A 120,655-nucleotide genomic window follows, 5' to 3' on the forward strand; every position below is an offset into this window, starting at 1 on the left:
GCCGGGGCTCTCCCTGCCTCTCGCCACCCCGTTTCACCAGCTCCTCTGAGCCGCGAAGGCCAACCCTTTCCCGGCCGGCGGTTAGGAAGAGGACGCTGCCGTCTCCTCCCCAGCGACCCGGCAGATTAACGCGAGGGACGGGACCGCCCGCCGGCGGCAGCTAAAGGGACACGGCCCCTGAGGCGCGCTGGGGCGGGGCGGGGCGGGGCGGCCGCTCCCGCCACCGGCCGCAGGACCCGCCCTTGCAACCGCCGCGCTGAGGAAACCGGTGGCTGCTGCCCCGCCCCCCCCGCCCCGCGGCGCGCGGCGGCCCCGCCCCCCCGTGCGCGCAGGTGCGAGCAGCGCGGCCCCCGCCCCCCGCCAGGCAGAGCGAGAGGCGGCTCCGTGCGGGGCGGGCTGCGGGGCGCCGCCGCCGGCCGCTGATGTCACTGCTGCCCTCGGCGCTGCGGCGGGAGCTGCCGGGGTCGCCGCCGTCGTCCCTGGCCGCTGCGGCCGCCCCTCCGCGCCCGGCGGTGGGCGGGTAGGCGGCGGGAGCCCCGGGGGGCATGCGGCTGCCGCCCCTCCGCCCTGCGCCCGCCGGTGCCCGCGGGGCTGCGCCGTCCGCCGCGGCGGCCGGGCATGGTGGCGACTGATGCGGACGGTGCGTGCGTGAGTCACCGCGCCCCGCAGCCGGCCGGCCGGGCGGGCCGGCCTTTGTCTGCGCTGGGAGCATGTGGGTGAACCCCGAGGAGGTGCTGCTGGCCAACGCGCTGTGGGTGACGGAGCGGGCCAACCCCTACTTCATCCTCCAGAGGAGGAAGGGGCACGGCGGCGATGGCGGCGGCGGGGGCCTGGCGGGTAAGGGCGGCGGCGGCCAGGGTCCCGGGAGGGAGGGGCGGGGCCGCCTACCGCGCCGTCTGCCTCCCGCAGCGGCTCCCCCGGGGCGGCCGGGCCGGATCGCGGCCCTCGGGCGGCGGCACCGCGTCGTGAGGCGAGAGGCTGCCTGCGGAGGGGGGGGGGGCTGCCCGCTCCTCGGCCCCTTCCCGGGCAGCGTGGGGCCCGCACCGTGCTGGGGGCCCGTCCCTGCGGCGGCCGGGGGTGGCCGGGGGCTGGCAAGGCGCCATGAGGCGGCGGGGCCGGGGGCGCCGGTGCGGGCAGCGCGCTGCGGCTCCCTGAGGGTCTGCGGGCGATCGCCGGTGTGCGCCGCCTCCCTGTGTCGGGGTGTGACTTGCCCGGGTTCCCGGGGGTGCGTGTGGTGCCTTTTGGAGCCTCCAACACGTGTTCTTTAAAATAACAGCCGGTTGTAATGCACAAACGCCTGCTCTGAGGGCAGATTTACTTCAGCTTCTCCCTATTCCTCGGGATGTCCTTGCCAGGCGTGTTCCCTGAACGCTTTGTTTTCGGCTGCTGGCAACCGGAGACGCTTTTGTAGATGCTTGGGTCGTGTGCATCTTGGTCTCTGCAATACTGGGCATATACGGTTGTCGAGACTTCATCATTTTTAGGCAACGTATGTGCGGTTCTGTGAAATCAGAGATGCAGAACCCGATGCTGTTAGCACTGGTCCCTCTTGAATCGGCAGAAATAGTCCCACGGGTTCTCTGAAAAGCTGTGGTTTCTTCCTTACCGGCTTGCATTGCAGCTAGTTGTTCGGGCTAATCAAAATAAACATACAGCGTTCATCTATGTTTGGTTCAAGGTCCTGTGCGTATTTACCAGGAGATTAAGTGTTTCTTCAGCTTTTGAATGCTCTGTGGACCTGTAAACAATTTATAATCTAAACTAACGCACCACTGTTAAGTGTGTTTTCATGTGGGCTCTTGAGATCTTCAGTTTTCTTCATTGCTGTAGTTGATAAACCACCTCATTCTTGTGTGGAAAGTGGCCAGCAGCCACTCCACATTGGCTATAGATTTTTGATTTTTATTTTTAAATCTTTTGAATTACTGACAGTGTTGTCAGACCCATAAAAAGCATGTCTTGCCTCAAAAGTTCACCCCTGCTGTATTTACTGAGAAATTCTTTGCAGACTCTCCTTTCATGGATTACGCCCAGGCCTCTTGAGAGTTTATTCCTCTCTCTTGCTGTAGGTGGCCAGACAAGGCATTCTTTACCTGACTATGTTATCTTTGAATTGGAGATCATTTGAGATGCCCAGTCAATTTTCCAAACATTTCTCAGTTATTGGGGAAACTTTCTGAGAATTTGGGAGTTTCTCTTCAACCTGTTTCACAGTGTATGTATGTATAAGCCTTCTTGGAGTTGTATGTATAATAGGCCACTGTACAGATGGAAAGGTCACTTTTGAAGATTTAATCCTTGAGTGGGAGTAGGATTCATTAATGTGTACTCCTTTTTGGGTGAAGGTCAGAGAAGCTGGCAGTATTTGGTAGGAGTTCAGAATACAGAAATAGTTCTTTGTTTCTGCATTTTCTAGCCAGCCCCCCCCCCCCGCATTTAAGTTTTTGTGCACGGTATCCATTATTTCAGTATGTGAATGCAGTCTGTATAGTGAATGTGATTTACAATGCAAAAGTTCTCTGTGCATTTTGATTTTGAAAACTGCTTTCCATATGGCGCTTATTAGTGTCTGTGCTTTGCCTGGAATTGCAGCTGCTATAGCATTGAGGTAGGAACAAGAAACAATGCAATTTCTAGGGGGTTTGCTTGTTTGGGGAAGGGTTGGAAAAAAGATTCAGCTTTTTTCAGTATGTTGCCAGAACCAAACAAACACCAATTACTAGAGTGCAGAAAGTTATTAGTGCTGGCAACATTTAAAGGGCTGTATGGGAACTTATCAGACCTTGCCATTTTAGCACATGGGCTTTTGACACAGTGGTCAACAAAAGGTGTGAGAGGAAGAAAGAAAGGGATGTAGAGTGTCCAGGCTGCTCCCAGCTTGGTAGGCACAGTAATAAGTGGAACTTATGATTATTGGTTTTTAATGGAAATACTGGAATTTTAGACCCATTGTTCTAACAGCTGTAGTCTACTCATTGAGGGCCAAGGCAGGTGAAGGAAGCCAATGGATTCTTCTTGGTAGGTGAGATTGGTTAAAAGCAAGGTATTGTGGAACCTAGCTGATCCTGAGGGTTCAGAATAAACAAACTCGCTGAAACAGTCAACAGGGTTCATAATTTGCAATAATGATAGCATTTAGGATGATCCTGAGGAAGTTCCTGTAGATGATAACGATAGAGCTGTCATGACAGAGGTGGAGGTTGTCTGGTTGAAAGTGAAAAAACTACAAAAAGAACCTTTTGTGGTTTTTTGGTTTGGGTTTGTTGTGTTTTTTTTCCCTTACTTGCCCTTTCTGTAGTGACGTAATGCTGAAATTTGCTTAGATATAATCTAAAAAATTATCCACCCATGATTGTGGTACAAAATTTGGCCTGTTTGCTCTGTAGGAAACCAGATTATGTCCTTGAAGTTGATTATAAATATTGTATGCAAGATTTTTTCACTGTGGTGGCAGTGGTCTGAATTCATATATGCAAGAGAGGATGTAAATACAGCTGTCACTTTTTTTTGTTGTGATCTAATTTCTGCTGACTTTTACTCCCTCATTATTGACTTGAAGTAATTTTGTCTTAAATTGTAGACTGACATTTGACTTTCAAATTGATGAGACTATGGGCTTGATGGGAGATGGCTTCACTATGTAACTTAAGCAGTGGTTGGACAATGAGAAGTATTGATTCTCTGGTGTTGCCCTTAAATCTAGGTCAGCAAACTGATTGGGCTCCAGTGTAATGCCCTTCTCTCCATCTGCGAACATGTGAAACTTTGAAGAACTCTAGCTGAGGCTGCACTGTAATGTTGGTTGTATTGGCATGGCTGAAGTAAGAGAGGGAGTGCTTTCCCGTGGGTGAATGGGAATGAGGGAAGGCTGGGGACGAACCTCTTCAGGCAGCACTGTGGTTGGGTGCTGTGACACTGAAAATGTGGCTGAAGGCTGATGATCCGCCCTCAAAGTGGCTGCCAGGGTCTCTGTGCTACCTGTCCTCCATCACTTCCTTATTACCATGCTGTGGATGGAGGTTACCATCAGCAAAGCAAAAGCCAGAAGACTGGATCTTTTTTGGTCTTTTGTCATGTTTCAGTCTGAAAACAAGTTTAAAAGCCTTGGGAGCGAGTGAAAGTAATTCTCAGTGGCTTTATGTTGAAGCAGAAGAGCAGTACTCATGTTACCTCTTCTCCTGGATCCACCCCAAGCGCAGCAACACTTTGCAGGAAAAGGAGTATCGGTCACTTTGGGGGAAGGGGTGAAAAATCAGCCCTTTCTGCACCAATACTCTCCTCTTGGCCTTGATTTATGAACTGTTGAAGAGAAGACCCTCTTATTTAAATACTTATTTGGACATGGGACATGTTTTCCCACTTATTTTAATATTGGATTGTAACAAGTTAGAAGAAGAATAATGATCTTCTTGTTATGTGTTAGGACGGTGCCTAATTAGTGAGTCGCTAGGAGTCACCTCTGCTAACAAGGTTTTTGATTAATAGTTTATTTAAGTGATACAGCTCTTCTACTGAGCAAAGTGGATCCATTTTTATACTGAATTGAGGCCTGGACTCTTTTAAGTGATTGTGTCTGTGTCAGTACCAGTCGCATCAATGTGACTTTCCTTTGTAAGCATGCCTTAATTGAAGGGTTGTTTGGTTTTTGTTTTCCTTTTTAACAAAAGAAAAATAGGAAGGACTTGTAGACTGGAATTTAAATTGATTTTCTTCGCTGTTCTGCAAACTCGCATTATCTTGCATCACTCTCTGATCTTCCAGGAGAAGACCAAAAAATGTACTTTTCTGCTTTAAAAGTATTTGATGGTTGGTGAACTTTCTCCATAACGAAAACTATTTCATGCCTTGCACATAATGCCATGCCTGTATTTTGCTTCTGCATGACCTTCACTGAGGAGTTTCACCTTCCTTTTATTCACCAATAGGGGGAAAAGTATTTTCTTTCCTCTTGTTTTCTCAAAAGTGCTGGATGTTTTTAACCCTTTCTTTCACACTTCCTCTGCTTCCTGCTTGTCAGCTTCCTTCCCTGGGCAGCCTGGTAGTTTGGCCTGTAGGAAATGCTCCCTTCTCCTGGGGGATCCAGCATGTTACACATCAGCCTGCATCAGCTGAAGCAGAGGCATTTGGAGCGGATATGAACCCAGATCTCTCCCATCGTTTGGGTACTGTACCCTGTGTGACTGTGTTCCTTTCATGGGTGTAAGGATCCTGAGCGTGTCATAAAGTTTATAAATAACTGAAGAGAGTCATGTTCTTTCTGTTAATAAGTGTATATGCATTCTGATGCAACAGACACTTTTAAAAAATCTCAAACTGCTTTCTGCTATGCTGTGGTGATGCTTGCCAAACTATTTTATTTGGAAACAATATTGCAAGGAATTAGTGCCACTGGTAGTTGACGGTAGAGCAATGTATTCACTGAGAGCTTGCAGGAAGAGAGGTTGGGGGTGTGTTATGATTAGCTTGTGGCTGCTGTGGTTCTTTTGGGCGTGGAGATGAAATTATAAGTAATTTTGTTTGAAGTGTTATTGTAAGATCTCTCTGAATGCCAAAGCAAATAAATTGTTCTTAGCTTGCAAGAACTTTTTTAGGAGTGAATTATTTTGCAGATAGGGTATTTATGCTTACAGCTGGGACAGCGCATGTGTGAGAGATTCAATATGAGTTTCTAAGTCTGTGAGATGTTGCCAAAGATGATTTAAATGCTTGAGCAGAAGAGAGCAGATGGAAATTTGCTGACTTCTGGTGATAAAAGACATTGATGAAGTACTATCTTACTCCCCAGATATTTTTGCAGAAGGGGTTGTCAATGTAATTTCCATGCTGGAAAGGCAGAAAGGAGAGGTTCTGAGCTCAGCTGGCTGATGCAAGCCTTCAATGTCAAATCTGATAGAACACTGCCACAGTATTAAAAATTATGTCTCGGAACACTTTTCTGCAGCCTTGCTGGACAACACAATTAGTAGCCCTAATTTGGAGATAAGATTCTATCTTACTCGCAACCTCTCGATTCAGAGAGGTTGCTTGAAAGCCTTTTATACTTAAAATTTAGAAAAGCTTTTGGCCAGTATGTCGTCTGCCTGGTGAAGGGATGGTACCCGCTTTAACAAACTTGTCGCTTTCTGTCCTTGTTGACTCAAGAAGTTAGGTTTTTGCACATCAAACTTGGTCCACTTGAGTAGAAAGTATGTGCTTTCTGACACTTGAAATAGAGCATTTACCAAAATGCATGCACTTAGCAGAACTCACGTGAGTGGTCAGCCTGTCCATCAGCTTTCCATGTTCATTGTGGGCTTGTGGGGTGGAAGCCAGTCCCTTCCGCTCCGCTCTGTCATTAGGTGTTAGACCATATCTGCTCTGGTGCTGCTGAGCTTCTAGTTAGGCTCTGCTGTGGGGGTGTTTGCTTCTTCACGCCAGCAGATTTCCACTTCAAGAGGACAGGCAGATGTCTAGGGTTGAACTGCTGTTTGATTCTCCAGATTGACTCACCAGTCTTTCTGTTGAAGTCCCAGATGCTTTCATAGCGCTAAATTGGAAGGTGTCTCACTTCCTGCTTAATGCTTCTCTTGATCTCCGGTTCTTACAGGCAACGCACTGTTTGCACAGATACAGTGCCTGAGATGGTGCTTGGGGTAGCTCTGGTTTCTATGCTGTAATGCTTCTTGGTCAAAGACTTTCCTTGATGTTACCTCATCTTTTACACTTTTGAGTAGTGGGAACCATAAAGGCTGAGCTGTCATTTACCTTTTTTGCTTTCTGACATAACATTATTGCTTGACACGTGGCATTCAGGGATGGCCTGTTGTTTCTACTGAGATCTCAGTTGGTATGAAACTCTGTTGGAAATGTCGTGCAGGATCACAATATAGTAAGCAATAAATGTCTAAGCCTCTCAGTAATTTTCTGCCATGTACCAGAGTTTGTGTTGCTTATGGGCTTTTTGGTATTACTCTGGTCCCACGCTGAAAGGCATAGAGAAAGTGTCACTTCTTCACATCAGTTTCCATATTTCCATCACTCCACTGTCCAGTAAGCATCCTTGTAAGAATATATCATATTTCACAAAGATTTGGGCCATTGACAGTTTCAGTTAAGAGTTCTGTAGAATTAAAAAAGGTTCTAGGAGATATGCCTGTATATATTCTGAAATGCTTTTGAAAAGTAATTAAAACATATGTATTGTCATATGATTTTTCTTCTGTAAATATTTGGTGTAGACAGAATCCGTTCAGCTTTCTCTGTTCTTCCCTAAGATTTGTGATCTCTATTTATCCTTCATAATATCACACTGTATTGCTTTTTCCTGTAATAGACAGGAGTTATTGCTGCCACTGACTTTGCGAAGTATGATGATACAAGGTGTATAAAGGACTGTAAGCTCTGATCACTAATCATACTACTGATGTCTGATCAATGTTGATATTTAGTAATCTACGTTTGCATTTTGCCTTTAAATCTGATGCTGAGGTGGGCTTAGGTTCTGGAGGACTTCTTCAAAATCTTTCCATTTGTTTTCTTTTCAAAAGGAAGTTTGTATTTTTTAGGCTTGATTTCTCATTGTTCTTTTTTTTTTTTTTTCTCTTTTTTTCTGAAGATTCCAGGTAGGGGTGTATGAATTTCTACTACAGCAGCAGTTTTAGTTTCAGCTTGTAAATTCTTAATCTGTTCTCGATTATTTTTTTTTCCTCACAGTCCTGTCTTGTGCTTGCCCCCTGCGTTTTCCAGTATTTTATTAGCCAAAGTTCTTGAGATTTTTCTGTTCGGTGTTCCTTTCCCTGGTAAAGTGCCTCCTCTGATAGCTTATTGAAATCTGTTCTGTCTGCAGGTGTTCAGTTAGAACAGTTAGATTGTGAATGATTTTTTTCTGAAGATATTGGTTCTTTTCAGATTTAGCTTGTATTTGACTATGCTGTGCTCCAGGACTGTTCCTTAGTTCAAGCTGGATTTACTGTGCACGCTTCAGTTCTCAAATTGTACCATTGATTTTATTGGTTCAGCTTACAACTGTTTTTCTTAGTTTAGTGGTGGTGGTGGCTGTTGAGTTTTGGTTTATTTGGGTTGGTTTTTTTTCTTCAGTTGCTCATACATACTTGATTTGTTCTTTAATCTTACATAGTTTATCTGAATCTTATGTTGGTGCAGATGTAGCTGATTTAAATTCTGCTCTTGGATGAAATCTACTTAATTTGCTTATGCTACTTTGAGAGAATGAGATACTTAAAAAGAATTAGTTTTAAGTGAAATTCAGTGACTTCCCTGCTGTTGTGGTCAATGGTACTTGATCATGCTTTTCTTAAGTATTGCATTTGGTTGTGGTGTTTTGGGTTTTTTTTTACAAATTTATGAGTAAATATTTGTATCATATTGAACCTTTGTATCATACCATAACCTTTGTTAACTCCATCTGTATTCTTCTCACTGTTTCTCCATCACTTCATGTAGTCTGGTGTGATTGACATGTAGTATAAAATTTATTCAGGCGTGTGAGATTGTTTGAGGTTTTATCCAAATATCAATTTCCTCTGTGTTGTAAGCCTTCACATACCTGTATGTGAAGCATATGTCTAGCATGTACTGTCAGTTCTCATCTTTCTACTCAGCCTTTTACTTCCACTAGGTTTTTGTTTCAGGTTAAGGGTAGTAGGTTTGTTTCTAGGAACTTACTGTTTGGATGTATTATTGTGTGAGTTTCTGTACCTGGACGTTTCGTCATCTGCAAACTGGGCCTCAATGGAAGTAAAGGCAGTTCTGCTGCTGTGTGTGTATATATCTATATGTAGCAACAGACAGATAGATATATAATGCACATTCTGGTTTCCTTTCTATTGAAGAGAAAACCGGTTTTACAAGCTTAAATATTTTAAGTACTGCTTAGTAGATAACACTGACAAATGTGGCTACATCTTCAAGTGATTAGGGCCCTTCAGCTTAGCAGACATAACAGAAAGTTCCAGAAGCTGGAAGTCTAAACCCAGTCAGATTTAGGTTTGAGTTTTTTACAGGGATGGTGATGAGTTGTTTGAACACCTTGACAAGTACTGTGGTAGACGCTTAATTGCTGATCACTTCTAAATTAAGATATTTGAAAGACAGTCTAATTCAATCACAATTGTTAAACTTGAAGGACGGATGAAAGCTTTATCATTTGTAACCGCTGCATCCTGCAGAAGTCAAGCCATAGATCATCACACTGCCCCTTCCTGAGCTTTTTTTAAAGATTAGTGGTTTGGGTTTTCAGTCTTCTCTTGCTTGTATTCATCAGCCTGAAGACAGAAAAAGCAAGTACTGGTTTTGCTGCTTTTCTTGCTAAATGTCAGTAGGGTGACAGTACTTCCTCAAAGTCAGTTTCACTGAAGGTCTCTGAAAACTCATGTGCAAAGGAAATGGTGGCTGGGCAAATCAATGCTCTGGAAAGCTGGATCGGTAGAAAGAGAGCAACAAAGACAGGCACTGGGGAAGATTTAACAAATCTTAGGCCTTAATTTCAGAGGAAGAATTTGTTTTTCTAGATACCATATGACATGTCCTTATAAGCCAATGCTGTATAACCCACATGGGAAGGCAGTTATCAAATAAGTATTTAGATGTTATTTAGCTTTTGTCTGTATGAATGAACACCTATAAACCAAAACTGTATAACCCTTCATGAAGTTCCAAGGGTGGTGCTCACAATGAAGATGTTATTTTCATACTTTTGTGGATACTGTTGCCAGGATTGGAAGTTTAACATTGTAATTATTTTTGAGTGGTGTATAACATTTACCATTCATTTAGGCTCTCCCATGAAATTAAATCAAATAAATTGACCCTAGCCTTTAAAATTATTTGTCCACAGTATTGCCCATGCAGTTCGTATTGCTGCTGTAGGTTGGGTTTTGACGTACAATTAATTGGATGACCTCATCCTGTAATAACAAATGAGAGAAGTAATCACATGGACTGCCTTGAGAAAGAATGGAAGAGTAATGATTCATTACAGTTACCAGGAAAAACAATAGTTTGTACTGTATGCTTCAGCTATGTGTTGTTATGAGTTATTGTTTTGATAGTCCAGGAAGTAACGCTTAAACTTCAGGAAGAGTTTATTCTTTGTCCAGGAAATCAATATAAAACTGAATGCTCAGCGTGCAAATATGACTTATGTCGACCCTATTGATTGAGACTTTCTCAGAATCAGCTGACATCTACAGTCCAAATAGGTCCCTTGGATGTTTCAGGTTTGTGACTGGAGGTCATTATTATGTGTCCATCTTTAGTGGAAAGAGAAGGGGCCATCAGCACACTTTAAATGTTGGAAACAGTTTAAGCAGTAAGTGTTTCATTCAGTGTTAGAATGTCACAATGCCTGTTTTGAAAAATTCTTACTAATGACACATGTGACACTGCAAGTTTTCCTGGTTGCGGTGTTGAATTCAGACACAAATAGGCTGCTGGCATCTGTGGGACTCTCCAAATGAGAGCTCATGAGCATGACTCTGAGAGTCACAGTCTGACCCGTATTAAATCTTAGCTCTTTTAGAGGGTATATTTCTGTATTTGCTGTACATGCTAAAAAGATGTATGCTGTTTTTTTAGGCACTTTTAAGATAAAAATCTCTTACAACAGGTATCTTGAGAGACTGTCAGGCTGTAGGTTATATTAGCGTGGAACTTGGAGAAGGATGCAGCAGGGCAGGGCTCTGCTCTCAGGAGCCAGGTGAATAACACGTTTGTCATTTGGCAAACTGGAGGAGGGGAAGGTTACCCTGGGTGGCAGTATCAGGGACAACAGTGGCACCAGCTGTGGGGGTGACCTTCCAGCTCTAGGCGAAGCTTTGATGCAAGTTGTGGGTGACACTGAAGAATGGATGTACCACAGGTCAGTGCTGCGTGCTGAAATCACCTAGAGTCTGAGGACTGCATGGTTAAAGCTCAATGGGAAGTGTCACTGATACTATCCCGCTCTTTTTGATAGCGTTTGCTGTGCCACAGCACCATGGCTGCTGGTAATTTTTAAGGTCTGAAGTGTCTATATTTATTATCATTCATAAACAGTAAATAAATTGGCTTTGGTGTTTTAATAAAGTGCGCTAGAGGCAATATATCATACAGCTCTTTACTCTTGAATATGTAATCCAATGTAGTTTGAGAACCCTGTGTATTTTAGCAGGTAAACCACTACAGGCTCATGTACATAATCATAAGATTGCTGTCAAGGGGACTGTAGAAAGGTGATAAAAGACTACTTGATCTTTGTGTGTGTTTTATTTAAATCAAAGCGTGAATTTTTGTGAAAGAGAGTTGCTGTTTTTCAATGAGAAAATCCTTTTCTAATAAAAATATTGTTCACGTTTAAGGTGTCTAAACTTGCTTTTCCTTTAAAAACACCAGTAATTGGTGTTTTTCAAAGAAACTTGCAAATTCTTAGGAAAGATAAAAAAATAATCACTGGTTATATTGTAAAAGAAAGAAATGAAAGAGGGAAAAATATTCCTGCAGCAAAGATCTGTGCCACAGATAACCAAATAGCTGAAAGTATTGTGCCTTATTACAGGTGTTCAAGTCCATGTACCTGAAGTGTGTGTGTTTTCAGTGATGGTAACTTAAAACGTAGTAAGTTGATTCTACTGCAGGTCATCCCTTGATTTCATTACTGTACGTGACAGTTTGTAATTGGTCTGGACTGTAAGCCAACCGAAATGGTGGTCTCCAAAGAGCAGAGAGTGCTGCGGTGCTTCAAAGAGTCTTAACTGGCTGAATCAGTTGGCTTGGTTTTCAAATCAAGATGACCATCCTTCTGGAAAATATCCTTTGGTCAGATACAAATAATTTGACTTAAAGGGAGCCTGTCTTGTGCAGGACGTCAGGCTTCATGTGATCATAATCCCTCCTAGCAAAAACCAGTTTGGAAAATTGACCGCTGGTGTAAGGATACAAGTACAGTACATCATTATTGAAAGCATGAATACAGACTACTCATCTGTACACTTCATGTAGTGGCTATAGGCTCCCCCTCCAGCTTACGGAACGCGAGGCACAATGGTCAGATAAGTAAAAAGTAGTATGAGTTCTTCCTTCAGCATAAATTGCATCAGGTAACTGAACCCCTTTCCAGTAATACACTCTAATGCACTGTATGTCCTTCCAGAAACATAAGAGCAGCTGCCGAGGCCCCCTAGCCAGTTGTGGCTTTGTATTCCCTGGTTTCAGATGCTACTTTTCACTGCTTTTCCTCTGCTAATACCTGTATTTTACAGGAAAGAAAGAAAACACTGAACAATTTTCTGGACCTTTGCTTTAGAACCCAAGTTTGCAAAAGAGCAGGCTGACTATTCGAAAAGTTGTATCAAAATGAAGGCGTTATCGCTCCCTTTTCCCCTCCTGCCCCCTCATACAGGTATGGTCACTCTAGACATTTGGCACGTGTGTGTGATGGGACTGTTCCTTGATACAAGGTTACTTGTGCTTGGGTGCCTTCAGGATCAGGGTTGTCATCAGTTAGCCTGATGCTAATCCCACAAACTTGAACACATGCTTTAAACCTTTGCTCATGAAAACTGCTTGCTTGAACAAGGACTTGCAGATTTAGTATTCATACATTGAGAATTCTTTCCCTTCTTTCACTATGTAGGCAGAAACCTGATGAAATAATGGGGAGAAAAACTGAAATTGGTATATAGTCACATGATTTGAAGCCTGAATAATTCACTGGATCTTGCCCAAGGACCAGTCTAATCTAAGAAATATGATTTTGTTGCCCATGGAAACTTCCTATGGAAACTTTTGGTTATGTTTTTCTTAATCATGTCTGAAAAAGTACTTGCAAGATGAAGAATTAATGAATATTAAAATAATATTTTTTAAAAATTTTATTATGAACACTTCATATAAAAATCCCTCAGAGAGGTTATCAGTCTGAACTGCTGCGATTTCATTCTGGTTGCATCACATGTCTGCATTAGAGAAAAAAAACACACCCCACCCACCCCCCAAAAAAAAAAACCCAAACAAAAAAAAACAACCAAAAAAAAAACCCCAAACCACTGACCTACAATGCAAAATGGAACAGTTCCTGAAGGACAGCGATCAGGGCTAGCTGCATGATTGAAAGAGTAAATATTAATTGACTTTTAATGTATATAAGAACACATGAATCACTTTTTACATATCACATATATCATCTATCAAAACAGCTATTTTGTGATAGAAGTAACATTTTACTGATAAACTGTCTGTTGCAATTATCTTGGTAAGCTAGACTTTTTGAATTTCCATGGGGTCTTCTGGAGTTCTCAGAGTTGTCTTCCTTTAACCCCACTGCATGGGTATTTCTACAACCTGTTTGCATTGTGAGAAGACACTGGGCAACTCCTACTTACTGCACCAGTGGAAAGTATTCTTTCTTTTCTTTTCTTTCCCTTACCGACCTCCCATTTGTTGTTTCAGTGCTGGCTAGTCTCTTCTGATTTTGTTTGGGGTTTGTTTTTTTTTTCTTCAATATTCTCCACATTCCTTTAATATACTGCTCTATCTTACATTGTTCCTATTTGGTGGCACAGGGGGATGTTTCTCTCCCATCTCCCATATCTCAGGGAGAAGGTAGGATGGGAAGCTCCTCATAGCCTGATGTCAGCCCAAGTTGGTAGGTTTGTTCTGTCGCCCTGACCTTAACCTGTGTATCCCATTTTTTACAGCTGCGGTGTCCTCCTAGAGCTAGTGGCAGAGTTGGTTGGCAGGACCACCCACACACCAACAGATTTGGAAATATAGCAGAAGGAGAGTAACAAGCATATTTTTACAGAGTGCAGGGACTTAACAGTATTTGTACCTCACAGAAGATTACATTTGGCCAGCGTACAAGTTTGTTTAGATATTGTGTCATGCCTAGTGCATATTTAGTACTGTCAGTAGACATGTGAGGCTGCAAAGCGTGAAGAATCTTTGGCATAAGCTCTGCTACATGCTTGCAGCAAGCCCAGGTGATGAACCAGTGTAGTGTCTGGCTTGGTCTGCACTCCGGTTGAGCAGTACTTGAGCTTGCTAGCAGCTTTAAGCATCTGAGAATCTTTGCCTGTGATTGAAGCATACATGTGCTTTCTGGACCAAGGCCATGCTGGTTTTGTGAAGCTAGAGTGGAGAGTATTTTTAACAGAAAAAAAGACGTTTAAAGGAACATTATAACCTACTTCAGTCTCCTGAGTTTGAAAGGAGTCAAGCTGTATCTAGGAAGTCTGATGGAGGATTGATCAGAGGCAGCTTGTCCGTGTACACCAGTATTCAAAATGCATGAGGTGTGGGGGTTTAAGGTGGCAGTAGGAACAACTGAAGCTAGTCAGACTAATGAACACTGGGATATCTTACATTGATATTTTGTGTTCGTATCCTGGTATCAGCAGATAGCTCTGTAATGTTATCAATCTGATGTTGTGTTCAGCCTTGTTTCCCATGTATTTCAGATTTCTTGGATTAAAAAGTGGTGGATATTAATGCATCAGGCAGGAAGAGATTACGTTTGATCTGGTCTGCGAAGATCTGTATAAAATAAAGTGCAAATAAAAAACATAGAATGGGGGGGAAACCACTGATAGGTGGGGTATTTCCAAATACTAGTTTCAGTTTGGATTTAAGGGATCTACTGAGATGGAAAACAGGTAGTGCTTTTATATATTTGTGATGCATAAAGCAAATCTGAAAGAAGAGCAGTGAGAGAAGCAGTCTTCTATTCCAGTTATGACAGTGCAGAATGAGGAACTAATAAAACTATGACAGTAAAAGATGAAAACAGCCACTTGAAAGGAGAAGACAATTTTAACAGGAGTGTTTTAGAATGGGGTTTTTTTGTGTGTTTGTTTATTTTATCTCTTACACCAAACCCCTGATTTCTACCCCAGTAAATATTTGTGGGGGAAGAAAACCTTTGAAAGTTCATCCATCTATTTTCAATATGTGAATTTGCTGAGAACTTCAACATGACAATTTGTGTCTGACATCTCTGCAGGGAAGTTGAAAATTCTTTGTGGAGATGAAAAGGGGGAAAACTTTTACATCTTTTAAAAATAAATAGGGCTTCCTGTGGGGAGAGGGTTTGGGGGGGTTAAAGTTTTGTGTGTGATTTCTTATAAAAATAGGATCTAGAGTTTGTGGAGGTATAGTTAGGGATTATTGGTAGCATTTGGTATGCAACTGTTGATGGCTCCCTCAGTAGCAAAGAATTTTCAAAGCTACTTCGGGAAAACAGTATGGCTTTGTTTTTCATCAGTATCCTTTTAGCTGGAAAACAGCTTGACTGTTAGGCATTTTGATTCTTTCTACCCTAGAGAATCAGACCATTAAGTAGCATAATTATTTTTGCTTCAAGTCTTAGTTTTTTCTAGCTGACTTTTGAGTTTTGAACCCTTTTAGAGTGTATTGTCTGGGGCTTTTTGTTGGTGTTGCGGTGGTGGGGTTTTTTGTTGTTATTGTTGGGTTTTGGTTTGGTTATTTTTTTCCCAGGGCTCCAACACGAAACAGGAAAGAGCTAAATAACTTTCAAATGTGGTTTTATAAAACAGCTACCTTCTGCTTTGCTTCAATTCATCTGCCTTTATCAATGCTGGAATCAATGTATATTTAAGAGTTGAAGTCTTGTTGAAACCAAAGACTTTTTCCCTGTTGAGTCACTTTCCCTCTTCACAACATGAGGCAGTAAGTGTGAGGATGAATACATAGGTCTGCATTTTGCTGTGAAGGGTGAAATGGAAGAGGAGGAGGGGGGACAGATGACTGTGGAGCCCTTTCCTGTGGGATCTTGGATGATCTATCATTGTGTATTTATCAGAATTTCCTGTTCCATAGGTCTCCTTGTGGGTACTCTTGATGTTGTCCTGGACTCCAGTGCCAGAGTGGCACCATATCGAATCCTCTACCAAGCACCAGACTCCTTGGTCTATTGGACTATCGCCTGTGGTAAGAACAAACATACTGACATGTGGATTTTTTTATTCTTCCTGGACACTGTTCCACATAACTAATAGAGCATCCTGCCTACTGAGCACGGTCATTTCAGGACAAATAAATGGGGCAGGATGAAAACCTGCTCTAGTGGTTAAACTAAGAAGCTCCAGAGGTTCTAATATTCAGACCTTGAATGCCAGCATGTGTGAGTGTGTTATGCACAATGACTGAGTAAATCCCATGCTTCATCTCCCAAAGATGTTCCCAGACAAGCAGTCTAGTATCCATCCCTCTTCCTTGCATGCTCTTCTCCATGCCCATGGCTCTTCCCTACAGTACTTTTAAAGCACAGCATTCCTGGGTGATGGAGTATCTCTAAAGAGTATGGTAGGAGGAGCACCTGGGTCATAGCCCCCAAATGACCCAGACGGGGCATCTGGCTTGCCTTGAAATGGAAACTTGCAACCCCAGGTCTCACCTGAGTACTGAATATTGGTATGGCATTTCCTAGATAGTGAGCTCAGTCTCCTTCAGGATAAATGCCATCTAGATCCCAGGGCTGCCCAACTCCTGAACGTTTATTTCAGGCAGTGTGTTGTCCTTCTAAATATGATGTACTCAGAAATTCAGTAAGATGGTAGCTAGGTTAGAGTTAAATACAGATGAGTATGTTCTTACCTAGATGCAACAACTCTGAAAAGTTTTGGTCTTCGTGGCTCAAACTTTGACAGATATAACTGTAAGACTGTTTCTTCTGTCATTATAGTAGTTGGTGAAATCAATGCAGTTACTTTGGTACATTAAATAGGATTTTTGCATGCATCAGATGGTGTAAATACTAAATGCTTATTTCTGTGGTCAGATACCCATTGCAAGTAGCATGAAACAGTATGCTGGTTGTGTTTGCTGGCTCTGAAAATTGTGTCTGAAGCTGAATGCAGAAGGTTGAGGTTATTTAGCTTTAATTGGGCAAGCTTGTAAGGTCAGATCCTCAGTATGATAGTATTGCTTTTCAGTCTTAGCAAATGGAAACTTGTGAATGCAACTCTTTTAGCTCTAAAGTTTCAAACACTGTTTTAGGCAGCAGCCAGAACTCTGTTCGTTTGAAAGAAAATTGAGGAAGAGGACAAATGAGAAGTGCATACATGCCTGTCATCTCTTTAGTAGACTGGTGACTTCCAGCACTCCCAACGCTCCCTGGCATTCAAAAATACTAGTTAATGAAGCTGTGGACTACTTCTGGCCTAAGAGTGCCCTCTCATCTGCCCATTCTCCCAGTAAAATTTGACATTTAGATTATTTGGATGACTTTTCCTCCAGACGAATCTCTCTTGCGAAGGGAAGAGGAGAAGGAATGGATGAAGCTTTGCCATAGATCGAATAATCTTAGCAGTTCAAAGCAGGCTCTGTTCTTATAAGCATATGATTTATGTGTCTGACAAAGGTGATATCAAAGCTCTGTCATGTTCTGAATTGAATAGAAAATTTTTTAATAGCTCATCTTAGCAGAACTATTTCTTGCTACTTTCGGTGCTATCAGACCTGAAAGAAGGCATCAATTTAAACAGCTGCTTTTCCCTCTACACCTATTAGTATCAACTCACTGAAGATTTAAAAAAATTGTGTAATGCAATTTGCCTTTAGCAACGGCTAATAGTAAAAACAGATACGAATGAAATTGTCAGTATTATGAAGGTTGTTTCCAAATCTTCATTTAACTGCTTGCTTTTTACTGTCAGCTACCCTACTGTAACCATAAGTAGTGGGACCTTGGATATCAGCTTTCCATGCATCTCAGTCATGAGAAGGAATGGTGGAAGTACTTGCCAGTATGTTTATTTACACTATTTGTGCACAAGCAGAGGTGGTTTGAAGTACACGTACAATAACTTTTTCCTTTCATCCAAAGATAAGTGCACAGCAATTAGTAAGCATTTCTGTCCCATAAACTTGAAAGGGAGCAACTGAGGGCACAAATTTTCTTGCTATTTGCAGACTTCCTTCCAAAGAAGATAATGTATCACAAAGCTCTTGATAAAAGTGTTTCTTGAAAGACACTGTGCAGATATCCAGAAATGAATTTTTAAGACTTTGGAAATAGGCCTTGTGACTTGAAGTGCATTTGCAGGTTTTTTGCATGACACCTGTAGATAATTGCTATTATTTTATACCTGCAATGTGTGTTCTCAGATAACAAAGGACACAAAATTGAAGTCAGATGAGTTATGGCCTCAGAATAAACAAATGCAGAAATTTATACTGCTGCTGAACTATGAAGGTTTTGTTTCTCTTCTGTGACAAATATTGCAGGTTTTATTACATTTAAGCTAGTTTTAATAAATGTGATCTTCAGTTACAAATCTTAACCCTAACTGAAATTGCTAAAGTAGTTAATGTATATATCTGTGCTTCCATTTTGTCGAAGTGTTTCTTGAATTTTTTGGTCTCCTAATATCTAGCTGGTAGGTTGGCTTAGTTATTTTTGTTAGATTGTGAGACCACACTAGCTTAGTCTCATCACCTGAGGGGAATAGTGTGGGTCTTAGAGGAAGCTAAAATTTTACAGAGAACAAATTATTTATCTATGCAACCTTGAAGCTGAGCAGCCCAGTGTTGCCTAAGGCTCTGTGCTGTGGTTATTTTAATGAATTTGCAACTAAAGCAATTCCTTCTGAACTGATAAGGGGTGTTACAATTATACAGGTTACTAAGGGATTTGGCTGCCTGATTTGTCCTACATTGTACAGCTGTCCCTCCCTGTTCCCTAGGGGTAGACTGCTGGTTATTTGGTGCTTGTAATCTCTTAGTTTTACAGAAATGTTTCATATTGTCCTCTGCCTTCCATAGAGCAATAATCTCTGTCTTCAGTAAGTAGCTATACAGAGTGACATGAAGAAATGTGATTGTTTCCTGGATCGTTCATGCTGCATGACATTAGGTCTTGTTCTGTACAAGACTATTCAGAGGGTAAAAAACGATCCAAGGGGTTTTGGTTGCTCTAAAATGACTTAAGTTATGTTTAGACCCCAGATTTGTTTATAAATAATTTTGAATGTGAATTTTCTTGAGTATTAACTCTACTGACCTAGGCTGTATGAGAATGCTAGCAGGTAGATCTGAGGCTTTCTAGCTTTGTAATGGAGGCTGGTCAAGAGCTCTTTCTCCAGTGCAGAGTTGCGTTGAAGATGTTCTGGGTTAGAGTTCTGTCTATTGAACTATACTGGAAAGATGTTCTTGGTAACTTTTCAAGATCAGTTTTAAGCATATTAATTTTCTAATGGTCTAAGAATCCAAACTGTTGTATGTCATCAGCTTTGCATATTGCAGTAGCCCTTCTGTGTCCCATGTCAGTGTCCATCCCCAATCTGCTAGTGCTCAATTTAGGGGGAAGAATGATGGCATATGTAATTTCAGTTTGGAAATGAACAACTTTTTTAGATCGTTCTCCACCTGTAAAATCAGTCATTCTTACTGTGGCTTTGTGTGTTTATCAGGTCTAGAACCGTTGCTGTAGGGGTTTTGTGGTAATGGTAATTATATGTATTTCCATAGAAGTTTCTAAATCTGTATTTTACAGATAAAAAAAATGAATTATGGATTATTTTAAAGCACCAACACTGAAATTTTATTACATGCCTCGTAAAAGGTTTTCACAAAAGCCCATGAGCTTTGGTTAACAAAGCTACAAGCTTTTGTTAGAATGCTGTTGAGTTTACTAGCTGTAGCTATTTTCTCCCCCCTTTCTGCACAAACTGAGGTTTTGCCAGTCCACTCCTGAGCCTGCAAGAACAATTTTAGGCTCTCTGAAGTGTTACAGGTTCTCTTGCAGTGCATTCTGTTAATGGCAGCAGTTCAGGCTGACAGATAAACGTCTCGGGTAAGTATCTACTTGGAGGAAAAGACCAGATGTGACAGTCTCATCATACGTCTCAAGTTAAGCCATTCCTGTTCCTCAAGCACTGACTGAAACAATACTGAGATTATACTTCTGAATGTGTTTGAAAGCATGTTTATATGACTTCTTAATTTTCTTCTTAGTCCTGAACTTGGTCACGTTCCCTCTGTACCTTCACCTCGTAGCTTGGACAAACCAACCCAGATGGTAGAAACCTAACCTTGACACCCAGAGACGTTCCCGTGTTGTTCATGCTGTTACTTCATCCCACCTTCCAGGCAATTGGCCCTTCTCATCCTCTCTCCAGCACCATGCATCCTTCCTCCTTCCAGCTTTTCCTGTCTAGACCTCCCTTAGCTCTCAACTTCTGTTTAACACATTTATTACTTTCCTCCATGAAGGCCAAGGAGAATAGCTTGGTCTGCCAGGGATGCTGGCCAGCACTACACGGTTTCAGACATGGAGCATACCATAAGCTGAGCGTACCACTTAGAGGAAGGGAAGGAGTGATTAGTAGCCTACTCTACGCATTGCAGCCGTTTTGCCTTTTATTTCCTGCCACTCTTGAGGGTCTGTATTCCAACGTGCAGCGTTAAATGTTTTTTCCCTTCCCTGAGAGTTAGAGGTATTGCTTGATTTACCTAAAAGGCCAATGATGGCACAGTGGAGAACGCTTCTAATATGCAAGACAGGCAAAGAATTGCCAGTAACAGAGTTAAAATAGACCTGTAGTGTAAAGCGTTGCCGGAAAAGTGGTTTTTAATCCTGAGTGAACAAAGCAAAGAGAAAGATGACTGTGATGTTAAATTGATGAGAACTGTGTTGCGGGTTTTGGCCTGATTGCATGGTCTGCTGTAGATGAGACTGGGAGAGTAAACAGTAACATAGTGGAGAGAAACAGCAACAGAAACAATGAGGTGGTTTGTTACAGGTTGAGAATAATCAACCAAAGCTGCTTAATAAGGAAGGATGAAAAATAATTTATGAACCGCAAACAAGAAATAGACAGCTTTAAGAAATAGTTCATCATAATAGTGTCTGCCCTGCTTGTCACTGCTGTTCAAGAGACGAGGAATTTTTCTGATGATAGTCTAGTTTTATATACATAGCTCATGTATTTCGTCATTGCTTTTGACAGCAGTGTAAAAGCCAGGAAGAAATTAGTCTTCAGACCACCTCCTGAGTTCCAGAAAGTTCTGGTTGCATCCAGTAGTTTTAAGGAGAAGCAGCAGTGGAAATCACTTGTGGTTCTGAAATATTGGTTACATATGCAAGCTGTTCTGCAACATGATTTATGTATCCATACTACAGCTAGAGTTGTTAAATTCCCATGGAAGTTGCACAGAATTTTGCATTCTGTTGCTTTCATTGGAGTTGTGTAAAGCTCTTACCGTATTCTGTAGAAAGAATATTTTCCCCCATCATTTGTAGCTGAACAATAAGGAAAACAACTGTTTGGTATGTGTTTGAGATTGTTGCATTGAATTCTTCTGCAAACCATGGAAACGCTTACGCACAGGCATGTGACAATTTGTGCCTGTAGTGGAGCTGAAGCCGGTATTAGCAACAGCTTGCAATTCAGCCTTTTTCTAATGGTGGCTTCACATGAGCCCCTTCGCTTGGTTGGGGTCTGTAGGCATTAGTTAGCAGGTAGGTACATTTATTTGCTAGTTCTGAGTAAAATGAGCCAAATCTGGTTTGATGAAAAGTACTGATGCTGTTTCGTGCCTGGATTGGGGTACTTCTAATCAAGCTTCAGGTACAGGTGTTCCTGTGTGAACATGTAATGTTTGTTTTCTGAAAATGTGTTCAATGGCCCGGTAATTCCCTCAACATCCTTTTTGGGGGGGGAACAATTTTTTGTGAGTGCTTGAATTATCCTTGCTTCAAAGTGGGCACAGAGATTCTGAAAGGCACCAGCAACTTTGTTCTGCAAGATGTTGAGAATGGGGTCAAAATGGAAGTTGTATTTATTACAATCAATCTCAAGTAAAATAGAATCAAAAAATTTGCATATCTAAACTCTAGTTCGTACAAGAAGCTTTTTTATTGCTTTTCTGTATCACTTTACAGACTGCATGTATGCTGATTCCTCAGTATCAAAGATATGTCACTTGAGCCCTTTTAATCTCCTAAGCAAACTAGGGTCATCAAAGCTTGGTTTATTTTTTCATCATTAAAAGTAACCACCTCTGACAACCCTCTTCCCCTGAAAAGATACAGCTTTCTTAAAGGTCTTTCAGCACTGTTCTTTTGAGGAGGAGACATTGTAATAGGCTTGTCAGGAAAATGATCCTTTTCAGCTTTTACTCTCAGAATTTTATAATTGTTTCATAATTTATAAATATATGTAATGGTGAAGAATTAGGGAACAATGGTGGAATATATAGCTGTCGGGTATTTTTGTCAGTTCCTATCAGATGCAGGTAATACCTTTGCTAACTCTTTAATGTGACGTTGGGCAGCTTGGTGTCGTTATTGTTAGAATTCTAAGTGAGGGGATTCTTGTTCATGATACTGACATAAGTAGCTTGTGCTTCTCACAGAATAATCTTGAAGTTTGCTACCTATTTATTATGAAATCAAAGACTATGGGAGAAAATTTTGGAATTTCCAGGGACACAGCACCTGGTGAAATATTGCATCTCCAGTTACTGGCGGGTCTTATTAGTCTTTTGCTCATTATTAAGAGGACATTGACATGAATTATTTATTTTGTGACTTTTGGGGTGTTTTTTTTATATACAGGTTGCTCAAGGAAGGAAATCACTGAACACTGGGAATGGCTTGAACAGAATTTGTTGCAAACTCTTTCAATCTTTGAAAATGAGAATGACATAAATACATTTGTCAGAGGAAAAATACAGGTAGTTAAATATGTTATTATTAATGTTGTTAATGATAAATGTGACTGTGAAAGGAAAACTGATGTGAATTCTAAACAAGTTTGACCTGATAGTCTCCAGGCTGCTCCACCTTTTTTGAAGGAAAGCCACATTCTAAGTAACAGCATGTGTGTAAAAATTAGGGAAACTGGGATTAGTGCACATAAATAACTATAGCAGTGTATTTAAAATATATGTAGATACATAAAAACTATAGGCAGGGCTTCAAACATTGTATGTTCTAAAATTAATTGCACTGTTGCTTCTGTTTTAAACTTTGACAGCTTTCTATGTAACTGCTTTTCCAGTGCAAAGCTTTAATTATTTATATTTTTTTCCACACACTCATCGTATAATGTCTCCTTACCCTCTTCTATGTAGTTAAATCTGTAGTGTTGGCATTTACAATTCATATAGGTGTTAGGAGTTACTGGTTAAATGGGTTGGTTGGTTGGTTTTTTGGAGTTGGGGGGTTTTTTTGGTCAGTTTTACCCGAATTACTTTTTTCCTTATAGGAGAGATAGTAGCTATACTGGTAAAAAGTACTTTATCCACACTAAGAATTACCTAAAAATAAATATTTTGGTAGGAGATTAATTGTAAGCAATATTACTGTACTTGCTTGCTGTGTATTCTCAGCACTGGCTTTGTCTCATTCCTCTTTTTAACATTTCATGTAGTAAGCCAACTGTCCTAATCCCTGGTTGTGTTTTACTGGTGAATCAGGTATGAGGGCCATAGATGATCATGGAAACACCTTCTACGAGAAGACATCTGTCTTGTGACAATTTAAGGAAATTGTTATTTTTTTAGGGTTGGACAAATACTTAATGTGAATGATGGTTTGCTGTCTTATACTCTGCTTTCCATGTAAATAATGAGCAATCTGAAGGCAAGAAGTCACTATCCTTTTTATAACTTTAATACAGAAGGCAATAGAGAAGAGGCATAAAAGAAACCGGGGAAAATAAGCGAATAGACCAGAACTTCAGTATAGAACAGAAGGAAAAGTACCGTGGTCTTTGAGGCATCAAAAAGCAGCTTTTCACCAGACTGCTGCCACTTGAAATTTGATGATGGTCTTCTGCACCTGAAAGTGAATGATTTTTCCATCCTGCCAGTTAATCTAACAGGAGATTTCCTTTTTTCCTCTTGCTTTTCTCTTTTGCTCGAGGTCCACTAGGAGGGGTCATAAAAGTTGTTTGATATTTCCCCTAATGAGTAACAGATCCTTTTTTCTTGCTTTTTTAAAGAAAATTTTCTGGTTAAATCCTATCCCTGTCTCCTCAGGGAGCATGTTTTCTCGGAAGGTGAAAATATTACAATTCATAGGTGCTTTACAAGGTTGTTAGGAGTATTTGAGATAGGCTAGTTAATAACAGGGTACTGGCAAGTGGTTGGTCTTTGGTTGCTTTTGACATAGGCCCGCTAGGGAGCAAGGACATCAGAAAGACTTGAATAAAGTAAATAAATATACAAGCAAAAGAATGAGCAGAAGCATGAGACATAAGCAAAAGACTCTTGACATTGCAGTAGCTGTTGTGGCCTCCAGCCCAGACAGCAGTGGTGATAAGGATATCTGATACCCCATGGCAACTAACCTGCTGTGTGCTTCTTTCACTCCCTACTAGGGCATCATCGCTGAGTACAACAAAATCAATGGCATCAAGGAGGATGACGATACAGAAAAATTTAAGGAAGCCATAGTAAAATTTCACAAGCTCTTTGGGATGCCGGAAGAAGAGAAATTAGTGAACTACTATTCCTGCAGTTACTGGAAGGGGAAGGTTCCCCGTCAGGGCTGGGTGTATCTCAGCATTAATCACCTTTGCTTTTACTCTTTCCTCATGGGCAGGGAAGGTACGTTTTACAGTGGAGTGGTGGTCTGTGCATCTAAGAACTGTTAGGAAATCTGTAGTTTGTTACTGTTCACCTGCTGAACCATTGGGGGTGCAAAGACGTTGCTGAGGAAAAGAGGAGCAGGGGGCAGTTTCCTGACTGTCATGCTGCCAGACTGTGTGCTTGTTCCCTCGTTTGGTTTGTGTTTCTTAGAGTAGTTCTCTGTAAAACAATACTTGGGCATAGTTTAGATGCATGTTCACTTCAGGGACTGTGTCCAAAAGGGAATAGGGATGAAATCACACCAGTTTTGATGACTTCTGCTCTTACACAGTCCTCCAGTACTACTCTGGCAGATTTTGCAACCTCAAATACTACATTTATTTCTTGTACAACACCAGAGCATCACAAAGGGTTTAGAGCAGACCCAGGATCAAAAACTACAGTGTGGATGCAGTCTGCTCCAGAGGGAGTTAATTCTAAGCTGTGTGGAGCAATCCCAAGTCTTTCTGTTTAGCTGTGTAGGCATACCCTAATGAACGACTGGCTGCTTGCTGCTTTTTTTTTTTGCTTTTTTTTTTATTTTGACAAAAATAAATGTAGATTTAGTCCCTGTTTTAAGGACAATATCCTAACCCGTAGCAGTGTTGGAAGAAGAGGCAAGGTCTTGCCATTACTGTAATATGTGAAATTTTTAACGTAAGCCTGTCTGATGTGTTTAGACTATGTGTCTTTGCTTCCACAGGAAAAGAGGGCATCAGAGTCTGAGTGCATGCTGTGGCAATGACAGATTATGTTAGCCCTCCTAGCTTTGTAATGCTTTTGTGTAGTGTCCTGCACAGAAGTAAAGGATATTTAAACTCTGCTGTTTGCTGTTTGTCAGGTGATCATAGTTTGTTTGTACAAGCTGGGTCTATTTATGCTCTCCCTGCTTTTCAAGATGCAAGAAAATTTCAGCTGAATACATTTTATAGGAAGAGGAAGGTAAATGGTTTTGAATATGCTGATTTTTGTACTGAATTTATTTTTTTTTATCTGTTCAGCAAAGTTAGTTATCCGCTGGGTCGATATCACTCAACTTGAGAAGAATGCAACACTGCTCTTCCCTGATATGATCAAAGTGAGCACAAGGTCAAGTGAACATTTCTTCTCAGTATTCCTTAATATCAGTGAGACCTTTAAACTCATGGAACAGCTTGCCAATATAGCTATGCGACAGCTTTTGGACAATGAGGGATTTGAACAAGATAGGTCATTACCCAAACTGAAAAAGAAATCACCCAAAAAAGTATCTGCACTAAAACGGTAGGTAGCACTGGTTCTCAGTTATTTATTTCTCCTCAGTCCTTTTACTCGCAGGATTTTATCTGAAAGTTTTTTAATATTGCTGCCATTTATTGTTACTCCAAAAGGAATGATTGATTCCAGCAGTGGCAAAATGTGAATAATTCTTTAAATATGATTACTTGGTTTCCTGTTTGAAATAAGAAAGGGAAAACATTTGAATACGAGTGTGTTACAAAAATAAAAGAAACATATTTGAGCCAAATTCTCATTTGTTCAGAAGCTCATTAACATATCTCTTGACACTGGCTGCATTAGGTATCTGTTGTAAGGCCCTTTTATGTTACCAGGGGAAGGTAGCAAAGCGATTGAAGTGTTATTAAGACATGCGTCTAACATGCATACTTGGCCCTATAACGGGAATTGAAAAATTATGCTAGGTGATGAATTTTATCTAGAACTTACTTTAGGTAACAGAGAGAGAATTTTATGTCATTTTTTGTAAGCGCTGAAAAATTATCTGGAAAGTGTTTCTGCTTCCTTTATAGATACCACACTGCGATTTGATAGTTTCTTGTTAATTTTTTCATTATTTATGTTGATCATGTGAACATACGGAATTGTAACCAGTGCTGCTTTTGATTTTTCATTACTTAGTGACACCTGACATGCATTATGTCACTTAGATTTGTCTTTCTAACTGTTCAGTGTTTTGCACTGAATGCATTATCAACACTAAGTCTTGAAATTGTTAACAAACTCTAGCCTCGAGGATTCCATCATGTTAATAAATAAGCCTCAAAGAAGCATTTTTGGTGTAGTATTGAACGGAGTCATGTGTTATTTAATAATAAATGGATTCACTGTATATATTCGCAGAAAGTAGGACTGAATATGAAAAGATGATCCAGCCTGTCTTCTCCGAGAAATCACAATCGATGTATCTGTCATTCATGGCAGATTTTTTTTCAAGTAGTTTTAGAATCTTCCAGCAGCGAAGACTACACATCCCCTATACGCAAACTGTTTCCACTGTTTTGCTGTACACTCAGTGTTTAACTGAGTTGTATGTTATAGGTAGCTTGCAATGATTTCTGTAAACTGTATCTTAAAATGTATTATGTATTTCTTAAAACAAGAAAAGCTTTCTGTGATGTGTTTTTTGGGGTTTTTTTAGGGATCTTGATGCCAGAGCAAAGAGTGAGCGATACCGTGCATTGTTCCGACTTCCCAAGGATGAGAAATTAGATGGACACACAGACTGTACTCTCTGGACTCCATTCAACAAAATGCATATTTTGGGTCAGATGTTTGTCTCTACAAACTACATTTGCTTTACTAGTAAAGACGAGAACTTGTGCAGCCTTATTATCCCTCTTCGAGAGGTAAGTATTTGTAAATTTACAGGGCAAATAATAAGGCAATATCCTGTTGGAAATTGCATTCTAGCTTTGATGTTTTTCTCATTGGAGGAAAGCCTCCTTTCATCCCTTTAATCTCTTGTGAGCATACTATTCTGATTTTTTCTAAGTAATATTTAATGACTGTGTGTCTTAGTTCAAAGTTCCTACTACTAAAATTCACAGGGAGCTTTCTCTGTCAGTTTTTACAACCCTTATGAGTCCTTCCTCTTCTGTAACTTATATTCTGATTTACAGCCCCATGGTATGATTTTTGTGCCTCACAGGGAGGCACAGACGATACAACTTCCTAGACTAATGAGTGGACCTTCTATTAAAGAATCTGTCAGATAAAATTTGCTTTTGTCAAATGTAAGAAAAGATTCATAATCCTAAAGATTGGAATTTTCTTTTCATACAGACTTGCAACCATTTATTCCTGTGTATGGAAAACATTTGTCAGCATTTTACAAGTTGGTGTGCTTCCCTTTTTTAAAGCTGGCTGCTTAAAACATGTATTCAGTAAACAGTATTTAAGACTGATGCAGTAAAAAAAAATTATGTTGGGGAGGTTTTTTGATTGACTTGATTTGTGGGTTCATGGAAAAATGTGTAAAGTAAGTCTTGGAAATAGTAGCAAAGCTGATGTAACCAAGGACAGTTTGGCTTGACTGAAGAACTGTGGAGTATTTCAAGGCACTGTTTTCCCCCACAAATCATCAAGAGTAAAAACAAATGGTCTTTGTTTGGTAACTTTGAAGTACAGCTTCTCCACAGTGTGTTGCAATGACTTTGGTTATTTGAGAAGAGACATTAGATTATGGTTGCACTGTTTGTCTGGAACGCCAAGGCAACGACAGTCCTCCAGGTAAAGTGGAGGAGGAGAACAAAGTGTATTTAACAAGACCTCTTTTCCTGGATGCATATTTAGCAACTGCTTTTGATAACCACAGCTGCAGCAGCATGGGATTCAAAACAGCTCTAAAGCTTTAAGAGAAAGAAATAGCTGAAGGGATGAGTGCTTTTGTGTGAACTCTCAGCACCAGCAAGGAGAACAGTAACACACTGGGTAGCACCAGTCCTCAGAACAACTGATCAGTACTCTTAATAATTAAAAGGAAGCTTCCTATTTAATTAAAGCTTTGGGCCAGACCCTAACCTAATTCCAGTATTCTGATATCCTGGAAATGTTTTGACAGATGAGACAATAACAAAGCATCGATTCAGAAATTATGATCGGAAGAGACGCTTTTCAGTGGCTGACCGCACTGCTCGCTGCACCCAGTAGGTGCAGTCTCCGAGATCAGCACTATAGATATGTACACGTCTCTGCTTGAATAGGAAATAAGTGGATGCCAGCTCTCATGACAGCAGAGCATGCTGACTACCACAATGTCTGCCCTGTGCCTCTCAAACTTGTCTTTTGTGCTGATAACGCTCAAGCAGTTTTAGAGTGGAACAGAAAAATTACATAGGAACACCTTTTAGCTATTTTCAATATGCTGTCAGTGAAGGTGCTTTAAGTAAATTAATAACTAATAGATTTGCAGTTAACAGACACATAAGAGGAAGTTGGAAGGACAGAGAAGTGGTTTATCACCTGAGCTGTGCATTGCAGTCTTCAAATATATCTTCAAAGAAAATGTTGTGTGAAAAATGGTTATCCTATCCTTTTAGCTAAAGAGTTACTAATATTATAGCACTAATGCCTTACCGCTGATTACTATTTTTAAAAAAGTTAAAAAAAAGCAAAAGCAAAATTAAAGGTCCTAATAAACTGAAATGTGCCCTCTTCTAGCCTGAAGGCAGTAAGACGGTTTTCATTACCTAGAGAATTATTTAAAGTCATAAAAGCACTGGTTAGAAGTACTTATGGTTGTGATTTCTGTTTTGTTCAATGTATGAACTGCACAGACTTGATTTTTTTATTTAAGGCTAATAATTGGTAATGTATAACACACAGCTGTTACATAATTCACCCACAGTGTATGACTTAACCCTAAAATCTCTTTGTACCGATACGCTTTACCAAAAGCTCGGGGAACTGATGCCCTGTACTCACTAGATTACGGTGTGAGTACTGTTTACACGTTGGAGTTCAGTTAGATTAGTGACAATTTCACTAACAACTGAAGGCCAAACAGAAACCACTTCACACGGTTAGATGTTTTCCTTTGTAAGGAAAGACATGGGGTTCATTTCCCTTTGTTGCAGGTTTCTATGTACTGTGAAAATACAGTTGCAATGACGGTTGTTATCACAGTATGCCACTACAGTATAGCAGAACAGGAGCGTTGTCCCAAAAATGGCTTGTTCACATATACTGGCAATAAAAAGTAAGCAAAAGTCTCTGTTGGTTCAGCCTGTGCTGGTGTTGGGGAGCAGGAGAGGGATTTGAAGGTCCTACAAGAAAGCCCATAGATCTGCATCCCACAGAAGAAATTTTGTTTTACTGATTCTTTTAAAATAAAGCCTGAGGAAAATAAACTAAGTAGCTCAAAGGAGTTTTACTGGAGAATGTACTGAAGCCAGCTCTTTGAGGGATGTCAGCCTTCATCTTTCAGACTTGTGAGTCCTTGCGTCCAAATCCTGTTTTCCTGCAGAGGGATGTCCATAGTGATCCAATATAAGGAGGAAGGGGTGTGGGTTTATTGTGTTGAGATTCTTTCTTAGACTAAGCAACTTGATTAATGAAAGATCTTAAGCTGTAGCTACTGTTTCTCCTTAGGTGACAATAGTGGAAAAGGCAGACAGCTCCAGTGTGTTGCCTAGCCCATTATCAATCAGCACGAAAAACAGAATGACATTTCTCTTTGCCAACTTGAAAGACAGAGACTTTCTTGTACAGAGGATCTCAGACTTCCTGCAACAAACCACTTCAAAAATATACTTGGAAAAAAATATTTCTGGAAGCTATATCAGCTCAGATGATGAGGTATGTGGAGCAACATGAATCCATGTTTTTTTACTAGAAGAAGGGATTTTAACTGGTGTATGGAGAGAGAGAAGCCAGGAAAACCCTTTAAGTTTATGTAAAGCTAAACCTTTGTACACAGAAATGTTTTCTGTTAATGTCTTTTGTGTTAATGCCTTTAGCTTCCTTAGGCTGAACAGTTAAAATGTGAGGATTAGGATATCTGTTCTTTCCATGTTAGACCTAAGAGAAATCACTATTGCTGTGGAAGAGCGCCTCTAACTCCTGCTGCCACGTTGTGAAATTACAGTAATTTTGTGGGAAACTGTCATAGTTAACTAACTGGTTAAATGAATAATACTGTTTAATATCTATCAATTTGTCCAAGTCAAAATGTAATTGTGGAATTTCGAAAATTTGAAGAAATAATCAGTTGATATGAAACTTCTTATAGAAGACTTTAGCTGCTAAATCTCATCCTTTGATTCTTCAGAAAACGATGTCTGAGCTGAGCAAGTTTGCATGTGCACTGCTAGCAAATTTTGGAACGTTTGAACTAACAAAAAACCAGCCAACCAACAACAACAAAAAACACACTCAAAAAAACCCTGAAAGCAAATAAATCTGTCCTGGACATCAGATGGCCCTATTCTGAACCACCTCCCTATTTATCTATGCAAAGTAAATGGTTCTTAAAAGATATGACTAGGTAAATGTTTCTCAGACACTTTGAATATAAAGGCTTCTGCTGAATTCCTAGATTTTATGTATGAAATTTAGGTGCTTCATATCGCAACCTTGTCTGATCTGTTAAACCCAGCAAAGTTTAGCAGATCAGGTCTCAAAGCAGAAAAGGGGTTTGTAGTGTATCATTTTGGTTTTATGTAGGTGATCTCACATCCCAAGGTTGTACCAAGCCATACCTTAGTACTGTGCTGAGTAGCCCTACCCTGTTTGCCATGTAAATCTTAAAAGTAAGATTTTTTTTTTTTACTTTGTGAATGGTGAGGTGTAATTAGTGTGTTGTACTTGTATACCAGGGCATATATTGCATATCTGTATAATGCCGAAACTTTGTCTTGCCTTTTGCCCTTAATGGATCTACATATTCTACCCATTGAACTAGAAACACAAATTAATAATTGCCGGCATTATTATTATATTTAGTAATAAAACTACATAGGTAGACATGCATTTAAATTTCAGGCATTTGGTGTGAACTGCTATATGAGATCATCCTGTGATAAATTTTCAAAGTTGCTTGAGAAGTCAGAAAATCCTTTCTCTTCAAAATATTTTTCTTCCAAATCACAATCTGACAGCGTTGAATTTTCTATAGGACATTTTTTTAAGTGGGAAAGCAAACTTTTTTTAATGTATGTCTATATGAACATATATACAAAGGCATGTGTGTATGTGTACGCACACATACATAAATACGTATTTTATATAAGTCTGATATTCTGGATGGTCAAGGAGCCATCTGGGGAGTCAACAATCCTGTGATGTTGACTGGAGACCAAGGGAGCTGATTTAATTGCCCAGAACTACCTAAAGTTAACGCTACCTTAGCAATTGTAATTACATAATTTGATTACTTTTTTTTTTTTTTTTAGGGGGGTGGGGTAGCTGTTGAGAAACTGGAAACAATTTCATTCATCTATACTGGTTTAATTTCCGCTGTCATATGCTCAGCCTGTGAAAGTACCTGGGTGACTGAATTTGCTCAGTTTTTGTTAGCCGTTGGCATGTAATAATTCTGAAGTAAAATGAAGTAAAAAGTCCAGATGCTGGCTCAGCTCCATGTCTCTATTGCTTGTGACTGCTTTCTACAGGTGTTCACAAGATCGAGTAGTTTAATTTCTGCCAGTCCTCATAAAAGCCTCAGCTCTGAGTCGGAGGGAGAACGCCAGTTCAATCTCAATGACAATGGCATTCCAACAGCAACCCAAGCTTTAATGACAATGTATAGGCGAAGGTCGCCTGAGGAGTTCAATCCCAAGCTGGTAAAATACACTTCAGAGTGCTGTACCTGACCGGAAAAAGTTGTTAAATTATGTTTTCTTTAAAATCCATGTTTCTGGCCCAGAAGAGTTTCGTTCTGCCACAGACAGTTAAGAGGCAGTATTTTTCACAGAAATAAAGTGTTAAACATGCTGCCATTTTACCAACAAAACCAACTGCACTATGTTTAAAAAGCAAAGTTGGATGTAAATCAAGGAAAGGCTGTATGCCTGCTCTTAAGTACAACTGCTTCAACAATATTCTTTTAACAGCAAGGTCTGCTGGCATAAAAACTAAGAAATGGGAGGAGGCAGCCCATTAAGAAAAGAATTTGATTGTAGCCAAGTTACTTCTTGCTTGCTTGGAAAGTTAGGATGTTGCAGCTTTTTAGCAGTTAGCATTTCAGTGGGGCGGAGTGTTAGAAAGAGAAGCTGCATCTTTATACCTGCCTTTCTTTGCTTGTAGGCAAAAGAGTTTTTGAAGGAACAGGCCTGGAAGATTCACTTTGCTGAATATGGCCAGGGGGTCTGTATGTATCGTACAGAGAAAACCAGAGACCTTGTGCTGAAGGGCATTCCAGAAAGCATGAGAGGGGAACTTTGGCTACTGTTTTCAGGTAGGTATTCATTTGAATGTGGGGTACAAGCAAAAGTGTGAGGGAAGGAAGGATTTCAAAGATATTTAAAGGTGCAGATCATAAGCATCTAAAAATATTTGGAGCAAGTAAGGCTGCGATTGTTAGCAGGCACCACACTGGTTTAGACAGGAGTTCTGTTTAGACCAGTAAATACCCTTTTTCAAACAGGCTCTAATAATTAGGGAAGAATGTTACCAACAGTCAGCAGTCTAGGGGCTTCGACAACCACCAGCAGGCCTACTTCCCATTTATTTAATAATTTCTGAATCCAATTAAGCTTTTGGCTTTCACAGCAAGTTGTTGCAAGGAATTCCAAAGCTTAAGCATGTTGCGTGGAACCGCTATGGTTTTTGTTTGTTTGTTTTTTAATAATAGTAACAAAAAGTTACTCGACCATTTTATTAGGTGCCCTCAGTATGTGAAAAATGGTGAGAAAATATTTCTGTCCATCTTCCATCTACCATGAAGAATTCTTTAGATCTATGTCCCCTTAAACTTTTTCCAAAGTTGAAGAATTTTATTCGTTTTGCTACTAGTCATATGGAAATCAGTCCATACCTCAGGCTTTCTTCATAACCTTTCACTTACTGTATGCCACCTGTAGCTCTGCCCCTCCCCAGATAGTTACCACAGGTACCCACTCCATATGAGCAAACCAAGGACTTTACGTGGTGATCTAATGACGCTTTCTGGTTTTTCTGTTTCTTCCCTAACAGTGCTTAATTTTGTACATCTTCTCTTTGCTGTTGGGCATTAAACAAATGTTTTCAGACAATATACACAGGAATGCAGAGATCTGTCCTGTGTGTGATTAATAGCTAGTTTGGACTGATTTTCATGGTCTATGTATGATTAGTACCTTCCACGTGCATTACTTTGTGCTACTGATGCTTGATTTCCTTCACTGCTGAGATTTTCATTTCCAGAGAAGCTCTAAAGTCAGCAGTGAAATCTCCTAGCCACTCTGTGAGCATGCAATAGTATCCCTAAGACAGCCTAAGTGCTCTACCCAAGATGACAGTCATTTTCAGAAGCTGGAATAGAGCTCAGGAGTTCCTGTCTCTTGTTTTGGCTGACATACCATACTTTCTGCAACCAAGCATTAATTTACTTCTTCCTCGGGGCACGTAGCTTTCTCAGAGGCATGTTTTGAGTTATTTAGGATAGTCAAACCCACAGCCAGCTGCAGAGAGAGCTCATGATACCATGTGACTGCATAGCTGGTTTGTTCCAGCTGAGGGAGATGCTTATCTTCTTCCTTTTCAACCTCATTATAAAATGCCTGTAGAGGAGAAGACAAGAAGGGGTTATACCTCAGTCACCTAAGTACATCCTTTGTGGTTTTTATCACCTTTACAAAAATAACATTTCATATATTTTTTTTTTTCAAAGTTCTTGTTGGTGACATTCAAGATGAAAGGGTAGCAGAAGATCGTAGTGCTGAGATACTGTATCTGCTAACCCTTGCTTTTTTTCTTCTTGTTTTAATACTGTTCTCCCGCTCTCAGGAGCCATTAATGAAATGGCCACTCATCCCGGCTATTATGAGGACCTAGTGGAGAAATCAATGGGAAGGTATAATCTTGCTACAGAAGAGATAGAGAGGGATCTGCACCGCTCCCTTCCAGAACACCCTGCATTCCAGAACGAGATGGGTATTGCTGCTCTAAGGAGAGTCTTGACAGCTTATGCTTTTAGAAATCCAAACATAGGATATTGTCAGGTAATTGAAATGCCTTGGCACTCTGTCAGTTTCCTTATGCTTATTTCTTCAGTCATGTAGACAAGCATTTGGCTGTGTAAAGTACAATACATGTATAATGCTGTGTGTGAGGTAAAGCCTCAGTGCCGCAGAATTACAGTAATGCTGAGTTCAGAGGGATTTGACACAAGGACCTACTCTAACAGAAGTATTAGCAGCACATGCTGAGGTGTGCATAGTTTTCTGTAAGCATATTTTCTGCCCATAACCTAGAGAACGGACAGAGGATAATAGAGCTATCCTGATGTGCATCTACAGAAAATGACAAATGGACCCTGAAGAAGCGTTCTTTTCTTTTAAGTAAAAAATAAAAACAAACCAACAACAAACTTTTATTGTTCAGCCTTAAATTTTTACCTACTTATTCAGTGTATTAGCTGTAATAACCCTCCAGAACCAACTTTACTTTTTTTCAATGATGTCATTAAATCATTCAAAAATAAGCTAAAACTAAATAAAATAAAATAAAGCACCCTAGAAGATATCTTATCACTGTGCATCACAACCGTGTATCAGTAGAGTTAATGCTAACCAGTGTATGATTTTGAAGTTCTTGTGCCTGTGATTCAGATCACTGCATTTTCTGGGTGCAAATCGTTCCTTCTTGCGATGTAACTTTGACTTACCGCCTGGGCCCCTGTGGGTTATTTTTTGGTCTTGCTACCTATTTTTGCAAAAAGGAAGCTTGAATTCATGAGTATTAAGAAGCCTGATTAATGTCTGACTGTGAAGACTCCTAGTTACAACATGAGTAAGTGAAAGTACAAGCAACTCTAACAGATACCATAATAAATTATTTAATAACAAATGTAATATTAAGTAATAGCCACAATAGCTTTTTGTAAAGGTTGTTTAACAGAGGAACAGTGACGCTGTTCAGAAGGACACTGTGATTCTGTTTCTTGCAGCTGTCACAGTAATTTTTAATAGCCTTGGGCCTTGGTTCGTGGCATTCCGAATGCTCACGCACAGTTACAGTGAGAAATCAGGCACTGAAGTATTTAATACATTGGTAGACAAGATAAAAAGGAGTAGCATAGACTTCGACAGAGTTGTAGCGTTGTTCTGAGTTTCAGTTGAAACCTTAGTTGCTGTTTCAAACAGATAATGATCAGACTGGAGTCTTAAAATGTTACAGGATCTGAAATGAGTAGCTAATTCCTTAGAAGGCAAACTGAGAAGAAAATGGTGCTGAAATACTTCATTTCTTCAGACTAACGGAGGTCTAGTCAAAGGTTGTAAGCAAACAATTCAGAGGTCATTGCACGATGCTGTGATATTTGAAATGGAGCGGAACAGGCCATAAAAAACTGTCAGGTACACAATCAAACGTGGAGAGTAAGCAACAGAAGAGACTTCTGTTTCGCTATGCTCTGGTTGTTCACGGCTGACACTCTTATAGGCATTTGCCTGCATTCTCAGATGCTGTCTTGACCTTTTTGTAGGAGCATAAAGCACGGGGAGTGCAGACTGCCTCTGCAAGGGATGGTGCAGCCGCGGCCATCGGTAGTGCTGTAGGACACACTTTGTCTGCATCAGACCCCGGTTCCCCAGAGCACCTATTGGCAGAATATCAATAGCAGTGTAACTAGATGCTTGCACACCTGAGTAGGCCCTTGATTATGAAAAAAATATTGATTTACTTTTTCCTTTTTAAAAAACCAACACGCTGACAATTTTTCATCAGCTATTTGAGGCTTTCTTAAGCCTTCCTTTGCGCACTGGAAAAACCACTGCCTACTGTTTTTACAGGAAAATACTTGAAGAGTTTGGGGTCTGCAGGGGGAGATGTAGCTAATTTCCTAACCCTAGTAACCACTTCCCTGCCCAGTTACTGTGGTACATATTGAATAAATGGGTCTAGCAATTTATATTTCTCTCTCTTTTAGGCTATGAATATTGTCACTTCAGTACTCCTCCTTTATGCAAAAGAGGAGGAAGCTTTCTGGCTGCTGGTGGCTCTGTGTGAACGTATGCTACCTGACTACTACAACACAAGAGTTGTTGGTATGTTATGGAGAAATTTTCTAAAATTTAAGCAAATTAATTGGTATTATTTGTACTGAAACAACCATGTGTGTAGATGTATGTGTAGCACAGATGCAACTGTAAATGCCAGTGGCAAGACAGTTTGTTCAGGAGCATAGAAATAATTCCCTAAACAGATACTGTGATAGCCAATAGTTTTTCATTTACTTAGGATAAGATGCATTCTAAAGTGGGCTTAAAGTAAATAAAAAACAGACAGAAGGCTAAAATTTGAATTTCAGATGATCCTGATTAAGGTAAGGTGGATACGGAAGCTTTGGCAATTTGCAGTAGAAGTCTTTGTGCCTGTTTACCTCTGATTTGAAAGGGCACAAGTATCTGAAAGCTGTTGTTGTCAGATGACTGTCTCCTTGTGTATACGGAAGTGAATGGCTCTTCAGTTTATCGTGGGAACTGTCTTACTGTAGCTCACAAATGCTTGAGATACTTATCCAGCCTTAGAAATTACTCTTCCTGGACTGATTAAAACACTGATGTTATAGCATGGTTATGTATAACACGGGGTTCTCTTGAAATAAATCCAAATCCTTACAGTCACCGTGGCCTCCTCCAACAGGTGATGCTGAGAAGTCTTACTCTAATTAGTAATGGTAAGTACTAAGCCATCATATAACTTCTGTAGGTGTTAGGCCAAACTGATCCTTTGTTAGCTCTTACAAAATGTATCATTAAAACAAAAAAACATACTATAGATTCTGTTCAGCTGCTGAACTGTACATACAAATTGAATCGTTGTTCATCTGAAAGTGAGAAAATGTGTGTGAGCATCATGTAGAATATTCTTAGATTTTGTATTTATAGAGAGAGAATGTATATGTATATATTTTTTTCTCCTCTAAGTGGTGATGTGGTCAGTTGCTCCCAAATTAATGGACACCCAACCTTATTTGTTTTCAACAGGAGCATTGGTGGATCAGGGTGTCTTTGAAGAGCTGGCTCGTGACTATGTTCCACAGCTTTATGACTGCATGCAGGACTTGGGTGTAATATCCACCATTTCCCTGTCCTGGTTCCTCACTCTTTTCCTCAGTGTAATGCCATTTGAAAGTGCAGTGGTTGTTGTGGATTGTTTCTTCTGTGAAGGAATAAAGGTGATATTTCAATTAGCGCTTGCTGTCCTCGATGCTAATGTAGACAAGCTGCTTAACTGTAAAGATGATGGAGAAGCCATGACAGTCTTGGGAAGGTATTTATTACAGAAAATAAAGTCTCTTAATTTTATTTTTCTTTTTGCTTACTTTTCTGATTTGTGGTGTTCTATGTTGAAATACTCAGCTTAAACCAGGACAGTATGTGTTAATCTTTTACATGCTTACAGTGCCCTTTCACTGATATAAGGTACTCTTTACATTATCTAAAAATAACATTAAGTGACCAACAGGATATAAATTATTCTTTCAAGACATTCAAATAAACTTCCCAAACCTTGTTATAGAAACTTACTTTGATTGATTATTTCAGTTGATGACATGGGTTTTGTTACTTCATCTTTTGCCTGCTACCTTTTGAACACTGCTAAGAAAAAGCCTTGAGCTCAAGGGAAATTGTTTTGGGAATGGACTAAACAGAACTCAGAAGAATTGGGTAGGTTCTTGAATGAATAGATTTCAGTGAAACAGGAGGCTGATAAATAAAACAGATTGAGTCCTTTAATACAATCTGATACTGCTGAGTGTAATCTCTGATTTCCTCATGTTTGGTGGTAGTATTTAGTTTTCAATATGCTGCTGAAACTTTGGAAATTTTTTTCCTAATAAGTTTCATTAGTATAGATAGCCTTACTGAAGTCTGTTTCTAATTTCTTTGGGATTAAGGAAGACTATGGTTACGTTTTCTCTGAAGTAAGCCCCAGTGCTTGCTGAGGATTTAAGTGTTCTGCAGCTGCAAGGTAGAAGATAGATGATCTACAGAAGCTGCACCAATGGGAGGAACAAGCCCCTAAAGCCCCTTGCAGCGAGGTTGGGCAGTAGCAGGACAGGAGGGTATGTAGACTAAAGCACACTGACCCTTGTTCCCTTGGTGTTGTAATTCTCTTAGCATATTTAAACAGCCAGAAGCAACAAACCTGTTCGGTAAGCCACTTGTTTGTGACTAGCAGTATCTCAGCTCTTTCTTTATAAGGATAATGAATTACCAGTGTTACCTTACCTTTCTTTGAGAAAAAGCAGTGTTAGGCTTTGTCAAATTACTGATGTCAAAAAATCATGTAGTTCATTAGTAGAGAGCACCTTGATCATTTTTACATTTAATAATCTATATGTAACCCTTATTCTATTAACTCTCAGAAGGGAGGAGTTACAAATGAATCTTGGGTTCCTCATTTCTTTTTTTTTTTTTTTTTTTTTTCCCCCACCAGATATTTGGACAGCGTCACTAATAAGGACAGCACTCTTCCACCCATTCCTCATCTTCACTCACTGCTCAGTGATGATGTAGAGCCTTATCCCGAGGTGGATATCTTCAGACTAATCAGGTCTTCCTATGAGGTAGGATAGGATTTCTTAAGAGGAACTTGCCAACCCACACTAGTTCTGCTTTACAGAGGAATTTGATGCTCTGTAGTTTGGCTTTGCTTGGAACTGAAAGAACATAAAAGCAATACAGACTCATCTTAGAAGTCTGAAATGGGGTAGGGGAGAGGGTTTAGTCTTTTTTTTCTTTTAACTGGAGCTATTTTGTATAGAAGCTTGCAGAATCAAAGGAGAGCAGCCCACAACCAAAAAGTGATTTACAAACAAAAGGCTGACCTTGTAATTCAGAAAAGGTTAATTCTCATCTAAGCTTTTTCATGCTTTTCCAAACTGAAATACTAGTAAAATCTATATGATTTCAGAAGACCTTTCTATTATTAGTGGAACTTTCTTTTACCTTTTTTTCTGGCAAGTGTTGATTATGATCGTGGGCCACTAGCTTCTATATTATCACCAAAGCTAAAAAAACTTTCAAGTGAAAGTAGCTGGTAACAACCAATATCTGTAAAGCACAGAATAAAGCCTGCAAAAAACCTATAATTTGCAAACCAGCTTCATTGTCCTTAAATTTAAAAAATAAGCCATCAGTTAAAATCCCCCTGATGATTACGCTATTAATTTTTTTATAATAATTAAAGAGTAACTTTATAAAGAGTTACTCCTTAATTTCCTTTTTTCTACCCTTGTGTGTAAAAATTAGTATTTTTAGTTCAAGGTGTAGGTTCATACTTGGCAATATGACAGCTGTTTCAGAGGCACTTCCTATGTCCCTAAACCCACCTTGCTTTAATAACATGATACCTGTTTAAGGAGGTAGGTAGTCCATAGTGTATTCTACGCTGAAGGGCAAACTGCATCAAGGTAGATGTATATTCTCCTTCACACAGTGTTAGAATGGGGAGAAGGACTTTTATTGTGAAATTGTGTCCCTTGTATTTTTCAGATTTCCTCATCATGAAGACAGCTTGCACTGGCTCAACTGCGTTTAGATAAATAACCTGACTCCATGCAGAGCCAGTCTGTCTTTGTGGGGCTTATGCAGCACAGAACCTTGTAGCTCTTTCTAGATAAATAACCAGCTGTACTCCAGTATAGTTAGGCAAAACAAATGGCGTGGGAAGTGAAGAGCTGTGAGGAAAGCAGGAGTTAGTTGTAAAGAGAGAATTAGTTTCGGGAGAGTCGTTGTTGGTTGATTTGATTACTTTAAAAAAAAAAAATCCCAACAATTCAACAGTAAACTATCAAGATAAAAAAACTTCAAGACATCTGTTACTCAATGACTGTTATGTTCCTCAGTTAGTTGTGTGTACTCAAAGGTTGGGAACTCACTGGTAGCTTTAATGCGGCTACAAAGAGCAAAATAGCAGGTAAGCAAGCATATCTTGGCTCTTTTTAGAATTTAAGCTGTTAAAGGTACTTGTTGGGTAACCATCTGACCTACAGCTGAAAAAAATGTGCTTTTTTGGCGGGGAGTCCTTTGCCCTCCCTCAAACTGACACACACTTCCCCAAGAGGGAAAAAAACATGTCCCTTGCAGACTGTCCTATGTTGTTTGTCGTGGGAACGTGATGAGTCTGAGAACTTGGTGAAGGCATAGCACTGGCAGAAACGAACTGTTTGGATTGTTTTATGAAGAGCTAGCTTCCATCATGCTCTGATCCTGTCCAGCTCTTAGGTAATCATGTCAGATGCATATGTGAGAAGTCTCCAGTGAAAACTGAAGTAATTCAGAGGAAGTTTTTGGTAATTAAGCAATTAGCACCCCTCTCTGTGATGATACTGAACAGACTTTCTACTTCTTTTAAAAGAAGAGAGGCATTCTTGAAATACACATAACAAATACATTTTATCCTGCCAGTAGTTTTTTCACTTGCTGAAAATACTTTTCAGTAAGAAATCTCTTTTTGTTCAATTTTGCAATTAATTCAGAAGTCACAGAGCCTGGCATTATAATAATTACAGTAGAAGTGACTGAAATAATGCATAATCACTACAGCTTTAGAGGCCTGTGCATAGCTCGCTAGCTGTCAATGGAGTGTAGACTCACATATTCAGAGCTGTAATGTGCTTAATTCCTTTGATTGTGTGTCTAGCTAATTTGGAAAAAAATAGGCCTTAAAAAGTTCAGCTCCATCTGTAGTAGCATCTGCGTCTTGGCCATTTTAACTAAACAGCTGACACTCAGAGGTCTGTGCTGTTGAAAGGCTTGATAGAGTTTTGACCTAGAACAAGTGACACACTTCCAGAAATTCTTCCTATGATTTGGAAGTTAACATGGGCAAGGGACCATTCCCAGAAGGCAATTGCATGCAGCCTTCCTTTTCTGTAGGCTACGTGACTTTCACTTGTATGGATGTGAACAGACCATCTTATTTGGCTTCCAGAGCAAAGAATAAGCCCTGATAACTGGAATAGATGCGGCCTCAGAGCCACTCTTTTTCAAGTTTTTTTGAACTCTGGGATGCTTGATATTCATGGATGTTTATCTAGATTGCGTTTTTTCAAAAGGCTTCTTTATTTGCAGAATACTCCAAACACATGAAACATATTTTCCTCCCAAGGTCCGTGATGAAGGTGCACAGCTTTAGTGTTAATTTGATCACACAAGAATGTGCTAACAGATTATGACCTGCTTTTGTAGATGCAATTGCGCTGGAAATACAAATCCACCCTTATGAAGGTGTATCTTGCCACTCCCTCTTAGTTTTACATGTGACATCTAGCATTATTGTTCCTGCTGGTCATCTGTGCATTTCTAAGTATGTTAGTGTTTTCTTGATGGCACAAAACTTCTGCTTACAGTTCACAAAAATACACCTTAGGAATTAGACATTCCTGTACGTATGAAAACATTGAATATTATTCCCAATAGGTTTTTCCCTAGCATGCTTGTGTAGTATATACAGGAGCTTCCATGAAACTGTTATGTGCTTTGTGGAAAAACAACTTCTGAACATAAGACTTGGGCTCTTTAGAGAACGTACTTCCAAATGGAAGTTGCATTCTTCATACTTGGTTTCAGATCCTTGTGAACATAAGGACTGGTATGCTGTCTCAGCTGGTGGGGATCCAGTTAGTCTGAATATCTTCTCTCTATATAAATCTAGCAATTAAGAGATATTCCAGGACAAGCTGAAATAAAACCCTACAGAAGGAGTTAAGAAAAAATCTATTCATAGAGATTTGCCAAGCAAGACGTTTCTAACTACTGAGATTATGCTTTGAAATGTGAGGATTTGTAACTTAATAAAGACCTTTCAAATTAAATGAAAATAAGTTACTGGGAAAAACAAAATCTAGTGATGTGTTCCTGAAGTCTTTGTAACTCTGTCATATGCTAGGAAAATGCCTTAACAGCAGTTTTTTAAATACACCATTTGTGGTATATCACATAATTAAATTAATTTCTCAAATCCATTAAAGGCAAGCTAACTATTCCAAATATTAATACACAGGCTATACTGCAGTTCTTTTTCTCTTTTAAGAAATTTGGAAGTATCCGAGCAGATTTAATTGAACAAATGAGATTCAAACAAAGGCTGAAAGTTATCCAAACCCTTGAAGATACTACAAAGCGCAATGTGGTAAGTACTGAAATAATGTTCTGTGCGAAGATTAAGGTTAGTCAGTTTCTGAAATAATTTAAATTAGTTTTTCAATGAGACATGGATTTCAAATCCGTAACTGTTGATTATGTTGTGTTTCAAAAGGTACGAACTATTGTGACAGAGACTTCTTTTACTATTGATGAACTGGAGGAACTGTATGCTCTTTTCAAGGTAAAACTAAGTGAAGATAAGGTCATGTGCCTGCAGGAAATGCAAACATTTTTTTTATGTGGGACTTTGCTTTTGTCTAAAGACCAGGTTGAGTCTATGATTTATTTACTGTCAGCTATCTTAATACAAAGTTTAATTAGCTGCTGTATTATTGAATATATTAAAAAAGCAAGCAAACAAACAAACAAAAAAACCAAAAAGAAAACCCAAACCCACCAGTTTTTAAAAGCTCAGGAAATAAGTAATTCACTAAATGATTTGTTCATGGAAAAAATGAAAAGTATTATAACAAAAAAGTGAAGAGAGAGGGGTTTGTGTTCAGTCTTTAGAAACTCATGTATGTGTGTCTCTACCTGACCCAACTTTTGGAATTTAGCACAGAAATGCTTCTATTCTGTTATCTTAGACAGTTAACACTTCCATATCACAATAGCTGACTTTTGCCGTTGTTAATGCAGTGATGTATTCTGCATTATTTGGACTTCAGTGTCACGAAGTGATGTGTCCTTGTAAGTTAATTGTATGGCAATACCATTAGGTACACAAATTTAAAGGTGAGCAGTTAAAATGCTTTAGCTTCACCTTCATGCACAGTTGCCTTAAAATAAGATACTTTTTCCCTCTGTATTATTTCAACAGAGATTTTTTTTGATATACCACAAAGAATTTCTTTCCTTTCAATTTCCCATCTATAATGTCAGGTCTTACAATTCCTGCAGTGCCTTCGTTCAGACTTCCGTGGAACCAGTGAGACCAAGTCGGACAGCCCACTCCAGTTGATCACACTGCAGTGCTAGGATCTCTTTCTCTAACCTTCTGAATCGTTTAGAATTAGATTCCACCGAAATCAGCTCCAGAACTTTCACTGACCAGTAAGACTGAAAGAGTAGGACTTTACACAGTGGTTTTGAGACTATACAGTTCAACAACAAATATTTCAAATAAACAGCTATTTTCATATGCTCTGAAAATAAAGATTTCATGAATCCCCTTTCTGACTTGACTGTGTGGTGAGGCTGAAGGGGGTGACCAAGCACAGCAAGCCTGTGTGTGTATGTATGTATGTAAGTATGTATGTAAGCAGCTGCCTGCTGCTCTGTTCAAAACAGGTATTTCATGTTTCATCTGGCTGGGAGGCAGAAAAAGTTTTGCTTTTTCTTTTATGTAGAGGGGTGTATTTTTGTGTTGGTTAGAGGAGAAACCTCTCGCAGAAGTACAAGGGCTAGATAGACGGAAATACATCTGCTAGTCTTGTGTTGTTTTAAGAATGTGTGTTTATGAGTTGTTTGGATTTTTTGTATCATTGAGAGCAATGGTGATGACGATCTCACAGCATTTGCCTTCTGTTCAGGCAGAACATCTGACTAGCTGCTACTGGGGAGGAAACAGCAATGCTATTGACCGGCATGATCCCAGCCTGCCTTACCTGGAGCAGTACCGTATTGACTTTGAGCAGTTCAAGGGGATGTTCGCTCTCCTCTTTCCTTGGGCATGTGGAACTCATTCAGACGTGTTAGCTGCACGCTTGTTCAGGCTGCTTGATGAAAATGGAGACTTGCTCATCAACTTCCGTGAATTCGTCTCTGGGCTAAGTAAGGAGAATTCACAGCACTCTCATTCAGACCAAAACAGTTTGTTTCTAAAGGGGAGGGCTCTCAGATAAAGAGTCTGAGTTTGACATATCCCAATTTGCATAAGTCACCTTTGGTTTTGAGAGTTGCTCACGCTACCGTTCAGTTCATTTTATCATGTCTGTGACAGTGGTTCCCACTCGGATTTAGGCTGGTCTCAGTAGGTGCATCTACATTTGCCAGGGGTGTATCACAGAGAGAGAAGGACTACACGTGAACTACACATCCATTAGGGTCTGAGGATTTCCCCGACTGCTAACCTTCAACACAAAAATGACCTACAGCTTGTGTGCTTAATGGAGTGATTAATTCTAATCAAAGTATTTCCTTTAGGAAAGTCTTTTGCATGTTCTTCTGTATGTTCCTCTCAGTGACACTGCATTTTATTATCTGCTCCTTAAACTTTCCCTGAAAGCTGGGAATGTATACCTTTTGTCAGTGCTACCCGCTCTGGGAAGAGGAAGAGAGGCAGCATTTCCTCCCCTGGTTGTTCAGGAAGACTTGAGAAATTTATGTGCACATGTAAGGGGCAGGAGAGGGATAGGGTGAGGATGCTAGTTTTGTTTGCCCCTGCATAAAAGTGCTTCTCTTTAGAAGTCTGCTGACACCCCACATACATGTGTCCATGTGTGAGGGGAAGGTATTGTACCTCACAGTATACGCAGTGAGAGGTACTACATGTATTACTTCTGAAATCAATACCCAAGACTGCTGACTAAGAGAGAGTAGGATGGAAGTCACCTGAAAAGGAGAAAGTGGAGGTACAGGTCAGATAGGAATGCTGAGTGTTGCCGATGGAGATTACAGCCCATGTAAGTCTTGAAGAAGCAAGACTTCAAGACATGAAAGTCAGTGTTGCAACAAAGGGAAGAGGCAAATCCTAGGATTGACGTGAAGAAGCAAAGAGGAGGCGCGGGAGCTGGCCACTTTTGAATACAGCCATGTTTTGAATACAGCAGGAATTATTCCCTGTAAGTGACCAGTATCTCACCATTTTATTATGTGTTATTTCATGCAACCTAATGTTTCTGCCAGCTGTTTCTTCAAGGATTCCTCCAGATCCTTTTTGAGAGAGAAAAGGTTTGCCAGTCTGGCTTTCAGCAACTCTTTGTAACAATTATTTTCAAGCATTAGGGCACCAAATGCAGCCTTGCATGAAATCCTCTGTACAGCAATGGTAACACCTGCTCTCTCGCAGGTACAAAATAGCCATGTGGCAGTAAAACTGATTGCGCATCTTGCCTTCACACCACCTTAAAAAAACGGTGCTTCCTGTGATGCAGTTCTGCGTTGTATCTGAGGGACTGTTCGCCAGGTAACACTTAATGGCCTTTTGAGACATGACCCATGGATTAACTACTCTTGCTGTTTGCAGGATGCTGTTAATAACAATCAACCGGTTTGTGGTTGAGACAGCATTTTTTAGAGCTAATACTGAGTAATAAGAACAAGGAACGGCGTTAGCAGCTGTGAACAGGAATGAACGTTAAATGCACAAATGTGGCTATAAGCCAACATGACTGAACGATATCTTCATTGGACTAAACAATCAAAACTGCTCATTCTGCAAAGCCATATTTTTTCAGAGACTAAGCCCAGTGTGGCATAGCTTGAAAACAGGAGGTTTTTGTTGTGCTGAGGGTGATTGTTTGTGGGGTTTTTTAAATCAACCTCCTTTCTTGTTGGCACTTCCTTGTTTGAGAGGCACATGAATGCTAGCAAGGGCAACATGGATTTGCTTAAGCGTATTTCATCATGCCTGGGACTTAGAAACATTCCACCGATACCAGCTGCTTCAGTCTGCCTCACCAACCCAATATTCCTTGGCTAGGAAAATCTCCTAAATGAGAAATATCTTCTGTTGAAGCAACAGGGGACTGTGTCGCCTCTTCCTTGTGGCTGTCGCAGGAGGCATGGTCAGAGGGTGGGCATTCTGGAGGTGACCTGTGAGCACCGTCCTCTCTCTTCTTACTGTGTCCAAACAGCAGTGTTGGGCTCTGGCCCTGGTTACTCAAGTCTGTCTTTCCTAAAGGAAGTGTCTGTTCAAGTACTTCCCAGGCATGGCCCATCTCAGGGGGTGCTTGATGGCGGCTGAAGCAGCCATGGCCCTTGAAGCATTTCCATTTTGCAACTCTGTCTTGCAATGGCCTTATTCCATGCGCCCCTAAGGATTTGTTCCCTCAAAGCCTCTCTTTGAAGCCACTGACACCTACTAGGAGCTCCACGGAGAGGAGGTAAAAAGGGGTGCTGTGTGTCCCAGCATGGGCTGATGGCCCTTTCCTTCTGTGTCAGCGTGAAATCCGTGGGACGTGAAAGCACCATAATTGTAATTGGGAATCTCCATTTCCTTTTTGTAGCCTCTGCAGCAAATAGCTCAAGAACCTCCTACTTCAGGTGCCTCTAGGGCCTCAGCTGAGCAAAGATGGAACAACCTGGCATATTTTGTACACTTACTCTGTGTCGTGTGGCTGCAAGTTCAAATAAAGGAGTGATCTTGACTAGTTTCCGCTAGGAGTTGTGCTGCTCAGAAAGGGCCGTCAGCCTTGGTTGTGAGCTGTTTGGGGTATGCACTCGTGAAGCAGCTTACCTGCGCCTCTATACCACGCTAGATTACAGCATGTCAGCTGTTGACTCAGGATCCTAGTAAGCTAGAGCCATTTCCACATGGACTCTTAAGTGGCCCCCTGCCTCCGATCATGTTTTTGCAATACTCCCTTCTCAGAGCATGCGGCGCTTCCACCTTCCCAATGACTGCTGGTGACTGCAGCGCTTGCCACAGCCTCATGCAGAAGTCAGCACCATGAAAACTCCATCTCTCAAGGAGTATCTGAGCGTGTGTGTATTTTATGGGTTTTTTTTCCTGAAAAAAGTTTTTCACCAAGCACAGATTGCAGGAGGATGTTCCGAAAGCAAAGTGTTAACCTCACCACTCCCCCAGTTCTTTCAGGCAGCTAAATGCTGTACAAACACTCCACACCCCTCTCCACTTACACTCAAGAGAGGGGCAACTGAAGCCAACGCTTCTATGTTGCTACCAAGTTTTATGTTAACAGAATAAAGTTCTAACCTGCTTAATTACTTTGTTAATGGCCTCAAAGAAGATGGGGGAAAACTGCACATATGACACTATGCCCAGAAAAGACTTGACACCTGCATGGTGTTGACAGAAGGGGAAGGGTCAGAAAGGGGGCTCAGTGACAGTTGTTCTGGTCATGCTGTGAGGAGGGGGGTGTTGGTCAAGCCCTGAGAGGGGCAAGAGCAGGTGGGCGTGAGGACACTGCTTGCGGCGTGAAGGTGACAGTGTTCACTGCTGCTGTTTCAGGTAGAAAGATTCAAAGGGTGTAGCTGCACTTTTTTCCAAGCACGGTTTCTTTTCTTACCACAAAGTAAATTTAAAAGTTCTGGATAAAAACTGGTGATGCATCATCTGAGACTCAGACGGCAAAAAGGCATGGTTTGCGGAGAACCGTTGAAGGTTTAAAGACTTGTGACTCCAGGGTGCCAGGAAGGAGTTCTGGTTGGGACTAAGCACCTCCCCAGTGCTGTTCACAGGCCCTCACCAGTATCATCTGCCTTGCTCTTCAGGGATGCAGGGGCGGTGCAGGAGGCCGCTGAATTCTCTGAGCTCTCCTATGAAATTAGCCCTGTACTGCAGTGTGCAGGTCGAAACGGTGGCCTGAGCAGAGGTATCCACCCATACAAACTCTCCATAACAGGGGCACGTCTACCAGAGGTCCATTCCTTTTCTGTTGTCTTTATGAATGCGGCCTTATTTTTTCATTTCTTAACACACCATCAATCCTCAGATTTTGGGTGGCCCACTGCAGCTAACTGTCAAGCAGTTCCTGCAAATTGCCAGTCGGCTGTTCTGCTCTTTTGTAAAGCTTCCTGGGCTCTCCAGGGGGAGACCCGGAGGGTTGTCTCTGAGAGTCCACATGACATCTGGTCTCGCATTGTTGTCTTTATTTGCATATGTTTTGAGGGAGGAAAAGGGTCTGACATTAGGAAGTACACGTAGATTCATCTCAGGCAAAAAGTGAAAAGTAGCAGTTCAGCTTTTTCAGTTCTGTTCCCATCTGGGGACAGGGAGAGGAACAAGGCTACATGTGTCACCAGGTATCCCGTGTCCCGTATCCTTTGTTGGTGAATGCATCCCTAGCTGTTGCTGGAGGATGCGGAACTGCAGCCCATTGCGTGCCTTGGTTATTTCATGTTGCCTTTAGCAGTGGGGCAGTTCTTGTGGTACCTGGGTGCATAACCTAAGGCACAGTTTCACCAGAAGAGAGTGCATTAGCTGCACGGTGTAGTATACCACATAGGAACGTAAGGACATTTTGTGCTTAAAAAGAACAAAGTTGAAAGCAGAATGGCTAACGTAGAAGTACTCGGTTCTTTGGTCTAACTTCTGTATTTATTGTAGTCTTAAGCTTTACAGTAGACTGTGATTGTTAGTATTTGCCAAACCACATTTTGTGGTTTGCATCGCAGAGGTGAGTTGACACAGTAGCCTGTAAAGTAAAATAAATCTCTGTGTAACCTAATTAATGAAGGTTAATTCATTTGTTTATGAATTACACATCATAACAAGTAATATTTGTGAAGAAGTCTGATTATTTATTATTTCAGTACTTTAAAATTGACAGATATCTGTTTAATTAATTGGAAAGAGGGGCTACAATACAAATAGATTTTGTACAGCTAATTGTAGCGTAGACCAGAAAGGAATAAGGGTTGAGGTGGATAAATCACTAGAGAGTATTGCCTGAACATCAGTTTAGCCAGTGGCTAAGCTGTGATAAATGCTGTTTACTTCAGTTTCTCTCTTTTTTTTTGAGAAGTATCTTACTGTTCTAAGCCATGTGACGTTATTACGGGATCCTCAGATCAGAAAGTCTGAAGTCGGCACAAAAAGGTCGTCTTAACTTTCAGCTGGAGGCCCTTCTGACTGGTATTGTGATGACTGTAGATTATTTTCGAGCATTTTGAAAAAGACATTTAATGAAGGACCCAAGGGTGAAGTACGGAATTCAGGGTAAGGTGGTCTGCGTTCTCTTGCTGTTTCTGCTGCAGACCGTATGATCTTAGAAGTCAAGTGACTGCCTTATGATCTCAGGCTGTAAAGGGAGCACAGTGGTTCCCAGGGTGAATGTAGCAGCTTCTAAAATGAATTATTGTAGCAATAAATAGAATGGCATTGAACGCTGAGTATTAACATACTGTGTATGTATAATGCTGTTTAGGTGCCGCATGCCACGGAGATCTTACAGAGAAGCTGAAGCTACTGTATAAAATGCATGTTTTGCCTGGTAAGTAAATGATGTTAAAATAGCTGTCATCTTGTTGAGAACAGAAATTTGGAGCAGAGTTGTTTATGACTAGCTTTTCCAATTAAAAATTAATTTGTGGGAAGTATCGTAGCTGTTTATGCAGCAGTAAAATAAGAGACCTTCTACCAAACCAGACATGGGTTTGGAAAGTCTGAAAGCACCCGTGCAGTCCTCTATTGCTCTGACCACAAACGGGCCGTTCATATGTGTCGCTTGCTGGTTTAGCCGGGGTTGGTGACTCCCCCCGTGCGTAACAAATGCAGTGTTCCTCAGCATTTGGTGCCATGATGCACTTTATTTAATAGTAAAGTTAGCATGCCCTGGCTACTCGTTTCTGTTCCCAGGTTTTCTTCTTGGTTTCCCCTCTGGTCTGATAGAACTCTTTGCCGAGGAAAATCCAGATTATTTCCTAGATGTGTTTTCAAGGGAGCTGTACAAACTGTTGGACTTAGCCTTAGAAGGGCAGTTCAGAACCACCTCAAAACAGTTTTGCCCCTGAAGAAAATTATGTCCTGGAACTATATCCTCTCTGGCCTGTCGTATGTGTGCCATAAAGAACCTGTTGCTGTCCTCATTGAATGTGCAATTTAGGTATACTGGAGCTGTTTGAGTAGTTTAATTCTTGCACACATTTACATCCTCTGGAAAAGATAATCCAGAAGTTTTGAGAGAACGTTCATCTTCATGTGCTTTGAACATATGTCTGTGATTGCTCCCAGCTGGCTTTGCTGGAGGTAGGCTTGAGTGATTCACTAATTTAACTGGAAAAAAATACAATTTTATTGAACTATGACAGAAGAGATCCATTTTTAAGAATGCCGCTTCTGGTATTTGGGGACTGGTAAGCTCATACCAAATCATGACAGACCGTTTTGAGCTAGGAAAGAGTTCACACCCTGCTTGGGACACGCTGAACTGCACAGGAGAAAGTAATGGCAGTAGAGGTGGGAAGATGGGCAAGTCAGCCTCTGAAAGCAAACAGCTACTTGTTGGTCAGAGTTTGCTGGATATCGAGAGGAGACCGTACAGGTCCAGTTCATCTCCTGTAAGCTGAAAAGAGATGATTCCTAACCCATCACATCCTCACACTTTTACTTCTAGAGACTGACATTCTAAATGAGTCAATGGAAATATATTCTAGTTTTTAATTAAAGGGGGGAATTTTTAATGAAAGAATTCTATTATATTGCTTAGATCCATCCCCTGAGCAAGAAGAGCCAGACTCTGCTTTTGAAGCTACTCAGTACTTTTTTGAAGACATCACACCAGAATGTACTCACGGTAGGCATCTTTTGTCTCAGGCATGAAAAGACGAAGTAAGGCATTTCAAAGAACATGTCTTCTTAGGAAGCTACTCTTTTATTGGATTAAACTTTGTAAGTGAAGTACTCTCTGTAAAAAGAAGTACGCAGTTTGAATATGTTGATATCCATAGAGGTGCAGGCGTGTGTACACAAAGAACTCCCCTGGACTGTGCATTGCGGAAGTACTCACAGAGTAATGTCATCGGTCTGTTGCAGTAGAAGTAATTTTGTGATAAGTGCAGCATATATGCCTTGATGGAGAATGAGAGTAAATGTATTGGCTTTCAAGACATACTTCGATCAGGACTTAAAATATCCTAAAACACTGAAGCTAGAAGATACACCAAAATGTAGTTCAGCGGTTTAGAAGTCTTTTGTGCCCTAATGAGAACCTGGGTCTCATTGCTGTTGTCTTAAATGGCACTCTCTTTCTTGAAATATTTGATCGTAAGTTTCTCTTTGATGCAAGAAAAATATTGCCCATCCTTCAGATTACAGGGGGAAGGAAGGTTGTTTGAAAATACAAATGAGAATTAATAGACTAGAGATGGCAATTTTAACAGACAAAAGAAAATGTGCTAATATAACCACCAAACACCTATCACACTAGATGCTGTTTGTGTTGTGGTTATGCAGGCTAATCATTGCACTACACAAACAAAACCTAAGGTGGTCCCTGTCTTAGTATTTATATTAGTAACCACATGGAATTTGTCAGCAGGTTTAAGAATAAGCAGAAATCATCATTTAGTCCTATCCTTTTTGCTCTGCGTTTTCTGCAGTGTAAACATTTTATTTTGCACTGTGCACCTGAAAAGTATGTATGTATCTAGAACCACACTGACCTCTCTCTCCCCCTGCCCTTCCACTTCCTAGTTGTTGGCCTAGACAGCAGGAACAAACAAGGAGTAGATGATGGGTTTGTTACAGTGAGTCTGAAAACAGACAAAGGTATGCATGGTGTCTCCATTTGAATTACACCTTTAATTTCTTGTAAAGATGCTCGTTTGAAAATGGGAAAAAAAAGTATTAATTTAAGGTTTCTTCATGGACTTTTCCTGCATCTCTGGGTAATTTGTTGGCGGTAGGCAAGAAGAGCTCACAAGAGAATCGAAATTATCTGCGAATGTGGAGCCAAGAGAACAAATCCAAAGCAAAAAACACGAAGGACTTGCCCAAACTGAATCAGGTACTTCTGCTGACACCTATTTTTCATTAACTTTATCTATACATATTTTTCTACATAATATTTGATACATTAACACTGAACAAAGGTTTTATTTTGAAGCAGATACTTTTTTACCAGAGCAGCAGTCAGCTGATTACAGACAGGGGTTCGTTGTTTTCAACATACTGTAACTGGCGTTCAGCTCCCAAAACATCCTAAAAATGAGATACATGCATATAGGAATGACAACGTATTATTTTGATCTCTAGACAAAGGGTGATATGACACCGAGTATTATCACCAACTTGCTCATAATGTCCAATGCACATTACTTGAAAGAAGCGTTTTATGTTTTGTAATTCATATTGTCAGTCTCAGCCCCCTTAGATCCATAGCTGCTAAGGAGCGGGAGACCCTTTGGGACAGCTGTTTCCTCCAGAGCATTTAGAGAAGGTTTATTCCCTGTAGAACAATGCGTCTTACTTAAGGTAGCCCTAATCAAATCCCCTTCCTATTTAATAACGAGTTTTGAATTCCAAAAGGCTGGCATTCAACTAAGTTACCACTATCAATTAAAAGAGAGCTGCAGGTCTTTTATTTCATTATTCGTTACTTCTCATCAGTTTTATCAGACCCATGTATGTGTTTGCGTGTGTGTATATACATGTATATTATACTTAGCATCATTCCTACAAGAAAATCCACCAGAATGAATACCAGGTGTCGCACTGCTCACCCTCTGTTGCCCTCCTGTGGCTGCAGAGAAATACATTTGTGGTATGTTGGAGGAAACATCCAACAGTTTATTCTAAATAGTTTGAGAAAAGCAGCACATCTGGCTGTCCGATCATAGAAAGTGCTTTCTAGAATGCACCTAATTATTTCCAGTTTCAGTCTAATCACAGAAACGATTGTGTCATACCTCCACTCCAGACTTTTTTAGCTGATTTAGTAGATCTCAGTCTGATTTCTTCCCTGCTTTCTGCTGTTTCCTCCCCCTGTGTTTAGGGACAGTTCATTGAACTGTGCAAGACGATGTACAATATGTTCAGTGAAGACCCCAATGAGCAAGATCTGTACCACGCGACCGCTGCCGTGACGAGCTTGCTTTTGGAGATAGGTGAGGTTGGTAAGCTCTTCAGTGCGCAGCCCACAAAAGAGACAGACAGCAGCAGTAACAATTGCAGCAAAACTATTCAGAGTGAGCTTTTTCAGAAGAAAGAACACCAGCAGTACCCCCTCGAACAGCACAAGCTGTTCCAGAGCAGCCTCGTCACCCACAACGAGGAGGCCGTTTGCACCAACAGCGCCCTGGGCATGCAGATGGAAGACATTAAGCTTGAAGACTCTTCTCCCAGGGACAACGGAGCCTGTTCTTCCATGCTCATTTCTGATGATGATACAAAGGATGATAGTTCGATGTCCTCCTACTCAGTTCTGAGTGCAGGTTCGCATGAAGAAGAAAAGCTGCACTGCGAGGACATCGGTGAAGACACCGTTTTGGTACGGAGCAACCACTCCACTTCTCTTCGTAGAAGCACTAGCATTGACAGAGACTGGGCCATCACCTTTGAACAATTTTTAGCTTCCCTTTTGACTGAGCCAGCACTGGTTAGGTACTTTGACAAGCCTGTGTCCATGATGGCTAGGATTACTAATGCTAAAAATGTAAGGATGAGGGGTAAGCCAATAACCTCGGCCAGTGACTATGAAATCTCTACTATGTCGGGATAAAAGGCAGTCGGGTTTTTTATTTATTTTTTTTATTCTGTATTTATTAGTACCTGGCACAGTCCCTGGTATTTTCAAAACATGATTGTTTTCACTAATGTGAAAATGTTGGGGTGCAAACTTAACTATCTTGAAGTATAATCACTCTTTCTGTGGGAAATGTTACACAAATGCAAATTTTATTCAAAATACAGAAAAAAAGTAACAGTTGTCAGTGAAGTGTGTGTATTATTAACCTTGCTGTCAATATAAAATGGTAAAGATTAGTTCTTAATTTCTAAATGTAAACTTAATGCCTATATTTATGTGCATTTTTAAAATAGACATATATAGAGATCTGATTCTTGGGAAAAAAAATAAAAAAAACAAGAAGTAGCTACAATTTGAAGGGACACTGTCAACCTGAATAGGACCTCAGGTGAAATTAAGTTCCAGGCAACATCCCGGAAGGATAACTTTTATTTCATGCCATCTTTTTTTTCAAAGAGGATAATGAGTTTTAACATAAGCTTCATTTGGTTGGGTTTTTTTGGGTTTTTTTTTTTTAACGTACCACTTTGAATATGTCACTTCAGTGACACCTGCCTGGCTCCTAACTTCCTCTGCTCGAGATACGCTCAAATAGAAGTGAGAAGTCCACCCCGAGCCTAGCTGGCACATCAGGCAGACGTGGTTAAACGTGATGCTTTCTGCTCTGACAGAAGGCAGAGCCCATTTGCCTTCCTCAGCATTTGGCGGCCTCTGGCTGCACCAAACCCGGCAGAGAAAAAGTCCTTTCCCAGCTGCAGCCTCCGAGGAAAGATCTCCAGCATGACCCTGCCTGGAGCTGTGTTCCTAACCAGTGGACTTGGAAATTTTGCTGGTGTGCTCCAAAGACAGTGTATGCAGGTCCCAGAACAGATTGGTAGAGTGTCTTTTTAAAAATCGAAAGGTGTTTTTAAAAGTTTAAAACAAAAAAAATTATATATATACTTCTAAAGCTGGATCTGCAGCATATATAGCTTAGCTCTTAAAACTAACCTTTACCACCAACCTATTATATCCTTGTTAGATTAAGAAAATAAAAGCCTGTATTGCGTAAGTCTTCATTTACAACAGTGTAAAGTAGCAGTAATTAAAAAAAATCTGCAAGATAATGTAACTGAATGTTTAAGTCTTACTGAGAACACTGTCACTTTATATAAAATGAATAGTATCCTGTATCAACTTACTGAATAATACGTTAAAATGAAACTGGAGCACCTGCACTTTGAATCCTTGCTTCTTTTATACAGATATTCAGGATTTTTTTTTTTTTAAATTTTGTTAGCTATTTTTTAATTCTTATTTGTTCAGTTCAGGATCATGCCTACATGCCTAATCTTTATTTGCTGTTTTGAGAGTATTTTCTGTAGAATACTGTTGATTTTTTTTATACTCCTGTATATTGCATCCATGTAACTTGCAGATTTTTTAGCCAAAGCTATGTTTAATTCTTTTGTTTCGAAAGAATGCTTTTAAACTGTCAGATGAAGTGGTTTTTAACCACAGATAGGTTATGTGAACAAATAAAGTACACTCTGCACAGATTTGATTTTTAACTATTAAAGTCATGCTAGAGGGAAAAATAGGTGATTGTGATTTATTACACAGACAAATGACTTTGGATCTTCAACACCAGGTTTCAGAACAAAAACATTTTGTTGTTTCCATGCCTGGTTTTAACACTTGAATGTGTTTAATTTCATCTGCAGTCAGCAACCCGTGCAAGCTTCTCTCACACTACCCAATTTCATTAAAGTTTTCCCTGCTATGCTCACATTTGGTGACAACAGTTGTAATTACTTTTTAAGACTCCAGATATTTTATGACCCATCTATGCTTGGCTGTAGCTCACTAGGCATGCTTTTAAAGCTTTAAATATCTGAATGTATTTTTTTACAGGGTACTGGTAAGCTGAGATGTCAGCCTGAAACCATGGCAGTGACAGAACAGACATGGATGGTGCTCTACTCAGTGAATTACATTTTTGAAGCTTACCATCTGTTTGTGTGCATATAAAGTTAATTTGCAAAACACGACTGTTGATTTCAGAGCACTGCTCGTATATCCCTTGCCTCAGTCAGTTTACTGTTGATTTTTTTCCCCCTTTTGTTGGGAGTAGAGTTCTTTATAATTTAGCTATATGTAGAATATATGTAACAGTATGAAAAAGCAATAGTCTTTCTGCATATGAGACTATGCAGATTGGTTTATATCTGTATCAAATAATGACATTAATTTGAAGCCATAAGCACCATTTTGAAGAATATGACTTTGTTTTAACTTAAGATGCTGAGGCCAGAGCAGGGTGCTTTATTGTAATGCCTGGCAGCTGAATAAGTCATCACAGAAGTCTTCAGCCCTAAGGGTTTGCATCCTTAAGCAGCCTGTTGACCTTTTAAAGTTTGCAGAATACCTAAAATATTTCTCTTTTAAACATCTGTCACACTAACATGTCACTGCAAAGTACGTTTAAGCCTATCAGCATTCTTCCACACACCCCTAGAGACGCACAAACGAAAAACATCTGTCTTCGAAGGGCCTGCCAGCTTTGCTTCACACCCCACCCACAGGGCTGGGGGTACCACGGTATCATGAAAATTATTCTGCTGTAACAAAAAGAGACATCCACAAGTGGATCTCTGGTATAACAGGAGCTGTTTTACAAGGTATCTGCTTTTTGTTTTGCTCCAGGAGCCTTCCTTACCTTCCTGAGCGTGTCAACAAAGCTCCTGAGTGTAAGCCAGGTCATCTTAAAGAATGGCTTTGCTATAGGTAGCAGCTGGGTGAGCTGATTTTCTCCAGATTTTTTGGGGGTGAGGCGGCTCGCCTCATTAGGGCCACACCAAATGGCCACCTGGCTGTTGCCTATTTGATGACAAGATCTGCTGTAACCTGTTTTTCAGTAGCTGGGTGGGAGCTGATGAGAAGAAAGCTACAGTTCAAGCGACAGCATACAGTGATGTGAAACCTTCGAGAAAATGAGTAAGTTTTTCAAGTTTTACTTCTGTGTATAGGGGTGCTACTTAAACACAAGTTGGTATGGCTTTAGAAGCGCCTATGTCTTGTTCTTTGTGTGCTTTGAGATGGAGTCTCTTTAATCTGTGAACTGTAGAGTTTAGTTAGGGCTGTTCGTCTCAAAGCTGGGACGGAAATAAAAGGAAAAGCTTCCTTTTCACAGCTGAGATCTTTGACTGGGCACTGACCGGAGCTGCTTTTCTAGCTTGGTAGGAGCCTGGTGGCAACAGGGTGCTGCCTGCCGAGAGACAGACAGTTGATGATGGAGCAGTGGGAGGTTATTTTATGGAGTTTACTCTAGGTAAAAAAAAAAAAAAAAAAAGCCATAAGCATTCTTCTCGTTTTCTTCCAATCTGTCTTTCAACTTACTCATATGCTGATTGATGGTACTTACTTTCTTTGTTATAGCATCTTATAGTCCCTGCATTTTAGGTGATGTTAGAGCTGAAGGTTGTGTTCAAGACTTCTAAAGGTTTCCGACATGAGTTTTGGAAAAGCAGACAGAAAGTTTGTTATGTTATATTAAACCTACTGAAAATTTGACATCCAAACTATTGTAAAGAGAAAAGCACCTCAGGAGTTCTTACACAGCGATGCTGGAGCTTCCGTTACAGTAGGTGCCGTATGTCAGGTGTTGTATCGTAAATTAAGATGGCAGAGGCTGGTATGGTATGTATGGTGGGGCTGTGGGAGAATGGTGTAGCCTTAACGCAGATGGTCACGCAAAGAGGTGGTGCTTCTCTTTGGGAAGCTGTGCCTGGTCCCTGTCAGAGGGTCTTCATTACTTATCTTTAATGTTGTGGCAGCGTTTTGAAACTGTGGTAACTGGGTCTCACAACAGTAGGTCATGGTGCAGTCTGGCGCAATCTGAATCTGGTGCGATCCAGAAACCAAGAAACTGTTGCAAAGAGGCCAGATTCCATCAGGGTGCTCAGGGCATCAAAATGAAGCTGGTGCGTAAGCACTGTAAACCCACAGCCTCCCAAATGGAAAAAGCAGCAGCTCAGAGAAGGCAGCTGTGGCGGTACCGGTGTATTTATTACAGGCAGGGAGCACAGCTCGCCCTTGCCATGGTCCCACCAACTTGGGTTGTACGCGCGGTGATGACTTCCAGTGCTGTTACTCTCCAAACTTCTGGCATCCCTGTGACTGACTTAACCATCATCTCTTTGTCTGTTCCAGTTCCTGATAATTCATTAATAATGAGGTACGCTGTAGCTAGAAGATGCTTTTTATCAGAAATGAAATGTTAACTGCAAAAAATACTGGATGCTGTTGTGCTGTTGTATATGTTTTTGTAAGACAAACGGACTAGTTGGGCTTAAGACTAAAACAGCTGGAAAAAAAAGAGAGGAAAATACTGAGGAATAGCATATGGGTTGGTAGGTTAGCTCAGCCTCTGGTGGAGTGTGCCTCAGCCTTTTGCTTAGCTAAAGCATGAGGCTCCAGCACCTGGGGCCGTCCTTCGGACCCTGGCATCAACACCTGATGCTGTGGGAGAAGGCTGGGCCGTGACTAGCGCTCACCAGTTTAGATACATACTGAGGTGTAACGTTAAAGCAAGAACGAAAGCAAAGCAGTCGCATCTATTACTGTGCCTCATCCTCTGGTTGGGAAAAAAACATTTCTTTTATGCTATCTCTGTTTCTTTCCGCTAGAAGATAGTCTTGAGTCAGATGTTATATACTTCAAGTGGGAACTGTGTCTTTTGATGCACATCTAGAATGCGGATTTAGTCAATAGTGAAAATATGGATTAGCCCAACAGCAAATAATTAGAACAAAACTGTGGCAGTGAATGCTACATTGGAACATGGCTAGTAACAGAATCGTGACACAAGCTGGTAGTCGCAGTGTTGCTGCTACGAGTGTTTCAGTGCTGGGAATGCAAGGGATGGAAATACAGCGCAGTGCACTCAACTGCAGTGCAAGATGCTCCCAATAAATGGTGGCAGATAACGTCTCGCACGCAGCATGTCGCATCAGAAGGGAATTTAACTCTGGTTTTCTCTTTTCTGCAGTCTTCAATATCTCTGCTTATATTTCCTGCATAGCTGCGTCCTCATCCTGTTCTCTAAAATAACTGGTATTTGCGTAACTGACCAACTTGGCATTCGGGGTTTGGAGGAGTGGGATGTTTCTATAGTGCAGGGCCTGTTGTGTGCTTCCAAAGAAATAAAAATGACTACAGGTGACATCTTGTTCTCATGTAGTGGTATTCTGGTATGTTAATAAATGTGTTTGGCCTAAAATTCAGAGGCAGAAACAAAGGCTACCTGAGAAATCAAATGGAACTGAAAAAACGAGTAAATTATTTAATGTAGCTTATATGGAGATGAAGGCATGGTAGAAATGACAAAGGTAAAAATAGTCTCTTGGTTTAAAACAAAAAAACAACAAAAACCAAAACCCGAACACTAAAACTCATCAGGGTTTCTCTTTCTTTCTCCAGAGAAGTTCTCCAGAGTTCTTCCCCAACTTTCAGTCTTGTTCCTGGAGTTTCGCACTCCTGAAAAAAAATATCTGCATTTCCAGTTAACTCCAAGAGTTAACTTCCAGGTCCTTCAAACAAAACCCTTGTTGTTTTTTGGGGGGGGGGGGTTGATTGGGTTTGGTTGGTTTTCTGTGGGTTTTGTGGGTTTTTTTAAAGCAAGGATTTCAAAAGCAACTGAAGTAAAGCAGTAATAATCTTTACCGCTTGCAGCAGAGCATGGCAGCCTACCTGTGTAATATTCTTTTACATTCCATAATCAAAACTCTGGTCCATCACTAAAGAGAGCAACGTAGTGCTCTGGCTAAAGAAACTCAGCAAAACTACTCTGCCTCCTTCCAACACAACATGCTTTTAATATATGCTATACATCAAGGAAGTAAGGTCTGCTTTCCATGGCACGAACCATAAGAATTTGAAGCAAGGGATGCCACCACCCTTCAGGTCAGGTGTAAGACAAAGTGAGAAGATGGACGGAGACACCCCTCAGCTTGCAAAGCAGGGCACCTTTGCTCTCACCTTTGGCGTGTGCCACACTCTGCAGCTGTGGCTTCCATCAGGAATAACAGGTTGAGAAAGGTCAGGGGAGTGAGAGTTAAATTAGGCCGTAACACACATTTGTAACGTGTGTCGAGCTCGGAGTTTCTGATTGCACCGTATCCTGTTACAACAGATGTAAGATTTCAAGTGGACTTGCATGTAAGCATGTTTTCCTGTGGTATCACACTAATCTTGAGAGTTAAAAGCCAACACTTTTTGTATGGATCTGTCAGATTTAGATCTTACTCCTTTCTTCTGGTGTTTGATTTAAGGCACGTGTCATGGATGACTATTTACAAACTAGAAGATGTGAGCCAGCTAGCCTTTGTTGCAGCTGTTGTGTTTTCCAGTTCAGCTTCCACAGACACAGCTGTTCTGCTGCCTGCCATTTCAGCAGCTTGTGCTGGAGCGCTGTTTCCTAATAATGCCTTTCCCAGGCACAAACACAGCCCAGTACGAGAACCACAGGGACCTCTAAGCAAATTCTCAGAGCTGGAGAGGGGGGAAAAAAAAAAAATACGAAGGGATAAAGCTTTCTGCCATATCACAGTGCGCGTGCATGAACTGAGAGCAGGGCTAACTGGAACTTGTTATGTTTTTCTAGCAGGCCATTAACACACTAATGTTGACAATATTTTGGAGTAACTGGGTTTTTTTATTATTTGCTACCATTGTAAACATCTTTCTATTACATAGACATCACAGTTTACATTATTGCTTTAATATTGTGGTAAACAGAAATTGCTATTAGTATGCAGCTATCTAAGCACAGTGTGATAAGAAGAAATTGCCCACGAGCTGTCTTGGGCTGTGGGTTTTTTCTCCCCTAGAGAAAGACAATATACAGACCGGTACAACAAACACCGGTCCAGAGACTGATCGCTCGTGTACTACAGCAACACAAAACAAGTATGACAGAGAAACAATAGGTTACACCTTTACCACGCATTCACTAGCAAGTATTTTCAAGAATACTGACTGTTGAACTCCCACCTAACTAAATACAAACTTTTTCATCACAATATTTCTTAAAAAAAAAAAAAAAGGCTAAACAATATTTTTTTATAAAATATTTCTTATTTAAACTAGGATGAAAAATCAGGAAAATGAATGCTTGGGGCTTTGGGTGTGTCTTTCATTTTTTTTTTTGTTTTCTTTTTCAAAGAGTAAAAATCCAAAACTATTCATCTGAGGTGCTTAAAATTGGCCCCTTTTCCTATTTATTGTCCTTTAGGACAAAATGCCCTGTTCTTTACAGTGCTGTACCAGATGGCAGAAGCACAACCAGTTTAAAAACATTCTCAGTTTCTTCCTTCCTAAGTAGCACCATCTTCAAATCGCTTTCCAACCAAGTCGGTTACTTATGAAACAATGCATTTACTTAGTAAAAAGACTAGATTTTGCTTTTGCTTGTGGTCAAACTTCTACTTATCTTCAGACTAATTAGTTCAGGGAGTGGCACCATGTTTCAAGTGTACACTAAACAACAAAAGTGGAGGTAGTTTGTTAGAAGATTTGCTACAGGAAACAACAAAAAGTTTAGAGAACCACCTTGTTGTCTTCAGTTTTAGATTATTTTTTTCTAAATTGCATATAAGCTTTCACACAGTGAATGTTTTAAAGAGGCAGCAAGTTAGAAAACTAACAGTACTTGTGAATTCTAGTAACACATATTTTAAAACACAACAGTTAATAAATAACAAGAGTATTTACCAAGGTTTCAAGACTCTTAGAATAAAAATAACAACAAATTGATTATATCAACTTGCAGAAAGGTGGCCTACCTCCATTCTGAATCTTCCATAACCTTAGGACTGTCACCCTACAACACAGTTAGTATAAAATACCACTGACTAGTAAAACATCGTTCTTCCCTTCCCTAAACACAATTTTACCTTTTTCCATATATTTTCTAGCTACCACCATAATACAATTAGCCTACCACTGGGGCAAAACAGGGATGCCCAGTACTAGTCTACCTACGCACAGTGACTCCTAGACAGGACCGGGCTACTTGTTCATAGGAAGCTACATGCAAATCCTAACTGTTTACTGGGGAGTTGTATTGGAGCCTAACATAAACATTCACCATAGTTACTACATGCAAACTAATTAATTCCCATATATCTCACTCATCTGATGATGGCTGGCTTTACTTTTTTTCCTTGTATACTGCCACAGTTTACTCCCATCTAACACTTGGATTTTAAAAAAAAATAAATGACTATGCATCTCGCATCGGTCTTAATCTACATTCTACACTAAAACACCTTAGGTGTGTGATAGGACATCTGAAACTTGATGGTTGGGCTTTAAAAGCCACAACAGTAATTAAACCATCGGTCTCCTCCTGAACAAGGAACAGAGTGAAAGTTTCGGGGCTGGAAAGAGGACCGAGTAGATTTCTTTTTGGCAACAGTTGCAAAAATCGGGGGAAAAAACAAAAAAAGGTTGCAGAGTCTAGCACGGGGGTACTTGCTAGCAAGCGTAGATGACAATAGAGACTGGGATCTCCTTTCCTGCTGCTGCTAAACATACTGGGGTGGCTTCTGAAATTTAAAAGGTCAGTCTCATGTCACCTGCAAAGGAAATCTACAAGCAATTATTAATGAAGGAAGACAAACATGACAGAAGCTGAGGCTAGAAAGTAACAGACAACTAACCTCTCGGCCACTGGGGGAATGTCCGCTTCCCGCTTCCTCCCTCGGATTTTAGGGATGTACAGTACAGTATCTACAAGGGTCAGAGAACCAGAGCTCTGCCGCACGACCCAAATCCCAGAACACTCTCCACGGGATCTCAGCTTTTTCAGTGGTGAGAATTCCAGGACCCAAGTACCTCAGAGCAGCAGAACTAGGCTTCCCGCAGTCAGTTTTGTACCTAATCCAGTCACTTTAGCTGTTCAGTTTACACACCATGGCATAACCATAAATATGCTCCCTCCAAGCATCTTAACATTAGTTTTGTTTTTTTTTTTTAGTAGAGCAGCATCAACCCAACACAGATGAAATTAACCCTTTTCCACCCTGCACGTGTTGAACTTGAGAACTGTTTAACTCTTGTTTGTACCTTGCGTATCATAAAAAGAACCCAGTGTGCATTACCTCCTACACACACCCTGTCTACCCTGATCAGGAGCTTTCCCACAAATAAAAGACCACTGACACCTAAGGGCTCAAGAGCAACTGGGTGGATGCAGTGCAAGAAGCCCCGCGTTACACAAAACCAACTCGCAGAACTACTGAGGTGGGAAGGCACCTCTGGATGTGTGATATGACACCACCACCTTGTCCAACCCCCTGCCTAAAGCAGGGTCACCTAAAGCAGGTGCTTAGGACCATGTCCAGTTGGGTTTTGATTATCTCCAAGGAGATGTTGTATTAAATACTATTAACAACACGTTTAATACTTATGTAGTGTAACATTACTCATTACAAAATGGGGCTTGTCTTTTTTTTTCTTCTTGCGTTCAGTGTTTGTATTCTTCAGGAATCTCTTCATGATTAGTCATTGACTAGAAGTTAACTAATTTACCTGAGATGATTTAAAAAAAATAAAAGGCATGAAAGCTTCTGTTAGCATACAAATTTTGTGCCACTGTGTGCTATTTAGGTATATACTGAAAGAGTCTTTCCCAAGTAAATCAAGCTTCTAAGGGTATGATCTGGTTACAGAATCATAAAAATGCTGATTGAATAAAGCAGAAGGCACTTATTTAATAGTAGGTTTTAGAAAATGAAGTGATGGTCATACCAAATCTGTTTAAAGTTACTCTAAGCAATAATTAGTTACAATATAGATATGAAGTCCTATTGACTAGATTGTCTGAGGATGCCAAGACTAAGCAACACATCGCAGTTGCATCCCTTCCATGGAAAATACATCTTTGTCAGAGACTTGTACTCAGGTGTGGATTTATTTTCACAAAATAGGAACTGCAGCTGCAATGAAGGTTTTTACAAGTGAACTTTATAAAAGGGCTAATTAACTCTCTTGTACTTCCCACTGAGAATACTCCATTAGCTGCTAAAAGAAAGGGCTGACAACAGACAGACAGTCAAACAACCTGAGCAGATTCAATCAGATCAGAAAGAATTGTATATTTTTACAGTAAGAATATTTTTAGGAGTAGCTTTAGTCTGAGGATCTGATCCTCACACTGATGATCTGTAGTTCTTTTTGTTCGTTTGCAAACTAAGCTTTTTTCCAAGCATAGGAATCTGCTGACACAAATCCATAGATAAAAAAAAAACAACTTCCTTGGAAGTAATTTCTAGTAAGTATGTCAGTATGTTGATGGATTAAGCCTCTCCTCCAAAATAATAAGCAACTAATACATCCCCTTTGTGGACCTCTTCGTTACAGAAAAATTTAACATGGATGAGTGTCAACTACATGTACAGAACAAGAACACAAAAAGTCTAAAAGCAGAGTAACTTCAATTTTAAAAAGTTTTTTAAAAGACAATTAACAGTCAAACCTATTCATGGAAAACATGATGCAGCATAAATATCTGCTTCATGTTCCTGCGCCAAGAAGTATTAAAGAAATTGTGAAAGCAAGTGATTCAGAGGCTCTTCAAATTTGTGGGTTGGTTTTTGTGTTAGTGTGTTGGTTAGGGGTTTTGTTTGTGGGTTGTTTTGTGTTTGTTTTTTTTTATAAAAAGCTGTCCTTTGGAGAATAGCATATAAAGAGCTGTAAACAGAAGTTGATTGTCCAAGCTTTCTTAACTGAATTTTGATTATTTTTTTAAAATGTAAAAAAAAAATTCTGTTATTAAACAGTTTTTGGTGAAACATGCAAAACTTCCATCCAAATGCATAATTCCATTTGTGATGCAGAACCTCATAGACTGCAGAGGAGTTAAGGTTTCTTTGTATTTTGTAAGGTTAGTATCACATCACAATCCAGTAGAAGTCCCTTAATTTTTTCATGGAATTTCTCTCTGTACTGGTTGAAGTGCATAATGCTTTCTGGTTCTTCTTCAAACCAGAACTTGTCAAACTCATAAACCAGATAACCTGTGAAGAAAATAAAATCTGCAAAAATGACCTGCAGAGTTTTCTACCTTGATCTAGCTAGACTTAGAATGATCCCTTAGACTCTATTCAATCCCTTAAAACAGAGGCTATTCCATCCTGGTCAACTGCAGGTTTTTGGACACTGTAACAATGAACAAAGAAAAAATTATCTACAAATACTGAGTTTTCAGACTGCAGTCTCTAATATATAGAAAGCCACCCAAATTTATCCCTTAAATGCACATTTCTGTAGCACATATAAGCACCAGGTGCATTTCCAACACCTGATCCAGAAGATAAACGGCTTGCTCTGCCTAATGAGAAAAGAGCAGAAATGCACTCAAAAAAACCTAACCTGTGTTGCAGGCCTCCCCAGAGCAGTCTGTACTAAAGCAGCTACGGATACTTACAGTAAAACTGATGGAAGTGCTCCATCTGTGGCAATCCAGAGACCATGTTGTACAGATGAGACTTTAAAGCACCATTCTTAAGTAAGCTGTATGCCATTTCTGTCAGATTGATTCCAACTATTGCATAAGAATATCTGCAACACCAATCATAGGTCACGTTTTACCTTATGGATCTGAAATGGTCTATATTAAGGTAACTGTAGAGTCAATTTTTTCTGATGGTGCTTGTGGACAAGCTGACTCCGGCCTACAGACCACTCTTTCCATTCCCTGGTGCATCCAATCATGTAGAAAGTTATTTTAAAATGCTAGTTTTCTATACGATAGTATGGCAAATGCCTCCATTAGGCAATAATGAGATGCTAAGGCTAATCAACATTGACCTCCATCTGCTCATTTGAAATAATTACATCTGCTGGAATATTAAAAATCTGACATCAAAAATGTTTGTTACAATATAAATGGACTGGCCATCTCAACCTCTTCAAGCTGGAAAACCCTGGTTTTCTATTGCACGGCACAGGAAAAAAAGAAAGGGATTAATTTGTGTCAATGATACGGGTATTCAATTGATCTAAACATCTCGGATATCCTATTCATGACCTAGTTGCGTGAGGCAGTATGATTTACAATTGAAGTCACGAAAGCCTCTCATTCTTGGTAGGTGGCTGAGTTAACTGGGGACTAGATGGATCAGGTGATAGGCACAGGTTTACCAGCTTCCCTCTGTATCGGACTCGTTTTAGAGGATATTTCCCTGTAAAATGAGCTAAGTGTATTAATACACAGAGTTTTCAGAAATGAAGTTAAAGCTGAACAACAAAATATCTGTTTGTAGATGCTTACTACAGAACAGAAACCTAGCAAATAAGAGATAATCTATACCATCCCCACACAGGATTAGTACAAAGGCCAAAAAACTAATATTCATTTCTAAATCAAACCTAAGCTTATTACACATAAAGCTAACAATTACGTTAAAGGTGTTCACTGTGCTAACCAGAGCCAATACTTTGCAGTATTTTCTGTCCCAACAAGTCTATTCTGGAGGAAAAAAAAAAAAAAAAAAAAAAAAAAGCTGCACATAATTCCCAGCCTGAAATTTACTTCTGTGTTCAGTTTTTCACGCCTTTCTGCTTTGGCCCTTTTTTTCATCCTTTAATGGAAAAACACACAAATATTTTCCTCTTTATTTTCAGGACATGCACTTGGCAATCTTCACATGAGCTCTTGCACAGAACAAGCCAGGAAAAGTCCTATAGTGACTTACCCCAGCTTTGGGTGATTTGAACGAGAAAGGATCTGACGAGCTTCATCAGTGTAATGCTTACTGAAATACCTGTCAATGTAAAACAGAATCTTCCGTTATTTTTTTTTAAGATCATATGAAAAAATATTAACGCGTTCAACATAAAAACATGTAGCTTTAAAGCTGACAACTACTCTCTACTGAAAAATGGCAAAAAATGAAAACCAAGGAGAAGGTAGCAAATTAGATTATATTCAGCATGAACCAATACAGTAAAAAAAAAAAAAAAATCATTGTGTCTGAACATCAAATAAGAAGTTCATTCCAGTCTGCAAATTAGCTTAGCAAAGTTATGCAAACCTGTGGTTTTTTTCCTTACAGTAATTCAGGATTTTTTTAAGCTTCTGACATGTTACTTTCTAAGTTATAACCTACTGAATCTATCATATGACAAGAAAAAAGGTGTCTTGGGTAACTTTCTGTTGTTCCCCTTGCTTGTTGGCCTCTACCCAACCACGTTTACAGATGTGCAGCTGCCAGAAATGTTGACTTATTTAGAAAACACTAGGCTTTGCTGTACAGAAGCTACCACTTACATTTGCTTCTATTCAGTCATTATTAGAAACAACACTAACTAGAGAAAATACACAGATACTGAAAATTAGTTACAACATAAATACTTCTTTTCACTTACACCAGATTCACTAACCCCAGCAGGCCCATTCCTCTGAAGTCTGTTTTGGGATCATCACCTTGGAAGCCAATGTCACACCACTGCTTGGTGATTCTGGCCTTCAGATTCTCATGAGGCATCAGCAAATTCCAAAGCTGCACAAATATGCTTCCATGTTATGCACAGCTGCTAAAGTATTCCAGGTCACATCATTCAGAACACTTGCTGCTGCACATTAGAAACCATTCACCAAGGAACAGGATACAATCTGCATGCTGTTCTTTTCCGTTAGTGGCAATCTGGAGTCACGCTACAATGGCTTATTTCAGCAATTATGAAAATTATTACATTTAACATTAAATGCGATAATTCCCCTTCACAGACATAAGCCGCTGCATCAACACTAAAGAAACAAAGACTTTGTTTCACTTCAGAAATTAATTTATGCATCATTTTCTAACAGGACAGCTATAAACCGAAATACAAATTCTCAGTGAATGCTTACTTAACGTGTCAATGTTGGGACTTGTGTAACAAGTTAATTATGAAATGCTAAGAAAATGACATGCTAATATATTTGCACAGTAGAAGCTATTGAGAAAAGCCTCAAGCAGTATTATGCTATTTGCTTGCTATTATTTATTCTTACCTAAAATACATTACTGATTGGTTTATCTTCCAGCATTAGACTACCCTCTTTGACATTGATGGGATGCGATATAAGAAAACACTAGTGTCTTTTTTATTTAGTAATTATTCATTTACAATGTTAGACATGTGCATAAGGTTAAATATCTCTTTAGTTAGGATTCCTCAGTGACCCATTACAAAATTGTTTTCCTACTTACTTGTTGTTGTTACGTCTGATTTCACATAAAATAATCCCAGAGCAAGTAATTCTAGTTTACTAATTTGTTTTGCTTTAATGTTGCATTTCAATGTGTCACTTCAATAATCGCTTAGCAGTTCACAAGTAGAAAAGAGCTTTAAATAGGCCAGCTGGTAAGAATACTACTGATAAATCAAGCTGTTGGACTTGGAGGGGAAAAAAAACAAACAAACAGCTTTTGTATTTAAAATATTATTTTTACCTCAATTAACTGTTCCTCATGTTCTTCATTTTCCGAATCATATGGGACCTTCCTCAGATTTTCCACATTCAAATACAGTTTTTTATAACCAGATATCTGCAGTAAGGATATATGCAGATTTGTCTTAAACCTGAAATAATTAAAAAAACACCACACAGAAGCTGTTAAAGAGGCGTAGTCAGCCATAAATTATTGCTTGAACTACCAGGTAAGACCTTTCTTACCTTAATGCAATTTGAACATTAGAATTAGGAGTGCTTTACATTTATCTTTCAAACTAAAGCATACTGGTTAAATATACTAATATACGGAACTTATTTTTACTTAGAAAAACTCAGTCAGGCCCTGTCACTTAAATTATGGAAGAAAAAGCTAAATAGCTAAAATCTGTGATGACACAAGAAAACTCCGTATACCATGCTGACTCTTTTTACCTTCACTTACCCCCAGCCTTTTTCTAAGTCTTAAAATGAAACTGTCAGAAATATTTATAGCTTCAAAGAAGCATTTCACAAACCTTAAAATTTTGACTATTGACAATATTTCCTCTCAGCTACTCATAATTACTTATACTGATGAACAGAAACAATATCCAAGCCATTACATACAGTTCACGTAATCAACCTATGCAATAATCATATTACTTAGAAATAAGTAGTAACAGAAGGGACTTACAAGATAGAGGTGCAGTTATCCCAAATCCATGTCAAGTAAAACTTCACAATTTATTTTCTAGAACTCAAGAGGATGTAACCATACCTTAATTTCTAATTTCATTGTAAAGATGTGTGCTTAATGGCCTAAATATTTTATCAGATTAAGCAACTGCAAGAACGTGCCAAGAAGTCAGAATTGTCTGGAATGAAGAACTTAATGTTCGGGTTCCAAACATACCTTGTATCCTTCTGTTCAATTTTCTTTTCTTTCATTACATCTCTCACACACTTCTCTACTTCAGCTTCCTCAACATGTACGGCATTTCTTAAAACCTAGGCAGTTAACACAGTCAAAGGCTTAATAAGGAATGCAGAAATCTATCCACTTTATTCTTATTTCTCAGCTTCTGTATACCTGGCGTGTATGTATTCTTTACTATCAAAGGAGAACTGTCAGTTTATTGCAACTGTCTACAACAAATGGGCTCAACTCGCATATAAAAGGTATTAATTACATAAAAGCATAATTTATAACTTTGTCAGACTGTAAACAATGATTACACAGAAGTCCCACAAAGAATAAAGAGCTCAAGAGTTGCTTAGTCCAGGTTCTTGTTTGCTTTCAAATGCTGAATTGAAAGATGTTTTTCCTAATCCAATTGAAACAAACACAGCTACGGAGGAGCAGACATGGTAAAACTTCAACAAGGAAATAATGCTTCAGAATTAGGAGAGCTAACAGAGTTGAGGTTTCAACGCTGGTGTGAAACAAACAAACTTGATGTAAGATACTGCTCTTTTGCAGTCTTCTAGAATAAAGGGCAAACGCTAGTAATGACAATTATACGGTGCCCACCTAAAATCACAACAATTTTACTTCATCTTCTAAACTTTTTATGGCTACAGTGCATTCTTTAACAGAATTCGTGCTAACACCAAAGCAGCTTCATTTCAGTAAAGCAAAAGGTTAACTCTTATAAAATTGAATGTTAATACATTTGACCTAATTAAGAGATGCTAAAAGATTTACCCATACTGTGCTCTACTGCAACAAAGATGCTTGTGGCAGTTACTAGTTCTTTCTCAACATCACAGCTACAAAAAGGCAGAATGCAGTCACCTCACTGTCAAAAGAGGAAAAGTTTTGTTCCAGACACACAAATTTGAGGGTTTCAAGTGTCAGCTTATGTCTAACTTGCTACAGTACAACTGGAATGAGCTTGTCAGTTAAATGTCTACCTGCAAACTCGCATGACATTTTTTTTCAACAACTCAAGACACCGTTGCATACACTGGGTTTAACTGTTTTGTCGGTATCACACTTCTGGTTTCTACAAAACCAGCAAAAGAGACCGGTGTGACAGGGAGAACTGACCCTCTCCAAGAACAGCAGCTCTTAACGACGTGTCCAACTTCCTGCTAGAGAGCAGGTGATCTTTCAGAGAGACGGAAGCAAATAGGGACATGGGGCTATTTCTGAGAAACCCTGACTAACCCTAGCATCCAGAACCCAAAACGCTGCTCTCTCCCCTCTGCCTTTTATTCCCCTACTTTCCTCCACCCTCAGAAAGTAAATGGACATGTTCTTTTCTGGGATCTGATGCTGAAAGAAGGTTTAATTACAGTTTAATCTCTAGCATCTTTTACCTTACTCTTTGATGATTCCAGTGAATGTTCTGCAATACAAAAAAAATATGTCAGAGTTAAATTGAACTGAGTTGTTTTAAATCAATGACAATGGGTGTTCTTGTGGCATGCAGGTAGTATAAAATTTTGCATCCCTTATATACATGTAATGAATCAAAAATCACTGCACCTTAGAATCAACAGGTATCAGGTAACTGAAGGTCTTAGTTTACATGGATCCTTTTATCGACCTCCAGTACAATGCTGAAAGGAGACTTGGATTTTTTAAAACATCCATCAGTTGTACAAAGCTGTCAAGAGAAGAACGTCTCCTTTCTCAGAAATGTTTTTGTGTTTATTGCAGACAATAAGGAAGCAAAGTCACTTCCTCAAACTGTTGTTCAAAGGGCGAGAACTATAAGTAGATACTTAAATTACTATTTTTGACCAGAATTCTGCATCAAGCAGAGCGGTGCAGTTAAGCACTCGTCGTGTGTGTGTGTGTATCGTGTCCCCCGCAGCAGGCATCTGTGTCTGCTCTGCGGGGCTTTTTTTAGTAACAGGCACGTAAAAACAAAGGCAAAGCTTGGGGAATGTTGAGATTTCCGAACCCCCTTTTGCAGCGAACTGGAATTACCCTGGCGAGCGGGCAGAGGGAACTAAACCTGGCACTCTGAGGTAAATTCCTCAGGGAATAGGCGGGAAGGCGGGGCGGGCACAGCGACCCAGGACAGGCCGGGGACAGGCACCGCTCCCCACCTCCCGCTTTCCACGGCGTTTCTAAAGAGCTCTCCAGAGGTAGCCCCCACCCCAACCCCGGGCCGGCAGGACAGCCCCCCCCCCCCCCCCCCCCCCCCCCCCGGCCGGTAGTCCGCATTACCTATGCTCAGTGTCCGCCGCGCCCCCGCCCCGCAGCCGTCGAGGAGGCGCTGCAGCTCGCACTTGCCGGTGAGCAGCCTCCACAGCCACTTCAGCCAGAACCGCACGTAGCTGCTGTACAGGAAGCCCCACAAGTGCACCAGCATCTTCTGCGGGAAGAGAGCCCCGCGTCAGCGCCCGCGCCCCCAGCCGCGCCCCCCGCGCCTCCCGCCCCCGCCAGAGCCCTCCGGGAAGGCCGCCCGGCCGCGTCCCCTCAGCGCCGCGTCCCCTCAGCGCCGCGCCGCCCGCCTGCGCCGCCAACGGCCGCCCCGCGCCCACCGTGGCGGCGACCTAGCGGCGCCCAGCCGCCCCCCGCATCCCGCCGCCGGAAGCCGGCCTGCCCCGACCCGGAAGTGATGGCGGGGCGGAAGTGCCGGTGCGGAGGGGCCGGGGGCCGTTACCGGCCGCGCCGCGCTCTCCTCGGGGAGCCGTAACGGCGCCCCGTCCCGCTCCCCCGCCCTCCCTCTGCCACCGCCTTTCCGCCCCGGGCGGAGGGGCGAGCGGGGAGCGGGCGGCCTAGCTCGGGGAGCGCCGCCTCTTGCCCCCTTAGCCCGGGGCAGGCGCAGGCCGCCCCCGGTAGCGCCGCGGAGGCCGGCCCCGGGCCCTCAAGGCTGAGCCCGGCGGGCCGTCCCGCTGGCCACCGCCTCCAGCCTGCTGGCGGCGCCGTGCAAAACGGCTGGGGATCGCTTGTGCTCCTTTAGTGGTCACAAAACCGTGCCTGAAGGCTCCTTGCTATGCATATATATATATTTATACATACAAGGTGCCGCTATAGCTGAAGGCAACGCTACCGGGAAGGACGTTGGGGATTTAGTTGGGCTCGGCGCTTCTAAGGGGGGGTGCTTTGCCGTGGCTGAAGGGAAGAGGTTCAGCCCAAGCCTTTCATTTAGTTCCCGGTTGCTGCGCCCATTGTGTTTGTGTTGTAATTAACGATTGTTTTGGTAAATATGGGTTGAACAGTTCCTCTGAGGGCAGCGGAAGGGGTGCCCGTTCCTCTGAATTGTATGCAAAATTTGGAGGGTTGGAAGACAGCTGACAGACTTGCTTGACCACATTCTGGTACTTTTTTTTTTTTTTTTTTTTTTGATGTGAGGAAATTGAAGCACCTTTCGTACAGAATCAAAAGCCACACAGCAGGTCTGGTGGCCTGTGGCCCACAGAGGATTTCTGAGGGTGGGCCAACACGTCTGGCACCCTCCCTTTGGAGGGGTGCAGAGTTTCATGTGGGGGAAACCTTGATATGTGAGCTTCAGTTGTTCGCAGATCTGATTCCTGCTCCTCACAACCACGAGGAGAGGCGGTGCATGTTGAGGCAGCAGGTGGTTGGTTTCTTCAGTGTAACTTCTTAAGCAAGTAATCTGGATTTTAAAGCATTGGCGTGCTGCTGGACAAAAATAAACTAATAAATATTTCCCTTTATTAAAAAGTATTCTTACTTGGTGAGAGGATGGCGTGATGGTTCTATCGCGTTACCTACACATAAGCCAAAAAACAAAAAACACCTTTAAAAAGTATCAAAGATCCAGTGCCTAAGAACTGGTAAAAGGAATTGGAAGAAAGAAATTCATCTGCGTTGCAAGGCCTGGGTAAGCTACAGCTCCTGCTTAGCTTGTATGTGAGACAACTTTGAGCAAATAATCCAGATCAAGAAAAAAGACTGTGCTACACCTCCCATCTGGCCATTTGGCCGAGCACTGGTGCTGCTACAGTGTTTAAACACAGGTAGGCTGAAAGTTTGTCCTCGGGAGAATCCTGGCTTCAGCAGCAGCGGGGTGTTAACAGTCTGATGTTGGGAAGGCAGAGGAATTGTAACAGCAATGGAAGGGTGGTCAGGTCCTTGCTGTCACTTCCTTATGCCCACGTGTGGATTGCTCTCAGTTCATTAGGAGCATGAGCTACCGGAATTACTTAGAAAGTCCAGCAGGTGCATCCTTAAAGTGTGGGTCTGTGCGAACAGCATGGACATTTCTAGCTGATGAGACTTTTCTTGATGTATATCAAAATAAAACCTAACTGCTTCAAGAGTTTCACTTTCCGTTGCATCTTTTAATGGATTAAAGAGTTCATACCAATACAAATACAGGTTTTCCTGTTATTTATACTTAAAAAGAAATTCCTTTTTGCATGGATTGTGGACAACCGAGGCAACTTCTACTACAGATTTTGGAATTTGTTCCACTTCCTATTTTGGTTTATGACAATCTTAAACTTTATCGTAACAATAAATACAGTACATGATCGTTGTTTTCTTAGTTCTCTTTGCTTCCAGTCTCCGGGACTGACGTGTAGAGTATCCGGTGTTGACAATACATTGCACCATACTTGTTTATGTTATAATTAGATTTGTTGAGGTAAGCTTGACAGTTTTTGAGGTCTTGTTCTAAAGCGTTTCTGAAATGCAAGAGTTTAAAAGATGCCAGTTTTTATCTAGTGTGTACTTTTTTTTTTTGCTCATACAACATTTTCATTACTTAAATCTGTTTTTTAAAGTAAAATCTGCAACCAGTTACATTTATTTATTTAAAAATATTAAAGCACATGTTTTGGACAGGTTTTTTACAGCTTGTTATAACTCACAAAACAGTGAGCGTGTTTGATTTTACGCAACTGTTAGTACCTGAATCATGCAAGATGCTTCTGTATCATCATGTTCAGTCAATCCATAAATTATATTAGGACAGTCAAAAATATAAAGTGGTAGCTTGAGAGAAAGAGTTCTAGCTTCCTCTTTCTGTGTTCAGTAGTTGGCTTCCGATATTACCTTCACAGAGACTTTGGTTGGAGGAAAGATAATGATCTTTTGTTTACCTTTTAAAATCATATTTCTTAGGTGAGAGCAGAGCAAATAAAAGGGGACTTGAACCAGCAATATCAGTTGGATCTCTACACGGTCAGAAAACTTTCCATGGCAGCAACTATTACCTATTGTTACTGGTAGTTATTCTTTGTTCCTGTACCCTTGTAGATCAAGGACAGCTGCAACCCGCATGCAATATAATCCATTGCTTGTTTCACCCATGAGCCTGTATTTTGTCAAATATTTATTTTAATCTTTCTTATCTCTACTCCTGCTTACACAGAGATGTGTGAAAACAGTATCGAAAATGTGACACAATCATCTTAGCATTCAGCTACAAAGCATGAAGACAAGCCTAGAAACCCTTTTCTTGCAGGCAAGCCACCTCAATGGAACTAGTCCATTGAATGACTTGCTTAGGGCTAAGTATTACAGGTTATGCAGCAACATGTTCTATACAGTATTTTTAAAGATGATCAGTTCGCCAAAATGGCAGAAAGTCTGCTGCTGAGAGGCAAAACTGGTCTGAAACATTTAACACGCCACACACACCCTCCAACAAAACCCCTGCACGTCTTATTCCAGTTGTACATAGTTCTTGAGCATGTGAAATAACATATGTAGAGAGCGCTGGGAGGAAGAGGTTAGGAAAGCATTAAGTGAGTAAGGGGGCCTGCTTGCAAGTAGGTCCCAAGGCAGTGGAAGTTCATGGCATTTTCAGTGATTGGGTATTTAGATATTTTTTTTTTTTAGGAACACTTAATGCACTACCTCATAGTAAGTTAATGCGCTATCCCAAGAAGTCAGTATTAAGTAAATGATCACCACAACGCAGCATGGCTGAGTAAACTGTGTATGCTTTATAGTCAGCCTTAATAAATAACATCTAATGCATTCAGTGGCAGTCTCCACAGACATTCCCTGTACAGTGTGTAGGTTTGTTATTAGTTTCTGGAAATATGTGGTGGTTTGGGGTTTTTTCTTACTGGTTCTGAAAATAAGCTAAATTTGAACATGTGTTAGAGTTCTGTTATTCTTATCTCCATTGGCCTTCTTCCTTGACCACATCATTTACATGTTCGCTTTGGCTTCGTAACAGATAAAACAACAGCCAGTCAATTCAAAGGCATTTTGTTCATTACATGTGACACATTTAATGCTTACTTGTTACTCCTAGTTCTAAACCTCTATTTTACTGCAAATGTGCTAAAGTCTACATTGGTCTTCCATCAAAAGTATAGTGCTTTTAGTTTGTCAGCTTGGAGAGGGAAACAGCGATGGGGAGGCAACAGCATGAGAGAACTTGAGTCGTAATCACATTGGTTAGTATGAACAATTACAAATAGGTATTCAAAATGTAGCTTAAAGAAGATTTGTCTGTAAAAATATTAATGATACAGTCAGAAACAGAAGGAAGGGGGAGGTTTAGAGTGAAGGAGTGTAGATCAGGAATAGTGAGGTCTCACTTAAGGTTTCACAGTGATTCATGGAGCCATACTCAGATTTTTAGTTCTCCATTTGTACAGCGATGCAGGCTACTATCAGTCTCCTGCATTATTAATGAATAATAACATTTATAATTCAAAATCATTAGTAAACAGAGGAGTAAACCCATCCACATCATCATTCAAACACAGGAAGGTTACACTAACCTCTCAAGAGCAACGAAGTACCATTTGGGGAGTCTAAGATTAACTGTCAAAACAGGACATAGATACACTGTTGGCAGTATATACAGAGTGGCACATGCACCAGGCAGCGATCGCATTGGGCCTCCCGCGGGCTTGCGCCTGGACACCAGCGTTACAGGGTTTTGTTTCGCTTTGCACAACACTATTCCAAATGATTTTGGGTTTTGGTCTAAGAGGAGATGTAGTTGTTAAGTACACAAATAGAGAAAGGGAGGGAAGAGGTTGTGTATTAAGAATATAAGCATATTTTTATAAACCAAATTATATAAAATACTATATCCTTTGGGTAAGGAAGGTAATAAATTATATAGGCTAGTAATAAGTTAAGGAAGTAGGTTACAGAGTAGGTAGCGAGCAGCTTACTGCTTTAATCAGTGACTCAAGTCCAGTATGATGACAGCTGTCCTTTAGGTCTTTGCAGCACAGAACGGGAAACTGTATGTTCATCATTTCAGGTGTGGAATGGGGGGTAGGTTTGTGAGCAGGTAGAGAACACGTCAAAGCGAAGGCCACTGGCTCCCTGCTGATCAGGTATAAAAAGGAGGGCCTTTTTTCTTATAGAACAGGTGGTTTATTAGAACTGTGTCCCTCTAACAGACTGTGGGCAGCCCGGCAAGTAAGATACCCCTTCCCTGTTTAAACTACATTATAGAAGACGTCTTCTGAACGGTGACAATTTTTTGTTTGCTTATGGATTGCTGAGGATGTAGGAAGGAGAAGAGGTGTGCCTGCCATGGTGGGAAACCACGTGTGTGGGTGGACGAAGCAAAATGCCTTCACCAGCGTACATCAGAACTGCATCAGCTTAGATCCCTGCGGCTGCTTTCCTTACTTTAACGATGAAGCAAAAAGCTTTATTTCTTTACCCGAGTGCTAAACGCAGGTATCAATTGCTTGGCTTCCTGACACAGTCTTACAAGCAACACGCAAGCAAACGCACCGTTGGCTTTGGATGTACCGGATAAGCAGTTCGGCGGTGTGACCCGGGCGAGGCAGCACCTGCCAGCCGCTGGGGCCGGGGGCCCGGCGTGCGGAGGGCTCTGCGGCGGCAGGCTCACGGCCCCGCGGCCCGCAGCGGGGGGAGCCGCCCCCGCCGCCGCGGGACCCTCCCGACGGGCGCCGCTCCGCGGGCAACGTGAGGCGGGCGGGGCGGCGGCCCTGCCGGCGGGGAGGGGGCCGGGAGGTGCCCCGCGGCGCTGCCCCGGCCCCTTCGGCGCGGGGGCGGGCGCGGCCGGCAGTTGCCCGGCGGCGGGGCGAGGAGGCGCGGCGGAGCCCGGGTGGGAGCGCCCCGCCGGGAGATGCGGCTGCGGCCCGGCGCGCTCCTGCCGGCGCTGTGCCTCGGCGCCGCCGTCCCCCTGCTGTGGTACGCAGCGTGGCAGCGCAGCCGAGGTGAGCGCGGCAGCGGCCGGGGGGGCGGCCCGGCCGGGGGGCGTCAAGGGCGGGCGGCCCGGCGGCACCTGCCGCCTCCCTCCTGCCGGGCCGTCGGGGGCGGCGCGGCGCTGGGCCCCCCGCGCCCGACGGCCGGGGTCCGCCCGCTGCAACGGCCGCCTGACGGCGGGACGGCGGCGCCCGGGGCCGCGGAGGGGAGGTCGTGGCGCGGGAGGCGGCGGGTCGCCCCGTCCCCTCGCGGAGCTGCCGCCCGCCGCGGACGGAGGGGAGGGCCGGGACGGCGGGCTGGGGCGGGGGCTGATCCGCGGGCCGCTCCGCAAGCCCCGCCGGCGGCCCCGTGTCGGCGCCCGGCGGCTGGCTCGCGTGGGAGCGGGGGGGCGGCGGGAGCGGGGCGCCGGGTGCGCTGTGGGTGCGGAACCCCGGTTCCCCAGGGGCCGGGCTCAGGCGCACCGGGTTCCAGTAGCTTTGTGTAACAGCCCGCGGGATTTGACCCTCGGTCAAAGCTGTCCGATTGAAAAAAAAAACAAACAAACCCACCAAAAAACTAACAACGGAACAAAGTTAAGAAACAATTTAATAAAAGTTACGAACTAGGGTCTCGCGTTGGGATGGAGGGAACGTGTCAAGGCGATTGCCATGGCTGTCAGTTTGGCCGTGGGTTTGGTTTTAATATTATTATTCAAGGGAGGACGAAGAAGCGTTATCCATCCTGCAGTTGAGTTTGCGCCTCATGTACAGTTGCTTTTCCATGTGCACCTTGCCAGCACCGGAACGCGATCTTCAATCCATAGAAAAAATACCTGAGTGTTTTTATTTATAAACTTTAAAATTGCCTAAGATCTTTTTAATGGGTTACATAGGTGGCACATGTTGGGTAGACCTACAGAAAGCCATGTCTAAGATTCTCTGAGCCTACGTTGGAAAGAGAAAACTGATGCTCTTTTCCAAAAATAAATTAGAAGATCTCTTCCCATAGCACCTCTGAGACCTGCAGACGTGGCTTGTTACGTGACCGTTTCAGGTGAGGGTGAGAGCGGGGATCTTTAAGTCCTGCCTATATACACCCTCATAAAGGTCTGGTTTATAAATGCAGAATTAGAACAAGGCAATTAGCAATTTCTGGGATGAACACAGAGCTCCAACTAGCTGTTAATGTATTTATATTCATTGTTTCTGTAACAGAAAGAAGTGGCAGTAGAGATCTCAGCCACCCAACGGACTACTGATGGTGGTGATCCTCCTGCCTTTATCATTTCTTGTCAGCTGTATGGTTGTTTATCTTGCAATACTTGATGCTTTTCTCAGGGGCAATCCTGCTAGGAGTGGAGAAGGAGAAACAGAAGTACAGGCAGGGTGTGTCCTAAGAAACCAAGATCCGAGAGATGATAGAATGACAGCGTTTGTTCCGTCCACAGTTACCACCCCTGTCACCATGTCATTTTGTGACTCCTTGTTACTGAAATGCCATTTTCATCCTGCTTTCTTTTTGGTCTTTCTGTACTGGGGTGTTTTGCTTTGGGTTTGTTTTTTTTTTATTTTTTTTTGGGGGGGGAGCAATATGTGTTGTGCTATATGTGTTGTTTTAACTTTTTCCATAGTTGTCGCCTCCCCCACAGTAAACAGAGTAATTAATTCCTCTCAGATGGTATCATTTTCCTAATTATTATTATTAGCACCTGTTTTTTTTCAACAAACTTTTAACTATTACAAATGTAAATACGTAGTGTTCAGAGACACAATATCTCTTCAGTTTGGTAAATCTCACAAATGTGTAAATAAAAGAGTTGATAGTGGTAACTAGAGGAGGAGGTGGCAGCACAGTGTGAATGACTTTGTGCTAAGTTTATTTCACTGGAAGGGTAGTCTTTGCTCCTGAGTGATGTTAGAAGACAGAAGCCTTCTGCCCATCCAGAAATACCCCAAGAACAGCCGCATGTTGTTACCTTTTTCCACAGTTTGAGAGAGAAGCGTTGGGAGCAAACCAGCTAATGCTCTGTTGTTGTCAAAGAACACCTATTTAAGAAGGTGCTTTGAAATTAATCTTTTCCTCTGCAAACGGGAAGATACCTCTGCTTAGCTACTGTTAAACCTCTCTTCCCTTCCGCACTGCTGAACTTGCCTCTCCAGTGACATGTCCAGAGCACTACAGGAGTTCCCACTTGTCTCCCATCTCAAATGTGGTGTTTGTTATCTTTTCTAATGCTATCTTCACTTATTACACCTGTTACAGAGAGGTCAAGTACTGTCTCAGTTTATCAGCTCCAGACTCTTTCACTTACTTGTCAAAAGTTCTTCTCCTGCTCATTTTCTTCCACACATTTGTTAAACCTCCTCTTACTTCAGTCTCCTCCTCTGCTCTGCCCGTTAAAGGGTTTAGGATACTCTCAATCTTTGAGTGCAGCATATCATGCTAAGCAGCAGTAGTCTGTAGTATTCCCTCCAGTTTCTATCCAGTTACTGTTTCTTGGATTGTAGTGACATTGGGAGAGCAAATAATCTTTTTTTGTCTGTTGTACAACTAGGACAGGGCATAGGACAGGGCAAGTACTTCCATAATATGAAAGCTATATAATAGTCCTGTAAACCACTGTTCAGTCTGGCTGCAGGCTCAGAGCCTTTCAGCCCCTGAAAGTGTGTAAGTTGGCTCTGCCCCCGACTCTGTGCAAATAAAAATCAACAGCTTAAGCTGGGAACCTTTAAACACTTAAAAGCATTTCATTCAAACGCTAAAGGGCTAGCTATCTTCAGAGATTTGAGTTGCAATGTGTTTGCTGTCAACAACAGCAGTAAATAATTGGCTGTTTGGTACTGCTTCTAACTACTCGGTGGAGCTTAAGCATTGACTTGCAGTTGTGAGGCTTAACTTGAGTATGGGTCGCTTGAACTGGCACGGCAGGAAAGATGCTCCTATGTCACTCATGCCCTTAAAAATGAAGGTTCGGAATCTACCGAAGTCACTAGGCTTCAGCTGTTGTGGGTAATATTATATACATTTTAACTATCCTTACAAAGATGTTTTCATAGTCACTGTTTCCATTGCTTTATAAATACAAGCACAGGTTTCATTTTAAATAGGCTGATATTTTTGTGGGGGGAAAAAAAAAGAAAACTTAATTATGGAGGAGACAATTAGTAAGCACCAGATTTTCAGCAAAACCTGGAACTGTCTGCCTAAACTTGCACGCTGATTCCTTCAGCATCCTCTGGAGTGCTTGCAAACGCAGGCTGCTATTAGCAAGTAATCAGATGGACGCTGTAGCAACACCTGTTCCACGTCCTGCATGGCTTTGCTGTGAACTCTTCGGTCCCTCCCCATGCCCCAAGCAAAACCTGTCTGAAACAGTTTGCATCAGAGGCTAGGAAAGGCAGTTGTCAGGATGATGTAGATGTTCCTACTCTTGCGAAACTGAATTACAGTCCACTTGTTAATTCACCTGACCAAAAGTATTTGCTCTCATATAAATACTCTTCATACAGATTTGTAGTTATGGGAAGTAGTATACAACTTACAATAGATGGAGTGATTTTCTCACACAGTTTTAGCTACTGTTTTCCATGTAGATATTAATCAACAAGAAATATCACAGGTATACAAAAATATGAAAGTAAATGTAAGGAAGTAGCAATTTCCTTCTGCCACACCACCTGAAAAACAGTAAAGGAGAAGGCAAGAGTTCATAATAAACTCGTTATGAACTTACATAGTTTCTTCAGAGGAAACGCTATTCCTGAATAAGAAGAAACTTTGGTGGTTTGGCTGAATAACAATTACTTTTTTTGGAAGTCACAGCAGTGAGGTAAATTGTATCATCTCACATGGCAGTGCTCCTTCATGTTGCTTGTACGGGTTACAGGATTAGGTCTCCTTGAACTGAGTTGTAATGTGTTGCTGCCCTCTTCACCTGAATTTGTGGGATACTTTAACCAAGTAAATTAAAGTTAAGCTTTGCCTGGAACTTAGGATAATGCGATGCTAAAATGTGATGTCACAAAGACCTAAGCATGTTAATATATACATGTCGAGTCAAACATTGTGAAATCTGGATTTCTGAAGTTATTCCTTTGAACTGGGGTGAAGAAGAGATAAACTGTTTGTGCTGTGTGTTCACAGAAGTATATTTAAGGTTTATTAAATTGTTTAACATACTAATTTTTTCATTATTTCACAAAACTTTCATCAGGCAAAGGGCTACAAAGGGTCAAAAAGGTATTTCTAATGAAAGTATTTTTTTGCAGTTGAAATATAGCCATGTACACGGCTAGTCCAAACAGCTGATTAAAAATTTCTTTTTTATTTCCAATAATCTTCTGCCCACGGTGTGCTGCCTTGCTTCAGCTGGCTGACCCCTGCTCCCGCTGTGCACCCAAGCACAGGTCCTCAGGAGGTTCTGTCATCTGTGATGGAGCTCTGCGCAGGTTTCCTGCCAGACCCAACTGGCACATGCTGGCTCAAAGCTTCAATTAAACAGTGGCAAATTGTCAGATTTGATAAGGAGCCTTGAATTACGCCGTTCTCATTTCAGCCAGTGCAGCTTATCCGGATTTCTGGACATGCAAGAGTCAATTTTCCTGCCTTCTCTAGGCCTGTTAGGCTGTGCTTAACCACCATTTTCCACAGTTCTTGTCACAGTTGGCTGGTAGGTGTGCTCTTTTCAGCTGGGATACAGTTAATTTCCTTCATAGTAGCGAGTGTGGGGCTTATGTTTTGGATTTGTGCTGAAAACATTGTTGATAATACAGGGATGTTTTCATTACCGCTGATCAGGGCTTACAGAGCCAAGGGCTTCTCTGCTCTGCACCCCATCCCACCAGCGAGCAGCTGGGGGGCACAAGGAGCTGGGAGGGGACACAGCCAGGACAGCTGGTCCCCACTGACCCAAGGGATATCCCATACCATATGGTGTCATTCTTGGCTTATGAAGCTGGGGGAAGAAGGAGGAAGGGGGGCTGACCTCCCTGCCCGTGGGCAGTGGGGATTGAATTCCTTGGTTTGCTTCGCTTGTGTGTGCAGCTTTGGCTTTGCCGATTAAACTGTCTTTAGCTCAGCCCATGGGTTTTCTCACTTGTACCTTCTGATCCTCTCCCCCATCCAACCGGGGGGAGCGAGCGGGCGGCTGCACGGGGCTGAGTTACCAGCTGGGGTTAAACCACGACAGCACGCTGCACCTTCCCTCCTTGCATGCATTTCCTTCCAGTGGATCTGAGAGGTACAGAGCTTACTGCACTTCCAGGTTTTGCCTCAATATGCAGTCGGGATGTAGCTGGAAATGCAGTGAGGTAAGAGCAGTTTCTCCAGTCCACTGATGGCTTTACTCAGTGTCTTGTGTCGTTCTGCATTTAGGTGTTAAAAAAACCCACAGCATACAACGACCTCAAATGAGACTTAAGATGCAGTATTTACTGATCCGAAATTTTACACCAAAATTCATATGCAATACTTACAAAAGCTGTATAGTTGTACTGGCTTCTAAATATGTAATTCACTGAACTAAGAGTCTGCTGCTTCTTGCAGTTACTTGAGGCAGAATAGTGGCTGCCTTGTCCTCAAAAGCAGAGTAACCGAGTCATAAATCCTATAAAGATTCAGGTACAAAATGAGACCGCTGTTGGTTTTCACAGAGAAAGGGATAGGGAACGTTTCAGAACTCTCGTTGTTCGCTGTGCAAGTGTCTCATCACAACCTGTACTTAAACAGGTGTAAACACATGACCTTCACGCTTTCCTAATGCAGCACACTGAGTCTTGAGGAACCGAGTTGTATCTAGAAATACTTCAGTGGCTAGGCATTTCATTAAATGCGTGTGTAAATGAGTTATTGTTGCTACATCGGACAGAACAGTAAAAATATTTAAAATACTAACCAGAACGAAACAATAACCATTGCTTGAAGTGAATGAGTGCTTTTTATTTAACTGGTAAAGGCCATATTCAGATCAGAATTTTCCACTGCTATTAAGAACCTGTATCGTGTTACTAACATTACTGTTTTAAAACCAAGGTATGCCAATTATGGGCAAACACCATACAATATCCATTCAATTTCTATATTTTTCCACTTATTTTAATGCTATTGCTTTCCTGTATAGTGATATTCTGACTGAATGTTTTAAGATCACATTTCACAACATTCTAATATAGGAAAAAACTCAGATCTAAAATGAGAATTGTTTGCCAACATTTAAGAAAATATTAGAACTTAAGTTGTATTTTCTTTGAAACAAGTTTGTTTACCTATTTTCAGTTAGAAGCAGGCCGAGGTTTGTGCTTGGCTGAAACTAGTGTTTCTCCTCCTACTTAACGCAACGGGCCCTGCAGCCCAGTTGCCGTCAGGGCATGGACAGGATGGATGGATGAGTAGGAACAATCAGAAGCTTCTTAACCTGCTCACTTAACCTTCCCTTTTCAGCCATGTAAAATAAACCAACCCGAGCGCTGACTGACTTCAGAGGCTCCTGAACATTTAAGATACGCATTAAGGCATGCTGTGTCCTGTGCTTAAAGCTCAACCATCGAAGCTACCCCGGTTGGGCTGGACATGAAACATAATGGGTGAACATAACTCAGTGCAGGTGAAGCAGCTTCTGACTTCATGGTAGTTTTGCTCGGCTGTCTCTAACCTGTTGGGAGACACAAACAGTTCCGTGCTGTCATGCTACAAACAAAATATTAAAAGATCATGCACAAATTCAGGAAGGTGCTTAAATCCCGTTAGACATTAGCACATTGTTGAATTTAAGTGTTTGCGTAAGAACTGGCTGTTCTGAACTAAGGCAGATGCATTGTTTGGGGGATTTTTGTTCCCCCCTCCCCCCCTCCTTACTCTGAGAGAACAATACCCGAGCTTGCAAAGCGTGTAACAGGATTGAGAAAGGTCTATTTTAGATCAGTTCCAGGAAGATAATAAACAGCCACAGTTGTTAGTGCGATGCATGCCTCAGTGGTTTAATATGCTTCATTAACCTGAACAGTGCGCAGTGGTTCCAAGTGCAGAGTATGACAAGGTCTTTTGCAGTTAAGTGTGCTTACGTAGTTTTCTTTCAAGGAAGGCATTACACAAAATTCAGTTTCTGAAAGAAAGAGTCTTAGGTGCTTTATCAACAGGTCTTAGGTGTCTTTATCAACAGCGTGCCTTGTAATCAAGAAATAAGAACAAGAGTCATTGCTAGACTTTGGGATGTTTTCTTCCCTACTCTCTGCCACTCCCAATTTTCCTTTTATTTTGTTTTTTCTTTGAATGCTAGGAGTGATGAATTGTTTTGCAGCTCTTGGGTATTGCCAGAAATCAGTTGTTAATAAAACTGGAAGCATATTATGATAATAGGAAGTATGTGTGCATTGAGCTAAGAAAAAAAATCAGTTGACTTTTAGAATGAGTATTTGCTTTAGAAATGAGCGTTCTTTCTTAACAGTTTCAGTATCCGGTGCAAAAAGTTTTGTATATATCTATATCTATATATATTAGGAAATAACAACCACATTTAAAAGCATTTTAAGTATCACCATCTTAGAATTACAGTAGCTGTAAGTATATATGACAATGTGTAGTAAACAGCCAGGGGAAATGCTGCAGTAGAGCTGAAATTTTGTTGAAAAAGCTTTGAGTGCTGTCACTGCATCTGGTTGGCGTGTTGGTTGTTGGGGTGTTTTCTGCCCAGACTTTTAGCCAATTGTAACCCCACTGAAATTTCCTAGTAGGGTTTTCTTAGCCCAGCAGTGATTCATCTTCAGCTCACCAAAGGGAAAAGAAGCCTTTACCTTCATTTACTTCTTATAGTTTTGCCATAGGTCCTCATCTCACAATTTTCTACTTGCAGCCTGACGCTGCCTGTTGCTGATAGAACTGCTGGTAGACGAGGTGTTGCCAAGTCGGGCTCTTGCTGGGGGCAGACAGTGTTTCATGATAAAACCAAAGCTCCTTTCTCCTGACCCTCCTTGCCAGAACCAGCTATATTTGTGAAAATGCCCTGTCTGCTTCTTTGCAAGCAGCTAGTGCAAGCAGCTCATTTAGTTCTCTGTAGATCCTTCGATACCTAAAGAGCAACATTTTCCACACGCACACTAAAATCCATTTAAACTTAATGACCATATAAATATTTAAGAGTATTTAGCTTCATAATGCTTCTAATTTTATCTCTTTAGCTTGCTACAGTTATATTGGTAACAAATACTGTTCATGGCAGCACCTTATTGCATAGCAAAATACAAAAAGTTCAGTACTGCTTTCCAAACACTCATTTTCTGTCAAAGGTTTACTGGTAGTTAATACTGCTCATTTGCTTATGCTTTAGTAACACCTAGAACATTTCAGGTTCTGTTTTAAACTGTGTATGTTTATAATAACAAACTCCTTCTTTGCTAAGGGTGAGTGAATACTACATCCCTTTTGCCAAACCCATGCTTCCCCAGCTGTCAAAATCGGATGAGGTAAGCAATTATTAAAAGTCTTGTTCTACTAACTGAACAGAGGCTTCAATTCTGAAAGACTCTAAAATGCTATTTCCCTCTTCTGCCTGAAGCACTAGGTAAGGCTGATGACAAATGCCAGCTTCTTTGGGCGCACTCACCGATAGCCTGTAAGCAAGAAAATAAAAATACAGTTACTTGGTGCTCACCAAAAACGTCGGCCCAGTAGTGACACCGCTAGTTTTGAGTCACGCTAACACTGGATGATTGAAAGAATTCTGGAGAGAGGAACTACAATGTTATTCTGCTGCGATTTCCGTACTGATTCCTTCTGTAACATATTGCACTGAGGGGAATTTTGCTTTGTTTTAGCAAAATTTTACATTATACAGCACTGGAAATGTCAATGGAACAAGTCTTTCCAACGTTTTATGAAGAAACACTTCCATTACAGAATGATTTATTCCCTTTTCAGCAGCAGTAAGTTGCTCCTGTGATAACATGTATTTACCCTAAGACTGTGGTCATGCTGATTTTGTTTGCGCTTTCCCAGGAGCATATGGAACTTTACTGCATCAAACCTCCACATTTTCTTGGCACTTGATGCTATCTAACTCCTAACAAAGGCAATTGGAACTTAAAAAAAAATAATCCATCCATTACTGTATCTGTAGTTTATGCCTCTGAATTAGTCTTGGAATTGCAAGATGAATCTCCGCTGTGTTTACATGTATTGATGCTTTATTTGGGACCACTTTCTTGCTGTGAAAACAGTATGATTAGTGTCTGTCACCTAAATCAGCTTAAACCTTCTGTTTCCATTTTATTCATATACATTCTAAAGCAAAAAGGTAAAGATTGGATTATGGCATTGCAAACACAGCTGCTAAAGAAAAGCATAAAACAAGACAGTGCATTCCTACAGTGTCGTGGTTTAACCCCAGCCAACAACTAGGTACCACACAGCCACTCCCTGCGCTGCCCCCCCCCCCCCTCCCCCCCCCCCCCCCCCGGTGGGATGGGGAGGAGAATCGGAAGGAAGGTAAACCCCAAGGGTTGAGATAAGAACGGTTTAATAATTGAAATACATTATAATATACAGTATAGCTGTATAGAAAGAAGTAGAGCTTTCTTGTTGCACACAGCTGAAATAATCCAGTTTTTCCTTCCCTTCAACAACACCAAACATACATTCATAGTTGCATAGTACAAAATACTGCTAGATATGTACGCCTTTCTTGCAAGTTAAAATGTTTTTAGGGCTGTCGGAAAATTTTAGGAAGCATTCATTTTACGGGCATTTTACTAAACATACTTCAAAATTTTAGTGAGACCAATAATAATAATAACAATGCAGATCACACGTTTTCTGCTCTCTTTCTAGCTACGTTCTTCCTAAGTGTTTTAAACTTCAAGGTCTTTCAATCATACATTTATTGATTAAATTAAGGGCTTGTGTTTACTGTAAATAAAAAACCCTGTCTATCCAAAATACAAATTAATTCCAGTTTTAAATGCCTCTGCAAATCCTTACGAATTTATATTATCTGCGCATTTTGCTCTTAGTCTCTTTTACAGGCTAGATTCCCTGGCAATTTACTGGGAGTGCTGAGGGATAATGATGGGTCTGAGAAAATGAGTCCTGCCAAGGATGGGACTCAGCACAGTCAATGGATCAAGTGTCTAAACAACATTTAACTAAAAAAACCCCAAACAAACACAGCACCAAAACCCCCCAGAGTTATAAAACATTTTAAAGTGAAGTAGAAGGCCCCTTCTGCACTGGTGTTTTTTTTTTTTTTTACTTCCCATTGCAAAGTGAGTGACATTACTGAATATTATATTCATTTTAATAAGTCTAACTTTTCTTTGTTCTCGTGGCAATGAGCAGTGGAGGCACCAACCGGTATGAGCCTTGTATGTCATCTGTGCTATCGGGGAAGTTCAAATGGTACTTGCTTCTCAGGAAAGTGGATCTTCTGTAAACATAACATTATCTTAAAGATAATGAACAGCAGAGGTGCCTGAAAAACATGACTGAGAGTACAGTGTTTGTAATATTGATACGATTGTAGAGTATTTCATCAAAGGTGGGCTACGTATTATGAAGGTATTCTTCAATCCAGAGCATGGTTTCAGTTGTTCTCTAATTAAATATTATCCAAGAGTGCAAATGACCATCTTTACTAATAGTTCTTAATATACTGCAGATGCTTTTTAACTTGCAGATGAAGGCTGAATACTTAATATCTGTATTTTAATCTTAGTGTCATCGAGATTTGTCACTTTAGTGAAAAATACTGTTGGCTTTCCTGGATAGCACCTTCCCCTGCAAGCTGTAGTCTTTCTCTGCCTTTTTCCATTTTATGGATGTCATATTCTTGTTCTTGTCTTCAGTTTCAAGCCGTTACCCAGCTATGCTACCTAAACCCTACTTTTTAATACTCTTCCAGGCTTCTTCATTCCATGAATAAGCTGTGAGCAGCCTCTTTTATTATTGTTTATACACTTCTGGTCACGTCTTCTGAACTGTCTCCTAAACTTTTTCTTTATTCCATCGCATGATTCACCTCTTTGAAAAGAAATTATGTTCTCATTGCAGGAAATGAGTTAGACATGTACCAAAGCCAGTTTCTGGAACTTCGACAGAGACTATTGTATGCTGAAAAGGAAAATAAAAAGAGATCGCACGAACTGAGCAGTGCCCTAGATGAAATTAAACATGTAGTTGCAAAAAGAATGAACTTAACAAATCATACAGGTTTGTATGTATACAAATGTACTGTGTTAACAGTTCAAAGTTTTGTGTGCTCAAGTTGCTTTATCACTGGTGTGTGGAGAAAAATAATTGATTAGATTATATTAGCATTAGGTAGAAGTTTCTGCTTTAAAAAAGAAGGGTGGGGAAGTAATCTGTAGCCCCTCTTTAAATGGGATTGGTTAGTAAATAAGAGAAAAAAGGGAGGACACAATAGACTTCAGCGGTGCCATCACAGCAAAGCTGTACATGCTGCTAATGGGGTTTCTTACACTGCTTAGCCCTCCCTTGCTGCCAGCAGAGCACTGACTAAGGTATTTTTACCAGCTTTTACTATGTGACTACACTCTGATAAATACTAGGTCTGTGTCTAATCTGGAAGGCAGGTACACCTCGTCAGATGTTCCGCAGTCCTGGTCGCTCTGCTGTCCAGGTGGAGTGATGTTGGCGGGGGGTACAGCCTAAGAATGTTCCCTCTAGAATTTATTTTTGTTTTGCAAGTAGTTTGTTAATAACCTGAAGAAAATGCGAATGCTTGCAAGTGATGCCAATTAAAAGAAAACCTTTGATGGGGGGGTGGGGGTGTGGGGGGGTGGGTGTCTGTGTCTCAGCTTTTTGCCTTTTGTTTTGTTTTGCTTTAAGATGGACACCAACATGCAATTAAGTTGACTCTAGCGATCTGGCTTCTTCCCATTAAACTTCTTTTTAAACTTCTTTTAAAACTGTAAAAAAACTTTTTAAACTTTTTTGTTTTTTAAACTTTTATTTAAAAATAGATTAGATCCTTGCTTATAGACTGTTGTCCATCCCCATCTGTCTGCACAGTGTAGTTGTGTACCATAGATCAGGCACTTTGACTCTGTCCCCTAAAAGTAACGATGCAGTAGTGCAGGATCTGCCTTCCTCCCTCTTCAGACTGGAAGAGCTACTTCCCAGGGGAGAGAAGGAGAACTAGAAGGCGCATCCATCTCTGCGCTGGAGGCATTCCACAACACATCAAGACTTCAAAGAGTCTGGATGCTACTGAAAACTACTTTTTAAAAATCCTTATTTGCATTCAGTACCGTGGGCTGGCGTTAAATTAAAATAGGGAATTACCCAGCATTGTTACAGGGGAAGAAGGAGCAAGGAGCGTTCCAGCTTTGCGTAGCCAGCTGGTTATCTTCTTCTTCCCTGCCTCTTTTTGTCTGTTTGTTCAATATTAATTCATTGGGACTGTTCAGATGCGTATAAACAAATGGTTGAGTGTTGGCAGGGCTGTGGCCCCTCACGAGCTTTAGGCAGAGATCCCGGTGTCAGCCCCCAGTAGCCCCACACCCTGCGGATGAGGAGTTACTGCCTGATGCCCGATAGCGGCAGAGGAGAGTGCAAGTTCCCCTTCCCTCTGCTCTTCATTCCTGTTGGAGCCAGCTGGATATCGGAGAGCATTGAAGCTGTCAGTTCACAGGGTTCAAAGCTGAAATTTCTTACAATCACTGAACAGTTTTCCTTTTGTTTTTACTTCCTCTTCTGTTTCCCATTCCAGCCAAGTTTTACCATACAGCAAAAATGAAAAAGTTTATTGTACGCTATAAAACCAAAGTCCCTTGCCCAACCCTCGATAGGTACTGCTTCCAAATAAAAGCGGGAAATACTTGAAAAGTTATGAAGGTGGTTTAAAAAAAAAAAGTTTCTATGCAGCAAAATTCCAGCAAAGCAGCGCGGGAGGAGTTGTGGGTCTCTCTTTCATACACAAATGCCTGGACAGGTATATAGGTTTGGATTTTTGTTTTTTGAAAGTTTTCTGTAGAGTGGTGAAGCTCTCTGTCGAGTCCTAATTTTCAGTGGGAATATCTTTTGGAAGTTGAAAAAGTTCAAACAAATGTTGCCCACTCAGTAAGCCTCGGGCTTCACTGATCTGAGCACGTGGCTGTTTGTAGGACTTGTTGCAAGTAACTGTGAAGGGTGGTAAATTGGAGGAGTTACCTTAGAGGCATTTCTTGGGAAAATAACGGTGCATCTAAGTCAATAAACCTTCTGTGGCTTTCCTGACTATGAAACTATAATTTTCAAGTTTTCTGTGACTTGCAGGGCTGTTAACATGACTTTGTTGGCTCAGGCTAAGGCGTGGGTCTGGTATCGCGGCGTGCCCTAGCACCAGCCTCCTTGCACAACTGATAAGGCATCTGGAGGAGGCACCCACTGCAGTATGATTACCTTAGATAAATCCGTGGGAGCTTTATTTTTCTTTCAGGGCAAAAAGACGTACACATTGTAGCTAGCCAGGAGGGTACAGAAAAATTCAGCCACGGAGAATGACAGAATTCTAGAGCCATATGCTGCCTGTGTCAGGAAAGCAAGATTTAAGCCTTTAGACGATGGTAAATAAAGTCTGGAGTGATCTTCAGTTTTCTTTCCAAGCAGTTTTCTTAAATATGAGAAAGACCATTTGCTATTCTTCATAAATACAGCTTCATTTTAAGCCATTCAAATACCTTTTTTAAAATGGCATGGTGCATTATCGCTTCTGCCCCCATGGGTATCGTACATTAAGCACTTTTTTTTTTTTTTTTTTTCTCAAGCTTATAATTAATTTTGTAATGATGTTAGAATTAAGTTGTTCAAGTTTTTATTAAATCTGTTCTAAACAATTTTTGCCACCACTGGAACATCCATGAATGTATATATCAAGGAAGATAAATTAGTAAATTAATGGTATCTGGTTTTTATATGGCTTACGAAAAAAAGAGAAAGAACAGGATTATTTTTATAAGGTCACACTTGAGTTATTTCAACATGAATAAATATTCTGATTATTTTCATCTTTATTTTAAACTGCTAAAGAAAAAAAATATCCCTACTTTTCTCTTAAGTTCGTTTTGTTTCTTGAGTAGTTTCTAAAGGCCTGAATGGGGTTGTCCTTTTTGCCGTAGGACTTTTTCTAACCTGAGAACTTGTGTTTGAGCCCTGAAAACCACCCTCTGTTACATTTTTTGGGAAAGCACTTAAGTGTTAAGTAATTAAGAAAGCTGTGAATAAGAACCTGTATTTCTTTTCATTTAAAAAGTCACTTGCCAACTGTGCAAAAGTCAAACCAGGTGTTCGGGGTTTTTTTTTTCCTGCTGCTTTTAAAATGACTGCTGTTGTGTTTTAAGATGGCTGGGTCCTGCAGCGGTTTAGGCACAGGGAAGGGCAGGCAGAGTTACCAGGACATTCAGGCTCGGAGCTGGGCACCATCGCCTGGGGTGAGGTGTCATACTGGGCAATTCTCTGTTTATTACCACAGGAGGGTAACATATAATCACTTCTGAGGAATAGTTCCGACTGAACAACCTTGTGTGTGGTAATCTGCTAGTATTCGGTTGAGGAAGACAGTTTGAAATAATAGGCTTCACTGCTGGCTTTTTATTTTATGTGTGTGTGTGGGTTTGTTGTTTCTTTAAGATGATACGAAGTGGAAAATGTTAAACCTTACCAGAAAACTCCCCATGCATCTTACAAACATGTACTACTATCTACCTCACCTTCGAGAGTATGAAGATGCCATTTTCCCAGATATTATTTTTGGGCGACAGAGAACTGGAGGTAGGAAATAAAGTTTGGCTTATATTTTCCATATGTTTATATTTTATATTAAGTTCTAGCAATGAAGCATATGAAGTTTGCGGTTCAGAGTGGGTTTTCTCCCTAAACTTTATAATGTTGCCAAACGGAGTAAATTTGAACAGGGATGGCAAAAGCGCTTTTACCATGCCCATCCAAATGTCAAGTTTTTACCCCAAAGTATTGTGATAAACTCTGAAACACCAACAAAAAGTAGTCATCATTGAAAAACAGTGTTATTTTTTACTTTACTTGTATATTGATATAGCTAAGATGCATTAGCTGACATTTTTCCCCCACAAAATTAGTACGAGTGAGGAAGCCAAGGAGAATTTATAATGCCCTCAGTTTGCTAAGGTTAGAAGCAAATGGAAAGGCGTTATGTTCGCTTAAAGGATATTAATAAATCTTCAATGTAACTTTTTCATCCTCATGAGAAATCAGGTGACACCTGCACAAATGATAATTAATTCCTATATACAAATTACAAAGTTTCATCTTCTCCTCACTGTTAAGTGATAGGTAAAAAGAACATTCAAAAGCGATAAGCGAACAAGGAACAATTTGCTGGGTTTTCTATTTTGTTGAAATTCTGACTTTTGTCAGGGGTGATTTTACATAAAGAAACGTTTGCACCACTTGTGATTTAACTATAAAAAATCCTTGCCCTTGCCTGTGACAATGGATAACTTTTTGCAGTCTTCTCATTAGTAGGTGTAGTTGTAGCAACGTGATTGAGTGCTGTAGTTCTCACTGGAGCGCCCGTAGATCGGTGTCAGTCTGCAGGAGATCAGAGGTTGTCAGCAAAGGGGTTTGCAAAAAACCGTCAGAAAACCAGATACACTCACAAGCAAGGGAAAAAAGAAGAAAGGAAAAAAGGAAGAAAAATAATAAGTAATAAAAGAATGCTCTGTGTTTACTTTTCATTTATTTGTACATGAAAATCACAATAGCAAGACGGCAGTTTAACAAGTACAGGTTGACCTTTGGCATGCAAATCCAAACAAAACCCCAACGGTTTAGCAGGTTATGTGCTGGGAAGGAACGCCGGAACTTTTCTGACATTTTTGAGCTGATGCTGGCATGGGTGATGAAGTCTGGAGCAAGTCACTAACTGCACCTACTCCTTCAAAGTCTGCTGCTTCCTTACCAGACTCACAAGGTTTTGGTGAACAGGAATCATCTGCAAGGACTAAGAATTCCACAGGTTTACTGAGCTGTATTAGGTAACTGGTTTAGGTTAATGCCCACACCAGTGAAAATGGAGATGTCCTGCTTGCAATCTAAAGATGTAATACAGCACAGGTTTGCTACCAGTAGAGTCTTTGCCAGAGACAATTTTGGTTCCTTTCTTCTTAATAACAATAACATCCAAGGTCCTTTCTTCTTATCATTGATTATGTCAAAGCCATTGATTCATGTTAATTAAACAGCTTGGAAAAACCTTTGAGTTGGATCCCTTTCTGAGATACACAGTGCTCACCTCTTGTGAGAACTTGCTCACTGGAGCAGTGTCGGTTTAACTCTTACTCCTCAGACCTCCAACTTTATACCAAGAGCTAGCACTTGTTTTGCAATACCCACTTTTGAAACTCAGCAGCAGATACCTGTGTGTTTGCTGGAGGTGGTAATACCTCCAAGTTCTCAAGTGTTGACAGCCCACGCAGCATAGACCTGGTGGTTATACACAGGCACAGGTGTGTCTAACCTGAACATAGCTGGTTAGCAAAGTTCTCCCCTTCCAGGTAATCAAGCAAATGCTGTCACAGTACTATAGGAGAATTAACTGTCACCAAGTCTCATGGTCACATCACAATTAAATTGTAATTTAATTGTAATAGAATTAAAATGTATTTTCAGTTTCCCTTTACCTGGCTTAAAATTACATGGTTTGTGGACTTTTTTTTTTTGCAGTTTCACTGGTGATGGGTATTCCTACCGTGAAAAGGGAAAAACAAGATTATCTGATTAATACGCTGCATTCCCTACTGTATGAACTTTCTGAAGAGCAGAAGAATGACTGTGTAATAATCATCTTTGTAGCAGAGGTAAGTCTGCGCGGAAAGGTGCAGTATGCTGATAGAAAGACAATGTGGAGATTTATGTCTTAGTGTGATTGTGTAGGAGAGGCTGCAAAACACTGCTAGCTTGGCCTTTGGGGGGGGTTTCTTCAGGGCTGGAGGAGGCAGTGAGGAGTTAGTGCCTCGGCATTCATATGTGGGAAACCCACTGTAACTCAGATGACCGAAGGGTAAGAAGTCGTATCACATTTACAAACACAGTTGTGGCAGTCAGATTTTCAAATAAACCCGTATCAACTCATGATTTCTCTCTGAAAGTATTCTACTTCAAGAGCGAAATGCAAATCCTCCACAGAAAAGTTCCTTAGAACCTGAAAAAAGTAAACTTACTCGGTCTAACAAAAGTTCAGATGATTTATCTGCTGGTTTGGTACCATGCTTCACAAAGGACATTGACATGCTGGGAGCCTCGCTGCCTTCGTGTGCGATGGCTTTTCTTGTGAAAAAGAAAACTGTTCAGAGACTTGAACCATTCCATGTTTAGGAAAGTAAACAGTGGTCAAGGTAAAATATTAGGCGTAAATGACGTTTTTTATCATTCCGAAATGTCTTGATCACATTGGAAAAAAAGCTACAGAAGGGAATTAGCTAGTGATAGTTACTTGAAGGTAAAAAGACTGTGCGATTATTCAGACTTCATAGTTGTTCTGCATATTTCTTTGTCCTTCCATAAGGAACATTAAATTTCATACGAGTGTTCGTTAACTGTTAAAGTTTGCTTTTTTAGTTCAGTCATCACTTAGAGCAGCTTTTGCAGCTGTAATACTGTCAAACAGAACATAGTTCATTTTATTTAGGTCGTGACTTCCACTTTTCTGTTTGGACCACAGAGGTAAGTAGATAGGCCCGATTTTAGTGACTGTGGATCCTCTTCAAGCATCAATCTCAGGAGCTGAACTTATTTTACATTCGCTATTTCCTAATGAAGTGCCCTGGCAACGACGGGCTTTACCTAGCTGCCAGTAGGATAAACTTCTCTTACCGGGCTTCAGAGAGCTCCGTGAGTTTTTAAGGGTTAACGTCTGAATAGTACAGTCTCCCACTGTGGACAGTCCTAACCGGGCACTTTTAACAAGTAGTACCTTTGGTTGTAGTAATAGTCCATTTCAGCCAATTCAGGATTAAACTACATTTGTAAAAATCGGTCTTTCCCCTTTCTTCCATCCCCAAAGTCGCGTTCTTGCAGCTTCCTTTTTTCAGCCGTGCAGTAAATTAGAGCAGGTTGATCGTGCTGATGTGAGAGGTGATAGGAACATTTTATGATGAGAGGAGGGCAGGTGTGTTCACTGATGATGGATCCACACCTCCTTTTTTCCCAGAAAGTTTCAGAGGATCAATGTAAATGTTTACATCAGAGGTTAAGTCAGTGTAACTTAATGACTGAAAGTGATTTGCAGGGGTTTGGGTGTTTTTTTCTTAGCACAGTTCTTTACTTACCACTTCACATCATTTTTACTTACTGCAATTTTAGTATGTAGCTGGTAACAAGTATTTTTTACAAAACGAGTATCTAAAAAAAAATATCTGAACTGCCAAGGCAGGTATTGTATTGCTTTGGAAATCACATCCATAAAACTTAGCACTCTTTAGTATAGCTAACAGATGTGTTTTGCACACTAAAACTGTTACTTTACGAAACAGCAATGAATAAGTACGTCCTCAAAATTTCCGGACTAAGAGCTGTAAGCTTGTTATATTAGGAAGAAGCTCTAAATAAAAATTCTAAGTATCGCTAGCCTTAGAAAATTTTGCTTAGGTGACAGCTCAACAGCCTCAGGCTTCTTTGTGATTTTGGGGTGATCAACCTGAAATGGCTCTTTTTACTGACGGTCATATGACTATGATTTTCTGGCATAACTGAAAGCTTTGGAACAGAACTTTAGGCAGAAAATGGCTTGGCCTCCTGCAGAAGCAGTGAAAAAATAAAATGCAGAAACCATAGTGGAGATAGTTCAGTTCTAATCTCAACTACGTTGAAAGTTCGGTTGGCTTGAAAATGCGATACTGTCCTTCAGTACAAATGCTGCTATAACATACTGCTTTTATTTGGAATGAAAAGAATAAAAATGAAGTGTTTGCATATAAGTATTCCCTACAAAATGTTGCTGAATACAAAAATGGGTGACTTGAAATGAACCTCCCCTTCTTTTTTTTTTTTTTTCTTTCAGGTGAATGCACAGTATGTTAACAGAGTTGCAGAAAGTGTTAAAACCAGGTAAGTCCTATAGAGTGTAACACCCAACAGCGAGTAAAGACATTCTGAGGTTTTATGGAAAGAGTTAGAGCATTTCAGCAATAAATTACAGCTCTGCCATACTGAAATGGTACCGCTAATGAATGAGGCAAAGGTGCACTCACTATGTGTATCGTAACACACTGAAATTCAGAACAGAAGGATTTATTTTCCTTTTCTTATTTCATAAATATGCCTTAACTAATCAGACAAGGACTCAGCTTAAGCCTCTGCTAAATATTTACTTGAACCGAAGTCTTTTCTGCACAAAGTTAACGATGCGATTCAAGGCACCTTGAGGCTACATGCGTGAGGTCCCCACTGACTTCACAGCCCTGCAATGCATTCTGATGTCTGTCGTGTTTTCTAGTTGTCTTTGTCTCCTCGTTTGCCTCTTTTTCATGAAGAGGCATGGACTTTGGACAGCAATGGGATTAAGTTTATAACGTGAAATACTATTTTATGGCGGGTAACATGAGATGGGTATTTTTTACCATGCCAAATCACTGCAAGAGCTGTCAAATGAAGGCTTAGTTCCCCCTGCAGTTTGGCTTGCTCTTATCTATCGTTCTTTCCTATAGACTTTTACAGCATCTTGTGCCTGTTAAAATCCTTAGAGCAGCTCGAGAGGAACTACTAAATTAAAATGTTTGGGCAAAAAAATACACTCTTCAGTAGGTTTATTTTGTCTTGCAAAAGCTGCTTTCTAAGAAATGGTAGAGGGTAGCCAACAGTCACAAAACAGGTGAGGCTAAAGGCCCTGATGCCCAGCTGACTGAAAGAAGCAAGAGATGAAATGTGCATCATGCTGCCGTACTGGTGTTGCTGGTTTCTTTGATGCACAGACTTATTTGTGAAGTGGTTACTCTGACAGGACCCCACTTTGGCCAGTATTTGAGGTGAAACGGCCTTTCCCTTCTCTCCTTCTTTAAAATGACTACAAGAGAGCTCTCAGTCTTTGTATCAGTGTTTTATTATAGAATCATTTAGTTGGAAAAGACCCTTAAGATCATAGAGTCCAACCATTAACCCAGGACTGCCAAGCCCACCACTAAACCAAGTCCCTAAGTGCCACTTCTACACATCTTCTGAATACCTCCAAGGATGGTGACCCAACCTCCTCCCTGGGCAGCCTGTTCCTATCCTTGACCTTTTCAGTGAAGAAGTTTTTCCTAATATCCAGTCTAAACCTCCCGTGATGCAATTTGAAGCCATTTCCTCTTGTCCTGTCGCTTGTTACTTGGCAAGAGAGATGGACACCCACCCAAAATAAAACAAAACAGAAAACCCTGAAGAAGATCATTGGAAACGTGGCCCTTTTGCTTCACTTTTGAGGCTTTTCTGCACATCCTGCTCCACTCAGGGTTTTTCCAGGCTGTATTTAGGGTGCAGATTTCCCCCAGAAGTGAATTAATTTTTATGATTTATTTATGTTTTTTGAAAAAAATTCGGCCAGAGTGGATGCTTTGTCAGTGTTACACAGTAAGACTGAGATTCTTTTTCATAAGCATCAGTGATCCTTTTTTTCCCCCACATATTCTGCAGGAAGGAGGAGATTTGACTTCCAGATTTGGCTCCTAAAGTCGATTACACATTTTTTCAATGACTTTTTCAATGGAAAATTTAATCCTTGGAGCAGAGACTAGATCCACAGTGCCCATACCAAACTCCCACTCCAGGACAGTATAATTTTGGCTAGAACATAAAATTAGAGTTCAAGCAAGTGTGAGGAGCTGTCATGCAAGGGGGAACAGTTGTGTGTAGTTCTAGATAGTGGATTTGATTGTGAATTACTGCTGCATTCTGGCCACTATCTCAGGATTACAAGTAGGCATCTATAGACGCAGGAAGGGCAGGATTTCTGAGACACACTTTTTTTCACTGTTTTCTGAGACTCATGATGAGTTACTGTCCTGTCTGTTCTGGTGGTTGTCAAAGACCCCTTCTTGGTTCCTAATTTGCCACCTCTGTGACTTAGTTTCTTTGCTGGAGTTGTGAATTGCATTTCTGGAGGAACAGACGTAACTCTGTGGAGCTGCTGTGCGTGGTTGCCCTTAAAAGTTATTTTGAGGAATGGGGTCTCACTAAGCTTCTCTTCTCAGCTTCCCCACAGAAATCCAGTCTGGAGTCTTAGAGGTTATTTCTCCTCCTGCTTCCTATTACCCAGATCTTTCCAACCTGAAGAAAACACTTGGGGATTCGGAGGACAGAGTAAGGTAAGATAGCTGTATAAAATCTAAGAACTTTTGCTATGAGTATAAAACGGAAAATTCTGCAAAAGTCAACACTGTTTGAGATGATAATGTTTTTGTATTTCAGAGCTAATGGACAGCAAGTGTACTTTAAAAAAAATTATTACACAAGGGGTTTTTGAGGAAAGCTGTGCTGCACAGCAGTGTCAGGGTCAGAGCCAAGGCTTCTCCTCTGGGTCTTGATTCTAGGCATCCCACAGGTTTTAAACCAGATGGATCATGCCAAGGGGCGATAGGCTAGATGATCTGGTCATAAAGGAAAAAATAGGAAAATCTTTTATGTGACAGGTAAGGGAGATGCTCTGTGAGCACACAAAGGAAACCCCATGTGGCCCCTTAGCTGACTAGTAACAGCTACTGTGGGTTTAATTAATGACCTAACTTTTGGTGATCGTGGACATTTTATACTACTGTTAATAATATATCCTAACTGTGATTTCAGTCGCTCATGCGCCCCAAATTCACTGAGACAGAGATTATAATTCAACAAAATTGATTTATTGGAGGAAAGTAATTTTCTCTCAATCAGCAATAACTAATTTGTCAGAAGTTTTCCCGACAGTGCAGCAAGAGAGCTGCAGTACTGACAGTTTAGGTTGGAGGAAATCAGCAAGTGTATGCATATTGGGTTTAGAAACCTTTTATCTTTCAGAGCATAAGCATGTTTACATATTTATACTTAAGTTTCAGATATGATTAGATTTGAATCAGACTTTTATGCCAATATTGATTAATTCCTCTAGTCTTTTAGCATTGATAGCAAACATCAGCTTTATAATCTGGTGAAATGAGAGACTGTACTTTGTAGAGAAAAATCTGTGTTTTAAACAGATTTAAACCTGAAAATGAAGCTTATCAGCCTGCTTCTGTGTTGTTCATCAGTAAAAGTACCTAATTTTTGATCTTTAAATAATCATTGTGTGCTGACCTCTACTGTTCATAATGTAATGAGTAGAATCTTTAAGTCATTTGACATGAATGTACTTGTTAGGCATTTAGTTTCAGGCTGCATTAATACAGATCAAAATTTTTTGCTTAGTTAATGTTAACTTTTATAGGCAAGTCCAATTGTTTACAAATGTTTACACTGATTATAGAGGAATTTGTATTCACTTAACAATGAGTTAGAATGCTCAACTTTACAATTTTACTGTAGAGGAAAAACTGCAAAGCATTAGAAATGCTTTTATTATAGAAATAACTCTTGCAATCCCCCCAAAAAGCTTATCAGAATTTGCTGCTTATGTTTAGGTGGAGAACTAAACAGAATCTGGATTATAGCTTTTTAATGCTATATGCCCAGCCTAAGGGAACATTTTATTTACAGGTATGTTCATATTATCATTAAGTAGCTGCAATAGATCTGTACTGATTTGGCAATTTTAATTTGTTTCAAAGGCCTCGAGAAGAACAGCAATCTGTTGTCATTTTCTGTGTATTTTGCCTGTGGTCTTTACAAGCATCCACAACGTTCTGTGTTTATATACATCCTGCAGCCAGGTACTATTTGATTAAATCCATCTGTACCTTCCTGTCATTTGTGAGGTTGAGTAAAGGTAACTGAAGCATGAAACCCTAATTTGATTAGGTTAAGAAAGTCAGTTTAATGTGTTTTCACTTGGTGCAGCAAGACAGAAGAGTGGTGGTGGGTCCAGGTTGTAGCCCAGATCACAATGAACCAAAACCCCCTTACAGGCACGGAAACGTACCGGTGTCGCGATGCTGGAGACAAGGTTAAACTGCAAGCTGGTACAGATCCTAAATTCTCCAGAGGATTTAGAGTATTAGACTTTAAGAAGATCCCCATGCATTCAGGCTTAAGTTTAGCCATCATTCTAGGTTTTTGTTAATTTGCACTGCACAAAGATGATAATCGCCACCAGAGTTTGCCAAATTTATCATGACTGTTCAATAATGGAACACCTCCAGAAAATTTCATGTAGCTCATGAATGTCAACAGTTTTTTAAAAAAAACTCAGAACAGCGTTTTGTTTAGTTCTTGGTTTTCCTGGGTCTTCTCCTGCTCCAACAGGCCTCAGACTCTGTATCACTTAAGTACATCACAAGATTACCAGAAGCAGATGACCACCAGAGCTGGCATCTTGGGCAAGTCTCGTCAGCATTTAACACAAAAGCATTGCAGCTGGGCTGCTCAGGAGCCTGTGCTCTGTTCTGAAATCTGGCGTTGGCACAAGAGACAGGTGGACAAAGAAAAATGTCATCTATTGAACAGTTAAGGTTTACTGGAAAATGAAGTATTTTCCCATGACTTTCATATGTTTTCAAGAGTGCTACCCAAGTCTTCTAAGTGCACTAGAGCATTAAGGCACGGTGAAGGGAAATGTTAAGCATACTTAATGGCCCTTTCTATTACAAAGTTCTCTGAGCATTCATGCTTGCATGGAAATTACTTACTTATGTATTTCCATTTTTAAAGAAATTTTGAGAATATGTGGGGTTTTTAACTGAGACATCATATAAGGACTGAACTGTGTTATTTGGATATATTATATATATATCCCTATATGTATTATATAAGGACTGAACTGTGTTACAGCTGGATTGTGATGGGCTAGTGGCAGTTATGGCTGCATTCAGAATTTTCTTAGAAAGAAACTATGCCTTCCTCATACCGTTACCTAGTATATCCATTTCTTCATTTGTGTGTCCAGTCTGTAGCCGCTTCTGTAGCACAGATGTTGGTCTGCCCTGAGTGCAGGTGTAGAGTAGATGTAGCACAGATGCTGGTCTGCCCTGAGTACAGGTGAAAAGGAGGAACACATGCTGCCACAAAGTTAGTTATGATCTCCCTCCATTTGGAAGCCTTGTATTAACAGAAAGCAAATAACTTAAAAATCCCTTTCCTCAGCCTGGTACAAAGATTTACTTCAGCAATCTTAGGGAACACTTGATCTAGCTTAGATTTTATTTAATGTTTTGTCAGGAATAGTATCATTTGGGTGACTGGTATTAACTTATGAATTTCGAAAGAAGATAAGCATACATGATTAGTCTTGATGGCTACAGAACAGTTGATGTCATGAGTCAAGCAAGATCTTTGCTGAATAAATACGTAAACACTCATTCTAGGATACTGCTGAATCAGGATTTAATGAAGTAGCTTTGTGAAGTGAAGCCCATTAAAGCTAATGGGGTTACACTGTGGGTGAACCTTACCTACCAATCAAACATAATCTTTGAAAATAGACAATAAATCCTATCAGTCATCTCAAGCTCTCCTGCTTAAAGCATCTCTTCTACTTGAAGCATCCCTTCTACTTTGCTGGTTTTACTCCCCCCCTGCCCCGCCCCAGCTACTTCTTCTTTCAGGCTTTTCTGTGAAGTCTTCTTAATCAGCAATAAAAAGCGAAGAGAACTTTCAAATACTTGTTTCCACTTCCTGGAGTCCACCCCCTGAGACACTTGTGATAATGTCAGAGACAAGATAATGGGATCTAACGTAGCCATAAAAGCAGGCGCTCGGATCCCAGCCTAGCAGTGAGGACATGAATTTGTGCTTTGTGTCTGTAGACTTAGTTCATTCTGTAGTAATTAAACATTTCAAATCTGCAAGCACCTGAAAGAAACTCAGATACAGCAGTTTTGGGGAAGTGTTTTCTATTAGCACTCAGATGAACCAAAAAACCCCACGCATTAAATAGATCTTTTAGTATCTTCAGTTAAAAATCTGTTAAAAACTTCAAATTTAGTTAACTGAACTACTGCCATGCTTTTTTTCAACCTCATTATTTTTTTCTTTGTAGAGGTTGGGGAAGCTTTGTCCATTTATATGTAACATAGATGTATATACTGGTAACATATATTGTCAGCAGCACTTATCTGTGCACCATTATACCATTAATACAATTTCTCCAGTGTCACACACACAGACATACAGACACACACACACCCCCATTACTAATCTTTGTATTGATACAAACACACACACACAATTTGAACAGTGATTCAAAATATAAAAATACCCTAATTTCGAAAGGGAGATCCTTTCCTGTCTGATGCCTACACTTCCATTGTATGCTACCATTTTTTTGCTGCTTCTTTGTTTTTACTTCTCTTAGATGGATAACCCATGTAAGAAAAATGAATGAAAACCCATTTATTGTCTATCATTTAGGAACTGTACATAGCCTTGCTATTGCGCCTGTATCTTTTTTTCATCCCCAAGTGCTGATGAGTGAAGGGAAATCAGCTGCGGTTGTGTGTTCTGCTGGTGTCCTCATGACAATGGGGCAAGTGGAATAGACAGTTCATATCTTAAACTTCCGGATCCAGCTGTGTGCAACCACTGCATTATCTCCTTTGGTAGATAAGAGCATATGAAAAACAAGTGACTGTAAGCTGAAGCCAGAAAAACTGGAAGTAGAATTTGGGTACCACATCCTAAACGTTCATAATCACACATAGTGTAACTTACTGAAAAAGAACCGATACTGAAATCTCTTAAGCAATGGCAGATGCTTTTCAAGAAGACGTGCTTTAGTTGAACACAAGTTATAGGGTTCAGTACAGGGTTAAATAAATAACTTTTAACGTCCTGTGCTACGTAGGATTTCAAACTACATTCTCTAATACTCACCTTTTAATGTCAATTTCAGACAAGACTGTTTCGGGCTTCTCACTATGCAAAACTGCTCTCAGTTCATAACGACATTCACACTCCCTTTACATCACAGCCTCTGTATTTTTCATCTTTACTACTTGTGTATGCTTTCTTCTAGTGTTTCTCGATACGGTGGTCTCACTAGGTTTTTGAGATACTCCTCTTTTTGCCCTTTGTCTTTTTTTGGGTGCTCCTCAATTTCCTTCTAAGTATTCTCTGAAACTCTCTGATTCCTTGTTCTTCTCCCTTTACATGTAGCTACTGGATAATACTCTTATCTTACTTAATGTTATGCAAAATTTCTTGTAAGTTCATGTTTGGTTTTGTTTTTTTTTCTGTTGTTCTCTTTTGCGTAACTGTCACCTCAGCGCCATCGCCAGATCTCAGAATCTGTTAATATGCGTTCATCTTGATCAGTTTTGTCTCCATCTGTCTGGGTTTTGTTATCTTACCATCAGCAAAAGCTAACAGGGTCAAACCAGATCTCTTCACAGGGTCAAACCAGATTTCTTAATCTTGTTTTGCAAACTTTGTTCTGCTTCCTCCCGGGTTCCCTGTTGACAAGGCATTTCTCCCCTGCCACCCCTACACCTGCAATAATGGCCAAATTTAGCTAAAACCTGTGGGTCTGCTCTCTGAAGCTCTGCTGACTCTGTGCTGAGTCAGTTGAGGACACAAACCCAGCCGGAATCCATGGGTTGGGTTTTTTTTTTCTCCTAACAGTCATTTCCTACTTATTTAGCTTTCTGAACCAGATTCCAGCACCACCAGGCAAGCCCCAGGGCCAACAAAGTACAGCAGTTAGATCAAATTAACTGTATCATTACACTGCATCCCAACAGCATTCTCCTGAAGGCTGTGTTTTTCACATCCGTACTGAATTCAAACTTTGAATTACTTGCTCCCTAATTATTTCTGGAATTCATTTATTTCCTTTGTGTTGTTACCTCTAAACTCCTTGTCTGGACTCATTATCCTCAGCTTTAGTAATGGAACAGCTTCTGGCTTTTCAGATCCCCTTATTCTTCTCTGAAAGCCGTGCAAAAATGCAGCCAAGGCCTTTCCCATTTCCTTGATGGATGTCAGTCTCCTTTTCCAAGTATCCTCTAGCTGGCTCTACTGCTGTATTCGGCGTCAGCCTTCATAACACCTCAAAAGCTCTGTGTATTCCTGTCCTTCAGTGCGATTCACAGCACGTTCCTTCTTTCATGACTAGTATTCCCTGAAACAACTTGCTTTCTACTAGTGTCTCAGGACTCATCCACAGTTCTTCTCGGTCACCTTTTAGGTACGACAAAGCCTGCCCAGGCTGCTCTACAGATCTTCCATCCGTTTGCTTTAGATGCCTCTCTTCTCAAACAGTTTGCTCCTGCTGCTTACCAGTGCTTCTACAACTTCAGTACAAACTGTCTGCTGTCTTCTTCCTTAACCTCTATCTTTTTGCTTCGTGTTTTCTGTTAAGTGAGATCCCCTTAAGGTAGGGAGGCCGTCCTTACTCAAGAAAGTGAGGAGCACTCATGGCATTATAGTCACTTGTGTAAATAAATACTTAGTGAATGATACTGAAACAGAGATATATGTAGAAGCTAAATAGCAATCCACTGTACTTTGGCACAGCTTCGGTGCACACTGCACACCAGTCAAACACAATCCAGTTATCGCTTACACACGGCAACGTCACCACCCCCTCTGCAAGCAATAAAACTACCACTTGCCTTCTCTTTTTTGTTGCTTTTTTCCCTCACCTAGCTAGAAGATGATATAATAGCCAAACCTGGTTATATTCAAAGTATAAAAGACTTTGCTGCTAAGCAGTCCCAAGAGTGGATGATTCTGGAGTTCTCCCAGCTTGGATTTATTGGTAAGTATTAAGACCTCAGCAGGATCAGTTGGACTTGGAGCTGCATAGGTCAAGTAGCTCTCACTCAGAATTACATTTCAAAGCATGGAAGGACTCGTATCAAAACTCCCTTGGTTCTTCAGGAAAGCTCCTACCAAAAGTCTTTTACTTTTTGTGCTCTTTAAAACTGTCTTTTTAATGCAGAGTGTCCTCAGCTTAGGATCTAGTGGCTGGGTTCCCATAAGAAGCAAATTGTTTCATCTCGGGGTACTATGTGCTCCTGTAGTGTGTAGTCTTTTCAGGAACGGAATTTGAACAATCAATTAAAAAAAAAAATCCACTTCCTTTCCTTTGTGGAGCAGAACATGCATCCCATATCATAGGGAAGTATTTTTGTTATTTTTAGTCTAATTTTCTTTTTATATTTTTTCTCTGGTTCTAATACTATTTACTTGTGATCACACCTTACACGTGTTAGGTCAAACAAAGAAACCTAACAAAATATCCTGATACAAACAGCAAGAGAATGAAATGAACAGTGATAGTATTTTAAAAGCAACACTTCTCATACCTAGGTCTTAATTTAAAGATAGTCAGTATAGTATTGCCAGTGAAATTGCATGTGTAGCATTTTAAGGAATTATTCAGACTCCATTTTATCCGACACACTGATAGAGGTGACTGGCAGATTTGTGTTTGGAACCAGGATATAACTGTGTGCTTTATTAACTGACTGGTTGGCTGTGTGAGAATATCTCCAGGCATGGGATGGAAATCTGTTCAAGATCCTAACAAGCTGGAGGATAAGCAATTCTTCAAAGCTGGACTCTGTGTGAAATTTTCACTAACTATCAGAATTACATCCATGTGTTTAAGACAGGAGTAAACATAAAGCTGGTGGTTTTTGCACAGCAATGAAAATATCTGAATATGCAACTTCTTGTCTTGCTTTCAGGAAAATTGTTTAAATCGGAAGACTTGCCACTCATAGTGGATTTTTTTCTCATGTTCTATAAAGATAAGCCCATAGACTGGCTTATGGACCACCTGCTCTGGGTTAAAGTGTGCAATCCAGAAAAGGATGCAGTAAGTATGTCTATGAATTTATGAACATAAGTAATATTCAAACAGTCTTGGTGGCAAAATAATTTATTTTCAAAAAACAGAATAGAAATCTTTCAAACCTGACTTACTTTGGAGTTTGTGGGGAAAGATCTGCTGCAGATCTCTACAGAGTGGCACAGTGTTTGAGCCCATTAGGGCACGTGGAGATGCCTGACACAGAGATTCACGTTTCCACACCAGAGCTGTTTTGCCTCCATCAGCTCACAACATGGACAGCACAAGCTCACATCTGCCTGCAGCTGGTCACGTAGGCAACCCTGCAACACCAAAGAAAATTTTGCATATGTAAAGCTACGTGGGCTACCACTTGCATAACTTTCTGCTGACCTGCTAATATGAAAGTCAGTAAAGCATACAGTTTTGCAATCACAGTCATTCTGAATTTTGCGTACCAATTCCTTTCTTTCAGGAAGCTGAACTTAAGTGTTTTGCTTTAAATCTTTTGCTATCTGGGAAAAACACTGACTGTTTGCCTGAAAAATAACCAAACGTGCAGGGAAACACGTAGATTGATCGAACTAAATGACACTTTTCAATAAAAATGAAAGAAAGAGTTGTGTTGAATTGCAAAAGGTGCCGTTTCTAGCACTACAGGTGAGCCAAATGATATGCTGAGTATTTCTGTATGTCCTTTTGTGTTTTTTCTCTCACCAGTCTTTGGTGCTGGTCACTGCCCACACGCTTCTTGTATAACAGACTGTGCCATAGAGGACTGACCAGAGCTTCTGCTCCTTCTTGGTTTTTAAGGCTGAAGAGTTTTATTTGATTTGTGTAGCTAGTTTTTTTTACTTTTGCATTAATAAAGAAGGGAGAAGAGACAGACAGGAGTTGTGCAGAGCTGGAGATGGAGGGGAGCGGAACAAACAAGCTTCAAGTTTTACTGCGTAGCAGGGGTGACCCCTGGGGATAACGGAAGGTCCCTGCTTCTACACTTAGTGAGGCCACTGGAGGAGTCTCTGTTCCCACTTCATACAGATAAGAGTAAGACATCCTACTGCATGGGTTAGGCTGGCTCATAGGAGTCAGAGTGAGCCTCAAGTACCTTTAATTTAGGTTCTTGCCAACCTGTGATAACAGAATTAAAAAAAAAGATACTGTTATGTTAACATCACCTATTCTAGATCTGTTCTAGCATGTGCCAACTCAATGAAACATTTTACTTTTATTTTTTAAATGAGTCTTCTAGCTTATAAGACCTGATTCACCCTTAAAACAAAGCTGTGCTCCTGAAAGGCAGGCAAGCAGCTCAGGCGCGTCTGCCCTGGCCGAGCTGAAGCAGAGCGGTATCAGCAAGTTTCTAGTGAGTTTCACTTCTGCAATTGCAATTTCAATTGCTGCGGGCAGCAAAAACCTATTGAGACACGTCAGTCTCGAGCAGCCCTGGGGTGAGAATGACCAGCGGCATGACCTGCTTGGACTATTTGTGGGAATGCAGAAAGTGGAGGCTGGGAGAAGAACAAGGGTCCCGGCTGCTGCTGCTCCTCTGTTCAACAGATTAAGGCAGTGGGCTTTCATACAGGCGCCAGAGAGGGCAAGCTGACAGAAATCCTCACACTTTCCCCTTTCCGAGCAACTAAGGATGTCGCTAAGTGATCACACACTGCACCTCACAGGAGCGCCAACGGGGCACCAGGTTGTGGCTTTTATGTGCCATCCTGTGGTGATGGGTGTCTGGCGTGTTTTCAGCCTGGGCTGAGTATTAACATAGCAAGATTCAGCCACGTCTGTTCACTGAGCTGGAAAAGACAGTTTGTGATGATCAGAGCCATCAGATCTCTGTGTGGTTCAGAAACTTCATGTTTACCTCCTGTGAACCATCATTTGTTCTGGGGGCCACCGTACAAAAGACGTGGGCCTGTTAAAGCAAGTGCAGAGGAAGGCCACAAAGATGATCGGAGGGCTGGAGCACCTCTCCTGTGAGGACAGGCTGGGAGGGCTGGGGTTGTTCAGCCCGGAGAAGGGAAGGCTCCGGGGAGACCTTACAGCGGCCTTCCAGTACTTAAAGGGGGCTTATGAGAAAGACAGTGAAAGACTTTTTACCAGGGTCTGTTGTGGCAGGACAAGGGGCAACAGTCTTAAATTGAAAGAGGGTAGATCTAGATTAGATATTAGGAAGAAATTCTTTACGGTGAGGGTGGTGAGGCACTGTCCCAGGCTGCCCAGAGCAGCTGTGGCTGCCCCGTCCCTGGCAGTGCTCAAGGCCAGGCTGGACGGGGCTGGGAGCAACCTGGGATACTGGAAGGTGTCCCTGCCCGTGGCAGGGGGTTGGAACTACATGATTTTTAAAGGTCCCTCTGAACCCAGACTGTGGCTCTGTGATCATATGCAGCAGCACATTACCTAGCAAGTGTGGCGGGGACCAGCAGGCTGCAGACGGGAGCCCTGCCCCAGCGAGGAGCCTTATCTCAGTTTCTGCACAAATGACCACACCAGTCCAGTGCTGCTGGTTATTCTCAGCCGCTACCCTAAGTAGCTCTTTTGGTGGTGCTGCCGTAGCATAACAGGAGACATGCTAGAGACCGCGTTATTATAGGGGATGAACTGCAAACCCTGTCGGTAGAAAGTTCGCAAATTTATTTTCTTCTAATGATTTTTTTTTTCTAACAAAAGTATAGCGTGCTTTTCAAAGAAACAGCTGCCAATGGATCAGTTTGCATGCATTGTGTTTTTACATTGTTTTGCTGAACATCTGCTGTGGGCAAACATAAAAATACTTGGTTATTTTTATAGCCTTCCAGGTGTTTTTGAACTTTTAATTAGTACTACTGTGGAAACCATAAATCCCCCATGAGTTTTGGTGTTTAAACCAGCTGAGTGAAGTCTTTATCCCTTCTAGCTTCAGAAGGTATTGATAAAGTTTATGTAACATTTTTCTTTTATGGAACTGAAGGCACTTGACTGAAGAGGTAAAGACATTATCCCCTCAAATCTAAGGATGTAAGACCTGTGACACAGAGAAGTTAAATGATCTTCCAAACTCATATAATAATTCTGTGGCAAAACCGAGGGCAGAGCCCAAGGAGTCTCATTTTAGCTCATTGTTCTGTTCCCTGCCATTATGCTTCATTACACCTCATTAATTATTGTAGCATGTTCGCTTCATTGTATCAAACTATGATGCTCTATAGATACAGAGCTAAAATTACATTTAAAATAGTAATTTGCTATCATTCAAAAATCAAGAAACTCCAAGATTAGTACCGATTACAGTTATGTAATTCCATGGTATATATCATGTCACAAAGTGTACTTAACTGGAAAATCGGGATTGAAATACAGTATCCCAAGTGCTTTATCAGATTATAAGGTAAAAGATACATAACTTATAGTACAGTACATTATAAGCCTCTCAAACATAGCAGCAAGAGCCAAAATGATAAAGGTTGAAATGTAACCAGAACCTATCTCAAGAAGGTCACTTTTGGTCAAAATAGTTTAATTAGAATGATACGGCAAGGCCAAGAGTTGAAATGAAATTTGCCAGAAACAGTTAAAAAAAAAATCAGTTTCAGATCTGAGATCCATTTTTGCCACTCTGAGGTGTGATTGATGGCATACAGTGCAGAAATCCCTACATTAGTGGTGGTTGAGCCTTTAAATCTACATAGCACCATGACTGGAATTACAAGTTCAGGTCTAGAAACAGTGTATTTGAAATAAGGTGACTGTTAATCTAACAGTTATTCATTTAAATATAGATATTAAATACAGAATGAAATTGCTTTATGGAACTTAGTGTCTCTCTCCTTCATTTAAGTACACCTTCATTCCCTTTTATTTTACTTTCTTTCCAGATACACTGTGAAAAGGAAAAGGCAAAGTTACGTATCCGTGCTAAACCATCTCTCTTTCAGCATGTAGGAATTTATTCATCATTGGCTGGGAAGATACAAAATTTGAAAGTAAGGACAAGAAATTAATGCCCTATTTCTAAATTATAAGCTTGTGTTCCAACTTGTTTCTCAAATCAGTTTCAAGCATTGCATCTTTGGCATTAGATGGCATTTCCCTATCCAGTTAGGGGATTTGGGGGAGAACGCTGACCTGGGATCTGAACTGCAGGTGGGGCACACTGCTGCTCCACAGACATCTTTGCATCTCTAATCTGAACACTTGTACCAGTCATAGTAGCATTTCATGGCATGTAGGAACCCTCTCTGCAGCACAAGGTTTCACGTGCTCTGCACCATTACAGACACAAACGGCTGTGATGATTTGTTTTGGCTGAATAATCTACCGTGGACTATTAAGAAGAAGGTATACTGGTACCGTAAGGGTGTGGCTATTGTGACGGCCATAGATTTTTAGGGAGAGTTTGGAGGGGAAACTGCGGATCTACCGTGTATCTGATAAGGACAAGAGCAATCCCCAGACTTCAGGGATGTCCTGATGGCCCCATTTAGACTAGCTGTGAGATCATTGGAATTGCTGTGTTGGATCAGACTAGAGGTTCACCTAGCCTCTAGCGGAGACCAGTATCAGATGTTCTGGCAGAAGGCATAGTAGAAAACTATGAAATAGCCTACTGTGGTGAAGTTTATTTTGAAATCTAGGCAACTGAGAAGCAATCGGTACAGCTCTGTCTGCAAATTATAACATTAAGTCTCAGTGATTACACTGAAATGAATATTCTGTTTGTGTTAGAAATAGATTGTGTATTTTTGACACTGAGGTAATTATTTTCTGGAATAGCTTCCTGTAGTAATTCAAGATATAGGAGCACTTTTTTTTTTTTTTTTTTATGAACGAAATTACATTTCTTTATATCCAACAGGATAAAGATTTTGGCCAAAACGTGCTACATAAAGCACATAATAATCCACCTGCAAAAGTGGATACAAGCCTAAGAATATACCAGCAATATACCTTGGAAAAAGTTTATAAAGGAAAAGACTGGTTTTGGGCTTCAGCTCCAGTGGCAGGTGACTACATCAGCTTCACCTTTTTAAATCCACTAAAAGTTGAAAAGTAAGTATCACATGATATAGAATATGGAAGCCTACATGTGTCCAGTTTGGAAATTACTGAGTCTGTTCAAAATCACCAGGGCTTAACCATGCGCATAAACCATAGCCTCTTTACTGACAAAAAATCAATGATTTGCAATTTATCTGCTCCCTTTCTTGACCTTCCCTCCTGAAATACATTTTTTCCTTGGTAATTAGAGAGCTTCTTGGATATTTTCCCCTTTATTTCTTCTGTTAAATTCTCTTAAGATAATTCTCAAAGGAATTTGTTTTTAATTAATGATATATTATAATGATAATATATAGGATAATATATATAACATAATAACTCATCAATGGAGTCAGTGAAAGCTTTATTTCTGTAGTTGTCAACAGAAAGGTTGTTTGCATGATGTCAAGTCAAAGGCCATGTCCCAGACCACACACTTAGCAGCGTAGGTGAAAGCAAAGAGAAAATACAAGTATTGTGGGGAAATGATGAAAAGTGAATTAATAAAGGTGGGATTCAATTGAAGATTCAAAGACTTGAATGTAGGTGTTTACCGTAGAGATGTCTACATAAGGCAGATGTGTAAGCTCCTACTATATGTGGCAGAGATCTACTTGATGCAGTCAGTGGAAGCTAGACACCTTCATCTCATTCTCTGTTTGGTCACCTGAGTCAGTTGCTGTGACTGCATGGAGTGTATCTCCATTGCCTGTAATGGCAGCTTGAACACTTGGGTCACAGCCAAACTTCTAATTTCATGTGTTTGGATCTACAGCCAAAATCCACCTTGCATATTTTTCTCATTCTAAAGGATGAAACTGTCTTCTCTATCTTCAAATCATTCAGCTTGGGTGTATTTGAAAGGAAGAGACACCTGTAGCTGGAGACAGGGAAGTGTTTTTCAGAAGGACTTACTTTATGAACAATACAAACTGAGGCTGGCAACAAAAGAAGCAGTTCTGCCTGGTTCAGCAAAGTTTCTTCTTCTCTCTGTGTCAGACTGGAGAACAGATCTGAGTTAAATAACCCAGCAAGAAATGTGGTTCCAGGAGAGTGTCTCTGACACAAATTACCATAATGACCATATCTCTCTAATGATAATTCAGAGAGAAAACTCCTTCACAGTTGTTACACTTCCTCGCCAAATTGGTCACAAAACTGAGACTTCCATTTTTGCAAAGACTGTAGATGTCTCATCTATTTAAAAAAAAAAAAAATCTTAAGAAAGCAAGCCTGTATCTCCATCTAGTGAGCTGCGCTAAATAACAGTCGTAATAAACACTGGTGTTCTGTGATCAACAGTTAACTAGATTTTGCTTTGGGAAGCTTGGGTAGCCTGTATTTTTGCATGTCCCTGTCATTAGGAAGCTGTACTGGATGAAACTCATTTACAGATGGTATTGCCTAATCGCTAGTCCCAGCCTCATCCCATTGCTATCCTGTGAAAATGTATAGTTAATCCTGTAATATTTGGTGGTCGTCTTGAATGTTTGATACCAGAAAAGGGAGACTGATGCTTTAAATTTCATTAGCCCTTTTTGGATCTAAAAGCCTAAGAACTCTAATGCCAGACATTTAAAACCAAACAGGGATTTTTATTCTTATTTTTTTAATCTCATAATTGTTTTTTGCTTGGATTCTAGCTTTGACAGTGCTGCTGTTCATTGGCTATAAAGGAGATTATTTAGAAGCACCTGAATTGAACAGTATTGATAAAAAGGGGGATTCTCTTGGCATGTAGCATATGGTCTAGCAGAAACAGGGATTTTTCCTGCCATTGCATTCCAAAGGCCCATCTCACCTTTGGCTGTAGGATGATAGGAACAGATCAGAGGGCAGATCTTCCTTAGCTGTTTAAACCTGGAAAGTTAATTTATTTAGAAATTGAGCACTGGAAAGGGGGAACACTTGCATTCCTGGCTCCAGCAAAAGACGGTTTTAATGCTTGTTCTGTTTAAAATAAAAAGCTTCTAATATGATTTGATCACACAGTGGGAAGTTTCAACGCCTATTTCTGTTCTTTATAGCCCACAACTAATTAAAGAAAAGGTATTTAAAACTTTCTATCAAATCTGGAAAGAATTACTTCCCTAGAACTTTTCTAAAGTATAGAATACCTGGAAATAATATACCTTCATATCATCAGGTATTTTTTCAGGAGTGGTAACATGGAGCACCCAGGTGACAAACTGTTTAACACCACCGTGGAAGTGTTGCCAGCTGATGTAAGTCTCTCATTTCCAACTGTAATGCACAGTGCTATTTCATGTTAAGAATGATGTTCAGCATAAAATGTCATGCCCTAGAAAATATTTCTGGAGATTTTATTGTTTTGTTTTTTTACAGGAAATGCTAAGGAAAGAACTGGTTGACAATGGAGGTAAATTTAACTACCCAGCAACCAAAGACGGATATTTAAAAATAGGTAAATTGATTACTGTCACTTCGGAACCAGAAATTTTGTTCTTACATATAGAATATTTCTGCATTTGAGAATTTTAGTAACTCTGTAATATTCCAAGGTGAACTAGTGACAAAAAGAAACCCTTTGCGCTACTGCACATTAACTGCAGTCTCTGCAAGGTCTTAACAGGATGTATTGGGTTTGTGTGGCAAGGTTTTGGTAGCAGGGGGGCTACAGGGGCGGCTTCTGTGAGAAGCTGCTGGAAGCTTCCCCCGTGTCCGATGGAGCCGATGCCAGGTGGCCCACGCTGGAGCCCGCCGGGCCTGAGGGGCTGCGGTGGGGGGCAGCCTGCCGGGGGTCCCGGCTGGGGCAGGGCAGGGTGTGAGGGGTCCCCTGTGGGGGAGGGGGCGGCAGGGACAGCGTGTGGGGGGCTGAGGTGACCCCTGTTCCCCTGCGCTGCTGGGGGGGTGGCGGGGGAGAGACGATCGGGAGGGAAGGTAAACCCAGGAAGAAGGGAGCTGTGGGGGGAAGGTGGTTTTGAGGTTTGGGTCTATTTCTCGTTACCCTACTCTGATCGGATTGGTAATAAATTAAACTAATTTCCCCAAGTCAGGTCCTTTTTGCCCATGGCGGTAACGGAGGGCGCTCCCTGTCCCTGTCTCAACCAGGCGCCTTTTGCTGCATTTTCTCTCCCCCTGCCCGGCTGGGGAGGGCAGTGACAGGGCGGCTCCGGTGGGCACCGGGTGTCCGGCCAGGGTCAGCCCCCAACATCGGATAATTGATTCTGGTTTGGATTTTGCAGCCTTAGCTGAAGATAAGGATTTCTTGATTATGACAGCATTAGCTAGTGCTCCAGCCTGAAATGAAGGGGAAGCATAAGGCAATGGAGAACCCCCTTTTGACCCCCACCCTTGCTTCCCCTTCTTCCTTCCTCAGGGTGGTGCGGGGCTTCTCTTAAATGAACTGGGGATTCTCCGCGTGTTTGCCAAGGCCCGGGTTCTGCTGTTACCTCAACTAAAATGCTACTATGCAAACAGAAACAGACTATTGGGAGATATGCTTTGCTTGCCACTTTCTTCTGTCTTTTCTACCACATAACTGCACTTTTCTCCCAATGAACCACTTTCACCTCACCAGGGCTTCTGGTTTGCTTTGACTTGCTCCTCTCTCCCACCTCGGCTCCTCTCTCCTAGCTCCTCATGGCTGTTTTGTTCTAAGTAGAGGTCCAACCTGAAATGCTGGCAACTCACAGTTGCACAAGCAAGTTGATCAGAAATTAATATCAGACATGGGATGAGCGTTTTTCATTTGTCTGCAGCGATTTAATGCCAGTTTAACAAGGTTAGTTCAAAAGCATTGAACTGGTGAAAAAATGCAGCAGAACTGGTCCATGATTCCTAAAAATATCTTTTTAAAAATAATCTTACTTTTCAGAAAAAGCTCTTTTAGATTATTTACATGAACATGTGCGCCATATGTATATGGTCACTACTAACACATATAAATTTTTTTTTTAACATTTGTAGCTATAGATTCTTTGTTTTCTTGTATTCTTCTCCAGCTCCTAGTTGCTGTAACTGAAGGAATGAATCCTTCTTGTTTATAGCTTCATCTTACTGTTTGACCTCTTCCAAAAGATTTTTTTCCCCTAATGTCCTATCGCTGGAGTTAATTTATAATTTGGAATTTAGAGCTTTTGTATAAATTTACTTGGAAGTGTATTTCATTCTGATATAAGCTTTTACAGGTCTTGTTTTATTTTTTATTTAGGGGCTTTTGAAAATGGAATTGCAGAAGGCAGTGTCGATCAGTCAATAGGAAAAATACAGGCTATTCGTTTATTGGTCAATTCTGATTCTCCTGTATGGGCAATCATTAGTGAGGTAAGCATGTTAATAAAAACATTTTAATTAAAACTTTATTAAATGAATTTCAGTTCTTCTTACCATACAGTATTGATAATCATTAATTTTTATTTAATTTTGAATGGGACTTTGAATTATAGTAATTATTCAGGGGAGAACTTAAATTTACTTCATAGAAAGTGCTGGAAATACTCAAATGGGGCAATTCTCCAGTTTTGCAGTGCTGTAAGTACAGCCACCAGAATTTGGGTCATGATAAACCAACCAACCAAAGGAGACAGGGAGACTTTTCTAGCTTTTCCAGTCACTATCTTGGATATTAGGTATAATGTGCACATTTTTTCAGATGAACATGTTACTTTTTTTTTATTATTCAAGTTTCACCCAAGTTTCTGAATGCATGTGAACCCATAAGTAGGAAGTATTTGGCAGAAGTAACTGGAGAGAATTACTGAGAATTACTACAGCCTTAAACTATAGCTATAGTTGGAACAAGGGAAAAGCTAATGTCTTAGGCAATGCTTCTGCAGATTTTAGAAAATAATGTATTTTTGGTTTTTTTCAGGTACTTATCAAGGCATCTGAAAACTGAAAAAAACGATTTCTTTTGCCATGTCACTTGTTACAAATTGCTTGTAAACTAGGCCAACAGCAACAAAAAACTGGCTGGGTGAAAAGAACAAATCCAAACCCATTTAATTCTTAATACTGTGTATTAGGAAAGAGTTGAGATAATATTCTTTATATAAAGATTTAATAGTTAAAAGATATAAAGAACCCAGTTATGTTAGTAATTTCTATAAGATATTCTTGATAAGGTGTTTTATATAAAAATCTCACCTTAGCATGGCAACATTCGATACATATTGTGATAAACAATTGATAAGGCATTACAGCCTGTCTCAGGGACTTAAGCAAAAAAGTATGGTAAGTTTCACCAGAACTAAAAATATGGATGTTTTTGAAAAATATTAAGGACACAGTTTTCAACTCCACTAAGAACTAGTCAGTTTTGGAGGGAAAGTAGAAACTGAAAAAAAAGTTGTCAATATTCATTGCAAGTATTTAGAGCAGTCCACAGAAATAGGAACATCTTGAAAACATGAAAATGAATCTCAAACTTAACAGAAGTGTGTTTCAGCCTTAATGTAGCATAAGTTATGTTTAATATTTTTTAAATAGGAAGTGCCTACAATTTACCATTTGAATAACTTGAAACTTAAAGAGGTATTGTTTGGAGGATTGTAAATCTTTTCAGTGAATTGTGCATTGAATTAAATACAGAAAATAATAAGGGTATTATGTATGACTATATTTTTGTAGAAAGTAAATTATTTAAATAAAGTTTTGGATCCTATAATTTGACAGTCAGTATGTACTGATACTTAATTCTTGGTCACAAGGCAAAACTCAATATAAATTTGAAAATAGAAGGTATACCACAGTAGTCTGATTTGAAATGTTTTTGAGAAATTACAATCCACCTTGGACATCCACCTGTTAATGTGCAGAATTCCTGGATTGCTTCCTTAATATTTGCAGCATGGTTGTGCCCTCATTCTCCTGCACATGCATTGCATCGTAACAGCAGACAGCGAGAAATAAACTGCACTGTACACTTGTGCATGGATTTGTATTAAATGGGTTAAATTAATGTAGAAGTGTATTCTTAATGTAAGAGTATTTTTATTTAGAATAAGATGAAAATAATTTTCTAATGTTAAAACAGTTCAGAAGGGAGTTTCGTTAAAGACCATCTCTAATATTATTTTGATAATTTATAGTATCACACACTGTGGTGCTAGATATTTGTGCGTGTAGATATAGATACGTACGTATGCATATATTTCTTGGATCAAATACTGCAGCCTTCATTAGATTAAGTGTTTAATGCATGTTAAGAAGTAATGCAGTAATCCAGAACGCTTAGAGACACAGAGAGGGACAACTTTATCCATCAGCGCTTACAGTAAAAAGAAGGGTTGAGTGAAACTGAGACCAGTGTCTTGTTAAAAAGCAGTGGCTAAAACTGCAGCTAGGGAAAAAAGGGAAATAAAGTGGCTCTGCAGCAAACTACCTGGCATGAGGAGGGCAGAGCCACCTCCCTCTGACCTTGCTCAGAATCACCTTTCAGGTCATGTTTTTCCCTCTACTAATATAGGAGTCTGAGATACTTAGTCACAAAAGCTTGTACAAGGGAGTAAAACACAACTTAGTTTACATGAACGAAAGGCAAAATAGAGTTATTTGAAGTCATTCTCTCTCCTAACACGAAGTGCTTTAGCACCTTACATGAATGGACAGTGAGGTGGACTGAGAACGGGCTGAACGGCGGAGCTGAGAGCGCTGCGACCAGCAGCGCAGAGCCCAGCTGGAGGCCTGTGGCCAGCGGTGCTGCCCAGGGCTCAGCGCCGGGCCCAGTCCCGTTCAGCTGATTCACCGGTGACCTGGGCGAAGGCACAGAGCGTCCCCTCAGCAGGCTGGTGGCTGGTACAAAGGCGGGAGGAGCGGCTGATGCCCCAGAGGCTGCGCTGCCATCCAGCGAGAGCTGGGCAGGCTGGAGAGCTGGGCAGGAGGGACCTGATGGAGCCCAGCAGAGGCCGGTGCCAGGCCCTGCCCCGGGGGGGGCACAGCCCTACGCACCAGCAGGGGCTGGGGGCTGCCTGCGGGGAGGCAGCTCTGCGGGGAAGGGCCGGGCAGTGCCGGGGCACAGCAGCTGCCCCTGGGCCGGCAGCCAGCCCCGGTGGCCCAGGAGGCCGGTGGCGCCCTGGGGGGCGTGAGGAGGAGCGTGGCCAGCAGGCGCAGGGAGGGGATCCTGCCCCTCGGCTCGGCCCTGGGGAGGCCGCCCCGGGAGTGCTGTGCCCAGCGCTGGGCTCCCCAGTTCCAGAGACAGGGAGCTGCTGGGGAGGGCCCGGCGGGGGCTGCGCAGGGGTTGAGGGGCCTGGGCACCTCCCGGGGGAGGGCAGGCTGGGACACCCGCGGCTGCTCAGCCTGGGGAAGGGAGGGCTGAGAGGGCTCTGATCGATGGCTGCAGACATCTTCAGGGCCAGCGGCAGGAGGACGGGGCCAGGCTCTTTCAGCGGTGCCCAGCGACAGGGCGAGGGGCATGGGCACACGCTGAGGCACAGGCAGCTCCCTCTGAACGTGAGGAAGAACTTCTTCACCGTGAGGGTGGCAGAGCACTGGGGCAGGCTGCCCAGAGGGGCCGGGGGGTCTCCTTCTCTGGAGACACTCGGAACCCGCCTGGACGTGATCCCGTGCAGCCCGCTCTGGGTGACCCTGCTTTGGCAGGGGTGGGGTTGGGCTGGGAGGTCTCCAGAGGTGCCACCCAACCCCGATTGTTCTCTGATTCTGTGAATACAGCATATACATTTTCGTAAATGTACAATATTTTGTGGCCAGTGATGAAATCTTCCGAGGTAAGCATCTATTGCCTACTGGCCTAAGACTGCAGGGGAAATACCTGCCATGATCCACACGGTCCCTTCCAGTATATAAACTGACAGCGACTGTAACCAGACAGGTTAGTGAAAATCTTAGGGTAGGAAAATTCAGCCTTGTAACGCCTGTGCAAATCAGAGCCAAATTTTGTTTACAAATGTGCTTATAGGACCTTGGGCTCAACACAATCCCCAGCCGTAACTAATACAATGTAACTACCTTTAATATCCAACTGACTACCTCTTATATCTGGAGGGGAGGAGGGGAATTTAGTTATCCAAAATTGATGCTTCCTCTAAAGCTTGACCTAGTACATCAATCTGCTTACTGAAAGGTTTCATTCTTTTAACAGACCCATACTTAAAACCCCAACAAAAGAGAAAAGTATTTCATTAAACGATAACATAATTCAGAATACAATTCTACAGAGCACATTGAATAAGCGGTACCAGTGCAAATCATTGCAAAAGCAACTTCCAACAGAGAAAGTGTTTTACTATAGAGAGCATTTCTATTTTCTAGTATACGTGAAGAAAAAAGGTGCATTCAATACAAAAAAGCTCAAAATGTTCAGTGAGTGTATTCAAACTCATTTTAAATATAAATATACTGTGAAAGAGCCTAGCTAAATATACTTTATATTTAAATATAAATACACTTGACTTGCTCGCTCTGTTGAAATCTCTACCTTTTAACAACCTACAATATTGCTATTACCTGATAATTAGGATTATCGATCAGAGGTGCTTTCCATTTTCCTTTATAGTTTGGGTTATTCTTCATAGGACGCACCCAGTGTCCACAACCAGGTGCAGTCTCACACTTTGGATTAGGGATCCGAGGAGCTTCCCACTCCCCATCCATTTCTTCATCCCTACGGGAAAAAAAAATAAATTGCCAACAACCTATTTGAGACTGGACTAGCCTGAGCCCTAACACTCAGTCTGAAGTTAGGGTCCACACACATTTTGCTATAACAACCGCAGAATTCTGACCAGCTCACAGAACTTTACCCAACAGTATAACCCCCTTTTTTTTTTTTTTTTTTTTAAGGAGTACTACACCATTTTGTTTTGGGTTTGTTGGGTTTTTTTTTTAAAAGGTCGTAAGTTCCTAACTGCCGCTTGAAACACTTCTCTGTAAGAAGCTTAGCAATACCCTTGAGACTATAAATTGGTAACTTGAAATTATCATGTAAAAAGAAGTTATTAACACGCTGTTAATCATACTGTGGAGGCACCCAGAAGATGTAAATGATAAACATGTATTTTCTGAAGTGTATTAAAAAAGCACAGCAGAGGGCACAGTTCCCAAATACCTTATCCCCCTGAGTATTTAAACAGCATCAAATTATTTATTTATAACCAGATACATTCTTGCAACACATGGGTGCGATATCGATGTATTTCACGGCAATATATGGTTTAAGCTACATAGTCCCTATATAGATACCATGGGTTATGCATGTGGGCTTCGAGGCAACTATTTGTGTGCGGGGGGGGCCCGGCCGGC

The 120,655-nt window shown here is 40.9% G+C and overlaps 3 protein-coding genes across 16 annotated transcripts; 2 read left to right on the plus strand and 1 right to left on the minus strand.

Moving 5' to 3' along the window:
- The first annotated feature begins 333 nt into the window (after positions 1 to 333).
- TBC1D9 (TBC1 domain family member 9) lies at positions 334 to 55,560 on the plus strand. 4 transcript variants are annotated; one of them, XM_056362821.1, is made up of 21 exons: positions 334 to 837; positions 15,814 to 15,924; positions 22,556 to 22,674; positions 24,324 to 24,552; positions 25,575 to 25,836; positions 26,993 to 27,200; positions 29,944 to 30,150; positions 31,965 to 32,135; positions 32,599 to 32,749; positions 34,279 to 34,493; positions 36,422 to 36,539; positions 37,482 to 37,767; positions 38,938 to 39,067; positions 42,538 to 42,636; positions 42,763 to 42,831; positions 44,183 to 44,423; positions 49,703 to 49,768; positions 50,984 to 51,070; positions 51,970 to 52,044; positions 52,182 to 52,282; positions 53,270 to 55,560. In XM_056362821.1, the coding sequence occupies exons 1-21, from the start codon at positions 711 to 713 to the stop codon at positions 53,993 to 53,995; spliced, it is 3,798 nt and encodes a 1,265-aa protein (XP_056218796.1). In that variant the 5' UTR covers positions 334 to 710; the 3' UTR covers positions 53,996 to 55,560. The 4 variants fall into 4 exon arrangements, with proteins under 4 accessions (XP_056218796.1, XP_056218787.1, XP_056218814.1 ...); XM_056362812.1 differs by having other exon boundaries at positions 51,970 to 52,043; positions 52,178 to 52,282; XM_056362839.1 differs by lacking the exon at positions 51,970 to 52,044.
- Positions 55,561 to 59,467: 3,907 nt separating this feature from the next.
- Positions 59,468 to 72,100, minus strand: ELMOD2 (ELMO domain containing 2). 3 transcript variants are annotated; one of them, XM_056363024.1, is made up of 9 exons: positions 71,985 to 72,100; positions 71,668 to 71,815; positions 70,809 to 70,837; positions 69,400 to 69,494; positions 68,506 to 68,635; positions 67,436 to 67,569; positions 66,763 to 66,831; positions 65,493 to 65,626; positions 59,468 to 60,553 (listed from the first exon to the last, which is right to left on the minus strand). In XM_056363024.1, exons 2-9 carry the CDS (start codon positions 71,810 to 71,812, stop codon positions 60,480 to 60,482), a joined length of 810 nt encoding a protein of 269 aa, XP_056218999.1. In that variant the 5' UTR covers positions 71,813 to 71,815; positions 71,985 to 72,100; the 3' UTR covers positions 59,468 to 60,479. The 3 variants fall into 3 exon arrangements, with proteins under 3 accessions (XP_056218999.1, XP_056218991.1, XP_056218981.1); XM_056363016.1 differs by lacking the exon at positions 59,468 to 60,553 and adding an exon at positions 61,096 to 65,082 and having other exon boundaries at positions 67,451 to 67,569; XM_056363006.1 differs by lacking the exon at positions 59,468 to 60,553 and adding an exon at positions 61,096 to 65,082.
- Positions 72,101 to 77,427: 5,327 nt separating this feature from the next.
- Positions 77,428 to 117,356, plus strand: MGAT4D (MGAT4 family member D). Of its 9 annotated transcripts, XM_056362889.1 has the most exons (17): positions 77,458 to 77,582; positions 78,443 to 78,603; positions 85,943 to 86,006; positions 88,588 to 88,746; positions 92,167 to 92,307; positions 94,240 to 94,373; positions 96,575 to 96,621; positions 98,742 to 98,855; positions 100,143 to 100,218; positions 105,262 to 105,373; positions 106,308 to 106,438; positions 110,272 to 110,379; positions 111,252 to 111,445; positions 113,580 to 113,658; positions 113,780 to 113,858; positions 115,608 to 115,720; positions 116,268 to 117,356. In XM_056362889.1, the coding sequence occupies exons 4-17, from the start codon at positions 88,602 to 88,604 to the stop codon at positions 116,292 to 116,294; spliced, it is 1,500 nt and encodes a 499-aa protein (XP_056218864.1). In that variant the 5' UTR covers positions 77,458 to 77,582; positions 78,443 to 78,603; positions 85,943 to 86,006; positions 88,588 to 88,601; the 3' UTR covers positions 116,295 to 117,356. The 9 variants fall into 9 exon arrangements, with proteins under 9 accessions (XP_056218899.1, XP_056218828.1, XP_056218837.1 ...); XM_056362881.1 differs by lacking the exon at positions 78,443 to 78,603 and having other exon boundaries at positions 77,448 to 77,582; XM_056362906.1 differs by lacking the exon at positions 85,943 to 86,006.
- Positions 117,357 to 120,655: the final 3,299 nt, after the last annotated feature.

The sequence above is a fragment of the Falco biarmicus genome, chromosome 1, assembly GCF_023638135.1.
Source record: "Falco biarmicus isolate bFalBia1 chromosome 1, bFalBia1.pri, whole genome shotgun sequence".
Lineage (NCBI taxonomy): Eukaryota > Metazoa > Chordata > Aves > Falconiformes > Falconidae > Falco > Falco biarmicus.

What these genes read in the sequence shown, in the direction of transcription:
- MGAT4D (XM_056362853.1), top strand. Translation starts at nt 77,492, where the DNA reads ATGCGGCTGCGGCCCGGCGCGCTCCTGCCGGCGCTGTGCCTCGGCGCC. An exon ending in GAACTTAACAAATCATACAG is followed by an intron (nt 88,747 to 92,166) that starts GTTTGTATGTAT and finishes TGTTTCTTTAAG; the next exon opens with ATGATACGAAGTGGAAAATG. An exon ending in AGGGAACATTTTATTTACAG is followed by an intron (nt 100,219 to 105,261) that starts GTATGTTCATAT and finishes TCCCTCACCTAG; the next exon opens with CTAGAAGATGATATAATAGC.
- ELMOD2 (XM_056363006.1), bottom strand. Translation starts at nt 71,812, where the DNA reads ATGCTGGTGCACTTGTGGGGCTTCCTGTACAGCAGCTACGTGCGGTTC. An exon ending in TGGAATCATCAAAGAGTAAG is followed by an intron (nt 69,495 to 70,808) that starts GTAAAAGATGCT and finishes TTAACTGCCTAG; the next exon opens with GTTTTAAGAAATGCCGTACA. An exon ending in GCACTTCCATCAGTTTTACT is followed by an intron (nt 65,083 to 65,492) that starts GTAAGTATCCGT and finishes TTTTCTTCACAG; the next exon opens with GTTATCTGGTTTATGAGTTT.
- TBC1D9 (XM_056362812.1), top strand. Translation starts at nt 711, where the DNA reads ATGTGGGTGAACCCCGAGGAGGTGCTGCTGGCCAACGCGCTGTGGGTG. An exon ending in TTGTCAGAGGAAAAATACAG is followed by an intron (nt 22,675 to 24,323) that starts GTAGTTAAATAT and finishes ACTCCCTACTAG; the next exon opens with GGCATCATCGCTGAGTACAA. An exon ending in AACTGTATGCTCTTTTCAAG is followed by an intron (nt 42,832 to 44,182) that starts GTAAAACTAAGT and finishes CCTTCTGTTCAG; the next exon opens with GCAGAACATCTGACTAGCTG.